Source organism: Monomorium pharaonis, chromosome 5 (genome assembly GCF_013373865.1).
Source record: "Monomorium pharaonis isolate MP-MQ-018 chromosome 5, ASM1337386v2, whole genome shotgun sequence".
NCBI classification, from domain to species: domain Eukaryota; kingdom Metazoa; phylum Arthropoda; class Insecta; order Hymenoptera; family Formicidae; genus Monomorium; species Monomorium pharaonis.
Genome location: NC_050471.1, coordinates 2,143,863 through 2,288,041, shown reverse-complemented (window position 1 = coordinate 2,288,041; position 144,179 = coordinate 2,143,863). Strand labels below are relative to the sequence as shown.

Sequence of the window (144,179 nt, the reverse complement as noted above, 5' to 3'; positions counted from 1 at the left end):
CAGTAGGCCGGCGACGTCACAGTGGGCCGGTTCGAGCCTTCCTTCGTTCGATTCAGGCAGGCTCCTCTATTCGTTTTACATGTAGCAAGGTAAATATTTAACCGCGGTGTTTCACCACTTCACCAGGGAATTCACGTGGCCCAGTGCGCGAATAATTATTTCCGTCACGTCGTTAACGTCGTCGTCGTCGTTGTCGTCGTTGTCATCGCCGTCGTCATCGTCATCGTTCTCGTCCTTGTCTCCTCGTCGTCGCCGACGTCGTCGTCGCGACGGCGGACAACAAACGTTTTATACCGTCTTTTTTTTTTTTTTTGAACGAGTTTTTTTGTGACGCGTGCGACTTCGTCGTGACGGACGCCAGAATGGACCAAGAGGACCGAGCGAGAAAATGGAGAAAAAATTTTACGAGTTGCTATTCACTCCGAAGAGGGTGGAAAACAATAGTTTATATACTCGCTGTGCTCGTGCTTGACCACCGTTGGCCACTGAACGCTCCGTCGACGCTACGCTGTCAGTGCGAGCCTGACGTGCTCGTGACGAGACAGAACGGACAGAGAACAGAGGATAGAGAGATAAAGAAAATGGAAAGGTCGAATCGCGAGAGGAAGAGAGCAATCGATACCGAGCGAAGGAATCGCAGAGAAAGAGAGAAAGAAAAATCGCGTCACGCGCGAAAAAGGAACCACGCGCCAATTTACTTTTGGGTTTTCCGATCGTACATGGTTTTGATCCGTGACTCGTGCTCGATGCTGTCCCGTAGTTCCGTCCGATCGGTTCGTGGTCGTCGGCGCGGATCTTCGCTGTCACGATGCGCGAAGCAACGAAAGACAGTGTGTTTCTATCACTCTCTCTCTCTCTCTCTCTCTCTCTTTGTCTCTTTCTACCTCGTGTCTCTCTGCGAAGCGCGCGTCGACGCGCGTCGCCGAACGACAGCGACAGCGACAGGAAGAGAGAAAGAGAGCGAGAGAGAGACACGTGAAAACACGCGCTCTGACAGCTCGCGCTCGGATGCCGCGCGGCGCGTGCACGTCACGTTTCCGCGCGACAGCCGCCGATTGCGAATCGGCGCGGCGACCTTGCGCGGGGTCCCGAAAACTGCTCTTGGCAGCCGCTTTCGAATCTCGCGGCCGGACCCGTGCACTCTCCTCCCGTTAGGCCGTGACGTGCACGCGCGTTCGAAATAGTTTGGCTTCCTCTTCACGGTAGCGGGAAAGTCTGGCCAGAAATCGTGAAAAAGAGAGAGAGAGAGAGAGAGAAGGGCGATCTCGGGACGTACGCTTTTGGCACGGTGAGTCTCGCGCGTGCCGACGCGTCGCGCCGCGACGTGCCGCGACACACGTGACAGTGAATAGTGCCGCGGCGCGTGAACGAGCGAGCGAGCGAGCGAGCGACTCGCGTCGCGACACACCTCTCGAGTCGTCGACATTCTCGTCTCTCTCTCAAAACTCGCATCTCGCGGAAGAGGGAGCGAGGAAGGCCGAGAGGAAGAGCAGGAGGAGAAGAAAGAGGAGGAGGAGGAGGAGAGGATCAGCTGCGTTTATTAGCACTCAGCTGTGTACTACGATAGCTCTCGAGCGCGCGAGTAGCGACGATGCGAAAAGGGATAAAAAGAAAGAAGGTGACGAATGAAGAGTTTAAGGGGAACGTCACGAGGAAGGTGCAACGGAACGCGAGCGTGTTGTCAGGAAGGAGGTAGATAGAGACGAGAGAGTTGCGAGAGAAGAGAGTGCGTGTCCCGCGCGCGGGCCGCAAATACAGGCGGACGAAAATACCTCACGTGCGTCGTGAAATTGACGATGAGAAAGAGAGGAGGGCGTGGGAGGGAAACGCACGTAGGGGGAGATAAGAGAGACGGCGGCGGGTCGTTTTTGGAGCACGATGATGAGGGAGAGATCTGACGAGAGAGGTCGACGGAAGAGGAGCGTCGCCGAGCAGTGAGCGAGTAAAAGTAAAATGCGTGACGATCCTGAGGAAATCTAGAGCGATCGAACGGGCCCGCTCCGACGAGAGTGGCGCCGAGAGGAGGCCTTTAACTATTCGCCGACTATTCTCGCGCGGATTTCACCTCACCGCCAGCGGCAGAAACGGCAGTTATAGTGACGTAGTTTTCCGAGGTGGGCTCATTCTGACGAAATTCGTGTTAAACCGATCATGGAAATGGAGACCGTTTAGGTGACATATTATGCAAAAATGAGCTAATCCGTGGTATCGAGAGGATTTTTCTCTTCTTCCTTCCTCTTTGCCTTGCTAATTGAGTGTTCTTATTGAAACATTTAATCTCGAGATGTCTCTTATTAGCATCATGAAAGAAAAGATAATATCATTGTCATGAACGTTAATCCACAAAATTTGAAGGGAAAGAAAAAATTATTTACAACAGCTTGGCAATATAAAATTTTTAATTAAATTTATTAAAGAGTGTTTTACTCTTTTACTTGATACAGAAAAAGACTCATTTTTGCATGGTACAATTAAAGGTAAAGAGAAGTAAGAGCTCTGTATGAACATTAGTACAGAATTCTTTTGCAAGAAACACTTTTTTTCTATATGCTTTTTATAGATCCGTCTTACTCGGCGTGTGTCGTATGTGTATAGACTCTCCGTTTGTTATTTGAGTTTCTTGACTGACAATGATCCAATAATAGATTCTAAGCACAGCGCGCACTTCGGCGTGAAATTTTCTTCCATACCAGTATCCGCCTGCCCTTGACTGGCTCTCTCTTACTTTACCTTCGCTTTAATTAGTCGAATTTGCGGGAAAAGGGTGCTCGAAGCACAACCATTGTCCTATCGTACATTGACATGTGTGGTGCAAGTGGTAACGGTGGCACGCGCTCCGTGATCCAATCCGGACAGGCTTCAATGCACCTCACCGTTCGAAACTTTGATTAGAATCAGTTTCCGTTCCAAACTAATTCGATTAGCCCTGACATTTCGGACGGATTCGTTAGAATGATTCTCTACGGATCTATTATACTCCTAGAATTGTGAATTGTAATATGTAAAGCGCGCGGTTATAATAAATCAAGTGTAAATTGTACTTCGAAAAATTATTCGCCGGAAGTCAATGTTCGATGATCGCGTCAACACTCGTAGCTGATCCGTTATAACCAGTGTAGTCACATGAAAGGAATTTAAAAAATTCCAAGTTATCAAAATTATCGACGTTTATTCGATACAGAGAAACTTTATCTGCTGCGTTTCTTCGCGCACATCTCTAGAGGATATGATTAAATATATATAATCAAAAGGTTTGTTTAAAATTCCTCCGACATGCACTTTACCTGAAAACTTTCGTTTCGTCTCTCACCAAATAGTTTGTTTTTTTTTTTCTCAACATTTTCTCGCGTATCAAATGTACCATGTTTTCGGTGCAACGCGTCCTGGATTATTTCCTCACTTTTCTCATTCTTACATGTTTCATTATACCTCGATTGTAACGCGTGTACGGCAACAATAATAGCGTACCGCGTGACGTATCGTTCGCTGCTCGAGGACGAGAATACCGAAGATGACACAAGGCCTTCGTTTTCACTTCTCGGTTTGGCCCTCGCGCCGCGCAGTCTGATGTCTTCATCTCGGGGAATTGCATTTAATGCTCGATGCGTCCGCGTGTTGTCGCGTTGCACGAAGACGTCGAATTTTTAGGAGGAGAATCTCGCTCGCGATTGTCGTTTACCTCGAATACGGTAAAACTCTAGAGCCTCACTTTTATACAGCGGTATACCGCGTGAATTATTACGATAATTTTCATCTTGCGTTATCGTTCACTTCTGTTTGTGAAATTTGACACGACTCTGGCGCTTGCATCATCTGAAACGTGCTAGTAAATCACATAATAAAGAGGAATAGTTGTCCCGCGATAATTTGTTACAAAAATTTAATCGAAAAGGGAAGAAATACAGACAAGTGCAATCTATTAATTTTAACGCAGTTCAAATGAATAAACTTTGCAAAAACGATAAATGTACTCGTCGCATATCGTGGGAGCGGTTCTTTTGGCAGTACGGCCCTGCGCTCTAAGCAGCATAGACATTTGACGTTTCACGAAGGTCGCGTGCTCCAGCTCTCTCTCTCTCTTTCTCTCTTATTTTGTCTCAATACACACGTTCTCTTCCTCTCTTTGTCTCGCCCCCATCTTTTTCTATTTCGTTCTCCGTCTGCCTCCCGCGCGGCGTATACGCACACGTACGTATGCACGTTGATACGTACGTACGTACGTACGTACGTACCTTCCGACATTTAACGATCGTTACGCGTTCAATTGTTCACCGCCGCCGTCACCGCGACGAGAGGCCACGCGCGACTTTCCGACGAGCCGAGCCACTCGTTCCGCGACGATATTTTCCGCGGCGCGTTATCGGCGTACGTGACATTGAGAATCGCCGAGAGTGAGTGAGCGAGAGAGCGGGAGAGAAAGAGAAAGAGAGATAGATAGAATTGCAACGTAACGCAACGCGGCGTTAGCTACCACCGCCACTGCCGCCGCCGCTGCCGCTATCGTAGATACAGCGACGTCGCGATGCGCCGCGCCGCGGCGTCGATCAGCTGGCGTCGGTCCGTCTCTCTCCCTCCGTATGACGCCGGCAGCGTGCACCGCTCTTCCCCCGTCCTCGATCGTACGCGTACATACAGCCGAATGCTAATGGGGCATGCAGACGCGCGTTAGACATTTGTTTGACACGTGGATTGTGTGTAGGATGTCTCGGAAACCCGTCGAAAGATTCGTACCTGAGAAGCAGACGAGTGTAAGTTTGAAGGATTCATGTTCCCGGGAAAAAAAATCTACGGATAACCGTAACGTCACGGGTGCGTATTTGAATGAGTTAAATAAGATGAGTTAAACTTGTACGAATTGGATAAATTCAGTCGCGTTAAAGTTCGCACGCGAAATAATATAAACACGTTTATCTGCGATGTGTACCTTTAAGCAAGCAGTATTTATCTTACGAAATACAAATTGTATACCTAAGATTTTTATTAAAGTTATCTTATGATCATCATTGTCGGATAATCGTATTCAGGTGCTGTGAATTTACTCTTGTTGTTCTCTTGATTGTATAACACATAAGTATATTTATGTCAATACCAACAGAATTGAATTTAGTTTATTCTGCTTCTCAGGTACCGAAATACTTTACCGACAGATTTTTTGTATTTTTTCGTATATATTTTTTCCTCTTATAATAAGCTGTTAAAGACTCTTAGTACACGTTATTCTTTTTATTTTTTATTCCTTTTGCGCTCGAACATAAAACGCCCATTTAGGAGGCAAGTGATGATAAATGATTAAAAACGTTAACAAAATAGCCAAAAAGATTATTTGTTTATTCGATTTATCGATTGGAAATAATTGCAAAGATTATTTCAAGTCTAATTATACTCGTTTTCAGTTAATTACTTTCGCTTCTATTATTTTCCTCTTTTCAAATATATATACGTATGTAATTTAATTAATGTATAACTTATCTTGTTTTAATTTTTACACTTGTTTTCATAATGTAATATCATTTTTTATCGTTGCATACATTTACATCGTTTATGTGTTTCTTGCGAGTTATAATGATTATTACGCGACTAAAAATTTATTTTAATTTAAATAATAGATATCACTCTCTTCTCTCCTGTTTTCTTTCTCTTTCTGATCCCATCACAAAGTTTAAAAAATTGTCCAATTCACGCATCATAGCAATGCAAAAACAGCTGGATGCTGGGAAAGAGAAAGAGAGGGGGGGGGGCGCGGTATTTTGTACATTTTCTGCACTGATTAACTCATCCTCGCGCCGCGGGGTCGTTAACACTGATAAATCAAAAGAAAGCGACGCGTCCAAGACCCCTGCTCCATCGAAGCATCGATCGAATCATTCTTACAAAGTCACGCAGGATATACAGATCGTAGAATACGACCTGAGAGACAGTTTAGCGAGCGTTTAGTAATTAACTCGATCATTACTTTGCGATAGAAGAAAAATAAAATACCTCAATAATTATTTAATAACATATCGCATAACCATAACAGGTATTTATTCAATTATAAACTTTATCTTTCAGTTCGCAAAGTTTGGTTTCTTGATTTATTTTAAAATATTTAAAATCTGTGATTTCTAAAAAATATATTGTCATAATATTTAAAATAAATCTTAATTAATTTAATCTATATCGTTTGTTTGGATCGCGAGCAGTATAATGCATATCGTTACGTCATGACGTAGCTTTTGAGGGAAGAAGATTAGCATCGATACCGGATGGATAACAGTATTGATATCCCGTTAAATTTAAGTTAAGCACCGGTAGTCCAGCGTTCGTCTAATTTTTACACACTCGAGGGGAAAACTACCGCGAGAAAATATGTACGTATATCTTTACGCACTGACGCATGTCGACACGGGTTATCGATTCATAATCATAATCACGACAGATAAGAGCTACCGTGAAAGAATTTTCGAGGTGTTACGTTGTCGAGCGATAGATATTTGTTTGCGGATGTCTTCGCGAGAAGAAAAGTAAACGTTTCTATGATCAATTTCTTTCGCTTGAAAGATTCGGAGCAAGGACGAACTATAATCATAGCTCATAATGAATTAATCCTTTAATTTTTGTTGCGTTCAAGTATATGTAATTTTTATTATCAATACTTATAATTTTTGAGAGTTAAGAGATTTGAAAACTGAATTTTTCATGAAATGGATATAATTCTCAAAACGTGATACGCATGAAAGAAGAGATGCCCATTTTAAAGATTAAAAAAAAACACACAACCATCGTTACTAAGCAAAGAATTAAAGTGGAATTTGCAGATATTAAAAATCGCTCTTGCTTTGAATTGTTTATTTATTTATATGCAAGCAACAAAGAGTAAACGGTTACGGATAATATTCTCGTGCTACCCCGTATGCCAGGACAAAGCTCCGCACTATTCTATACGTATCACGAAAAAATAAAAATAAAAATAAAAATAAAAATTGCGTAACAGCTATCTATCCCGTTGTCATCGGGCCGGACGACTTAAATCGGTTTCCACTGGTTCACGATCTTTTGATTGGCGGCATTCTACAGAGTGATTTTCGATGGGCACCGCCGATAGGCGGTTTTGCCTACAATCCCGACGTATATACCCGACACACGACGTATACATATACATCATATCGTGATCATTTTTAAAACGTGACGGAGACAGACGGGCGAGGCTCTCTCGGGCGACGAGATAGAGACGTAATGATTGCAATATTCCGCCAGTAATTGCTCCAGTCGGCCGCACCGTTGAAACATCATTCGCGCCCGCGAGTCGTAGATTTGTTTTTCCCACCCCCTTCTCTCCCTTCGTCCCTTCCTCCCCCGTTTCTATCTATCCGCGCGCGTGTCGCATCGTTCGCCGCCATGCCGTGCGCCGCGTCGCATCGGCCGAAATGTCATTCTCGCAGGGGATTCGTTTTCTCTCTTTCCCCGGCTCCCCCCCTCCCCCCAATCTCTATCCAGTGACGATCGTCCCTCCTCCCTTTTCCTCATCCCCGTCCCTTCACCGCCCGCACCATTACCAACCCGGATCGCGAACCGCGTGCCCGCTGCTCCCGATGCCATTCATCGCGGTTCGAAATCGATACGTGCCATTAAATGCTGGCAATGCATTTAAAACGAACGATCGAGTCGCGAGCGCAAGGGCAGGAGGGGGGGGAGGGAGGGGGATGTGATACGCACGCGATTAGATTCGCGAAACTGAACCTCGTTAATGCCACGTTATAATGCTGCGAATCAACTTCCGGCACGCTATAAATGCGGAGATCGAAAATGGCATAAGTCAAGTTATACTGACATCTGAGATTTATTTATGGCTCTCTGGTCTTCCTAGCGCCGACGTCACTCAACTTTATTCGTAACTTTAAGTAAATTCTCTCTACCCCGCGGCGGTGCTACGCCGGCGAAGTATCGACACTTACGTGTCTGGCCTCGATATCGCGAGTATCTAACGACGGGCGCTTCGTAACTTTTACGGAAAGTGTACGGATGATTATTTAAATATCCGCGCGTTTGTACACTTCTTCTACGCGATGTACTCTGAGTTCAGGTATAAATATCCTCGCATCGTCCACCGATATTCCCTCGAGACTTTAACGATCGTTAAGGGGACGCTGGAGTGACGGCCAAACTTGCGAATCGGATTTTATATATCGATAATGAAAAACATTTTTTTCACGTTGCTCGACTTATCAACTTTTCACGCGCATGTCTAAATTTTCGTAAAACGATTTCGTCTCAATCAGGCATCAAAGTCTAACTTCAAGAACTCGGCATTGTTTGTTTCTATCATATCTACGTGTCGGAAATGTCGAATTTTGTGAGTACAAATTGCAGTTCTTCTATATCAAGCAAATATTATTACGACGTCCACACGCCATATTTTACTAAGAAATGATAAAAATATCGTAAATTATAAAATTTTTTCCATTTTCGACGGAATGAATTCCACACTCCAGACTGACGATAATGCATATAGTTTTATTTCGAGGAAGAATTTTCTAATCTATAAGAACAATAAGACGAATTTTTTTGACAAAAATTATCGCGTTTAATCGTTAAAACGGACCCGTCTCCAACATCCCCTTAAAATACTTTTGCGTCTCGTCGTAACGCTATCGTTATTCTTTTTACTTGTCAAGCGACCGATAAGAGCGGACGAGCGAGCACCGTCGCGCGCGTGAAAGGAAGTCCTCGGCAAAAAGCTCCGCTGCGCGCGCGGAGTATTACTCATTGGTATTATAACCGGCCGAAGCTTTTTCCGTGTCGTGCCGCGCGATTCTCGCAGTCGTGACCGTCGCCTCGGCTGATTTATGGAGAACCATCGTTATTTTCGCCTAGGCTCTCTAGCCTCAGCTGGGACCAACCCGGCCTCGCGCTTCTTCCGAAGGTCCCTTTCCGCCGTCGGCGCTCTTTCTTTCAGCCTTCCAGGCTCTTTCTCCCGCGATCTTTCGCACTGTCGCTCCTTTTCTCCTTTCATCACCTTCGGTTCTCTCTTTCTCCCTACATAATCCACCTTTCTCTCTCTCTCTCTCTTTCTCTTTCCGTGTTCGTTTTTCTTCCTTTCTCTCTCTCTCTCTCCGCGGTTGGACTTCCTACCTGTTCAGCTCGCGTTTAAACATGGATGGGAGAGAGGCCGGTCGTTACCACCGGTTAACGACGACTAGGTGCTACTACCAGACATCTCTTATCCCCCGTCGGAACCTCGTAACCGAGTGAAGTTGCGCGAAAAAATGCCCGACCGAACCGGAATGCCTCCGCGTCGCCGGAAGTCCGGCCGTTACGCGTCAATTTCGCCGAGTAATTGACTCGAACATCGAGATAATATTATTATCCTTGACCGATCGTACAGCTGCCGATCACTCGTTGCAGCCTTTTAAATTTATTTACTCTTCGGCAGATCGGCGAATAGACCTACAAATCTCTTTGTGCACAAGAGCATTTATTAAGATCACTGATTCTTAAAAAAAAAAACGGATCTTTGCGTCGTAGTTTTTCGCGAATCTGTCAATCTTCAAAATTCACGGATTCATGTTCATCTGAACATTTGCAACTACATGAGCTTCAAATCTACGTACTTACATAGATAGATTCTGAGATCTCTAAGATCTCTATAAATCTAGAATCTATTAGAATATACAAGTAGTATTCGAGACAGACATTTGAAGCCATGAATTAGATTACGAGAGACATTTAAATTTTCAAATTTGCCTCTGAAATCGATCGCGTGCATTTCTCGCGCGTTATAAAAATTCCGTTATAAAAATATAAACAAAACTCTCAACTCGCGCTCGTCAACCATGCAGGTCGACCGCGGCATATAATAGCAATATAATTCTCTCTTCATTATATATTATATTGCCTATGTTGAGCGATTCGATTATTCCTCGCCATTAATTTAACAAAATTTGCGTTACACCGCGGAGAAACAAAGCGTAAATTATTACCGCGATCAAAATTACCGCGCCGTCATTGCGGTCTGGTTCGTTACGAGCGAGCGATTTGCTCATTCTAAAATTCATCATTTAATTATAATGCGTTACAACCGCTGTCACTCCAACGATAATCCCGGCTCGCCGCATCGACTCCTGGATTTCGCGTCGATTGCGCCGATTCGTATCGATCCGTGTCAACCGACTCATGAATTTCGAGACACGACGGTATACGGGGTGTCCCCGACAATTATTGAATGTCTTTTCAGTCGCAAATTCTACAGAAAACTCGAGTTGCTTTTTCTACAACGGAAAGATTGCTCAAAAAAATTTGTCTCGGACTTTTAACTTTAACAAAGAGATATCTTGGCAATTCTAAAAAATTAAACTTCCACGAAATATATTCTACTAAATTCATTTAAAATTAATAAAAGAAGAGTATTTATTCATGATGCTCTTTCCAGCGCGGTTTATGAAAAACGTTTAACTTTCAATTTTGAATAATTTGCGCGGACTATATCAACGTTTCTTTATGGAAAAGAAACCGATATTTCTCTTAGTACACTATCGTGTATCTCTGATTGAAGATCCGGTTACGAGGCACCCCGTACATCTCGCTATTATTCCCTCACATCTCTTCGTCTCGTTTTCCCTCTCAAATGGATACATCGATGTTCTTTTTCTCAGACGGCAGTCGATAAACTGTTTGGAATGTCGTCGAAGTTGTAACGAAGCGCCATAAAGTTACGACACTTACGACTACGTCTCCGGCGCGAAACTCCTACGAACTTTCAAATACCTCTGTCCAGGTAAAAGTTTAAGGAGCTTTCGCAGTGTGTGCGCTCGCTCGCAAGCGTTTCTTGCGACGACAAAAACGCGAATAACCCGTTGCATATTCTCTCTTTAACGAATTGCGATTCGATGTTTTCTCAAAGAGGATATTCCAAGAAAGGCCAGTTTACATAGATATTTTGTACAATTTTTTTGCATTAATTGCTCAAAACCAATGTAAATGGATGATCAGTGTAAACTTGTATTAATACTCTCGGAACTTTATTTTTAAATTTGTTAAATTTTGTTGATATTTACTTTTTTTATTCCGGGATAAGACTATTCTCTTTTCTCTATGATTACTTATTTGCCTGTATTATAAATTCCATGATTTAATAGGTAAAACAGATGAAAAATAATAAATTGGATACATTATTATTTGAGAATAAATTTTCTTTATAATAATCTTATATCAATACAAACAATATAATTAATTATTTCATCGAAAAATGTTTTGATAAAGAAAATGAAAAAATAATTTTATAATCATCCGAGGATTATTTATATTATATATTTATTTGTTATGTACATTTCTATATTATTACATTTACATATTTATTTTTTATTGTAAGAAGTAAAAATTATTATGATAACGCCACATTCAAGGAAAAATTGCTATATTGAAATATAATTCATAGAATTTTTATTTACATTGTTATTAAATTATTGTGTAGTTATACATATATGTGCTTCAATAATTTAAAATTGGACTAAATATCAAATCTCGTTACAATATGCGTGCATGCGTACATATAAATATGCAAATATGTGTGTACACATTGCGTCACGCAATTTTAGTATTTGTTCTGTTAAAGAAAGAAAGAAATAGTACTGACAAAAGTTAAATATAATAATGCCTATTTTTCTATTGACTCATTTTTGTCGCAACGATGCACCGGAAAAATGCAATTGTACTATTTTTCTTAATGGAATCATATATTTTATATAAATAAATTTTTCTATGTTTAAAAGTATTGACATAACGTACTCGAAGAAGAAAAATTTTTTTTACCACAAGATATATTATTTGTGCAAAAATAATATACATATGTTTCTTTTAAAGAAGAAAAAATACAATTACTCTTTTTGATTACATTGTTGTTTGATTATATTATATTATACTAAAAAAATTGCACTAAAAAACTGATAAGAAAGTAGATATTCAGACAACTTTTAATAAAATATTATTTTATTTTACATATTTTCAATGGAATGAATGCTTTAGAACTTTAGAATCTATTCTAATTACATGACACACCCTGTATACATATTTGCATATTTATACTCAATGCATAGCATGCATGCATATTGTAAATGGTATTTGATATTTGGTTCAGTTCTAAATTAAAAATTAAATTATTGAAGCATAACTAACGGTAATTATATAATGATATAAATAAGAATTCTGTGAACTGTATTTGGAGACAACTATTTTTTCTTAAGTGTAGTGTCATATTATGGTAATAACTTTTATACGAAGAATACTTTTTTCTACGAAGGAATAAAATGTAAAAAATAACTATCCTTTAAAAATCTGAAAATCTTTTTTAAACATTATTATTTCGAGGAAAAAGGCTATTTTTAAGTAATTTTTTCAGAAATTATGCGGATAATTTATTTTAAACTTTGTAAATGTATAATATATTTTATCTATAATTAGATTATTTTTGTAAGTAAAAATAATAAAAATTATGATATAAAAAATAGTAATTATAGTATAAAAAAATTAATTATAAAAATTCTAAATGCGCGATTATAAGTCTTACGGTTTCTATAAAATCTAGATAGGTAGTCAGTGATCTAAAACAAAAAGTGTGAGTTTGATTGCATATTGTACAGCTTTTATAAAATGTAGGCACTTAGTAATCATTGTTAAAAAAAAGTGAAGATTATTAATGTATAGATATTCGGTTATTGCGTTATTGGAATTAGCGGAATTTAAATATATTACTTTTTTTATTTTATTTGTAAGAAACTGTTTGATATTTACATATAACTGTAAGTGCAATTGTTAACATTTTAAAAATATTTAAAAAATTTTTTTTAATAAATCTAATTTTAACGATAATTGATTATCTGTAGGTTAATTAATTTTATTCACTTTTTCTTTCTGATCACTAAGTGACTATAAGAGCCATAAAACAAAGTGCTCTCAAACACGTATTTTTATAACTATAACTATTATTATTTTTACTCGCAAAAAGTTTCTAATTATAGATAAAATGTGTATAATTATACGTACAAAGTTTAAAATAAATCGTTCAGATAGTCGAAAAAAATTTACACAAGAATAGCCTTTTTCCTAGCTCTCGATACGATAATATCTTAAAAATTGTACCTTCCCTTGATACACCGTGTAGTTGCGTTTTTGTTTTACATATCTTTTGTCAACGTGTAAAATGTCCACATAATTTTTCGAATTAGCAAGACATTTTCCGAATGCTTGTATTCTATTTCTAGCAGAGAACGAATGTGGCCTTAATTACATGCCATTTCGTAATTTAACGATTAGCAATTACTTCAGTCGCGATTACTGCCACCCGCACGATGGTATGTTCTCCTATTTAGCAGCCCCGTGCCTTCGTTATCTCCCTGGCTTCGACCACGATATATCGTCATTAGCCGTCACGCACCGTCTCGCGATACGCACACGCCCGCTAATTAACGCAGGCCTTACATTTCTTCCAAATAAATTTGCCCACAGCTTCTAATTAACATGAACGTTCGGCCGAAACGAATATCCCCCTTGGAAGCGAACTACCCCATCCCGAAATTTACTATCCCCCTCGGAGGCTCTAAATTATTCTGGAATGTGACAATTCTTGCGGAACAGTTCCCGTTGTTCCACGGTCGTTCGATATAAGTACACTTAAGTGCGCGTAAAAGCCGACCCGAGGAAACAGGATGTCGGGAAATACGGTATTGGATCCGGTATAATGATCGCGCGATACCTTCTACGTAGTCGCTTTATTTTATAATAATCGATTATAAATAACAAGGTGTCATTTCCGTAATGTCAACATTTCTTCAATATCGCTCAAAATGCCAGAGATATATTATAAATACGCGCCGGTGCGTTACCTCGCGAAAAAAAAGGTTGCTATTCAAGTATGACTTTGTAAAACCTTTCTCAAGTTTTCCCACAAGCACGTCGAGTTTTGTTTGAACAAAGGATATCGCCGCGTTTGTTAAATGCGCCAATCCATTTTGTGCGTGTGTGTGTGTGTGTGTACAGAAGATTTTTCACAAAGCACGTTTTATTGCGTATCGACGACTGACAGCGGATTGCGCTTCGAATGACATTGCTATAGATAGAAAATTGTCTTATCAAGCTATTTAATATGGCGTATATAATATATAATCGTAACTGTTTTTCCTTTGGCATAAATTCGCGAAAAGATTGTATCGGTATTTTCCAAGACTACGAGAGTAGCAGTTAATCGCGATAACCCCTATTTACTTCCTAATAATCGAATTGCACGAGTTAATTACTTTTACTCTGAAAAATCGATATCCGTACACGAGTACGAAGAGCGGGAAATTATTGTATTAAAGCAAGTTATTTTCACTTTATTTCTGCAAACGTAGAACTATTATTTATATGACAATGACAATATTTAAAGGAAAAACGTGAGAGAGAGAGAGAGAGAGAGAGAGAGAAATGTACTGGAGTAAAAAATATATACGCTAAATATAGATTAAATTAATTAACGAAAAGAAACGGATAATGCACGAGGTTTCAAGCATTTCTTCATTTATATATTTCTCGGAAGAAACTTCCGACAGATTTTACGTTACATATAAACAGGAGTTTAAGTCGCTTCCTGGTTATATACGTATACATATATAGGTGCCACCGATACTAAAATACGCACAACGTATAAATGTGCAACCTGCAAAAACGCACGCGTCGTTGCATATCGCACCGAAAGAAGCACCGTCGGTATTGTACAACCCGTAATGACTTCGCAGAATAAAGAAAAAGAAAATAAGAAGAAGAAAAAAAAGGAAAGAAAAATAATTCTCTCACGCTTCCCGGCGCGGCGCGCGCGTGTTGCACTCGTCGTCCGTGCATTCGTGCTGTTTGCGGAAAATCTGCGCGTGTCGATCGTGACGCGCATCTGCGAGTCGCGCGTGCGTGCGGCCGCAGCGATACGGAACGCGTGATTTCGTAAGACGCACTTGACGCAAACCAGGGACGGACCTAAAGTATTTTTAACTTTGCGCCCAACCAAGATTACATTTCCGACATGTGATACAATTTGATCGCAATCTCTTCCCGTCTCACGAAACGCAACGTCTATTCTCTCGGAGAAATGGATGCAGTGCTTTGCGCTTAGCGTTTCGCAATTAACTGAATTGTCAAAGAGATACGATCGTATGGTATATGTTTTTTTAGATTTTTCTTTGGATCTATCGATGAATAAATATATTAAACGAAATTTACATATTTTTCCAGTATTCCACAAGTCATTAAATATTAATTTTTAATTAATGAAAACAGAAGTTTAATTATCTCAAAATTAAAGATATGATGTACATGACTTTTTCACAATTACGAATATATGTAAGTAAATATGAAAGACAATATTCTTTTTTGTTGAAAATTAAAATAATCTTTCCTATCGAACTTAATTTGACGTTTTATGTTCCACAATTTGCAAATATTGGATGTTTTGCGAATTATATGTATTTCAAAAATACAAGATTTTATAGAAGCAGAAAGAATCCAATTGATTGCAGGATTGCGTGCAAATCAAAAGTTTTTTTTTTTTTTTTTAATAAATGCTCATTATCATAAAGTATATCTCTAAAGCCTCACAATCAAATCACGAAAAGTATCTGATATCTAGATGATCTCTCGTGTGTCAGGGAACATTCTTTTATCTCGTATTGTTGGACGCATCGAATGCGTGTATATTATCGAACACATACAATCGTAACGGGATGGAACTTTGCGAAGCATATAAGACAGTGGAAGAAAATTTGTAAAGCGTGCTGCATTCGTTCCTCCCACTCGACAGAGGGTTAAGCCGACCGATATCTCGACGTTCGCCAGCGTTATCCGTCCCACGCTCTCGCACACGCACGCACACACACATACACACGTACGCACACACGTACTCGCGAACGCGTATCAATTAACACGCGCCACGACGAATGTCGTGCGTATAACGTGCGCAATCACGGACAGCGCTCGGCTATGTATACGCACGTATGAACACGCGCGCGCGTCACCCACGCGCTTGCACACGCGCGACCGCCGTTAACGCATGGCCGCGAATTTTTGCCGCACCGTCGCCGGTAGAATCGACGGCTAATTTTACCACGCGGATCGCGCATGCAAGAGGAACGCTGTAATCACGCGATTTATGCAGCGAAAATGGACCTCCTGTCGAACCCCGATCGATTTTGCTCTCCTGTCGCGGTCTTACGATCACTTTCGGAACTCTTGTGCGAAGATCGCGTGTAAAAATTAGAAATACCGGTTACTCCGATTTTTAAAAAGTTTGATTGAAGTCAAGGTTACTACCTGACACTTATGAGAGAGTAATTGAGAATGTACGGTAAAGGAAATTATAGAAAGTATTCAATTTTCGTTTTTTTAAATGCAATTTTGAAATGCTTTTTTTAAAATAAAGGATAGTAATAATTACAGATAGTAATCAGATGAATTAACACATTGAGTTTTGCATAGGAGAATTTAATGATATTTTAAAACGGCATTTTGATTGTAAACAAGAAATTGTGAAACGAGGCAGCCAACAAACTGATATATCTTATTCGATATCTTGCCAAGTTCAAGATTGAGAAAAATGATTTATGTCATAGTGTGACAATCGCATATAAATTGCTATTTCTATTATTAATTTTATACTCTATGATTTCTTTTTAATTATAAGTCCGATTACGGATTTAATTAAATTTGAGTCGAGATGTAAAAATCATCGATGTCACCCGACAGATTACTTTAGTAATTAAAAGTAAAATTATTTTTAATATAAATATTATTTTCTAATTTGCAAAATATATTAGGTATGTTTGCATATTCTATTTTTATTTACGTAAAAAAAAGAAACTATTAGACTGTCTTATCTTTTCGTTGGATCAGAGTGCAAAATTTAATTTCATGCCAAGACAACGCGATAAGACCCGTATTATTCTACTGTCATTTCAAAGACAAATTTACATCGGACATAAAGAAAAACGCGTACGATCATTCGCGATGCTCTCGCGTCGTGAACTGCGCGTGCATATTGTTCGTAAACGGATTGACCCAAAGAAAACCTCTGAAATGACATAAATAACGGCGGCGTGTGGGCCGTATCGACTTACGTAACAATACGCGCCGCCGTCGCTGTCGCGGCCACCGTGAACGTCCGCAGAAAAATCACGCAGGGAAATTAAGTACACGCAGCAATAGAAAGGAAACAATCACGCCTGTAGCGCGATCGTTAAAAATCTGGAAATCGCCTGGGAACCGGAGAAAGTCGGGAAAGTTTTAAGTCTGTATAATAATTTCATAGGATGTCGGTCGTATGGTTATCAGTTAAATTTTTTTATTGTCAAGGAATTTACAGATAGAAAAATATCATATACGAATGACTTGTGACATTTTATGCATCTCTGTACGGCTTATCTAAAACTCTCCTTCTGAAACTGAAAACAATCTTTAATAACTTTATTATAAATAATCTACAATATATATATGAATACAATTCTTTTTTATAATTGTTAAAACGCGCACATTTATTTACTGGTTTTTAACGAAATATCAATTTAGAACAAGTAGTGAAATATTGAGATTCTTTTAACAATAGGAGGAAATTTCAGTGGCCGTTTGATATAAACGTCGACATCGGCGACGAAACGGTTGCCGCTGGCAGGGCGCCGAACGAGATAAAACATCAAATATCTTCATATCGATATTGATTTTGTATTGCTGATATACAATTAAAAATATAGGTTATCAGGCGAGAAAGATTCTTTTACTATAAGACATTAGGTTACTTTGTGCAAAAATTATGTCTTACGATCTGTATCTGTCAATTACTTCTGATCAGAATAATTCTCACCTACATATTCGAAGTGGGGAAGAAATGTTAGAAGTTTTTTTTCTATTTATATGGATTGAAATATTTTATTTATATCGAGAATGTCTGAATAGCAAAATTTTTCCGGTATCCGTAAACGGTTAAAACAGTATCAAACATTAATATCAAATTAATATACTCTGTTTAATAGTTGTTGTTGAAATTTAAGATTGTCAAAAATTCTTTAAACAAGATTGAATTATGTATAATGCATATATAAGTAAAAAATTATATTTTTGTTTGTACATAATTTAACCTTCTTTAAACAATTTGATGATTTTCAAATTTCAATAAAATATTCTATCTTTATGTCAATATTGCAAGGAACACAATATATGATTGTTTTAATAATTATAAGTATTAATGATAAGTAAAAAAAATCTTTGATTTTTTGTTTGAAGATGTTATTATTTTTTATTCTATCTAATATCTTTCTTCTCTCAATTCGTAAAAATTACTGTTTTGTAATGAGAATTTTTTAAAATAAAATTATACAAAATTTTTTCATAAGCGAATTATGTGTCTGTTTAACGTTACGTTATCTACAATAAACGCTACCTCAATATAATATTTAATATTTTAGAAATAATATTTTTAAAACATTAAATCTTTTTCTGTCTGAGTGATTACAAATATCATTCTTCGAGAAATGGTTATGTTTTAAAATTTAATGAATATCAAGTAATAAAACTAATAAAATGAACTGGAATAATAATTAATAGAAATTGTAATGACAATGAATAGGGATGTCGATAAACAGCGGCGAAGTATGCGTAACAATTTAAATGAGAATAAACACCTGACGCGCGCGACGTACGTTAGGATTGTGCACGCCACTATACAGCTACACTCCGCGAGCGTCCATAGATATGTACATCCACTTTGGGTTCTTAACTTTCGCTATTAAGCGATTTCGCTGAAACCGGTACTTGTGAGTAAAGTTTGTAAAGCGCGGCGAGGGAGAACCCGCCAGACTGCGGTGTTTATTGCGCGGAAAAAGAGTGGGAAGCCGCAACGTGGCGTTTCGTGGCGTTTCGCGCGTTCACATCTTCACTGGATTAAATCAGCCGATTTCCGTATTTACGAACCGTTTGCGCGTGCGAATGACGCAAGATTTGTTTTTTTTCTCTCTCCCCCTTTTTTTAAAATATATATATTTAATACGTCAATATGTTCTGCGATCGATGCATAACAAGTTTTATGCTTGGCGTTTACATGCTCGAGAACAGGCATGGATCAGATGTAACCGCATGTGACGCGTGATTATTACAGGAAAAACTGTAACTGTGTTAACTGCAGCGGCTTAAGTTCGACAAAAAATTATTTAACATTCCTCCTTGGTTTTTTTTTTTGTACTGTGGTTACTCTTTTTTCCACAGTGTACACTCATTCTTGATAATAATATTCTATTGCAAACGCGGTAATTGCGAATAATAATAATAATATTTCGATACGTTTAACGTTATTATTATTTGTATAACTATAAATTATATAAATTGTTATTACATGTGTGCATTCTATATTTCTGTATATTTACATTAAATTATTATTACAGATTTGTATTATAAATAGTAATTATGGATTTTGCAATTTATAAACATCGGAGGATGTTATTTCAAACTCATCGTAAATAAATTCATCTCACGGGAACGATATGAAATATGAATAGAAAAGCATTAAGCTCGTAAACATATCAATCGATACTTCATGACAAGACTTGTCGTTACATCTTTAATGAAAGTGACCCGATGCAAGTTGGCAAATACAGTTTGCCGCTTAACGGATCTCTAGCGCTTCCGGCGAAAAAAAAAGTTTCGAAGGTTCCGGTAACAACCGACGTTATAGCCGTAAAACGATGAAATCAATGCGTAACGACCGTGCTGACGCTATATTTAGCCGGCGAGAGTACAGGTAATTCCTATAACCGTCCCGGCGCATTGACAGGTGCAATTTATCTGAAGCCTGAATGCGCGCTGTGCGCGCGAGTCTCTGTTTTAAAACGCTCGAAAACTGATTATTCGCGCTTCGACATCGCTTCCCTCCAATTCGCGATACAGTAACCTCGCGCAGACTACAGCGTAATTGGCCAAACGATATAAAGCGGCGTCAAAGTATAAAGGAGAGATATCCGCTTGATCTCCCACAGTTGTCAATTTTCCACCGTCCAGGGTATTTTTCCCGCTCTTATGTAACAAAAGGATCAATATATAATTTTCCCTTTAATTAAATCTCAAATAAAAACTTTAAGTAAAGGAAAAAGTAATTTTTGGAATTTTAACTGTTGTGGAAAATTTTATTATTTGAAATTTTGACAAACAAGTAAGAGGATGCTGGAGTGATGGTCAAATTTAGAGTCGATAATGTAGAATCATTAGTTTACATTATTAACAAGATTTCATATGTATTTTTTTATAGATTTAAAAATTATTTTCCAGAATTAAAGTATATTAATATCAGGCTGTGAATTATACTTTATACCGAGAACGAAATAAATTTTTCTCACTTTGCTCGACTTATCGATTTTTTACGTGTATTATGCCTAAATTGTTGTAAACCGTTTTCGTCTTAATTAAGCATCAAAGTCCAACTTTAAGAACTCAACATTGTTTCTGTCATCTACGTGTCTGAAATCTCAAATTTCGTGAGTACAAATTGCAGATTTTTTTATATCAAGCAAATATTATTACGACGTGATCTTTACCATATTTGACTGAAAGACAGTAAAAATACCGTTAACTATAAATTTTTTTTTTCCCCAGACAGGAATCGACTCTATAACCAAGACTGACAGTAATACATATTAATATACATTCTGGAAAAGAATTTTTAAATCTATAAAAGCGAATTCTTGTGACAAAAATTATTGCGTTTAATCGGTGAAACAGACCCGTTTCCGGCATCCCCTTAATTCGTATAAAGCCTTTTTTATTCTCAATTGTTTATAACGCACAAATTAGACTTACCTCGACGGAACAATGAACAAGTTGGGGAGGCTTAAAAATTTTCTCGAAATAATCGGACGGAGCATCGTGTACATGACGGAGGTTCTATCATGCACCACCGCCGTAATATCGGCACGGTAGCCAAACGAATCACGCGAATATCGTGCGGTAGCAGCCATCGCGCATATATCCGCGGATATATCACGCGAATGCATGTTTACGCGAATAACGCTTCGGCATAATTATGTGTGTGCGTGTCGCTCGCGTCGGGCACATGTTCGCGACACGTGCGTGCGCACCGTTTCACGCATTAGGCAGCGGCAATAAATAAAGTCGAACGTGGGAGAAGGAATAATAAAAGATAAGCCCGTATCGAGCAGCTGATATCGGCCGTGCATCTCCGGATGTGTTTGGATGCACCGACGATGACGTGTGTGTGCGTGCGTGCGTGCGTTCGTGCGCGTGTGCTTATGCATTCGCAAAGGTGTGTTGGTGCGACGCACGTGCGTCAGTGTGCTGCACAGCTGAAACCTTTCGTTGAATTATACGCCGCGATTACACGACAAAAGAACGAGTCACATTATTCACGTCGCTCACACGCACCTTTCATCGAGTCGTCAAATGTAAAATGTTTCGCGTGACGATTATTCCTTGCGGAAAATCAAAACGATCTTTCTTTTCCCCGGCAAAAAGTGTCGGAGACATGACTATGTACTCTTCGTCATGAGCTTGTAAATGAGACGTGTAAATTGAGAGTTTTAGAGAATCGCATTCTAAATGACGTAACGAAATCTAATTTTTATACAGTCTTTTCAAATGGAGAGAGAAAAAGCTGAAATTCTTGTAATTATACAGTAATAAACAGTTTTGGCAGAGGAGAAATCATTTCGTTTCTCTATGCGGTATACTCTATGCTCGTTTTATTACATAGACCAATCGGAGAAGTCGCGATACCTGGGCCACGTGACGCGATACATCGTTACGATAGAACGCAACCGGTCACGAGAATACCGAAAGAGTTTTTCTTCTACAGCAGGGTTGCGGGGTGCAGTTCAGACATGGGAAGTGAGCATTACTGCCTGAGGTGGAACAATCATCAGAGCAACTTGCTGGGTGTGTTCAGTCAACTGCTGGAGTCGGAGTCGCTGGTGGACGTGACACTGGCGTGCACGGAGGGACCGTCGATACGCGCACACAAAGTAGTCCTCTCCGCGTGCTCCAGCTACTTCCAGGCCCTGTTCCTCGACCACCCGAACCGTCACCCCATAGTTATCCTAAAGGACGTACGTTTCGCCGAGCTACGTACCCTCGTCGACTTCATGTACAAGGGCGAGGTAAACGTCGAGTACTGCCAGCTATCGGCCCTCCTCAAGACAGCGGAGAGCCTCAAGGTTAAGGGTCTAGCGGACATGACGAACATCAACGCGGCGGTAGCATCTAGGGAAGAACAGCAGCAACAGCAACAACAACAGCAACAACAACAACAGCAACAGCACACAAGCACCTCTGACACATCGCGGGAGCATCATCGAGAGCGATCATCGAGAGAGGAGCATCAACGAGAAAGAGAGCGAGAGCGAGAGCGAGAACGAGAACGAGATCGAGAACGAGATCGAGATCGGGAGAGCATAAAGGAAACAAGCGGCAAGGAAAGGGAACGAGAGTCGAACGTCACCAGTGGAGTGTCGACCGGTGCCAAGGAATGCGAGCAGCAGCAACAGCAGCAGCAGCAGCAATCCAGCAGCATCGTTGCGAGCACCCCGAGCGAAACCGCGGAGGCGGTGGACATGACGGATTGTCCGCCGTCACCGGCGGGGCCCGGTAGTCCTTGTCCGGGACCGTTAGCCCTCGATCGACCCAGGAGGGACTCCGAGGATGCGGCCAGCCTCGAAGAGACGAGGGCCGGCTCTCTCAGCCCGATCTCGGTGCACAGCGGACCATCCGACATGAGCCTCAGCAACAATACAGGCGGCGGCGCGCCCAGCGGTGTGCTGCCGTTAAACCTGCCGCAGAGCCGACTTCCGTCCCCGCACAGTACCGAGCCTCTCGCCGGCCCGTCGGGCTTACCCCCGGTCCAGCAAGTTCCGCTAGTAAGTACCAACGAGATTAATTTTTCAGGAGAAATTCCATCCTAATCTCCGGCAAGTAGAAACAGAAACTTTGAATTCAAAAACAGTCTTAACCGAACGTAACGGTTTATCCTTGACTATCCTCTAGCAGGAAAAGGAAGTCAAACTTGAAAAATTTAAGATACTTTTAAACAAATTTTTTGTATGCATTGAATGATTATATATTTATTTATTTCATATACATTTACGTAAAAGAACTTTAATATATTTGCATATTTGTGTTGAATTCTGCTTGCCCAAATGTACTAGGAGAACTGGGAAATAATCTTTTTTATAAATAGTATGTAATTACATATTTATAACAGCGACATTACCGTTTGTAAAGAATACATACCGTCGTTAATATAATTTATTATTTATTCACTAATATAATTATTATTTTTACTGGCATTTTCTTAATTTTTTCTTCAAAAAATTCATCAGCTTTGATATTGTTACATGATAATTTCGATTACATATAGCGATTACATATACATAACAGATCTAACAGAAAATTACAGAATTAGGATGGGAAATATTTTGCTACTATTCTGCCCATATGATTTGCCCCATCAGACTACCATCTTTTCTGAACATTTTTTTACAAGGAAAAAACTTCGTAATATGATGTTCAAGTAGTCTTAATTATATGTTTCAAATTAAAGCCAGTTAGCTTCTTCCAAAAAAAGAATCAAAAATAAATAAATGGATAACCATCATAGAAAATAATAGTTATATTGAATAAATAATAAATTATATTAAGAAATCTACAAACTATTTATAAAAACGATATAACTTTCTCCTCCTAATATTAGAAAATAGGTTTAGTTTGAAACGTTGATAAAATCGCGATTAGTAGAGAATTACATCAATACTCGGATTATTTCGAATTAAACTTAAAATTTGTATTGATACAAAAATTCGTTAAACTTATCTATTAAAATTTACACGTTACGGGAAGTATGAAACACGTTTTAAAAAACATTGATATATCGATGCAGACCTGAATTCGATAAAGCTTTATTATTATGAGGATTTTCTTTTATGTATTCACGAAGATTAAATTTTTCTACATACAAATAAAGTTATTATGAATGCTTTGTACTCGAATCAACTCGTTCAGTCACCAATTTTATCCTGTGTTACCGAAACATCTCTGTGCTCGTTCAAATGTTCTTGAAACATTGATGACCGACGTCATAATTATTATGCAGAAAGAAAATTGACGATAATTTCGATACTCTCTGTTGATAGACGCGCCGCGTGACATGTGATCTCGATATCACTTGTTCATTGTATATTTATTACTTGGATGTAAACCGGATGCACTTTTCCGTTGCAGTCGCTGAAAAAAGAAATGGACTGGGAAAGGTCGACCGAGGAGCGCAGCGCGAGTAGCGAGATATCCGCCGACTACAGACTCCCGCCAGATCCGGTAAGTCTTCCTCTCTCCAGCGAGCCCCATATATCTATATATATATTAGGATATATATATTTTATATATATATATATCTAATTTATTATTGACTACTTTTTATTCTCATATCCTCTCTTTGCTCTGCATTTCTATATACATATATATACATATACTATATGATAAACCGTCTCGCTCATTCGCAATCGTCGGCAGGAGCTACGCGTTGCGGATGAGACGACGATCCAATGCGCCAAAAGTCCCTTCAAATTGCAACTTGCAATGCATTATGTTGCGTCATTATTATGACCGAATTACGGCGGATCATTCGTGACGTGCTACCCGGTATGACGGCAGACGCGACTTTGAAGTATATCGTCGGTGCATATAAAAGTACTTTGCTTCACCTGAAGTCCGACGGTGATCGCATACGCACGTACACGCGCGCGCGCGCGCGTGCGCACGCACGCACGCGTGTATGTGTGTGTGCGTCGAATTCACTTTGCATGTGGGTCTCTTGCATGTGCCCAAGTGCTTTGCTGTTTGCTGCTCTCCCTGCTAATTTGATAGAATTGTCGCGTTATCAACGAAATTGCCGCAATCCAATTGCGGCGTTCCGAGGATCATGATCGATGATCTTACAGAAAGCAGGATTCTCGTTCGTTCTTGCGCTTTACTTGTAACTTTTTACCTACTGACAATAACCTACTCCTTACGATCTTCAAAAGTTTCGAGACACTTTATAAAATTCTTCATCGACGCTCTTGTCGATTGTTCTGTACAGTGACGTAAAAAAAGGAACGATATTTTTAATGTATCCTTCATGTAACTTTTCCGAAAAAATACGTAATTTTTAGTCGCAGTTAGATCTGTGCGACATAATGTAAATATTGTTTCTAATGATGAACGAAGAAAAGAGAGAAGGATAGTAAGAGAGAAGATAATGAAAAGAAATCACACAAAACTCGTGGCAAAAATTTTGACAGAATAAGATTTGAAGATTTCACAAAAGAAAGTGTAAATATTAAATTTGCAACAAATAATGTGCTGAATAGTTTTTTTTTTTTTTTTTTTTTTTTTTTTTTTTTTTTTTTTTAAATAAAAAAGTTAATATGCTAGATTGCCGGAATATCTATACATACAACGCATAAATAATGTATATATAAAGAACAATTTCTTTACACATTTCTTAATTACCGATCTCGCTTAAGGATTTTCTTTTCTGAGACTCTCATTTGTGATACTTACAGCCAGAGATGTCAATTTTAAGATCCTAGTCAGACGAAAGCCGAGGATGACGCACACATTGACAACGCACGTGAGTGTGTTGAACTTGCGAAAGCACACGTGCGTTGTCGATGTGTGCGTCATCTTCTTTACTCGGCTCTCATCTGACTCTGATCTTAAAATTATCACTGCGTATAGTCTTCTTTGCCTGTATCGAGTTTTTATTCGCGTGTATCATATTCATTTATAAAAGTCTTATTGATAATAAATAATGATACGAGGATACAAATATAAATGCATATTAAATATGATGAAACGTGCATGCCAATTTATTGTGGCGAATATATATATATATATATATATATATATATATATATATTCTTTTTTTCCGAATCTAATCGACTAATTCACTATTCATCACACTCCTCGTCTTCTCTCTGCTTTCCGGTACACGGATGTGCATACACGCATTCTCTGTCTTTCTCTCTGTCTCTCGTTTCTGCTCGGAAGTCCAGTTTCTCTTTATCTACTTTATTCATTGTCTCAGTTTCTAAATGTGACTACAGAGACGTGAACTTTAATAGACTACAGTAAATTATATCCGATTTATATCTCTTTAAATAGGACAATTTTCCAAAGTGATGTACGAAATAAGCTTAAACCATATTGAAACAAGAAAGGGCTAAGTTATATGAAGAATTTCTATTTTAATTAAAGAATACGAAACTCATCTTCAGTTTCACGACTTTGTATCTTCCACTACCTCACAACCCTTTTCTACCCCTTCAGCATTCTTCTGCTTGCTACGCGTGCAGCTCGCGCATCAAGAGTATACCACTTGATCGTAAAAGCTCGGCCCCTTCCGTCTGTGAAATCCATCCCCACGTGCTTTGAAGGGACCAAAAAAGTGCGCTCAAAGTCTGTCATGAATGAGAGCGAGAGCGAGAGAAAGAGAAAGAGAGAGAGAGAAAGAGAGAAAGACGAAGAAATTGTCAAGCGAGAAAGAGACTACAAAAAGCCAAATGAATCCTCTCCCGTCCTGCCAGCCTGTCTTGCTAGCTCACTGTCAAGAAGTTGACCTTCGTTTTTGGCCATGATTGTTTTTTTACTACATTTATATATATATATACATAAATATATATACATATATATACACATACGTTATGTATACATCGCATATCGTTCGTACACTGTGGTATAAATATCTATATATATTTACATATATATTTTTTTGCACAATATATACATATATATATATTTATATATATTTATTCGTATATCTATATATATTTATATATATATATACATATATTGGCAGATTGTTGACATATTCATTATACCATTTGTTACTTTGTAATATCTGTATTTCAATTTGTCGTTTTGGTTGAGTGCAATGCCTTTTGCTACGGCGAATAAATTTTGCGGCGCGGCACATACGCTGCGATTACAATAAAAGGGAGGAGGGACGAGAGGGGCGGGTTGAGAACGAGGCTGTGGGGGTTGTCATGGGCCCGTATACATATATATTTGTTGCTATATTATATCTACGTATATATATTTATCTATTTATTTATATATATGCAAGATGTCTCCCTCGAAATTATCGCCGTCTTGTTTATAGATTTCTTGACCAGTTTGGAGTCAAACATTTTTTAAATTGATAAATTTCTCTATTTCATGAATTTCTTAATTTTATAACCACGTCAGTATAATTAAACAGTAAGCCTCACAGTAAGATTTTAGCAAAGTTTATTTAAAATTAACTAGTTATGAATCATCTTTCGCTATTTATTTTTTAAGACTTTCTTTATCATCAACTTTCCTTTTTTATTTCTAGAACATTTACATGAATAATTAAAATGACTTATCTACTTATGATTAATATTTCTATCAATATTTTCAAGTTGGTCAAAAAATTCATACGTAAAAAGAATGGCGATAGCTCGAGGACACTCTGTATACATATATATATATTTATACATCGTAAAACACACTCGAATAGTTTGTCATACATGTGCCTGGGGTGCGCGGCGCGCCAAACAAAAATGAGCGTCAACTTCTTGTGAATACCGTCTTGTGTGCTACCGAGAAGCGTGAGCTTCTCGCCACGCCGGAGACACTTTCTCCTCCGAATGAATGGAATTTATGAATTAGACACTGAAAGAAAGAAAGAGAGAGAGAGAGAGAAGAGACAGAGAGAAAGAGAGAGAGAGAGAGGACCTCTTTTAGTCGCAACACGTGCTTATAGTAGTGTCAAGAGAACGAGCTTGCCTGTACTTTCTTTATTTCTTTTTTTTTTTTTTTTTAATCGAAAACTTAGATGCATTAGAAAGAATTAGTCGTCGAAGGGAGAGAGAAAGCGAATGAAGGGAGCACGATACGAAGGATACCTAATTTTTTTTTCTTGTTCAAGATAGCCGTGGCGCTCGTTCGTTTCTAAAACGATGCGCTGCGGTGTATATATATGTATATATACGTATATATACACAACATATATCCATATAATAGATATATACATATATGTAACACATATGTGTATCCTGCAGATCAAGTAGTATCGGGACGTTTTATCGCGCGTTATTGCGGTATATATAGTAGTATAGTTAGTACAATTAATATTAACGTGCCATCAGGATATTTACGAGACTAGGTCAAAAAATTCAAAAAGAAGAAAATAGAGCGGTAGATTAGAGTAAAGAGAGAAAGAGAAAGAGAGAGAGAGAGAGATTGAGAGAGAGATTGAGAGAGAAATTAAAAAAGAGAGAGAGAGAGAGAGAGAAAGAAAAAAAGAAAGAGAGAGAGAGAGAGAGAGTCGGAGAGACGAGTCTTTTCCGTGGGGGTACACAGCGCCGGAGGGAAGACAAGAAGTTGATGTTCTTGTTTGTTTGGTTGCAGGAGTTGATGGGTGTGGATGAGCGGGTGTTTGCGTGCATGTACTGCGGTGCCTCGTTCCTCCACCAGAGCAAGCTGACGCGGCACATCCTCTCGCACAGCCTCGAGTCGCTCAAGTACCGCGAGCAGGCGGCCCACCTGCAGCTGCAGGCTCAGCTGGGCCTCGAGCCCGGCATGCACCTGCCGCCGGAGGCCCACTACCCTGCCGCGGGTACGATTGAGCCGATGGACTTCGAGCTCGCGGCCCACTCGGACCCGACCTCCGGCGTCGTCCTCTGCAAGTTCTGCGGCAAGTCTTTCCCGGACGTCGGTTCGCTGATCGCCCATCTACCGGCGCACACCGGCGACCGGCCGTTCAAGTGCGAGTTCTGCGGTAAGGCGTTCAAGCTGCGCCACCATATGAAGGACCACTGTCGCGTGCACACCGGTGAACGGCCGTTCCGGTGTACGCTGTGCGGCAAGACCTTCTCGAGGTCGACGATACTCAAGGCCCACGAAAAGACACATTACCCGAAGTATGTGCGCAAGTTCCTGTCCCCGAGTCCCGTGGACCCCTCCGAGGAAGAGGCCCCGCCGCCGCCACCGCCGCATCATTGAGTTCGCCTTAGCCTCAGCAGCAAAGACCGCCGCCGCCGCCGCCGCCGCCATGCCACCGCCGCCGCTGCCACCGCCACCACCGCCGCCACCCCCGTTGTCGCCGCCGTTGTCGATGACGGCGACGACGATGTTGACGACGATCACCACCGTACGGGACGCTCTGCTGATCCACGACGCATCCACGTTGTCGTCGTCGCCGATCGCGACACGTCGAGCAAACGACGACTGGCGACGACAACGATGGTACCGTCCCCGCTTCCGGTGCCGCCGCCGCCGTCGCCGCTGCCGTTGCCGCGACACGTCCTCTCGCATCCCTTCCCGCACTCCTCCGTTCCCCAATTCACCTCCGCCAGTATCATCCAGCTCCTTTCATTCACCTGCTGATCGCGCGCGTCGCGACGCGCGACTGCGCTCCCCGCGCCAACGGTCCCAATGAACGAGCGACGGGGCAAGAAGCCGGCGGTGTGTTTCTAGTTAGTCCTGTGATTTTGGTTAGGATGGTTGGTAAACGCGTGTTCAGGGGGAGGGACACGTTAATAACGAGCTCCCTCGTTTAATCAGTGCTTTAAGACGAAACGTTTAGCTTATTATATACATATATAAATATATATATATAGATATATATATATATTATAAATTATACGTATATATATATCGATAAATTATTAAAGGTATATATATACATATATACACCTACACACACTACAAACACATACATACACACACACACACACACATATTCGAGCGACATGGGGGTTAGTTAAAGAAAAGTTAAGGGAGGGTTGGGACACGGGCAAAGCGACACGGAACGAGAAGGGTAAACGGGGAAGGGACGAGAGGAGAAAATTTGAGCCGCCACGGTTGGTGCTTTTAAGAGATTTTGATAAAATGCTGTGAATATTATATTGATTACAATTAACTATAAACTATTGTAATAATTGTACTGACGTTGTACGATGTACGATGCGACTGTTGTTGATATGATTGAGAATATTTTATACAGTTGACACAGGGGGTAGGGAATAACGCGCGCCGACGATAAAGACACGACCGAAAGTCTGGGGAGGGGGGGGGGGGGATGGATGGATAGGTTAGACAGGAAACGTCCACTTAGTAAAATTCTACGCGGTGCAATTCGACTCGGTGGACACGCGGTTATTATAAATTCTCAATAGGAAAAGTGAGAGTGAGAGGAAGAGAGTGAACGAAAGAGAGAGAAAGAGCGAGCGAGAGAGAAAGAATTTATCACGAGTGCGCTGGCATTAGCGGCCTCTTCGATTAACGTTTGTTCCTCATTTTTTCTCCAAGACGACATCACCTTTCTTCGCAAGTCGACGGTCAATCATATACAGACACGTCCGACACGCGAACGCGACGCAAACGGTATTGCGCACCGCAACGAGAGAACGCCGATCGAATTCTCTCTCGTCTCACGTGTATGTGTGCATGTGCGCGCACGCGCGCGCGTGTGTATGTGTGTGTGTGTGTATGCATGCGTGCGTGCATCGAAAAGTCTCGCATTCCACCATGGCTCGCGAAACGTACCTACCCTCCGTCTTGCCGCAAGACGAGAGATTCGGGACGAAATCGCACGCGCGAGACTTCTCGAGGACACCACGTTTCCGCCACGTTCAGTTGTTTTTCCGTCTGCAGAAAATCGCGACAAGTGACCATCGAGACAGTGCAATACTACCTGACACACTACGCGACACTACTACTGCGCTATTTTACTTCTTTTTTTTTTTTAATTCGTAGTTTAATTCTTATTTAACATTTACTTACGTCCCTAGATAAGATAGTTAGATAATCCAATCGCGCGTTGAGATTCGATCTCCGGGCGACGGCCACCCTTCGTTCCACTCGCGAGCTCCTTTTTATTTATTTATAGCACCCCCCTCGGTCGGGGAGACATCCGGACGGGCGTGGAAAGAAAAAAAAAGGTACGAGGATCTCATCTTCGCGACGCGATTCATTGAATATCAAGATTAAACGCGAGCGAATCGAACGCATATATACGCGCAAATCTTCGTAACGAAGAGAGATCGATATAAAACAGGATATCCGGTAATAAGCGTGATGCTCCCTAAACATTTCTGCTTCGGAGTATCGAACCCGAGCGTGGCAATTTGTCAGCTTTTAATGAGAAATATTTCGATAATCAAGGCAGGAATGTTTTAAAATTCGTCAAAATTCCTTACATTCTTTTAAATTGCGTATAATTAAAGAATAATATAACAATAATAAAATATCGTGATAATAATTCAAAAAAACTTTTCAAAGGAGGGGAGGAAATAATTTCTGATCGTTGCTCGCGGTTATTGCCCCTCACGCCTGTTACCCCATATCTCGCGCGGTGATCCCCAATGTGTCCGAGTGATACGAGAACCAGTATTCGAGGTACACACTTTTGTTTTCCTACTAGGTAAGGTAAGATAATTAGCGCGCACGCAAGTGGCCTGTGTGAGCGGACCGCTCTTCTTTTTCTTCTTTTTTTTTCGGAAAACGAACGCGGAGCGACCATTGCCGACCACGGCAGCCGGCGGGTTAGGTTCGATTCCTCGAAGGCGAAGGTACAAACGTAATTTCCATTGATTTCTCGCCCGCCTCCCCCGCGTCCGCCTCGCGCGCGGGGCAATTTAATTCGGCGCGACACGCGAGTGTATAACGCGGACGGAAAATAACCGCGTCTCCTCCTCCGCGGATCCTCGAAAACGGTAAACACGCCGGGCAATGGCGATAGCATGCGAATGCCAGGCGAGCGCGAAACGAGGCTCTTTTTCCTCCTCCCCGGTCCCCTCTTCCTTTTAAGCGATTCGATGAGCGCATTGTATATTTAGCAGCCACTTACTTTCCGTCATCCTCCTTGCAGCAAGGGCCATTTCCTGTCCCCCTTCGCCGAGCGAGCGGAGTCGCTTGAAATCGATCGATCTCTGAAATATTCATTCGCATTCCGTGCGCGGAGGCACCGGAGGAATCGCCTCGCGGGGAATACGGGGGAGGGGGGAGGGGCACATCGACGACCGATATCGCGGTCTCCTTCGAATCGAAGCCGCGAGCAGATAATCTCGTAACAGTTGAAACACCTTAGAATGCGAATCATCGTCAATGCCGATTTCAAGATCAGACAAGATGCGCGCTCGCGAGTGACGTTCACGTGTGTTGTCAATGTGTGCGTCATCTACTCAATCTTGAAATCGGCCGATCATCATCCTGACCCGCCCTGCGCCGCGTGCGGGAAGGGTCGTTGCGTTTTCGAAGGGTTAGTGGGCTAGCTTCTTACGGCGATTTAACTTTAACGGCTTTAAGTTTCAGCCGAAACTATCTTTTTTTTTTAGTTGTTGGATTATTTTTAATTATTGGAGGACACACGAGAATCTAAAATTACTCTAACACACGTTCCTAATTTAACGTCGCGCGCATATTTTTATTTCGTTTTCAGTGTGCGCTGTAGGTTCGGCGGAGTGCGACGCGCAATCGGTGAGCAAATCGGCGGCGAAATGATTTTATTTAAAGCTGTGATGACCGTGCGAATTATTTTTGTTCGGACGCGCGATTTTTATCACGTCGCGCGAATATCAATCGTTTTTCTCTTCATTTTATATAAAATGGATGCGTCCACGTTTCCAAGCGGCGGTATCATCACGATCTCTGCGATTTCTCTGTGATACTTGGCGGCTACTGCATCAGCTGCTCTACTAGCAATGCTTTTGTCACTTGTCGTCTTTACATTCCATCCTAGTTTTTAATCTCGGAGACGTAGGACGCTCTCGTCTTTCGGCTCTCGGACACGAGAGCGCGAGTTTTTCACGCGATTCAATTGTGATTTAATTGTGATCTCTCGAGCGGCGTTAAACTTAAACGTATATGTTAACACTCGTCTGATTTCGAGTTATTAAAAGTTGTTTGTCTTAACGAAAAGAAAAAACGCGCGTCATTTTTAGATCTGCGCTTGCTTTACTTAAATTCTCTTCGATCGCGCAGCACCGATACGCCCTTGAGAGACGTGGACGCGAACGGAAATGTATATTTGAGGTAAAGACACTTCCGTATTTTAAGTAGAAATTTGACTTGTTGTACAAAATACAAATCTCTGATTATTTATTCGAAATCGAACACAGACGTGATTTATTTTGCACCCGTGCGAACGGAAGGACAGCATTTAAAGTATTGCGCGCGTCTATCGCGCGAATTAATTCGTTGCCATGGACAGAAAGGACGAGGGTTTCATTCTACCAGCGATGCGCTACGTGTCTCATCGGTCTCGGGAGCGCGTAACTTTAATTAGAATATTCGTCCGGCAAATCGGCATTCCTCTGAAAACGGGATTTTAATTAATATTTACGAGTGACGGTGCCGTTAATGACTGGCAACCGAGAGGGTACATTGAAATGAAAGTCCTGCCGCGATTCTGAACGAGCCTGATTAGAGTCGGGCGTTTGGCAAATGGATCATAAAGTTTCCAAATACCGTATCAAAAATGCTGTCAGCGGGTTGTAAATTCCGGAATACGATTAATTAAATCCTCGCGCAACACACAGGGCGTTGCACAACGGACGGCGTCGCGTCGCATCGCGTCGCGTCCGTCCGTCCGTCCGCGGTATTAAAATAATGATATCGCGAATTAAACATACACCGCGCTTTCTCTCTCTTTCCATAAGCTCGTAACTCCGTACTCGAGACTCGCGAATATACCTGCCATCTCTGTCGCGGCGATTCGTGAGTGTTCCTCGTGTCTCGACATCATTCCGCATATTCGTTCATTAACTTATTCGTATTTCTCGCAAATGAATAAATTGAATTTGGCCAAAAGAACGGGAATCCCTCGCTCATTTTTCTCTTTCGCAACCGCTGACCGAAGAAAACAACGAAGATCAGAGTTATTTCAATCATTGCATAAAACGTCAAGATTTTATTCGGCAAGAAAGATCGTGCAGTAAAAATAAAGGAAAAATGACGTATACTCTCTTCGTAGGTTTAAAAGTACATGTCATTCAACTGCATGTTGTTGCTCTCAAAAGATTGTTTTTACATCCGGACTTATTCACGTTCCTTTTTTTTTTTTTAAATCTATTTCGATAGTCTTAGTTAATATCGTTGAAAGTATTAGTTCGTCGCTGATAAATGAAGAGAACAACTAAGGAAACAAGTAAGATTTGACAAGAAACATTGTACGGCAGAAATGAGAGAAAGCCGCATTTCGTAACGTAATAAAAAATCAATCTGGTCAAACAGAATGGGAACTTGGGCGGAAATTAAAATTACTTATTCTAATCAGCGTGCGCGAAATAAGTACGTCGAGATTTAGAAAGGTTGCGCGATATAAATGGAAAAAAAGTCGATACTCTGGGTTTAAAAAAAGTCTACTCAACTCTCGTCGTCCCCGAAAGGGATCGTTTTTACACTCTCGCGTTTCTTTCTCGTCTTTTACTTTGACAGTCGCGGGCAACGATGTTGAAACCATTAGAGTTCATCGCCGATTTCCATGCGATCTCGACCGGGAGCACAATTATCGCGAGAGGGAGAGATGAGTAAAGATAGTATATGAATCATATGAGCCGTTTGACATTTATATCGCAATCTTCGCGTTCGAGCGCGCTCACTCCGCGTTAATTTTCCGCGTAATCGCGCGGAGCTACGCACTTTTTTATCGCCTCGATCGTGTGGTAAACAGCCACGAGGAGGTTTTCCCGCAAAACACGGTCGTTATCGTCGCGCGATTCTTTTCGCGCGTTTGTTATCCTCTCTTTCTCTCTCCTCCTCCTCCTCCTCCTCCTCCTCCTCTCTGTCTCTTTTCCTTTTCTCTCTTTCTCACGCGGAGAGTCCGGTCGAATCGACCGATCAGCCGGGAAAAGCGCTAAAATGCTAATCGGAGGATTCCGCGAGCGTAACCTTGCAATCGTAAAAATACTGCGGACGCGTCGTGCGTTATCGCATCGTTTACGAATACGTAGACGCGTGCGCTTTGCGCGGCAGATAAATTGGGGCAGTGACTCTCAAACGTTTTTGAATTCTTATTCTCGCGCTCTCGTTTTCCGACTGTCGATCGGGCGAAACAAAAATCAACATAAAAGATAAAAATTTAGTCGAAGCAACAAAGAACAGTGTAGCTTGTACACAATTGAAATTTAGTTACTGCATACAAATTCTTTTTTTTTTTTTTCTTTCGTGATGTTTTTCAATCTGCGATTTAGGAAACATTGCTTGCCATAGTTACACTGTAAAAAAATTATATAAAATTATATAAATAATATTTGTAAAGTTACACAATTTGTAGTGGAAATATATAACATTTTTTAGTATTTTTATTTCTAATTGTGTAAATATAATTTTTTGTTTAATATAAAGATACATTTGTACAATTAAAGATAAAAGTGTTTAAACATTTTATATATTTTGCTATTAATTGTGCAAGTTTTGCGCATATTATTTATGTAATTTTACATATTTTTTTTACAGTGTATGTACCACGTTCTTCTCGTCCCTCGCGCGCGTGCCACAGGCGAAATTGTAGTTCGAATTCGATGGAGACGGTCAGCCGGAAATTCGGTCGCGGCCTACTTTCAAATATACTGGAGCAGCGCTCGGCGTTCCGTTTACGTCAAAACTCCGAGCGAGCGGGACTCTTTCGAGAAACGACGAATTCCCGATAAGGCGGGGAGGGGGTTCCGCGTTTTTACGCAACGATACGCGTCGCGGAAGCGCGGAGTCACAATTATTCGCGCCGCGAACGCAGAACGCAGGACACAGACGGGCGATCTCGCCCGTTAAAGTGCAATCGAGAGGGGAATTAATGAGCGGTACGACGTGCACCGCTGGCGTAGGGTACAATCAGTTAGCAGAGCTCCAATTAACCTAGGTTTTAAGTCATTCAAGTGTATGTACGCGAGAGAAAGAGAGAAAGAAAGAGAGGGATGGAGGAGAGAGAGAAGAAAGGAGAGCAAATACGAGTCGACGTTTAGTTTCCTAACGGCTATGTCTAGCTCGAAGGCTCTCCCATGTCAAAGGAATCCTCTTTCCACTTCGCGAGATTCGCTCTGAGGCACTTCGTGCCTCACGATCGTAGACACTTTATACGCCATAGACGCGGATGCGCCGATGTATGACCGTTGCATCTACCCTCGTCTCCGTGGTCATGTAGAATAATTCAGATTTACTCTCGAAAAGGAAAGAAACCGACGCGACAACTGTGGATGATGACGCGATTGTACAACAACGTTCCTATTTAGGAATTAAATTATGTAACGATATCTCCGTGACGGGTCAGCCGCTGACGCATCTGTTTCATATCGATCACAATTAATTATTTGCGGCGACGAAAGGTTCTTTAACGTAGCAAAGAAAATCGTTCAGTTATATATCGAGCGTTTCATACATTTTTCGTCATCGTCGTCCCTCTCACCCCTCCTCCCCCGTCTGTTGCCTCCCCTCCCGATTTGCGATTTTCTTTTCGATCTCATCTCTTCGCCGTGAATTGATCCTCGCGAGAAAAATGCACGTGCCTCGGATATTATTGTACGTCGGACTGTGTGTTGTATATAGGGAGAATTCGTATGTATAAGTATACACACACATACACATACACACGTACACACTTAGGCTTTTGTTCCGTTTAAGAGCGACTTTGGCCAAAAATACTGAATAATCGTTTAAGACCGCAGATTAGAAGCTCCCGTCACATGTTATCTTACGTAGGGTAGCTTCTAATTTAATTTTTTAATTTATTACCATCGGGAACATGGTGAACCGCAAATTTAGAGGACATTGGCAGCTCCGACTTCGGCTTTTGGAGATCCTGAAAGAAGAAAAAGAAAGAAAAATATCGCATCCTCGCTGGTCTCTCACCGAAAGTCCTACCTTAGTTTCGTAGTAACTTTTGAGTTTCTGTTCTGAAGTTCCTAAAAACCCGTTCTAATTCAATTGTACATAGTCTAGATTTAGCTTCGTACCTATACTAGAACGTGTAATATCGTAATGACCGTTGTAACGCGTCATGTAGAGCGTGAACTCGTATGACGAAGGCTTCAAGATACCCAAAACTCGATGCCAGGCCAGTCTTGTGCGTAATATCTCTCGGACCGTAATCCGTGGAATCCTGAACGATTGCGTTTTCACCGTATACCCACTTCCGTCCGCATGCGTTGTGAGATTTTTCGTTCATACATATACATATAGAGCGTATAACACTTAAGTTTCTCGCGCTAATCCCGCGCGTCAGTATGTTTGGCGAAAAGTCTGCTGATAGAGTCACAGACGTAGGAACGTAACAAGACGAGCGTGTTCCTGGAATGACCGTGCCTAATGCTTACGTGTTTAGCGTGTCACATGCCCGGTTTCTCGTGTTCGTGCCGCTCAAATTCGAAATCTTTCATTACACAGATAAAATTTGTCTCAAATCTACAATTATTCTCGCATACATAGGCAAGACTATAAAATCTCCTTTAAAGAATTTGATAATCTTAAAGAGACACAACTTGTTCACATAAAGAAATTTTATATAGTTTTATCGAGAGAAATATACTCATTTTTATTAAAAAATATTTTATAAAAGTGGTGGAGAAAGAGTGAAATATTAAACAGAGAATAACGATATCTTCAAACCAAAAATTTGTTAGTTATTATCAAAATCATACATTGTGCTTTAGCTATTATTATAACATTGAAAATAAAAATGTATTTTGCTGAAATTTAAGACTGTCAAACTCTTTGAAGATTTTATATTTTTGCTCATAAATGAGACAATAATTGTTGAAATAATACTTATATTTTTCTCTGCGTACAAAAAATTCGAGATAGTTTAAAAGAAAATAGTAAATGTTACTTGAAACTCGTACGGTAGTTATAAATATTTTTATTTATTGAAAAGAGAGCTGTTGAATTAATGAAAGTATTGCATAAAAGAGATGGCACGGATAGATGCGAGAAATGTAAGCGGATATCTAGGATCACATCTTTCCTACTTCGAACTGCTCGTCTACTAATTATAATATCTCGGATTCCACGTAGTTACGTTCTTGCGTTTCACGTGTCTCGAATAGAGCGGCGCGACGCGGTCTAGAGACGCGCCTGTAAATACGAAGCGCGATTTATCCTCTTGCCAGATGGTGTCATGATGCAATACACACATATCGAGTAATAGATTAATTCCTAGCTAGAGTTCCTGTGCAAGGAAGGCAGCTTGCCGACAAGCGGACTTTCCCGCCCTCTCTCTTTTGGCGCCGGACCTAAACGGCGTTAGGCGCGACGCGACGGATGCGGCGAATCACAGAAATAGGCGTGCGGATCGATGCCGCGAACCCCGCGATTTCATTTCCACGTCGGATCATCCTTTTTTTAGTTCGTCCTTCGCGTCCCTCGCATTTTCGCGTTTTCGGTTCTCTTCTTTTTTGCTACTCGTATCTGGAGCGCGAACAGTCTGGCCGTGGGAACAAGAGAGCGAGATGCGCTTGGAAAAAAGAATCGACGAAGGTCGAGAGAGAGAGATGCACTGTCGTTCGAAAATCTCACAGTAAAGTGTAAAATTGCATAGTTACGCAATTAAAGACTCATCGTGTAATTTAACTTATTAGCGTAGCAGGGAATGTTAGATTATCCATTTTATTGCACTACCGGGGATACGTCTCGTGTAACAGAGAATGTAATCAAGTGTGGTAGTATTCTTTGGTTTAGGATTCATGAACGATGGTGCATAATAATCCTACTCACTGTTGCATTAATGAATCTCAAAATTATTTTTGGAATTTAGAAATGTGCTTATATTTATTTTTAAATTCATTTGGAATCTCATTAGAGGCATACACATATGTAAGAATATATTGATATATCGTACAAATAGACGTTAATAAAAGATTTAAATGAGCAAATTGACGAAATTCTTTAGAGAAGAGCCAAAGCACTGCGATAATAATCATATCGACATGTACGCGCATTTTGACATTTTGCATAATATCATTTACGCATAATAATTTATTTGCATTTGATAACACGTATAAAAAGTCACGGAATTGTTTTCCGATTGCATGACGATGGACGAAATGATAGCGATCCAAATACGATTAGCAGTAAAAGATAGCGGACGTACGAGCAATAATCGAGTGTGAAGACCTATAACCGCTATAAGCAGACGGTAACGCACGAATGTAGACGTAATAAAATGCTCGTTTCTATTTTAGAAGCTGTCGATAGTTTCAATCGATTTCCCGCGAGGTGTCCGGGATTACTTTATCTTCTCATTTAGTAGAAAACATTGACAGTATTAAAAGAGTTACAAAGAGTTAAGTAATCCTGTCGAGGTTGTTCCGAGCGTATGCGTGTATACAATAATATCGGTCGTTAATTTTATATAATATATACATAAATATATATAGATATATATATACATATACACATACATCTATATATATACATATATAAATACATTTTACGGATACACAACGTGTAATTGGCAAGCACTTTAACAAAGTACAAGATATTAGGGTTACTATCATTCTGATTGGAAGGAGCGTGCATGAGTGGGTGCGTGCGTGCGTGCGTGCGTGCGAGCGTGGATTTTTGTGAGACTTTCAGGAGTAATGCGTGTGAGCGCTTCGCGTGGACACGTACGAGTGGCGTCGAGGCGTGCGCGTGTAAAGAAAATAATAGGGAGCAAAAAGGAACGTCGGATGTACAATAATTATTTAGGTACTTATACACGTACGGATCCACGTGTCGCTATATTGTTTCCGGACTAAAGTTCCTTAGGGGTACGCGAATTTGCTCCGAATTCGAACGCCGCCCCGATGTGATGACGGTGCTTTGTTTCTCTTTTAATTGTACCATTAATTTTTATCACCATCCTTACGCAGTATACTTAAGTTACGTAAGATTTATTTTGTTATTCTAACATATACACATTATTAATTATTATTATTATTATTATTATTATTATTATTATTATTATTAATAATAATTATTAATATTATTGATTATTCGACATATACTATTACGTTTACTCTCTCTCATAAGTATATATTAATTAAAATATATGGATACCTATTTTCTCAAATACAAACTTCCGTTCGCAGTATTTTTTATTTTCTTTTCCTTATGCACATGTACTGAAATAGTTTAGCCATTGATATGCACCCCCTCCCTTCTACATACGCACATATTATTGATGAGTATCCGACTCTACTTTCACTCTCGATCACATTACCGCTAATCATATTACAATGTGTGACCGTTTTACTCGAGTTCCTTTACGTACATGTTATTTTTTAATGCTTCCGAAAAAGTGTCTCGCTTGAGCATCTTTGCTACGCATTTTTTTGTGATCATCAATTCCAGCTCGAGCACGAGTCATATATATGGAAATTCGCGAATACCGCAGACACAAGGCGGGTAATATCTGCTGTTGAATTATAAACTTTTTTTTCTCATAGATTGCAAAGTGTTACGCAATTTCGAAACGTTGTGCGAGGAATATCCGAAAACTGACGTCGCGTACTTATTCGCCATCGGCGTGCAAGTCTCTCGACGCGCGTTATCGAGTTCCTATTATGGAAATATGTGTAATGTATACGTTACATGAATTATTTTCCATAGTGTCCATATGATTGCACCGACGAACGGGTTTTCGCACAGGTAACGACCGGTCGAGTCGTCGGGCTCGCGAACGCGACGGACGAAAAGAAAGAAGGGGAGAAAAAGTAAGAAAGGGGAAAAAAGGAAAGAGGTCACGCAATTGACGAGGATTCGATCGCACTCGGGCAACTCTGTCGTGAGAGAAAAAAAGGGGGAGACTTAAATCGACATCTCCGTCGGTGAGGCCGCCAGCGCACTCGATCGATTGTAACATAAGTAGGCATTAACGATTAACGAGTGAAAATGGGAGGAAGCACACACAATAAAGCGACATAAGCATACCTACGTATAGTATTTTATCGCAAGGCATAGGCGAGCAGCAGCATGTAGATTTACGATTACACGTAGGCGAAATAGCCTTACCACACATAAATACAAACACACACACACATACACATACACACATGCGGATATTATTGGCAGGTATGTACGTCAGCGCAACGTATGTGCGTGCGCGCGTACGTGTATCTGCCCTGTAGGACAATGCATAAGCCGGTGGGTTTCCAATGCGCATTACCCGCTACAATTACGTTCGACCATTCGACCATTCGACTACTCGAAATCAAAGATGCATCACGTCAAAATCGAGTAGCATTTTCTGCCGCGCGCGTTCAGCAAATTACGATTACCCGTTTTCTTTTCGTTGCTAATCGTTTCTCTGGTTTTTTCGCGATTGGTCTCGAGATCTTGGGTTAAAAAGCGCATTGGAGGTGATCCGGCCGGCCCATCAAGCGAGTCGCGACCTATGTGCAGAAGGTTCGTGCTGTCCCTTCGCGACAGCTATGTGCACGTGCTCGTGCGTTTAACGGTACGATTTATGGACTTACCCGCGGTGCGCGCGAAAGGAAAATAACATTCGCATATCAGTTTCTACTTCATATCAAGGTGCATCAACGACGGTGAACCATCCACCGGCTAACTCGATCACGTAGGCTATCGTGTGATCCGCGGCGCGCGCGGGCCGCTAATTAACCACCCGTGCTCTCTCGCGCAATTAATCCCAAATGCGCCTCGGAAATCATGAGAGAGGGGCGCAGTACAGGGGACATGCATTCTCGATGCGATACGCACGGTGGCCTCGCGCGACCGGCGCTCCTTATTCGTTGAATCTCAGGAATAGACGTTAACGCATTCGCCGATTCGCGGACTCGCGATTTTGAACCGATATTTTTTATTCGATACACCCTTCCCGGGCCCTCCCCTTGCCAGGGTCCCGGCAAAAGTTTTGACAGATGACGAGAGATCCCCCCCCCCTCCCCTATCACCGCGCGTTTTTAGGCAGACACGTATACCCGTAGAGAGATAGAGAGAAAGAAAGAGAGACGTTAATCGCTTTTGTACATATAGAAGCAGTCGCTCATACTCGTTGATGCCTTCCTTTATATGTTTCGAACGACTGTATTGTTACGCGAATGCACTCACACGGCGACAACAAGCGGGCAGTCTGCACGAACCTGAAACCAGGTCAGGGGATGAGAGCTTATGCTTAACGCGTAAAATTGAAATTATCGATTAATCTCGCCGGCCGGATGTTCGAGTATCCGATGCGAAAGGCAAACGCTCGGCGCGCGGAGCTCTTTATCGGTTATATCGACGAAACGTTGTAATAAATTTGTACGTATAAGTGCAAATTTATTAACTATTTCTGCCGTAGGCTGCCGCTCGAATTTCACTTGGATGTTTACTTGTCTAATTATACCGAACAACTCGACGGAAACTTTTGCTGAAACGCGATCAATTTTAGTGAAAATCTAAAAATTCGGTAAATATAATTTAATAATAATTAGGATATCAATTGGCAAGAAGCGAACAGAGAGATAGAAGCAAATAATGTATAAGACTAAAAAAGACGCTTCGTCCTCAACCCTTGACCCGGGCCGATAGTTATTGCTGTTAAAATGGGGAGAGAAGTGCGCGAGACAGAACAATAGTAATAAATATTAAGGTTAACGTAACTGATATCCGATCGATAAATGACGGCGAGCGGCAAACAGCTCGTCGCAGTAGACGCTCATGGAAGAGAAGATTGAGTGATCGAACGATAAAAAAGAGAGTAGTCAACAAGAAAAATTGGTACAACATTTTAATCCCACATTTAACACGTAGACTGTAATCGTTATATTTTTAGGTATTAGTTAGACTGTAACTAAGAGACTGACTGAACTGGAAAGAGAGAAAAAAAAATGCAAATATCTATATCATCGGTATATATAAAACAAAAGCTGATTTATCTGCGCGATTCGCTCTATTGGCATTTCGGTCGCAAATTTGAATAAAATTTTACTAGATGAAAAACACTCGTTGTTAATTACTGGGAGAGAACTTGTTACATATAAAATTTTTTTACAAAATTTGCCGCGCTGACCCGCTCAGCGGGCATTTGTAAGTGATAATATTTGCGATAATATTTGACCATGCGGTGTCCCTTGCATTTATATAGAGGGGAAATGTTACATTACACGATTTTGCGAATTTGGAAAATCGAAAATTGGCATTCCAACGGCGACGGCGCGCCGTAGAGAAGTGGAGCGCGCGGGGAGAAGTACCGTTAATATTTCGAACTGATATAATTTAAGCCTCACAAATTTTCCAAGGTACACGCTGATCGCACAAAAGGCATATACCGCGGATCGTCCGGTGCTTTGCACGCGTTTCCTCGCTTTCATAGGGTGGCCCTTACCTCTATCCTAATTAATACCGCGATTAATTACCTAAGCAAACTTAAAACTGCTGCGCACTTTGTCCACGGCCGGAGAAGCGTGAAACGGCGGCGATCACGTTGCGCGCGAGCGGTTAATTTCGACGATTCGCTTCGCTCAACATCTTCTCTTCTATAATCCGCCGCGCCGCTCTGAACAAGTAAGAAGGAGACGAAAGAAAAAAAAGAAAGAAAAACGTAGGCGAGTATAATGAAATCGAATATATCAGTTCACACATACACGCAGACGCACACACACGCACACACATACACACGTGAGAACCCATTACGCAATGAATCCAATAGCAATAAATGTAAAAAGGAGTGAAGGGAAGTGAGGAGAGGGAGGCAACTTTGCGGAGACGTCGAAACGCATGCAGACGACACTATGTATATCGTTTTCAAATGTAACATCCATCCGTTTCCGCGTCTCCGCCGCGGTCACTCTACACTATATATATATATAAATAAATAAATAAATAAACAAATGCATATATATATATATATGAAAAAATATATGTCAAGAGATATTTATACTAGTATTTTAATAGTTTAGTACATAATATAATATATATATATATATATATATATTGTAAAAGAAAAAGGGGGCGAATGTAATATACAAAGGTCGGATAGAGTGCGAGAGAGAGAGAGAGAGAGAAAGAAACGCGCAAGAGTGAGTGAGAAAATGTGAGAAAATAACTGAACACTGTAAATAATATAAACACGCGAATAGAAATATTATATATTCTACGATATATTATATACATATATTGAATATGATTAGTGATACAGATATATACATAGAGTTATTGTATACACCAGCATATAGAGATAAATATGTGAATAGGAATTAATTTAAACTGAAATTAACTATAGGCAATGAGTATTTAGAGATTAAGACAAAGTTTATTATGTAAAGATGCATAGGCATTATTACTACGGGGACACCTAATCATAATTATTGACATTATGATAAAAAAATAGGCAGAGGAAAGAAAAAAACTTAGCGCGACAAGACATGTTGATAAAGTTCTTATATATTATAGGTAGGATTTTATATATATATATATATATATATATATATATATATATATATATATGTATATATATATATACTTTATTGTTTGTACATTGGGCACGAGTGCTCTCTTATTTTACTGTGATCCATGTTTTGTACGATTTTCAAAGATCGCATCGCATACCCATAGGCCGGGGCATTAGGCAACGTTGCTTTTTCGCCGTTTTTCTCCTCCCCCCCTCCGACTCGTCGTTTTGGATAGAAACAATCGCATTTTCGACGAAAATTTGCTACGTATAGAATTCTCGCGAATATCATTCACGCTGGAATAACGCCGGGGTGCGTAACGTAAAAATTATATCCAAGCAGCGAAACAACAGGCATTCGATATGACGGTTCATCGAAAAAATCCTCTAGGTATTATTTTTTAGAATAATATTTCGCTAAGTCACATTGATTTTGTATAACAATCGAATCGGCAAAATCAACGTTATTTTCGTCGGACCGAAAATTGGACAAATTTTGAGAGACCCTTTCTGAAATATTTGCCTCTGAAATATTTTTCAACGGTTTCGAAATAGCCTGTTACGTACGAGACACCCCGTGTTCTTCCAGCCGTAATGAGCAACACAAAATCATTTTGCAAATGTAACGACGAGAGACGATGTTCGGACAATTTTTATTTTCTTCAATTTATATATACGCCGCTATAACTTCCTCACCAGAATAGAGAACTGCGATTATATTTCGGTGACATTACAGTTTCACGTTCTTTCATCACACCCAATCTTAGCGACCGTACTCTTTTTTTCTTTTTTTACTCTACAGACGCGAAATCAATAAGAGAAATGTAATCGACCCTCGCGGACTGACCTGAGCTGGATAAGCTCAATGTGATATTCGTAAAAGAACGCGCGGCAACCAAAACGTTGAATTGATATAAAAGGATTATTGGGTTTGGGAAACAAAAAAATTGAACCCCCTCTCGCGCGTTTACAAAAAAGGAATTTTTACTATCGGCTTTAATACGCAAAAAAGTTTATATAAAAAAATTTTCACCCTTTTTAAAAGACGTTCGAATTCGTAATTTTATCTAAAATACTGATGCAGGGGGAAAACGAAACCCCCTTCGCGCCAACCACAATAATATCTTGACGTGTAACTCCTCGTGTAATTCTTTCGTATTGAAATAAAAACGCGAAAGTACTTGAAAAAGCATTCGTGGATCGGCAAGGCTTGTGAAACGTCGCGGCACAAAATCGCACGATAGCTAGGAAGATTCCGTCGAACAGATTCCGTGAGTCTCGCAAAATTACGTTAGCGAAAACTTCGCGGGATGCACGCGCGTGTCGAAGTGCGTCTCTCAGTCACGTTGGGGGGGGACGCGGGGTGGCGAGGAGAGCCGGGCGATAGGAAAGGAGGGTGGGTTGTGGGAGATATCAGGTGGAGGCTCTTCGCTCTTGCCTGAGGTACACGCACGTGCGCGCACACACTCTTGAAAACGCTGGAATACGAGGAAAGAGAGAAACGGAGGAGGAAACGGGGGATGGAAGGGAGGTAGAGCGAGGGGGAGGAAAGGAAGAAATGTCTCTCCGGAGTTACCAACGGTTACAACGATCGACCCTTCGCGAGTCGGTCGAATGGCACGCCGGTAGCCGGTGGACAAAGAAATCGGTAGCCGATATAAATTCGGAGACACGTGTAGCCGAGCGAGAGAGAGAGAGAGAGAGAGAGGGGGAATCACAAGGAAAGAGGGTGAGAGCGAAGGGAACGAGAGGGAAGAAAGCATAGGTCAGGGGTGTATTCACCTGGCGCCGCCCCAAGTCACGCCTACCTGCGCGATTCCGAGCGTAGGTAGGCACGCCTACGCGTGCGGCACCAACACGCGACGCATGTACGGGACACGCACACACGTACACGTCCCTGCATCTACGCCGTCGAGCATCTCCTACGTATATACGCGCGCGTACGCGTAGGTGTGCGCGCGCGCGGGTCGCGCAGGCAGGTGTGTGCGAGCACCCCGATCCGAACGCGCTAAGCCTACGCCTACCCACTGCCTCCGCGTAGTCGTACACACGCACCCACACAACACACACACGCACACACACACACACACATATAGAGACACATCGACGCGATCGACTACTCTACTGCCGCCGCCACGGCGCGCCGAGTCGCGTCTGACTCCTACCGCGAAGCATCGTCTGTTATACTACTAGCCCAGTTAAAGGCATCGCACGGGGCGCGCATTTCGCGCGAGTTTACGGATCGCGTCACCCCGGTGACGCATTTCCGTAGGGCACGATTTTCCGTACGTTGCTCGATTTTCCGAAGCCCTCACAGCGATGGACCCGTCGTGTCTGCCCTAAAAAAGTTCATACCACTAGATAGCAATCGAGGACTTTCGTATAAGATGATAGGAGCAACGTTTCTTTTTAATGAGCGAAAAAAACTTGAGAAATTTCGATTTCTCAAGTGGACGACATCTTGAAAATTAATAATAATTTGATTATGAGAAACTAAAAAAAGAAATTGAATCGAATTGTGTTTTAGGATATTGCACACGTGAATAAGTAACAAAATTTAATTTTTGTAAGGGCGGTTTGATTCTCTCTTTCTCTCTCTCTCTCTTTCTTTGTGCATAGAAATTGTTCAATTAGATGGATAATTTTATATATTTCTTGCATGACAATTGAGCGAAAAGATCGGTTTATCGCTCTTTAAAAAAAAAAAATTATCGTGCGATTAATGTTACTATCGATGTCACGAATATTGATAGTACTGATTACGTAACGTTCACAATTGAATTTTTTAAATAACTTGAGTGTCGCCTGCCGATAAAACGAGACGAGCAAGAATTAGTTTATCGCTTTTTCAAGAGATTGCTACGGTTAACACCATTATTACCATTATTACTACGATTGTTAGCAGTATTTTAAACATCGGCGATACTGCTGATTGTACGATAATTTAAGCTGACGAACGAGGAAACGATTAAATGAGCATTACCAGATGATTACCGGTTTATCCCGTAAAAAAGATAGAGAGAGAGAGAGAGAGAGAGGTACGACGGGTTTAACGCGTTAACGCGTTTTAACGCTTTACGTAACCGTCGATGCTTTGGGCGTTGCGCAGCACGTTCGTCGATAGCACGAATCAAATCGGTTTATATCGCGATTGTATTTTTTGCGAAACTTGCAATTTTTCTTTCGTAACGTGAAAGGACAGGCAGCCTCGCTCGCTTCGTCGTCGTCGTCGTCGTCGTCGTCGTTGCCGCCGTCGGGTTCACATTCGCGCGCACGTGTATTCCACATCTACGGGAAAGAGAAAGAGAGAGAGAGAGAGAGAGAGAGACGTGTGTGTATGCAACGCGCGTCAGCGAGATGCAGCAGTGTATACTCGTGAAGCACGTGCATCCCACCCCGCGTTTCTCCCCGCGACGGGCCGCGGGTACGTGCCTGCTTGTCGCTCCGTTATTAATGGGATCTCTTCCGCGGGAATTCCGCCAATAAGGTCGACGCGGCAGGATCACGGCCTCTCTCTTTCTCTCTTGCTCTCCGGTCTCGCTCCGTCGCCACCCCCCCCCGCGTTTTTCCCTCCCGCTCGCCTCGACCCCCTACCTCCCCGATCTCTCGACGCTCAGCCTTGTCAAGCCGCTCTTTCTCCCTCTGGTCGAGCTTTTCAAAGTACACCGCGTACATGTAAAAAAAAAGTGTAGAAAAAAGTTGTACGCCCGACACGTCATATCTTACGGGGCGTGCAGCTCCCGCCGTCGTTCTCGCCGACGCTCGATAACCGCGTTTGATGAATACCGATTTACCCGCGCGCATCGTGTATACGTGCGTACTTGCGCGTGGATGCAAAGGGATGACGAAGGGGGGAGGGGGGGAGGTGGGTAGGGTATCTCACCTGCACGCGTGGTATCTTTCCATAAGCGTTTTCGCGCGAAACAATTTGCTGTCTCGAGACGAAGGCCTCGATCGTGTGTATCGGAAAGGCGAGCAAGATGTCGCAATGCGAAACGCTAAATGTGACGCTATACATTTTTCGAAGACTAAATTTAGCGTCGTGCAAACCCGTGGGAAATACGTATGTTTATAAATGTAAATGAAAATATCTCTCCGAGATGCCTTTTTGCTTTTCGAGATATTCGGAGGCGAGCGACATTTTCGTGCAGAAAGAGAGAGACAGAGAGAGAGAGAACTTCGGAACGACATACCGTCGTCTCTCAACTACATACCAGAAAGCACTGAAAGATGTAACGAAGGCTAAGAGTACCGGGAATTATCAGCATGTCGGACGTCGGTCGCATTGTGCACCGCGCTGCATATTTCGCCTCGCTCACAGGACACATCCGCTTCCGTCGTTGTTTCCAGCGACGCGACGGCGCGATAACTTAGTAAGCACATAGCCCGGGATCCACGAATGCATTTCCACGTCACTTTCTTTCGCGCGCGTTGACAGTTTGCGAAAGAAAGCGCGAACGAAGGTTAATAACGAAGGGGACCGCGTGAAAAAAAAAATGTCCGCAGGTTTGTACGTCCTTTTTTTTCCCCCCGCACGCGTATCACTCGATGAACGAGGCGAACGCTATTTTTTTTCTCTCCTTCTCCAGTACTACAATTAATTAATCGTAACCCGAAGTGCCGACGAAAGTAACGCTCCCCCTCTCCCCCTTTCTTCCCCCTCGTCTGCCGAGGCTCGGTTACAACGGGATTGAATTTCATGCGATTTCTCGGATTTTGATTCCCCGTAATTACAACGGTTACGATGGATAGATCGGAAAAGAGAGAAAGAGAGATCGCATATAAATACACACACACACACACACACACACAGAAAGAAAGACGCGCGCGCGCAGAGACAACGCAGTGTTCAATATTTTCGGAGTCACCCTGTAGATCGAAAATCTCGCATATAGTACTAACAGATCGTATAACACTTAAGCTTTCCGTAACGATACGAAAAGACATACGAAACCTACGAATTGTTATGTTTTCTACAGTAACGTTTGTACTACCGACTTACAACAATATTTGTACAATATACGATAAAAGAGAAACGTGTACCTATACAACATAGGTTACCCAGATGCAATAACTTTTTTAAACGGTGTTAATGGTTACCGGAATATTTTTCATACTTGTAACGACTCTCTCGTCGCGGTGTCCACCGTTCGGCGTACGTCCGTCGCGACGCGGCCGCCCGGTGCGCCGCCGCGGCACTACCACTACTCGTTTCGTTTTGTGCCAACCAGAGTCTTAGATTTTGCTTTTCCAGGATTTAATAACGTGCTGTTAAAGCGTAACAACACATGTAACCGGACCTTTAAGGAATCGAATGCCCATGCCATTCCACTTTAGCACATCTCGACACCAAGCACCCACGCCCATTCGCTTGATTATCGAATATTAGAGAGAAAGAGAGCGACACAAAAGAAAGAAAATGGAAAGAAAGAAGGGAAGAGAGAGAGAGAGTGTGTGTGTGTGTGTGTGTATGCGTGTGTGCATGTGTGAAAGAGACAGAGAGAAAGAGTGAGGAAGAGTCAAAAGACAGAGGGAAATGTGTAGTGTGTACACATAGTTTGTCAGCGAAAATAAATTAAAAAAAAAATCGAAGCGAAAACGTTGTTCTTCTCTGTGCGAGCGAGAGACGGAATTTTGTGCGCCCCGACGACGAAAATGTTTGTTTGCGACGAGACCCTCGAAACTATCTCGCGGCGTTAGTAATTCGATTATCGGACTTTGCGAGAACGGATACGGGAGAGCTGTAAACGGAACGCAAACGCCAATGGTGCCGTTACGATCTCTCCGCGATGCATTCGACAATGTGCACTCGATATTCCGATGCACCCGAGTTGTCGCGGAAAATTAAGAGCAATATAACTCGCGCTTGTCATAGCTCGAAGTAAAATAAAGTTTTTAGAAACCCGTAAAAGCTCTCGGACACGCTTATGCGCGACAGTATCCTTGGTATTTTTTCTTTTTTTTTTCTTTTTTTTTTAATTGCAGTCAAGAGAGATGTACTTTGAATTGAGAAATCCGAAAAAAAGTATTTCTTCAATTTTCTGTCACAAAGGCGACGCAATCAAATTTAATACCTCAATCAATTGTTTCGAGATTTTCCTGAGAGGAGATTTTATCGATCGCACTCTAGAGATCTTGAGTCCTTACACGAATACAAAATGAACTGAGATTTATGAAATTATCAACTTGAAGCTCAAAATGGAAGAAAAGGGAGGAAACAGTGCATCGAAGTAAAACACTTGCATATCAATAAAATGTATGTATAACGCATTGTCCGCTGCAGCAAAATCATGCGATTTATTACTGCAACTTTATTCCGAACTAATTAAATTAATCATTCTTATCGTTTACGCGATAAAATCGTGTCTTCTGAAATTTTTTTAAGTCAAACATGAAGAAATTATTTGAGGCAAATAATACTTTAGAGTTGCGAGCTAAATAATTTTTGTGCTCCATCATCATTAATAAAAATGTTAAATTAGTTTTGTTACGCACGGTTTAACGATACATTTCATTTCTCACCGACAAGATACTCTCGCCGAAGGCGCTCGCACGTCGTTTCACGACTGTCGAGTGCGTCGATATATTTTTAATCCGCTTGTACTGTTTGCTCTTCCCTGCTTTTCGAACACCTTGTACGTGTACGATATCGCGTGATACTCGGAACTCCCGAGTGCGACCTTGCTGATCTTAGATATTATGGGCGGCGATAGGACACGTATGTGAGTTATCGAAGCGCGATCTTCGCTCTGCGATGGAATAAAAAAAACTACCGACCAACCGACCAATGCGTCTCATTTTTTTTTTTTTTTTTTTTTACATCCTTTATTTCTATACGAGCCGATTCGGCGATGGTAGAGCGACGTGACGTCAATTTCGTACGTGATTAAGTAACGAACAAGCGACGATCGAGTCTACATCTCATGATTTTTTTAATAGTATACTCTTGGCTCTCGTCGTCGTGTCGTTCGCTAAATTATTAAGCATAAACACAACATAGGTTTCAGGGCAAAATTGAAGTAAATTGCGCTAAATGCATTATTTGTAGATTTACTTTAAATTATTGAATTCTTTTCGTATACACATTTTTAGCAACAGATAGAATTATCTCCTCACTAGTTGTGAGAATGGAAAGTTAATTGTCATGGAAAACTTCTTTTTCTCTCGCATAGTGGAAAATTAATTTTGCAAAACCATTTATTTCGAGTCAGGAGGATTATGCATTCGTGGGTTAAAAATTGTACGGTATAAACTCGTCTCTCTCCATCGCGAACGACTCGTAAGGGGAAAAGAGGACACGGAAATGTACTGTCAAAAATCGCACTGTGCCCCCGAGCTCATCGTAATCGAGTGTTTATTAGAGACGTGTAAGATGGACACGGCCGAGGAGGCGACTGAGCGAATAATGCGAGAGAGCATTTCCGTCCATCCGATACGTTTCGTTCTATGCCGCAAGTCTCGGCAGATGGGTCGTTGAGAGGTCTGGTTGCAATCGAGTCCTACGAAATTATTAATCAAAGCCGCGAAATCGTAGCAGCCACGATGTTGCGAGGGCGTCTCCCTGAGATTGGTTTGTGAGAACTTGAGCAGAGTTTCGTTTTAGCGGCGTTTAAATGTAAATTACATGGGCGAACGCTTGTGTACACGTATGCATTTCAGCTGTATGTAATGGCAGGACATGTTGGAAAAAAAATCGGCAAAATTCGACACCCCGGTACATTTATAGAAATCCGCGAAGGAAAACCTACACACGGAAAAAAAAGAGCCCACTCTCGTCCGTAAAGCTCCACCGAAGCATTGACAACGCGTTCTGAAAAACGTTCCGATCACAGCGGATAGCCACAACCGATTTGGCTTGGCGTAAAAGAGAAAAAAGTAAATTGAATAAAAAAAAAAACTGGTTTGTTTTCGGTTCTTAGACGAACGAATGCATATCATAGTTGTAAATTAACAATTTGTGAAATAAAAGCTGCAAACTGTTTGTGTTAACAATACGTCACGTGCGTACGATGTGTGTGTTCCTTGCCTGTTCTCTCTGCAGTTGCGTACCGCAATCCCTGCCGTGTATCCAATCTCGCGTGAAACCCAGAGCGATATTATGCCGTAGGGATTGTTTATCGCTATCATAAGCCGCGTCCGCGCGATACAAAGGGTAAGTGCATAGTTCATAATCTTCTATTCGAGCGTGAAACAATTCCCGCGCCGAGACATCCGCCGCGGCGTGTCATTCGAGTTCACGTTCGTGCGAGACAAATATAAAAGAAAAAGCTCGAATCGAGCTGAAGGATTTTTTTCAGTAAATTTATTCAAATTTCGTACGAATCGTCAGTATCTTCCGAGGCGTCCGAAATACTCGAAACTTTTGTTTGGATTATTCAGAATTAATCGTGGATGATATCGAGAACTTGCGCGAATTATTCGGATTATGCATAATTGCAATTGCAATTAAAGATGTACATGTCACATTTCAAAGTATATATTGTCAACAATTTTAATTAAAAAATTTTACAGATCTTTTTATTGAAAATATCTCTCTGCGTAAAATTTGAACATAATTCTCTTGTTAGTTTAAGTTATTTAATTTTCTCTTTACTCTTGATTCTTAAATGAAAACACATAATTTTTTTTGTATTTGCGAATTTAATTATAAAAAATCATTACAAATTAAATCATATTTTTTACATATAGTAATAAAACTTTAATAATAACTTTTAATAGTAACTAATGAATAATCGCACAACCATCCACTTACTTGTTCCAAATTTACATTAATCTATTGTTAATTGTTTATTTATTTGTAAGTTTATTTATTATTGTGACAAAAAATATTGAATATCAATTTAACACAAAATATTTAAATGACACGATCCCATTAGATTAAATTAACATTTGGATACGTTGAAATTTTGAACAAGGACCGTTTATAACATAAATTATACAAAATGTTTTCTACTGTGTGGTTTCAGAGCCAAAATTCGAATATCTATGATGCAAATTTTCTGTCGTCGATTCGAACAGTTGGAAAGGATAAACCCAAGAAGCCCGCAGCTGATAATTTTTAGCTGATATCGCAGAGTCAAGAGGGATCCTTAATCGAGGTGATCCTTCCTGTTGCAGGTCTCGCTTGCCCTTGGACTGGACGCGGGCGGATGGGGTGCGCTGGTAGAGCGGACGAGCGGAGGCGCCGGCGGCGGCGGCATCCTCGGCCACGGCGGCTTCACCGGGCTGGCCGGGTTGGCGCGTCGCTGCGGCGTCTGCCTGGCGACGTTCCCGTCGCCGTGGCTGCTGGAGCGGCACGCGTTGCTGCAGCACGCCGGGCAGACCAGCGACGATAAGCCGTTCACCTGCGAGCAGTGCGGGCAGCGCTATCGTTACCGGTCCGCCTACGTGAAGCACCGCGAGCAGAATCATCGCGCGCGGCTACCGGCGGACAAGCTCTTCACCTGCGACGTGTGCGGCATGCAGTTCAGGTATCTAAAGTCCTTTAAGAAGCATCGGCTGAACCACGCGCTCGAGCGGCTGCAGCGGGCGCCCGAGCCGCAGAGCAGCGTCGTCGTCGTCTCGGCGCCGGCCGAGCGCAGCGACCAGGTCTCGAGTACCGGCGAGCCGTCCCAGGTAGAGACCGGCAGCGACACCACCACGAATCCGGGCGACGCCGAGGAGATGCGCGGGGTCTTCTCCGAGGGCGCGCGCGGCGACGAGAGCGTCTCGGAGACCGCGAGCGTCCAGGAGAACCCGGGCGACTCGGTGGAGGTGCAGATGACGGAGGCCACCGTCGCCGGGACCATCGCCGGCGGCGGCGGCGGCGGAGGTGGTGGCAGCGGTGGCGGCGGCACCAGCAGCGAAGCCGGCGACGTGGACGACAATGTCGTCGATGACGACCGGCACGAGCCGAGCGAGGCGTCGATACTCAGCCTCGCGCGAACCGTCACTCGCGAGGCCGATCGCCGCGAGCGGCGCTTCGCCTGCCCGTTCTGCGGCAAGTGCGTCAGGTCCAAGGAGAACCTCAAGCTTCACGTGCGCAAGCACACCGGCGAGCGGCCGTTCGTCTGTTTGTTCTGCGGTCGCGCCTTCGGCGGCAAGAGCGACCTGACCAGGCACCTGCGCATCCACACCGGCGAGCGGCCGTATCACTGCGAGATGTGCGGCAAGTGCTTCGCCCGGGCTGACTATCTTTCCAAGCACCTCACCACGCACATCCACCAGCGCTAACGCGACCGTGACTCGGCTCACCCGCCTGCTCTTTCTCTTCCTCCTCCTTCGCGGAGGGGACGAGGAGCAGCGACGCGACGACGACGCGCCTCCTCTCCGGCGCGTCCTTCCGCGGCCGTTGCGGGGAGACTCGAGGACTGATCTCACCGACTATAACGTCTAACGTTATACGTACACGTCAATAAGGAGAATGGGCGAAATTAATACGGACGTTAATTCCCTCCCAAACGCACCCAGCTATATTCAGCCAACATACAAGCCAGCTGTCGCACGTGGGAGCAATAGCCGCGAAGAACGAGTATCTGGCAGTTACGAATTATTTTCTCCCTCTTCTTCCCACGACGAAAGACAAAAATTCGCTCTCGGAAGTGGAAGAGTGCCGCGAGGCGGTAACGGCAATAATCCTTGGCGCTGTTCAACTGACTTCGTTAAAGTCCGAATCTCTTGGTACACTCGATCAGAGACCTCGAGCCTCGCGCAACGGCGCACCGCCGCCACCCTTTGGAAGGCCCGTTCGTCTTCTCGCGAAGAGTGCGAGCCGCAGATGAAACCGCTCCTACGACTCTTACCTAAGAAAAGGGAAGAAGGAGTCGCAAAAAGAGAGAAGGGAAGAGAAACGACGGACCGCCGAATCTATTCATCGTCGCCGGCCCAACAAGACGCGTCAATTACGAAGATACTAGGGAGAAACGTAGTAAATCGCGACCGCGCGCGATCCCCATTACTACTACCAGTACGTCTCTGACGATGGTTTCTGCGCTACGATAGTGAGACTAACTTGTGATAAAGGATATGAAACCAAAAGGGGGAGAAAGAACGACAAAAAAAAAAGAGAAAAACCAAAGAACGCAACGACGCGGCGGGCGAAAGCTGACGGTCAAAGGTTTCCTTTTGTTGTCTTCTTCGTCTTCGTGCTCCATCGACACAAAGTGATATATTTGTAATGTAATAACTAACCTCGATATGTACTCGGTGTGTACTCGACGTGTAATATAATTCGCGATAACGCGATGCCGCGTGCGATTACGGATAATTTTCCTCTACGCGAGCTCCGTGCAGACGCGAACACGTCGGCAAAGATATTCTTTTCTCTCTTTTTTTTTTTTTTTTACGCGGATAGAAATCGGTTCGTGATTTCCGCGAAATCGAGAGGTTCAATTCACAAGGCTGGGTTCACTTTTTTAAGGACGCTCAGGCAAGTAAATCTTAAACTTCAGAAAATTAAGTTTTAAATTGAATGAGAAATTACGTAAATTCCTCAAATTAAATGCTTTCCCGACGCTTTAAAATTAATCTTTCCAAGTTCTTCGAAAAGTGAATTGATACCCTCGGAATTTTTCTCAACTGAAAGGAACCCTTTCGCCACGAAAAACGTCTCTTCCACAATTGGCACGTTCGCATTTATATAGAAACCGTAAGTTATCGGAAGCTCGCAACACCGGATATCTTTAATTACGCTGCCAAAGAGAGATGAGCACGCCAACTTTTCGTGATAAACTTTTTAAAAGCCAGAGATTCACTCCATTAATCTACTTTTGCTCGCGAATTAACATAAAGAAATGAAACGTAGACAAACTTATCGTGGCGAAAGGGATCGAAAGTATCGACGTGCAATACAAAATAAAAAATTCGCGTAGCATATGCAGCATGCCTTTTGATATTTATTAATTCTCTATGGACGAAAGTATACGGAGAGAATTTTTTCTTAAAAATTACTCTGAAAATTGTGGTAATTGTGAGACAACGTAAAGCTAAAAAAATTTTACTATATTTTTAACAAAATTTACTAAAATTTTAATAAAATTTGACTAAATTTTAATAAAATTTATTACACTTCTAACAAAATTTACTAAAACTTTGCCAGATTTTATTAAAATTTTAGAAAATTTTATTAAAAGTATAGTAAAATTCTTCAAAGTTTATGTTGTCTCACAATTACCTCGATTTTCAGGGTGATATTTTTAAGAGAAAATTCTCTCCGTGTATATGTTACTTCCTCGAGAAACCGCGTCATTCCTACATGTCAGCGAAGCTTCGGTTAGAAATAAATATATTTCTGCATGCCACATTTTATTCTTCTTCTTAGTAGAGGATTTTAAGGCTAAGATTCGCTTGATGTTACAAACGCTTCGAAACATTTTTTGATTGATCAATTCGTAAAATTCTTAGTTCCAATTGATCAACAAAATGCTTCGGAACGTTTGTAGCGTTAAGTGGATCGTAATCTTTAAATAAAGGTTTTGAATAGAAGAATCTTTAAGACAAACTTAAATAAAAATTTGCTACGGCGCATCTTGCTTTGAGAATCTTAGTTTTTGAGAGTCAAGTCCATAGAGAATTCTCGCCTGCTTATGCGATTATTGTCCGCGTAAAAACGACGTGTTCGACGTTGGCACCGATCGGGAGGGCGAACCTCCCGGAAAGCGTTGCCGGTGCCTTTGAATTCCCGAATGAACGAACGAATAATCCTTTCCTTGATGATGCGGATAGCAATAATATATAATCTTTTATTTCTCCCGTCTACGTCAGAGACACCAGGTTCGCGATTTAGGTTCGTCGTCGGGAGCCGCGAAGTAGCGTCTTGTTGCACGGTCTATATTCGGTCCTTCCAAAAGTCCTCTCCATTTAGTCGCTCTCTTAGGTATTTATATACGTGTGTACGTGCGCGATATATATATATATATATATATATATATATATATATATATATATATGTATATATGTATACATATATATATACACACACATGCATATACAACGAGATGCTGTCCAGCTATGCAATGGACCGCAAAACGAGAGTGGCCGGCTCATTCTCCTGGGATCGGTCTCGTAAGTAGCTTTAACTTCCGACCACTTCACAAACCAAGTCCGATCGTGCGTTCTCGTCGCGAGAGAAGTAGAGGGAGAGGACGTTTCTTAGAGGGAAGGCGTATTCTTAGGACAGAGCTCGTGCGAGCCCGAAGGATCATTTACGAGACCGGATCCCTCCACTTGGTCAGAAACACTTACCTAGCCCTTAAGTGATGTATAGTGTACTTGCTGCTCCTGTGTACTTTCGCGCGCTCTCGAAAGTACGCGAAACGAAGTTGAATAACGAAGGTGCTATCTAACGAATATAGGGTTGATCGTCAGATGCCGGCCGGCCGGTACCTCTACCCAAGAAACGTAAAACGAAAACACAAGAAGAAGACAGAAAGAGAGAGAGAGTAAAGAGATTGCCAGCTAATACCGTGCCAAAAAGGAAAGTGTTTAGAAACGAGGGAGGAGAGAAAAAGAAAGAAAGAAGAAAGCCAGAGAAAGTGAGCAAGAGAGTGAGAGAAAGAGAGAGAAAGAGAGGAGAATCTATTCCGTCGGGCGAAAATTCAATTTCCCTCCAAGACCGGCCCGGTGCTGCGATAGGCCAATTTAGTCCATAATATTATTAATATTACCATATTATTATACCGTCTCGATAAGAATGTAACTTAACAATTAGACGATACGCGTCGATATTGTGTCGTCCGTGGTTGGGTGGTGCGGCCATCGTGTCGAGATTTTATTAAGAGGAACGTGTCCAACGAATGTCAACGAGAAAATTCGCGGCGAGACGCGGGAAGCGTTTCGCTCGCGTTTGCACCCTTTTAATTTCCCACTTCTCGCCGTTTCGCCATATATATATATATATTATACATATATACATATACTCGTCCGCCCCAATAAGCTGGACGTATATACGTGATCCTCGCGCGTTCGAGCTCGAGGAGCGCGGACTAGAAGATTAAAGAAAACAGTTCCATGACGCCTGACGCCCCGATCGTTAGTCTAACTGCCCAACGTCCACCCACTGCCGTTCCATTTCCACTTCCAGCGTCGCCGTGATAACCGAGGGGGAAACCAATTGCAAATTGCTTCGCCGTACATCAGAGACGAGATTTTTGAACTTGGAAAACATCGGGAGCTCTTTTTCTTTTTTATTATCGAAACAACGAAGTATTGCATTAAATGTAATATTAATTCAATTAAATTAAGAATACTGAGATCATAATTATGATCAGACGTTGATGGGAATTACTTTAATAGCTTTAATAGATAATAACATTATCTTCATAGTCATTTTGTGTAATTTTTGATAATATCAGAATTTTTCCTACGAAAATTGATGAAAGTATCGTTGAGAATTGTTGGCAATATTTCTTAATTTTTACTCATTTCTAATAAGTTTTTGGAATCAAGTTTAATGTTTGGTCAATAACTCAAATCTCCGAGTTCTCCGACTTTTCCAGTCACAGATTTCGCAATCTTTCAGCAACCTTCGATTTATAGCTAACGCGATCTCGGGAATTTTCGATTCCGCCCTCGCGACTTCAGAGCACGCGGAGTTTGTGTGATCTCGTCGCAAAGGTTCGCACGATCTCTCGCCGCGTTGTGTCGCCTGCTTATAGTCGTGACTTGAATCGCGATTCAATAGGACACAGTGCCAAACGATTATTCTATACCAAGGTAGTACGACAAGTAAGTGGCGAGGAAAACGCGACGCCGCAACAGTAGCAGCAGCGCGAGCGCACATAGCGGCAAAAGTAATTTCGAGGGCCGTTTGGCGCTTTCCCCCGAATTCGGTTGTCCCCTTCGCGCTCTGGAAGCTGGGAACGAATGAAAGTATGCCCCGAATTAAACCACCGGAAAAGCACCGCCGCGAACATAGTGTTTGCTTTCGAGCGTAATAACGCTAAATAGTGACTACGCGGACAATCTAATCTCGTTTACAGCGGGACGTTACTGCGGAATGCGCTGTTACTCTTAGTTACCGTATTAATTGTATTTTGTAGACAGTAGTACGACTTCGAGTCGGCCACCGCCGCCGCGCGCTTTGTTGAATTAAACTGGCAAAGAGGTCCCCACCATCTCGAATAGTCGATACAAAACTGTCGCGATTCTTTCCCCGTCGTTCTCGATGAACGTCGGGGAAACTCGCGGAACGCGCACACTCTTTTAAGGACGTGATCGCCAAGAATACGAGAGTACCTTAAAGTAACAATTAAATCATGTGATATTTTAGTAATGTGTGCACCAGACGTTTAGTACGTGTAACAGAACTACCACTAGTCATATTTTCCCGCGATTAGTTGGAGCTGGAGATTTAGCCATAAAATAACGTGTGATAAAATCTTTCAAGTCTACTGTGTGTATATGATACACGAGCGATACGAACGCGAATAATATTATACTTCCTACAATATCTGACTAATATTAACTCCGTCACGAAATCGAAACTTTTAACGTTTTATCTTCGCCGTTAAAAATTCTTTATTTCATGCAGCGGTTTATTTTCAGCTACGAATCGCTTCAAAACGACTTGACGTGCCGTATCTCGTACTCCAATAATGTCAAAGCAATAGTATTAAATTGATCGTTTCTACTACCTCTGTATGATGACGCGTTACACTGTTAATAATGCAAAAGAAATTAATGAGCGTTGACAAAAATCTGAGTTTCTTCAAATAAAATGTACGTAACAATTTATTATTTTAATCACAAATTTAAATAATATCAAGAACAAACTCTGATTAACACAATATTAACAGCTTTCGATTAGAAATTACCTTGCTCTGCTCCGCTATCTTTATTAGTTACAACCGTTGGTAAACGTCATTCCCATGTAACAGAGCGTCGTAGCTGGTTTTGAACTATCGGAGTTGGAATCGATAGAGAACACGCCGGAAATCGGACAAATCGACATAGTCGGATACACGTACAATACAAGTGTATGTGCGCGCGCGAATATGAAATCTCGCGAGCTCGTTTATAGGCTCTCGCAAGCTCTGGAACTTACATCGAATCCCGGGAATCAATTAATCGCACGGCGTGTGTGCGACTCTCCGCGTCGCACGTTAGCTCGCGTGATAGCCAGTCGTCTTTCAATCGAACTCCGGTAAAATGTAGCAGCTACCTACCGAATGCGGCGGGATAATATATTTATCGCCGCGCCGCGCCGCGCCCCGTGCACGTACGAGACGATCGCGGATAGTTTTTGACTCGCATCTACGGCTCGTATTTTCAGACTGGCGGTATTAGAAAGACAGCACCGTGATATCAGGGCGTACAACTACCTACGGGGTGCATGCTTCAAGTTCCGGAATGATCCTAGGAACGCCAATCCAATTTCTCAGACTATATCTATTACCGGCAAAAAAAGAGAGCATTATACATTTAGAAATATTCTATAAAACAATTAAATTTTTTAATGATAGACTTTCTTATTTTAATTAGAACTCGATTTATCTTTAATGAAAATTTCCAGATTCTATACACTTGTTTTCCTTCAAATATGTTTGTATAAAAATATTATATGATTTACAAACATAAATTAAAATATATATATTTGTATCATATATTTTTGTAGCGATAATGATTTCCAATTTTTAATAAAAAATTTGTAAATATAAGATTTGTAGTAGTTACGGTTGGTATTTCTAGGATTACATCTCGTATTATATATATTTTGCACATTTGCAAGATAATGATAGAATAAGGTGCATTACTTTTATTATGACATAAGAAAGTTTAAAATCTCAACTCGACTCGAATTCGTATTGCTTCTGCAATTTGTTTAATTTTATAGGTTTAATGTATTTTTTTCAAGAAATATGTATATGTAAAATGATATAAATTCTTGTGGTTTTGTCACAACATTATTATTCGATTAATACTATTATTCGAGGACTATATTCTGCAGCTATAACTTGTCGATATGATTCCGTTCCTTACAAAGGCAAAAAGATTTAATGCAAGGATTAAGTCTCAGAGATAAATTTAATTTTTGATGTTCAATATGGCAAATTGCATCTCGAACACTAATAATCATAAACACAGAAATCGCTCTTAGCTCTACAACATCGTCACTTGAACATATTGAAATTATATTTATAATTATCTATTTTTGTTCGCGGCATGATTTTCAGAAGAAAATCCATTAGAAAATTTATCTCGAGAATAATGAAATTTTCGGAGATTTATTACAAACTCGAGAGAAAGAAAACGGGCTCTGGACCATCGGATTCTTCGATCGTCGCGGGGTCGGACGATCGGGCGCCCAATATATCGAACGATATTTTGTATAATTTAACTAACGAATAACATTATATTTACAAATATATATATATATATATATTTACACGCAGGCACCGCGATCCGTTATAATCCGTCTCTCTTATGGCCTATATACATGTCGAGAAAGTGCGCGCTGAGCGTCGCGACGTTCGACCCGACGCGACGCTACGTGTCCTTATAAAAAAAATGGGGCCTGTATCCTCGGAAAATCCCTCGAAGAGGGATCAATATCTGTTGATCCGTGTGTTTTCCTCAGTTCGCGTACCGAGATAGGTTTGGCTTTAATCGTCGAACATCCTCAGAAATGGTAGACTAACTACGGTTCAGGCGTTATGGAGTATATTGGGCATTTTAAATCACGTTTAAAGTTTATAGCTACAACACCAAGTAATATATATACAAATATATACAAATATGTATATACGCACATATGTATTTGTATATATACACAGATTCTAAGATATATATATTATATATATATAAAAATATAAATATTATAAATATATATATATGACGATAATATTATATATATATGAAAATATATTTAATGAATGTTCCTATATTTATATTGTAAGTACATAATAAGTGTATTATATTGATATTTGATGGCGATTTCAGGTTTTTACCAAAACTTAAATGTCTGTTTAGATAGTAGCTACTACGGACACTAGTTTAAAATGTTGGAAGAGCGAGAAAAAGAGGTAGATGAAGCATGAGGGGGAGAGAAAGGAAAAAATAGTAAAGGGATTGTGTAGTGAGGCGACAAATTTCAGAATCCTCAGAGAGACGGGAGAGATGATGCGAAAAGAGACACATTAGGGAACGTATGTTAAACGGGTTTGTATGTGTCGACGGTTAGGCGAGGGTCTTCCTATACTGACTGAACGATCAGATGTGATATACGCATAAGGATTTAATTATTTACTCTAATCGTATATATATATATATATATGTGTAATTAATATTATATTAATATGGTTACGATATACAAACATTATATCTATATATATTGTGTATAGGTAGATAGGAACATATACAATGTTTTTAATGGTTTATCTATGTTCCGAGGATATATGCTAAGTGTATTTAGATAGGAAGCTGTAAGAAGGTCTCTCGCCGTTAATGTTTGATCGATAGAGACCTCCGGCTAGCGAGTGATTCAATTCACGTCAGAAAATCCTCCATTGCGTACTTTCGCGCGTGTCCGTTGGCAGGGAGCATCCCGGCTGGATCGGAAGGTGTCGATATTCCGACCCGATCTTAACGATACGAATAATTTATGTGTTTTTACAGCGAGAGAACGTCCTCTCTCGCGCTACCCGTCTATTTAGGTACGCGTTCGTCTGAAGACTAAAGAGACGTCAATATGCGGAGGAATTATTCGATATTTTAATTTAAGGGCGAAATGCCTCTGCCGGTCGTCACATTTGCCGTGCTATTTTCGACGATTTCCAGACTCACTGCGTTTTCCGTTGGGCTCCTTATTAATTCTACCTTATTAACAAAATCTAACTTTTTTTCTTAAAAGTCACCTCTGAAGCTCTTCCTCGGGGAAAAAACGGACTACATTGCGTGATCGAACGTTTTAACAAATTAAATTTTACAGATATACAAATAAGTAACAGGGCTTCTCGTTTCCCGGACAGTTCTAAGTGCACTTTGCTCAAAAAAGGAAAAGTATATATGTATATTAAGATTTCTCTAAGGGTCCCTTAAAGTTCCATCGAGGTATTGCGGGAGATTCGGTCTCTCTGAGAGACATTCGGAAAACCTATTATCTTTGCAAGTGAAGAAAAATTCCTGATGTTCTTTCGGAAGGCGCGAAATTAGGCAATGCGAGCTCTTCTCTCGCGAATCCACGGCTGGCTGGCAGTATGCGGTAGGAAGGGGAGGAGAAATTTTCGGGAGTGTTTCAATTTTCACGCGTTCCGTGCAATAACAGTTTGCTCAATCCTCGGTGTCCGTCGGTCCGTCCGTACGGAACGACTACTCGTAGGTTATAAAAAGACAAGAAAAAACAAGAAGAAAAAAAAAGAAGAAGAAAACACAAAGAAGAAGACGCGGCAGCGTTTACATTAATTAACACACGCGTGTGTAGAGCGCAATGCGACAAGTAGAAAGTAGTAGCTCGACTCGTTATAGTAGCCAGACATTTTCGAATCTAATTAACCGAAACGGACTTTATCTCCTTTTTCGAAACTTCCTTCGAGTCTCTCTCTCGGTGTCTTCGGTGTCTATTCTAAAGAGATTTAAAACAAGTAAAAAAAATACATAAAAAAATGAAAGCGCGAACGAGTTAAGCGTTTTAGAGCATCGGTCTGTGTAATAGCGAACCTAAGAAAACTCGGAGCCTTTTTTTTATCGGCGTGACTGCAAAAAAAAGAATGAAAAGGTCGAGATCGGGAAGATGAGAGGTATATTCCGATTTAATCTGATGTACTTAACGCTTTGCGATTTTCAGCAAAATTAGTCGTCGCTAATCCTGTCCGCCGTATCGGCGCATCGTTGCATCAGCAATAATAGGCGATAATGTGATTGTTACTTCCTCTTTAAACATATACCGGTCGATTTAACGTCAGTCAGCTGATAAAACGTAGGAGACCTACTTATTACAAAAAAAATATAGATTTTCTTATATGTATATATATGTATACATATATACATATTAATTTTTTCACATAGATGTATTTTTTTGTTCTTATTTCTTTATAAAATATTACTCAGGATATTCAATCCTGAAATGCTATTGTGAATAAGGAAATTTTCAATCAGGTGCTAATTCAAGTTTAGTACAGTTTTTTGTTATTAACCCGACTCCGACTGTATTGTTATTTTTATCATTTTTGAACTGCAATTATGGATCTCTCGTGCCGGACGCCATTTTCTTTATTTTAAAGTAAAGACAAAGAAAAAATTTACAAAATATCTATTAGTATTATAGTTGACAATATCATAGATATTTTGTACAAAATTTATTTAAAATTTGATGTTTTAATAAATTCTGAATATGAATAAAAAAAGATGGTTTTTAATGTATAACTTCTTTTTCATAAACAGAGAAAAAATGTTTTAAGGTTTTAAGATTTTATTTCAAGGTTTAATGTTTAAAGAAAAAGATAGTATTAATTTTAAATTTGTAAAAAAGTTGAATTATTCCGAAGGCTCAAAGTGTACAATTTTTAAGTAAGAAAAAGTTAATAAATCCGAATTAAAATATAAAATAATATTTGTTAGTATATTTAATATTTAACAAAATTTTAATACAGATATATGAAGTACATAAAAAAAGTTTATTTATATTTTAACTCTCTTCGCCGTACCGTAAAATTCCATTTTTTACAATAATTAAAGAAAGAAACGATAATCCATCAAAATTTTTTAAGGGAACATTGTTGATCACAAATAATGTTTTTTGTAAATAATTAACAACATTGTTACCTACAGAAAAAATTGATATCTTCTGCAAGTATGGGTTTCATGCATCGGTATATGTTTTTACTTACTCGGCAGTAGTTTGACAACGAGTTTGCGACGACAAATCTTTTCTATTACCTTTTTTTAAAGATAGGAAATAAACATGCAGGCTTGCTGGTTTTAAAGTTACAAACAAATATTATTGGCAGTATAGTTACAGTCGGAGAGTTAAATTGTTGATAGCTTAAAATATTTAATAAGGTTTTTGTCACATTAAATAAATGTAACAATGTAGTGTTAGTTTAGTTATTCGAATGCAACTTATATTTACAAAAAAGATAGAAAAAGAATGCAAAAGAAATCTTTATTGTGTGGATTAACTTTTACCTAGAGCAATGTTAATGTAAGAAAGATATGAGTAGCGTTCTACGGTTAACTTATTTACGTTTTTCTTTACGAATTACGATTTTCAAATTAAAATTATGTCACAAAGCTTTGAATAAAATAATACAGAAGTATATGCGCATATTTCTATAAAAATTCTGACACAGAAATACATTGTTTATTTTATGCCTTCATCTTCGGGTGATACGACGATCTCAAAAGTAATCTGAATACCGTCGAATAACTTTGCTGAAATAAACAAATGTGCAATTTTTGCTTGAGAGATAGTCTTTTAAAAATCGGCGATAAAGAAAAGGCTTATAATTAGGCGATATGATGATGGGGGATTCCGCGTTTAACTTTAACGAAAGTCGATTTTGCAATCACTTTGCCGTCGCGAGGAGAACTTATGAAATTGTGGCCGTATTATCATAATTGTTTGTCGTACCTACCGTTAGATTAATTAATTGTAATTTAATAACTAGCATAATTAACGACAACTATTATATATACAATGCGGCGTCGCGGACGCGCGCGACCCGCGAGAGAGCGGGGAGAGGCGAATCCGCGTCGCCGCGCGTGGATGTTAGAGATATTTTTCAACTTGTACTAAATGTGATAAACCGATGAATTGACAATGAGCAATCTAACTGTAATATATGAATATTATATATTACATATATATACATACACAAATATTCTATATATATAATATTACGCGCGCGCAACACACACAAATATTATATATATATTATATACATAAATGTCTGTCGTACAAGCCGTAATTAGGATTTACTGTAGCTAGTACGTGTTAGCTTATTAAACGAATACACTCGTAAATGGCAGATGGCGGAATGAAACGCGTTTATGCGGTCGAGATGAGTGAAGGAGGGATGATAGAGCGGGGTAGGGAGGGAGGAAGGGAAGGCGCAGGTACTATAGAGGAAGTCAAGAATAATATCGTATGCCGTCTCGAAATCTGTCCACGAATTTTCCATTGACGCTGGGCGCTGTCGTGCAAATGCGAAGAACTCGTCCGCGACCCTCCGACGTTCTTCGGCTACTAACTAACTAATTAATTAAGAGAACTTGGAGCAACGTGTGAAAACAATGTCTCGCGAACGCTCTTTGGTGCGCGCGCTCTGCCGCATGTACAACGGGGATTTGTGCAATCAAGTCGCGACTTTAAACGCAAGAAGTCCGCATAACGACGACGAAATAAGAAGCGAGAAGAAAAAGAAGTAGCGCGAATACGTTTTAGGAAGACCTCGCGTCGCTAGATCCTACACACGCAGAGAGAACGATTTCTTTGAATAATTTTTTCTCTATTTGTTTGGACTTATTTTACTTATTCTATTAAAACAACCTAATACAAAACATTACTTTTATTGACTGAAGAAAGTATTGTTTTGTTGAATCAAACAGTATTATTAATAAATAATCAAATAAAAATATTTTTTTTTCGAATAAACAGTTTTGTCCGACTATTCCACAAAAATGTATTTCTTTGCTTTTAATACATTTTATTAAATCTAAAGAAATCTCTCTCTGTGTACAGAAATTAATTTTATTATTACCGTTAGTATGTTTTGAAAAGAAAAAGAAAAGAATTACGAAGAAATTGTAATGCAGCGTTTGATTGTCATTTTAAATAGTCAACAATTCGCGGAACGATCTACGCGGCCAGAGGGGTAGCTGGTTTCGCAAGATCTGTACGCAGATCGGTTTTATATCTACTTACATTATAATAATTAGAATAAATCACGAAGAAGATTCTCTCTTGTGAATCTCCCTTCGACAGTTTTTCGCGGCAGTCGTCGATGCATTCGGTACCGTCTTGTGCATCCGTTCCCATCAAAAAAAAATCGACATCGTGATATCGCGACGCGCGTAGATCGCGCAGCCACGTTCTCGAGAGTAGTGTGCGTTCGATATATAATTATGATATATAATATAAACGGCCGTTGTGGTACAAAAGTGCGAAGTCTCCCACACACCTGAATCCGATCCCCATCGCGAGCGCCGATCTGTGATCGGCGATCGATCGACCAAGCTAAACGAACGAACGATTTACGAGACGACGAATTAATTGTAGTGTTTTACGAGCCATATATACAACGCGGCGCCCCACGTCATTGGTACGCTTTAAATAACGGGGGAATTATAAAAGTATTGTGTGAAACAAGCACACCACTCTATTACCGGTATATATTATATACATTGTAATCAATTGTTGTCTACGATATAATGTTATTTTTCTAATTCATATTCAATTGTTATTGTTGAGTGAGAGAAAGAGAGAAAGAGCGCAAGGATAAATGGGGATGAATGGCAGGGAGAAAGATGGAAGGGGGTGGAACGAAAGGCGAGATAACGACGAGAGAAAAACCGGGGCATAAAAGAGAAGGGGAGAATGCGATATTGAAAGATTGTGGGAGGGGATGAGAGCGAAAAATGCAACGAATGTACGAATGGAAGATGAAAAAAAAAGCGAACATCGAATACTTAAGCGCGAATAATGTATTCGACCAGGATCGAATCTCCTGTACTTTCCATTTCCATTTGCTTCCCTTTCGAACACATTTACATACATCGTCACGTACAACGAGTTTCTATGTCTTTCCCAAGTGTTTTGGCAGCTCGATTCTTATATACGGATATAAAGTCGTATATATCGCGGGAGACGCAGTCGTGTAAATTAATATTCATTACGATCGATTGAAGCCGAAGAGTCTCAATGTGCCAAAAAAAAATATATATATATAATTTTTTTTTTTGCTAAATTATAGGAGTTGTACGATTTTACATTTTGATTCAATACTCGTTCATCCTTTACACGCAAGGCGCACGCCTATAGAGTCGCGCTAAGCTCACGATTTGTCGAAAGTATCGCAACTTATATTTCGCTTCCCGTCAGCACGTCTTTATTTCTCCAAGGGAGAGACTCGCTCCCTTCCGCCTATCTCGGTTGTTACAGCTGTACCAACGGAATCGACTAATATCCCTCAAACTTGGCACTTTGGAACTTTGCGACTTGAATTCTAGCGATAATACATAGCGGAGTGTGTTTTCGTGCGAGACGTACACACCGCCGAATCGGACTTCCGCCGTCCCAGTTCCACGCTCGCTCCCACGCGACGGAGGGTGGAGAAATCTGCCTCGGTTGCAACGAAACAGGGAAGGAGGGCGCGAGTAGTGACGGTGCGCGATTAGCGCGACGAAGCTCGCGCCGCAACGGTGCGCCGGTCGCCTGTGATATACATACAAAGTCGCGAGCGCACACAAGTATTGTATTTTTTGTAAGGCTCATGTACGCCACGCAGATTGTGATAACTGAGTTCGCGGCGTCGTCGTCGCCGTCTTGGAGGACGGACGACGGACCGGCGTGCCCGACACCATCTCGCGCGAGAGACAGATTGCACATTTCTCGAGGACGATTCGGCGGATTCCTACCCTTTATTTCCCTTCCGAAGCGAGATAAGTGCGAATGAGGCTTGTTAAGGTTTTAACTTGTGCGAGGAAAGGTGCGTCCTTTAGCTTTCGTAAAACCCCGACAGGGTAAATGGCCCAGTTACTGACAGTGTCTCAAGCGCATAGGAAAATATTTATTCTACTGCCGAGAAAGGCGATTATTCGATTTATTCTTTTCCTTGTGATAAGTAACGGTATTCAATAAGGAATATTTATTGATAATAGTCTTAAAATATACTTATCACAAATTTTAGAAAAACTCATCATTATACTTAAAGGAAGAATTCATACTTTCTTGAAGAGTATTATAAAATTGAATTGAAGAAAAGTAATAAGTAAATCGAATTTTTATTTTAACTTAATATTCTTAATTGGAGTATTAGAATTTAAAATTTTTGTATTTTGTATTTTGAATAAATTTGTTACTTATGACAAACTTATATATTTGAGGATGTGTATATATACTTATAAATTTAAATTATATTTAAATTAAGTGATATTTATTTAATTCAAATACGCAGTTTTTTGTGTGTACATAAAAATTTATTTTAAGTAAATCTTACTTGTTTCAAGTAAATGATAAGTATATTTTTAGACTATTTCTCAAAAAGATATTCTTTGCAAAAATAACCTTTACCAAGAAGAAAACTAAAGAATGAGAAATTGCTTTTCTTACCATAAGACAAAATTTCTCTGTATGGATTGGAAATTCGATCTTAAATACCGCTTTTTATTGGAAGATTGAAGTTTTACTTTTGATGAAATGTTGTAATAAGTAGACTTCTTATATATATATAAATTCAAAATTAAATGCACAATTAATTTTATATATATTCAAGAAAGAGCATTTAAAATTGAATTTGTAATATTTGTCAGTGATTGTCACTGTTAGTAATTGAGCGATTTATTCTGCGCTGTCCGAAAGGACTTTCCGACCAGCGCTTCTTGTCCCATACTAAAACGATACAATAAGAATTCGACAAAGTACTTTAGGTCGCTTACGGGAATGTGCGTTGTTGATTTTTTTCTCTTTTTAACAAATATCGGAGATTTGTAATGTGCTAAAATTTAGATTGATATAGACTTGCACGAAGTGATACATTTTATATGTGGGGAAGCATAGAGTTATGAGATGATTTTGTTTCGTATTGTGGAAAAGGCAACGATCGTACCATGTTAGGATAGTATAAAAGGGACGAACGCTGCCTTCTCATTTGTTTGTTAAAGCTGTCGAGAATCTTGTCAGCAGAATATTGCTCGCACGTTGTCTCGATTAATTATTGTTAGCTAATCGATGCGAGTCTTCGCCGAGTCTCGACAAAATTAATTCAAACTAGAGATTAATTCAAACGAACAAAACTAAGGAATTTTTTAGTGGCTTGATAAACTGTCGAATTATGAAGTTTAGAAATTGTTGCGAAAAATCGATAAATAAATATATCAAATATAAGGGCAAGTCAACTCCCTTTTCGAAATTTACAATAAAACATAAACGTGAGTAACGAAAAAGAAATTTTAATTCTGTATTCATATTATGAAAGTTTGTCTTTTAAAAATTCAAAATTTGCCGGTTCGATGATTCTCGAAAAAGAATCACTGTAAAAAAAAAGAAGATGTATAATCACATTAGATTACATAAAGTCATTTGCAAAGGCCCTAAAAAAATCGTTAGTCGCCACACGAGATTTCGTGTTGGCCGATCGTTAATCGTGCGCGATCTAACTATCGCGACCTGCATAGTATAAACTGCAAGTTTTATTTCGGCTATAAATGAGAATTCTCTACGATATCGAGTGCGCTATCACACCGGATATTCCTAAAGAGGATGTTTAATAAATAATGCGCTCGAAACAGAATTCGCGTCAAATTGACACGCTCTCTCTCGCGTAGACGTTTTGAGCTTCGTAAAAATTTTACAAGTTCGGAAAAAAAAAAACTGAAACGTTCGTGTGGAAGCCGGACGATCGCAATAGCTGTACCATTGTCGGACGAGCGATCGTTACAAATTTGTAACTTCCGGCGGATGCGTATATAAAAGCTCGAATTTACACCCAATATTCAATAAAAATAGAATAAAAAAAAAATGCCGGCGGATCTTGACTCGGCGGGCGATTCGATCGCGAATCAATTAATTCTACAAATCTCACACAACGGGGCTACGTTAGTTATTACGTAATTACGCGTCGCGTTTTTTGTGATATTTTTAATCTGCGGGTGCGAGCGTCTGCGCGTGTATGTAGTACGTTGTTGTTGAATCCGGTGTCCACCGCGAGATGCCAAAGAATTGTAAGTCGTGTAATAAAGCTCTGTGGCTGTAAGGTAACTATGATAACGTCAATGATAATGAAATGATGATGACAACGACGATGATGATGGTGATAATGATGATGATGATAATGCTGATATGATGATGGAATGTCTGGCGCGGTGATAATCGTTATTGCTATCTTGTAACGTTTAATGTATATCAGTGTCGTGCAAACAAAAAATAAGAAAAAAAAAAGAGCGGCTGAAGCTCCTCGGTGTTGTGGGTATGCATACTCGTTCCTAGCAACTCGTATGACAATTACTATTCGATACTACTCATAACGATTGCATTGATCTACTTTACTCTACGTACACTTTAAAGATAAATAAATACATTCTGTCCAATCTCACTTAAGCCTATATCGATGTTCTTCCCTTTGATGTATTCCCCGCTATTCTTAAGGAAAGATTCATTTCAAGAACGTAATGGGTAATTCTAAATGGGAATTACTCATGGACATGGACTCGTGGATTATTAATCGTACATATACTTTAATCCTTAAGTAAATTAGACATTTTTTTATTAGAAGATATCTTTAAACTGGTTTTATAGAGTATTCAAAATTCTTTTACTTAATATAAAAATATGTACAAAAAACGAAAAGATTAAATAGCAATTTTATGCTAACAAAAAATTTTATTATTATAAAATTGACTTTGCTCTCTCTTCATTTTTTGTACGTACTTTTATTGTATAAAAAAATTTAAATCTCTCTGCTCTTGTGAAGTCAATTCAAAGATATTTTTTAATTAAAAACTTGGTAATTTACTTTATTTTCACAAATCCAAGAAATGAAACAAAGATATGTACGTATAAAAGAAGCAACCATATTACTTTATTATTCTGTCAACGGTATTACACATCAATCCAGTTAAATTTTTTTTTACAATATTTCATGCTCAGACATTTACTTTCAATTTCATACTTTATTCCTTTTCAGCGCAAAACACACTCAACATGTCATGGTTATTTTGGAGTATTTTGCTAATCGGGGGGCATATAGAAGAAATATATACATCCATGTATATATTTGTCCAGCAGTAGAAAACGATTGATTTGGGTCGAATTGACGAACTTATTCTAATGTCACAATAATCTGTTTTGTTAATCGTTATATGATTACATTTCTTTACTGCTAGTAAAAGCCGCCTATGTTCTAGGAGGTTATTATAATCCTTTAATACAATTTTCTGCAAATATACTAAATTTTATATATATATATATATATATATATATATATATATATATCTTTATTACGCGTGGAGTACTCATTATAATAATTATTCTAAACTGGCAGATCGAGAGCATATACAACGTATTTTGTAATGTACGTAAACGTGGCTCAGTATACAATATGCCGCTTTTGGCCTCTAGGTGAAAATGGGATGGATGCAATCGATATCAGTGACTAAGCGTGAAACATGACTAGCTTGAAACGGCGATTCCATAGATTCGCGGCGCGTTACAATATTCTGACGATTAATTGCTGCGTGCGGCATTTTGTTTTGCGCCCTGCAATTTGTTTCGCATAACAATAGTCCCGGATTACAATATCAGAATATCTGACAGCAATTGTGTACGGCTCTGAATACATAATGTGTATATCCATTTATACCTGAACTTATACCTGAACCACGTTGACATGCAAAGGATAGAAGACTTTAAATTCTTAACAGTTATTATCGACATCTATTAGATAAAAATGACTTCTCGTTCGCATTAAACAGATCTCCTTTAAAAACCGATATAAAAATACGTTTTCATTACTTTTTATCACTGCATCGAGATGTCGGAATGCTGGAAAAATTACGATAAAACACAATGTTTTATCCATTGTGACAGTAGAATTTTATGTGTGATTATAAATAACATTCATGCAGAGAAACATCGAATGTAGCTCTTCTCGAATCTTCATTCATTTTTAATTAATTTTATAAGTAATTATTATTAATTGCTTATAAAATTTATTAAACATTAACTATTACAGTAATGACAATTTATACATTAATGTTCAAATTCCTAATCGCCTTGCTTACAATACAAAATAAATTGAAAATTCCTGCATTTTTCGTTAATTACTCAGAAATTATTTGTATAACAAGATATAAGAATAACATATATACTTCGCATATATTACGTCTATCACATATTGTCATCTCCGATAAACGTGAAAATTTAATATAAAATCACTAGAGATTCGATTTCCTTTTGTCCATATTAAAGCATCCTAATTAATAGCATTTATATATATAACGATTATAGAATAAATGCAACAGAAATTTAAAACAAAAGTAAACGTAATAACAAAATGTTAAGTTACAAATAAAAATAAAATGCAGGGATGTTATACAATACTTAAAAAAATGCTTTATGTAGTTTATGTCATAGACTGTGTCATGTTACTGCAGTGCATACCTATCTGGTATGAATTATAGATTACTGCTATGAATATCTTTTTACGAAGAAATTTTTAAGCTTATAAAAATAATTGCGTGGCTATCCATATGTGTACGCACATTTATTCGTCAATCTACCTATAATCGAACTTTTAGCTCCTCCATTCTTTGCTTTATTCTTTTTCGCATCTCTTTGTATCTGAAATATTTGAATTTACATAATATAATATTCAAATTATTATACATAAGATACTGATTGACATAAATTGCTGTCCATGTACTCACTTCTCTTTCAACATGAGAATCTGACGTTCTTCTTCGTAGTGATAACGTTGTAATATACCATGGCATTCTGCTAAAGATAGATTGAGAAACTGAGCGACATCGGAGCTGATCTCAGGTGTGGACAGCTTATCGACCAGGAACAATCGTGCAACGTTTTCATGTGGACCCAGAACTACTCTAACTTCCAAAGGATACTCGTCGTCCTTAAGTCTTCTTTGCTCTGAAGACAATACAAATTGCACATAGTGAAGGAAAATATAATCGCGTATAAGTAAACTTCAATTTCTCAAAAAATAACCGTTTTCTTACCACCATTGTCGCGAACTACAAATAATGCAAAGTTATCGGACTTTGCATCGACTTTGTATTTGTCCAACATAAGATTAATAACTTCCTGGGTATTAACTAGACTCGTTACCCAAACGGACATTTGTGAACCGTGAGGCGGCGTGAAGAAACTGGTCTCTCGATTGTAAAAGTGACCATTGATCGAGCAACGACGTCGTAATCGGCTTCGTGATTGGCGTCTGCCACCTGGACGTCGTCTGATCGCTGTGGAGCCTTGTTTGCGACGCAAAACAACGCCATCTAGCTGCAATCAAAATAGATTAATCGACATGCACTTAAAAATGCTGAATCAATGTAATAAATTCGCGATGTAACACCTCTAGCCCGCTGTCTGTAGACATAGTCATGTTGTCGTCCTCTCTGAATTGCAGAGAATTCACCGAATCCGTGTCACTGTCAGTTCTGTGTCTTTGAAGACAATCAGGACCGGATAACGATCGATTTAGACCTTTTTCGATCCAGCTGTCGTCCGTGCTAATCGATTTATTGCTCGTGTTCTTCTCCAAATTGTCAAAGTACTCTGCTCTTCGAAGTGTACCATTTCGATTGGAAGCTCCTAAATTACAAACAGGAGTGTCTGTACTGGAAGAACTGTCTATGCTGTGCGTTGGCGTACTATTCAAGCTGCTGTCATTATCTCGGTTAGTAGTCTGATGATTGGGACTGCTCGTTTCTGAATTGTCGCGGGAATCTGATCGATCGAGACTTGATTGAGATGAGAGTGGTGGTGTATCCACACTGGATTGTGAGCTTATTGATGGAAGATTTTCAGGCATCGTCTGATATAATTTGTTACCATCCTCAACCTTCCGTTCAACCTACAATCATATTTTCAAGTTTATCTATTCGTAATATTAAAGAATGTTAAAAGTGTTAAAAATAATACCTGTAGGAGTTCGTCCAGCTCATCCCATTCCATGTTCTTGACATCTAATTTCATGGGTAGAGTGAGGCTCTTTAAATGATCGGGCGATGTTGGAGCAGATTTTGCATTATTTTCCACACTACTGTCTGACGTGCTCTTAGATAGTTCATCTATTTTATCTTCGTCTTCAATATCCTACAATTAAATCCAATAAATAAATACACCATTATTATGTGTGTTAAAGTCTAAGGCATTAATGTAACTTAACTTTAATCTCAGTTTAACTTACTTTTTATCTTTTTCTAGTTCTAAGCATTAGATTTGAATTGGTGCAAATGGATCTAAAGTAAATAATGACAAACCTCAGAAACACTATGCCTGCATGAATTTCTATTTCGTGCAGTAACCACTGTGCGTTGATCATCATCTTCCTTCAGGTGAATTACGCCACGGACTCCCCAATAAATTCTCAATGCACCTTCTAATATCAATCTTCCATTGACCTATTTCAAATCATTACTTGTTTGTAACATTCTTTATAATAAAATCTTAATACAAATGTTTCAAAAAGTCTTTACCTCGCGACTTCGAATTCCTCCACTTTTACCTTCATAATACTGATTAAAAACTTTCAGCTTGGATTCCAAATGTGATCTAATAAAAATATTTACTTTTAGAAAAAGATTTAAATCAGTGCTCAAAATTAAATGTCCATCAGTTTCAAGTATTGATTACTAATGTAATGTCTACCATCTCTTCATTGCCACTCGATAATTAAGCTACCTGTCGCACATGTGACGCTTTAGAAATATCGCTCCGTTGATAGAAAAATGACATAAGTAAAACATTAGCATTTTTAAGACGGTAAAAGGAAATTAACTAATGTATTTCTGTGGAAAAAATTGTAGTTTTTCAAACAAATTTGTTTATATAAAAATGTTACAATTTTGTGATAATGGATGAAATTTATATTATACTAGGATTATAGCGCAAATTTTGAAAACTTATGACATATTAATTTTAATAAAAATTATATAAATGCTGATAAGCAAAGAGACACAATGGAGTCAGTCTGAGTGCCAGAGATTAGGTCTCGTTTAAGGCCCACTCTCTGTTCTATTATTACTATTATTTTACATTATATTTAATTGTTAATGTTAAATTTATTTTTTTCAGAGAAACATTTTTTTTCTATGTGATTATACTATTTTATTTTAAACAAAGATTTTTTTATTTTCTACTTAATTGTGAATTTAATTGAACTGCACTAACGCATATTGGTGCACATTAAAGTCACTGTAGAGCAATCTAAGTGCATAAATGCACATTAGTACGTTCATTCAAATTCACTATAAAAATTTTTAGTAATAAACATTAAATTATAAAGAAAAATAAAGTTGTTTCGTTGTTAAATTATAAAATTTAAACACTATTTTAATACTGCTTAATACACTATCTTAAATACACTACTAAATATCTAAAATGAGAAATAATTGTCTTAATGAAAAATTTATATTTGCCATTGTAAATTATATCAGATTTGAATTTACCTTGGTAAAGATGGTCGACTCTCCTTTTTTCCAAAACTCGTATGTGATTCCACTCTTGTGCCGTGGCCAAATAGTTGAGGTCCAAATAGAGCTCCATAGCAAGGAACATGGCAGTAAGGTACGCCTTTGTGCTGATTTTAATATAGTAGCAGAACATATATTACAATCACACACATTGATTTATATTGTTCTATAATTTATAAAAGAATATAATAACAGTTTTACTTGCGTTACCTCAGCATGTTGCCCAGGATTCAATCGCTTTCCACATTCTTCACATCGTAAACATTCTGGATGCCAGTCATATCCAAGAGACTGTTTACGTTCAGCTGAAAATACATTGATCCATTTATTCAAATCACTCGTTCTAAATTTAAATTCCCTTCATACGAGTTATAAAATTATCAATAGGCTCAGGTGTTATTTTGTAATGTAAAATATACAGAGTTCAAATATTATAAACAATCAAATAGACAATAGAATTCTGCTCCAAATGTAATTTTTACTTTATTCAATGCAAAGCGTTCAACGTACGACAACCACGATGTTACTCCCGTAATGAGGTAAATCGATTGCTCCGCTCCGAAACGCGATTAGGGTGATACTTATCAGAGCGAGAACACGCCGCCGCCTCGACAAGTTGTGAATAGCGAAAACTCACCGAAGTAAACGGGCTTCCCGCATTTGTGGCACTTCCACATGGTGACGAGTGCACAGGGTATCCCGGAAAGACGGCAACGGGCGTGTTTTTGTCGGAACTTCAAGCAATTTTAAACCATTTTGTTTACATTAGCAAAACATTCCGCTCATTGGAAGTGACATGCGGGTTAATTACACAGATGTTACTAGCATAGTGACCCTCTCGTTCGTTATGAGGAAGGTATCACGACGCCGCTGCTTACTTCGTTTCGTGAGGATTAAACGCCACCTAGACTTACTGATACTCCTAAACGTCGTAAAATTTATTTGTTGGTAGTAAACTATATTTATTATAAGATATATATTCATAAATAATTATATATAATTATTTTCTCAAAAACATAGAAAAAAAAACAATTTTGATGTAATATATTCTATTATATATATTTATTCTTTATAATAAAACAATTTTTTACATAACATAAGAAATAAATATAATTGTATAATTAAATGAATTTCTAATAAGCACATCATAATACTTTACAAAAAATAACAAATGCCGAGAATTAAGAGATATTTAAAAAATAGAAACAAGCTTGAAAATTAATTTTCCTATAAATTAAATATTTAAGAATTTTTTTTAATATAGGAAGATGTTAGAATTAAAAGCCATCATCAATATTTTTATTTCTATTAATTACTAACTAAATTAAAGATATGTTCGATATCTTCATCTTTACAAAAAAATAATAAATTTCACTACTGATATATTACAGATCACTCTCTTAGAAATATTACAGTATATTTTCTTCACTTTCTGGTTTTACTCTCCATTTCATCCAAACGTTTCTTTTCCATGGTAGAATTAAAATCACGAATAAAATTTTCCACCTCCTCATATGCCTGTTTACTCTCAGGTGGATAGTATTCCTGTTTTGCTTTTATTACATACTCCTCAAAATAAGCTGGCTGATTGACATAGTGAAATATTCCAACAGGAAACGATATATAGAGAAACATCTTCGCTACCTCTAACATCCAGCCCATCTTTTCAGGTATCTATGGAAATACAAAATATTATAACCATTTAATTCTTTGTTGCTTATTCTTAATTATCAAGTAAGTATAACTGCTATTTTCTGTTATAATTTTATTCTATATTCTGTTTGTATATATATATATATATAATTTTTGATACCTAATTCAATTGTTACTATTATAATTCTGTTACTATTTTATTTTATTTAAATTTATATATAATTCCTCTATATTCCTTTACATTTATATATAATATTCAACTTAGTTACAATACTCTTCATACAAATTTTTCTTGATGGAAAGCACAAATAATATCAAAATACATATACATTAAAGTTAAAAGTTCTGCTGACACATGCATTAGTTAATAATTTTTTCTCCTTTACCATCAATTTTATAATTATAGAAAATCGTACCGTATTCCGAATGCTGTAGAGGCAAAAATCCTTTATTTACATTTAACAAGCACAGGTGTGACAATCAAATATTCCAATAACAGATATCGAAGATATGATAACACAACTCAGAAGTGCAGTTGCAATCTGTACAGAAAAAAATTACATGAATTATGATAATATACTTAAGTAAAATTGAAAAAGAGAATTCCATGTCAAAAAAATTCAATCCTTTTTTTTTGTTATACAAGTCTCACCAGTTGGTAGGTTATATATGCCTCGGTCTCTCCTCGAGGTTATATGAAGCCTGAGTTATCAGAAACACTCAACAGAAATATTAAAATTAGTCTACTCTCTGATAACACACTCTGGTCTGTATAGAGATTTGGGAGTTGTCACAAATGTACGAATGTACTAAGCAAATCTGTTGATCCAATTTCTTCATCTACATGTATAGGTTTCTGCTGCATTATAGATTAAAAATTTAACAATTAGACAAAAAGCAGAAAGAGAAAAATAAAAATTTTGCCCATAAAGAATAAGAGAATCAAGTAAAAAAAAATATATATATATATATCCCTAGTAGAAAAATACATTGGCAGTATATTAGCTAATATTGGCTAATCATTGGTTATGTTGGGAGTATACTGGCCAATCTTTTTCCAATGTAACGTCAATATTGATAATAAAATATTGCAATTAATGTCCAATATGAAAAATTGAATAATCTAGCATTGGCCCAATGTTGAACCAATATTGTTACTGCTTACACAAATATGCTAAATAAGAATAAAGCATCTACTGTACAATATTAGATGGATGTTGGAAATATTATCTTTATATTATTTCTCAATATTACATCAATATATTATATGTTACTAGGGATATATAATGTATAAGAATATGTATACATTATTAAGAATATAAACAAATATTTTAAAAAATATCAAACTATAAGAATATTATAGTGTTATTATTACATAAGAATAACAATAATAGACTTTTTTTCTAAGGTTAAAATCGATAAATACAAACCTAAACCTATAAATGACACAAATGTTCGAATCTCCTTTCGTCGACCGCGACATTTTCCAAGAGGGCGCAAAACGCATGACGAATTTCTTTTCCCTTCTCTCTTCGAGAGAGAGCTGCGGATTTCGGCCTGCAGCTGTCGCTCTCTTACGGCGTCCTATCGATGCGCCAATTGTAAAAATGGCGACGTTGTGCGTGGAAGATTTGAACGTAGTCCCGCGAAATATAAGTTTAAAAAAACGGAGAGACGTTCCGAGCTGCAACGTCGTCGTCATTCTCCTTTGCATTTCCGTTTAATTTCGTGCACGACGGCGTAGAATGGATCTCACAAGTGCGGCGAGCAACGAGAGACGGCAAGTTCAACGAAATTTTGTGGACAAGTGCGTGTAATTAGATGCAACTCCGAACGCGTATAATCGGGATAATCCCCGTTGCGGGCCCAATAGGCCTCGGTTTTTGCTTTGGAAGAGAAACTGCGGAGACTGATTGTTGCATCTCGAACTCGACGCTGTCGAAACTCGGGAGAGAATGCACGAGGCTGCACGTTGGTAGCAATGCAGTACAAATGTTTGCTCTTTGTTGCCATTGTTGAGACGCAATAGTGCACCCAAAGGAGGATAGCCTTGCTCATCTCGCTCTTTTTCTTGGAGCTGCGATGCCGCTGATGCCTCGACGAGAGGATCACCTGGTTATCGTGAAGTATATTCGGCGCAATCATGGAAGCTATGCTACCGTCCGAGATCGCCCGACTGGTGCTCGGTAAGATTGTGCGGGAATAGAAGCCAAGACGCTCGCGCGTAACCTTTCCCGCGGGAACGCTACGTCCCTCGAAAGGTTTCGCAGCTGAGTTTCTTGTATAAATGTCAGTCCGCTGCATTTGCTGAAAGAATATATTTCCTTTATGTTATCGAATTCTTTCACGCATTTGCGTTGTCTCTTGTCTCTTGTATCTCACATGCGAATAAACTTATGCCAGTGTTTTTTGGCATTTGAGAGTAACATTGCTATGTTAAATTATGTAATTGTGTGAATAAAGTTTTCTTATTGGAGAGAGAGAGAGAGAGAGAGAGAGAGAGAGAGAGAGAGAGAGAGAGAGAGAGAAAGAGAAACTTTGAAAAATGTATTTCTGTGAGTTTACTTGCATTTTTGACATGTCTGAATTTTAGAGAAAGAGAAAGAAGCAAAGAAATACAGAGAACATAACAAAAGAGTAATTGTGTCATCTAGTGTTTAGCAATGTTTTTGTACTTTTCATTTTTGTACTGTACCTTGTTTCATAGCATTAAATAAGTTGTATGATTGATATACGTTGTAGTCCTGTTACAGTATCTCTACTTGTAGGTTATCTCGAGGATCAGAAGTGTGTTGAGGCAGCTAAACTGTTTTTAGAGACGTCTCCGCACTTGCAAGAATGCCGTGCAGTACTCTCTTGTGGAAGGAGATTCAGCACTAGAGTCAATGGTTTAACGTTGATGGACATAGTTGAAAAGTTTTCAGCTATCAGTTCTATAAGTAACTAATATATTGCCACTAGTAGTATCTAATTTAAATTTGTTTAAGTGATAATAATTTAGATTTAGACTGCATATAAATTCTATTAATGTCAAGCTCATGTCTAAACATATTTTTCTTGCAGTTCAAGAACGATTAAACAAAGCCAGTGACTGCGAACAAGTGAAGCATTGTGGAGATTTGATAGAGCAGCTCAAGTTTCTTATAGAAGAGCCACGTGGTCAGCGATTTGTTGTAAACATAAATGTACCTTCTCAGGTAACTTATTTGTTATTTTGATCAATTGTTCTTCATGTTCTTCTAAATATAGCAGAAAACTTTCACATTTAGTATAATTGAGATTCAATCCTCAGATAGGGAGAAACTTTCTAAAAATAGAAGAATTGAATTTAAAACACAAGCCCATGCATAATTAAACATAGATTAACATTAAATTATATAACATCTTTCCACATGTTACAGAGTAACGCACAAACATCAAATGGCTCACCCATTGCTGCAAGTAACATGCGTAAACGGCATTATAGTAACAGTGAACGGATTAAACGCAGCATTAGATCCCAGTTGAATCCAGTGCAACAATCTGTTGTCATGAGTCCACGTATGTTTATTTTTATTTATTTGCAATTTTATAACATCTTACATAATGTAAAACTTTGATGAAATTAATATTTTGATATTTTTATGCCAAGAAATTTTTATTTTGGTATTTTTAATGTAGCAGCAAGTTGTCATAATGTTGACACAACTCCATTAGAAAGTCTGCCTGGAAATGTAGATTTGTTGAACCAGATGGAATGCACCATTCATACAGTCGAGAAGAGAGATGACAGTTCCATGCAGGAACCTCACAAGCAATGTGATTTTGAGAAAATTAGTACCAATAGTATTAGTACACATAATAAAAATAGCAGCACTCGGATAAGTTCAGGTAATTATGAAACAGCAAATTAATGACATAAATTCATAGACAAATTTAACAATTTTTTTTGTACAGACGATGTCTCGAGCGTACGAAGTTGTGAAATGGACATTGATGATAAAAGAAAGGAAGAAAATGCAACTAATACAACACCCAAACGATATACTGCAGCCACAAGTACAGAAGAGTTATTAAGTTTCTCTAGTAGAGAAGTTCAAACTATTCCTTATGAGATACCTGAGTCAGAGTCTGAATCTAATGATGAGCCTATTGAAAATCTCAGTGTAAGCACCAAAGTGATATTAATTTTCTGCTATTTATATGTTTGCATTGTTTATTTATACAAGAATATCATTGTTAAAAAATTTACTTTCCAAACTTTATGAATATATCTTGAAAGTTTATTATTAAATATCTACTTGTATATACATTTTCAGATATTAATGAAAGAAATGTTGAATCGTACAGAATTACAGGAATGTATTGCAGAGAATATCAACAAAGCAATCATTCCTACAGACTTATCCTTGAAGGAGAACGAGAATTTAAACGAATCGCTTGGCAAAGGAAACACTTCGATTATGGCTGAGATAAATGATATTAAATCAATTGTTGAAGCAACAGAGGCCGATCCTATATTTGAAAAGCTTCTAATTGATATTATTGGACCAAACGCAGAAACGGATACAAGTCCAGAAGATGATGGTGAAGGAAAGCTAAGCCCAAAATCTGTTAATGAGTATGTATATATATTTTTTGTTCTTTGGATATTTTATTATAAATTTAACATTATATATATATATATATTTTCTTTATTAATATAATATTTTTTTTATTAATATAATATATTTTCATTGTAATATTTTTAGAGTACAAAAGAAACACGTGGAAACAGGTATGGACAATATTAGTTCACCAGAGCCAGTGGTAATAGATAATAAAGTATCGGCAGAAAACGATACAGCGGATGTGCCTTTAAAACACAGACTTCGCAGTTCTTCGAGACAACAATATAACAGAATTGAAGATGAAGTTGACAAAGTGAGAGATCAAGAGAAAGATCAGAACTCTTTAGAAGATCAAAATGCAGCAGCGATATTGAGTATTATAAATGCCAATATTACAAATGCATCTGACAGTAATAAAAAGACTCTTGATGTAAAAGAAATAATAACTATAAATGATGATGAACAAAAAATGCAAACAATGACATCTACAGTAAATGAGGATAATATTATAAAGCCCTTAACAGCGATAGATATACAGAAAACTGTAAACAATAATGTTGTGCCACCTGTAAGTAATAATTTACAGGCAAAAGTTAAAAAGTCGACGGTAAAACGACCGAAACCTACGAAATCTAAACGCGATCAACAGGCCAGTAATAACCAATCCAGTTCTCTTCAGTCCGTAACGGAACACGAACTGATGACTATGCCAACGTTGATAGTATGTTCGAAAGACGAGATGAATAATTTTTTGATAAATCGCTCATCAACTATAACATCAACTTCCACTTCGCGTTTTATTCCAATCGCTCCAAAAGATCCAAACGGAATCACAGAAACTGTGGAGACTTTGTATCTAAGGACAGTAAATGTAGCACAACCTGCGAATCAAGTGGAATTATTACAATCAGCAAGGGAAAATGGTAATGTAACAAAACGATTAAAAACCATTCACAAAACGGATGCGACAGTACCCATTATCACTATTGATCAACAGGTATTAAATTTACACCCGGTAAAACCGTTGCAAACTAATAATGTCGTCGGAAGTGAATCAATAACGCTTTACAGCAACGAGACCAGCGCTAAAACCTCATTAAATGACACTCACATGCCTACGATCAATCTAGAGGAGAATATCAGCCTGTCGGACAGTGGATTTTCTCCATATTTAAAGTTCAACTGTAACAAGACCAATCAGAGTCACAGTCTCTCAGACATTGATTTGGCACCCGTGATCGAGAATGTAGGGAACAACGCTATGGCAAATAACATGAAAAACGAGCCGTCGCCAAAAAACGTCGATATTATTACTAAACGTACGCCGAAATCTCTATTAAAAAGTAGATCCAAGAATCATAGATTAAGCTTGTCCACGCCGCGCAAGCGAAGCAGTCACATAAGGGCGCTCGACTTTAGCACCCCTACGAGAACGAGTTCTACCAGGAAAACAAGTGGGGATGGAAACGCCAAGTTCTCATCTAACAGTTCGTCGGCGAAACGTTTAAAATCTGTTTGTAGGACTTCATTATTTAGATCACCGTCACTTTCCAATACTTCTTCTCAAAAGCAAAAGAGTCCGATGAAACTTAGTCAATCTTATAGAATCCCAATAGCTACTAGAAGCCCCGCGCCAAAACTCATGGGTGGTTGGGACAAGTTTAATGGTGTCGGTGTTATTATAGGTGAGGTATCTCCACATGGGAGTACCAGTGCATCTTGTTCCTCCTCTGAGGATAAGATTGTTCAACACAAACCTTTAGTTAAACCTAAACTCTTAGCGGGAAATTGGGACGCTGATTTACGCAAAAGTATAGAATCGAACACGAAACACGAGGCAGACGAGCCAGAGACTAAGAAATCTGTAAAGAGAAAAAGAAATATCATCAAGGATAAGGACAACGTGACATGTAAGAAAGCTAAGTACAATTCACGATCAGCTAATTACGACAAAAAAAAGAGTTGTGATAAATCGAAAGTGAAGTTTAAGAAAGATATCGACAAACCCGAAGAAGATTGTCAAGAAAACACAAAACTAACAGAGCCGCAAAATAAGGAGAAGGAAAATACAATGAAAATCATTGTTAATACTGTAGATTCTATTACAAGTAAGCCTGACAAAATTTTGACCAGTATTTGTGAGACACCGGCAGTAATAAACGCGCCCAACGGCGACGCGGCGGCAACGGTTGAGAAGAAACCTGTAAAAAAGTATGCACAATTAAAGACAATATCAACAAATTTACGAAAATCCGATAATGAGAAAGAGAAGAACATGGAAGTAGCGCAAGTCAATTCGCAAGTGTCTGAAATCTCGAGAATCTTAGACAATACGCAGCATATCTTGCGATTGCCCGATATGATAAATTTGGAGACACCCAGAAAGTTCGACAACATATCTGGTCCACCACCGACGCCGAGAGTGCTAAGTCCCAATAGCAATTTAATTACGCCGTTTATCAAAACCAGCGAGGATTCCTCGAAAATGCGTAGTTTTATCGCCACCCCGGAATTCCCGATAACTCCAGGTGTAGCTTTAACCCCGAAGGAAGAGACAACCAGAGATATTATAAAAAGGGGCGAGTACAATTCCCCGTACTACAAACCTACCTCCGAGCAGGCCGAGAATTCCGATTTGAAGATATCTAAGTCTAAAGACAACAGCATAAAAGAATCACCCATTCTATCTTCATCACACATTAAATTACATTCGACGCACAACAGTGTTTCTTCAGATAATGCTTACCAGATGTGTACCTCTTCCAAACTAGAGATAACAGAATTCGAGGTGATTAAGGAGAATTTACCGAGGGATGAGGCTATTAAAGAGTTCAAAATTGCATCTACTTCTAAAGATTCGGGAAGCGCAACTGAACTCAACACTTCCATTGTAATAGATCACGTGGACTTGATACAGATAAATGAATTTAAAAGCGAGCAGAGAGAAACAGTAATTGATATCAATAAAAACGATTCTCATAATGACTCTATAGAAAGTAGCTCCTCATCCTCCGATACGTCATCGTCATCGTCATCGTCGTCATCATCGTCGTCTTCATCATCTACATCTAGCAGTTCGAATACATCAAATACATGTTCACCAAACGAGAAATGTGACAAAGCTTCAAGTAAAACAAGTACAGACATCAGTAGTGATATTGTAGAAAAAAATGCCAACATACCGAAAAATACAAACGCTGTATTAACAAATATATCAAGTGATGTATGTAAAAAATCAGATAATGCGATTAAAGCGGAGTCTTCGCCAAAGAAAGTATTTGCAATCGCAAAAACGGATGAACAGCTGAAGAATACATTGAAAGAAACTCCGGCAAAAGATGAGACTCTATTAAATGAAGCCGATATTTCGGAAACACCTAGCAGCTCAAAAACCGGAGTAGAAATGATTAACTTGACTACAAAAATATCGGCGATTATGACGGAAGACGAAAAATTATCGAAATCAAATAATTCGTCAAAGGGCAGTAATAAAGTACAAACTAACGTACCGAAAGCATTGCCAAAGATAATAGATATACAATATATTCCTCCAGGATCATCAACATTTATCGAGTCTCTGAACAAAAGTAAAAATAAATGTCAATCTGAGTGTGAGGAAAACGCGCCTGTGCATAACAAATTCATGCATAGGCAGCTATTAGAGGAAAAACGACAACGCATTATAGCTAAAATCAAAGATAATTCAAAACTGAATAGTGGGACAAAGCGTAAGTGTATTTTAACGAACAAAACTGTCGACGTTTTAAAAAAGTTTGGCAGAGGAAAACGAATTATACGACCACCAGCAAAGTATTCCAGAGATGTTTATAAGAATAATACAGAGCCACAAGATAATCGACGGAAAACCACAAGAAAAAGTTCGCGAAGAAAATGTGAAACGGAAAATCACGATCTCGCGAACCAATATGATAACGAGGAAAAACCGACGGACCAAATTATCGAATCGAAAAGTACTGACTTAATGAATTACGGAAATAATGGTAATAAACCGCCCGATGATCACAAGACAGAACAATTACACAAAAACGTTTGTGACATGGAAAATAATACAGTTCAAAATGATAAGAAAATCGAGTCCGCGCAATTGCATAATTTCATTTCGGAAGATCAAGATTGTTTAAAAAAGATATCAGATGATCAGAAGATTACGGAGAAAAATGGCAGTATTAAAAATAATGTAATCAGTAAAGAAGAAACAGTGGAAACACTTAAAAATGCGCAAGAAAAAATTTTGAAAGAAACGAATTCAGAGAAATGTATCGTTGCGCAAGAAACATTAGCTCTGGATAAATTGAAGCACGATCAAATGGAGGATAAAACAAGCAAATTGAGACAATTTTCAAATCATGTTGATAAATCTGATTACAAAATATTAAGATACAAGGTAGATCAAGTGAAACGCGACTTATTTAGTGACGAGGAGAATGATTGCAAAACATCTTCCACCGTGAGTGCAACAGATAATAAAGTTAAGAAAATTACCGAAGTTCAAAATTCTAATGAAGTTCCAGACAAGGAGAATGCTAATGTTGAAAATCCCAAGCAAGAATTGTCGAACGTTCTCCAGTGTTTACAATTAGTACCCGCGTCTAAGAAGGAGCACTTGGATAATGGTAAAAGTCAAATCGAACAGCAACACAAAGAACAAAGTGAACTTGAAAATGAAGGCGATAACGAATCGCATCCGACAGCCGATATTCATAATAATAAAACCGAGTATCACTTTATATATGACGACAGTGTACCGATGAGAAAGAGAAGGAGGAGATATAGTGGGCATGAATTACAGATTGAAATAAATTATGCCGATCTTTCGGATCCAAACCCCGTTGAATGTATCAAGATAATGAAGGCTACCGAGTTCGAGGAAATATTTAATCTCCCGCCTAAGAAAGGAGGCAAAAAATCACGCACGAAAATTAAAAAAGTTTGCGAAAGGCCCAACTTCCAGATGGACAAGGACGCTCCTAATTTAAAAGACGATATCGCGAAACCCCTAGCTACGTCATCTCCTGTAGATGAACCATCAAGAGCTAAAACGAAGAAAATGATTATTAAAACTACTACAAACAAAACTAATAACAATGCGCAAGCTGAGACGAAAAAGAAGCAGAAGTCAGATAAACATCAAGAAAAAGGTAGGATAACAATATCTTATTTTTAATCAAATAAATTAAATTGCTTTTTACTGGAGAAATTATATAATATTTAATGAATGAGAAATTATTTTAATATTTTAATTGTAGATGTTACTACCAAAAATCGAAAGAAAAAACTGTTAGAAGCAAAAGAAACAAAACAGGTAATTAAATAATTTACAAATTAAATACAATTCATATAAATGCTTGTTTTTTTTTTCTAATAATTCTACAACGTAATTGTTTTTCTTTCTTTAGATTGAGAAGAAATGCCCCACAGATCCACAAATGTTACTCAGTACCTTAAATGAAATAGACCTAAATAAATTCTTGACTACAGTTCATGGACCTGAATAAATGCTCTCTTTAGTGTACATATGTATAAAAAATGTAAATAATAATTTTTTCTATTTTTCTATACTATATACAGTGTTAGAAAAAGTGAGAGTGAGAGAGAGAGAGAGAGATTGAGAGTGAAAATGTTAAAAATATTAAGAATATTTTGTTATGTTGATAATCTAAAGTTTTACATTTATATGCTTAACTCTTTATGCCTTTAAAGTCATTTTTCCAAATGATTTGCGTTTCTGTCATTAATTATTTTTCAAAATATTTTGTATTATATTTATTTTTTTTAATTTAAAGACAAATATTTTAATAATTTTCAAATTTCTGAAGTGTGAATGTGCAATTCACAATATAAAGTGCACGATATATGCGTAGGGAATAGTAATAGTACTAGCGGTTACAACAAAATTACATAAATTGCATTTTTTATTGACAACTGAATTTTATTTGTTACAATAACAGGAATTTAACAAGAAATTTTGATAAACTGAGTCATTAAATTTCTATGGTACAATACATGCGATATTCTTTGTACTGCAAAAAAAATTGAAAATGTATTGCAATATACAACGGGAGATAAACTATAATTTATATTATGTTATAAATTCACAAAATTTGGTAATATAAACCAACTACAATATTATTAGATTTCAAGATCATTTCCTTCATTAGAAAATGCTAAGTAAAATCTTTTTTCATTACAAATCAGTGACAAATGCAATTTTCTTAAATACGCAAATAACACTTTTATATTTTATGTACTAGTTTCTTTTAATTTTACAAAATTGCTTGTAATACTTAAAAAAATGTACGATGGTTTACACATTTTTTAGATCCTATTGGAAAAAAACATGAACATAAAACACATTTTTTAAATTCAAATTAGAATTTAAATTCTAACCCTTTAATTTTGCCACCTTATCCACTTCTTCCACAACCTCCATGAACTTTCGCCATTGTTGCATAGTTAAGCATATGCCTAAAAAAAAGCCAATTAAAATATTACATCAATATTATTAACATTACATTAATATCGTTAAAAATTGAAATATTACATCAATAAATCTCTTTATAGTTTTCTGATTATAAAATTATCAACAGTTATAAAGTTCATTAGCTTTGTGAAAATAATGTTACCCTTTTTGCCAGGTTTTAAATCGCCATCTTTATCATAATACATCTCTCGGATATCAACATAATATTTTCCTTTGAAATTCCTCACATTCACTTGACGATTATTACCCAAATCCCAAATAGTTTCTTCGTCTTCTGTTTTCGCTTTTTTTGCTGGTTTCTTCTCATCTTTTGCTTTATCTTCTACATCCCTATCCCTCTTTTGTTTCTTTTTACTTGACTTTACTTCCTGCAAATAGTAAATATGAATATAACATAATTATAAAATTAATATAAAGATATTTGAAAATAATATAATACCTCTTCACTGCTGCTGTCATCACTGTCAGAGACATATTCTTTTGACTTCGGCATTATTGACTTCAACAATGATACACGTTCTTAAAATAAAAATCAATATTACTACTGAAAGAAGTTTTAATATAACAAAACATGTTCTTTATAAAGTTTTCAATATTGCTGCTGAGATTCTTAACTCTCTGTACATATAATTGAGAGATATGTATTCTATACTTTTTTTTTATTAAAATTATTGAAATTGATTGATATTTATGTACAATTTTAAAAAATAAACAGCCATATAGATAAATATGCTAAAATACATGAATAATTGAAAAATTTTTTATACTTAAAAGTGATGAAATTTGATTTAAAAAAGTTGTGATCTTGTACAGAAAAAAATGTTTGTACAAAGTTATCAACGTTGAGAGTAATACACAATAAGAGTGCATTCCACTTAATGCTTGCAAGCATCATTTATCCTTGTTTAATATTCGATAAACAAGGATGAAATGATTCCAACAGTGTTGCGTTAAGTAGAACACACTCTAAGCCTTGTGTCTCAAGTCTTAAGTTACAAAAGTGGAAATGTCTTTGCAGCTCTTTAGTTTAAAAGACCTAAAACATAACATAGTTATCGTGTGTTATTGAAAAAGAAGACCTAAGTTATAAAACAATTTTAAAAATTCATGTCGATTCTGCTAAAAAGGTTTAACATACTTGGCTAGTAATTTTCATTTGCGATTTGTCCTATACCGCAATATTTTGCATAAATAAATAAATATAACTTCTTCGTTAAAAATACTTATATACTATACGCTTGAAATGTACTCCCATTGGCTACGTTTAGAAAACACAACCGTTGCACAACAGTTGAATAATTCGCTAATCTAATTGATCTAAATTTAGAGATCTAACAATAAGGATCAATAATCACTGACCGCTCACTGATCACTTGTTTTCTGAACGTAACCATATTTCACAGCCGTTATGTGCACATGCAGAAATATAACCTATAATTTCTAGTTGCATTACATCACATTTTTACATGAATTTATTTTTTTTTGCAGACATTTATCGACTGTAAATGAAAATCGCGTCTAAGTACACTTTATTGTCGCGTTTGTCAAATTATAGTACAGTCAGAAAATGATTATTTTGAAAAATAATACATACCAACTTGTCTCTCGGGCGAATGAATACTAAATGAATAGCGACTCCAAACTCCAATCACTTTCAACGATCTTTTCGCGAAACGAGTGGACAAATCCTGCATATGCGCAGTACTGTAAACGTTAACAGATATTTAAAAGTTTATGGGTGGGTTGTTCCAACTTTTTGGTAAATTTATCTATCAGGTAAATATACGTTTGTCTTTATTTATTTAAGAAAAGAAATGAAGATAGACACATGCTTATCTGGTAGATAAGTTTATCAAGAAGTTGGAACAATTGACCCTATATATACATACTTACGCATAGAAGCAGTTGTGCCTGTGTGAAGTTATAAATACTTATAATAAATATAATAAAAACTTCATGTATTATAATAAATCAATACTTTCCATAAACTACTATAAATTTATATATTTCTCGCCCTTAAAAATTTCCTTTATTTTTTAAAAGTTTCGTAACAATGATTAAATTCAAATTTTGAGGAAAATCTTGTAACATTTAGCAACTTTGCATTGGAGAATGAAGAATGCGATTTAGAAAAATTGAATTTGACCAATCGTACAATTTTGTTATTCTCTAGTCGTTTAATTCTAATCTCCATATAAGCGCGATATTCGAATAAACTATTTCATTTATACCTCAATTGATTTTAATCTCTTAATTAAATTTCAATTAAAATGGGACTTATTCGTCGTTTTGCCAATTGTAGTTTTTGTAGCATTAACAAAACGTATAAATTTTGTGCACAAATATAACTTTTTATCTCAATTGTATTTTCTTCTTCAATTTGCATACAAAAACTAATGTGCAAACATACAATAAAAAAATAAAAAATATTCTACGAGATAGGTCTTAAATATAATACAATGTAAAACATCTTCACCCTCTTTATCCGCAATCTTTAATCAAACGGTAAATCCAACTTTAATTTGCATCAATAATTTACGTTTGTCAAAAATTATATCATTTGTAACTTCCACAAGAACCATTGTACATTTCCTTTCTTACATCTGATATTTAATATAATTGTATATTTTACAATTAGCATTATGAATAATTTTACCGATGTGTATATTTCGAAATATTATATTATGTAAAATGTTTGCTTAAATTCTATGATACATCCTGTGACGCTGTATATTAATATAGGTTTTACGTGTACACATATTTATTCACTTTCTTCCTTGGAACGCTCTCTATCCGAACGTCGAGATTTCTTCTTACGTCGACTCGGACTTCGCGATCTCGACTTGTGTCTACGAGATCGAGATCTTGATCGATGCCGATGTCTTAAAAAAAAGGGGGGAATTAATATTGGTGTGTTATAGAAATAATATCATATGTAGCATCATGTGAATGCAATACAGAATTCTGAGAAAAAGAATAGCATTTTATTACCGATCTTTATGTCGATATTGAGATCTGGATCTATCACGCTCTCGGTCCTCATCTCGCGTCATAGAATCCCTATCTCTATCGCGATCTCTCATCATGGAATCCTTCTCTCTATCACGATCTCTATCCTTGTCCCTATCTCTGCTCATAGAATCCAATTCTCGGTCTCGATCTCTATCCCTGTCTCGATCTCGGTCCCTGCCGTCTCTCTGATCGCGCGCCTGCATCAGAGGAGGAATGGATGTCGGTGGAACCATTGTGGGTATTGTTTTAGGTCCCATGTCTTTGTCATCTTCACCTTCGGTCATTGGAATTGCTAGATTTGTCGGCTGCCATGTCTTCGATAAAAAAAGAAAAAAAGAAAAATAAGATCTATTTTTTCAAATTATTTCCTAACATTAAAATTAGCTAATGTTATATAGCAATCTTTATAAAAATCACGAATAACAAAATTGTAATTGCAATTGCAAAGCTTTGCTTCTTAATTACCCACACAGCAAAATATATCACAGAGATATCTTAAAAATATCTGTCTGTTGCATAACATTGTCAACATATATCTTAAGAATGTTTCTGAGATATCTCTAAGATATCTTTGAGATATCTCTAAAAAGTTATGATAATTTTCTTTCAGATGTGATATCTAATTTTATATTTAATCTTATTTTTATTTTTTATATTTAAGATAGTCTAAAGTTTATTTTAAGATATATTGTATAAATTAGCTTACTAATTACAAAATATCTCAAAATAAACATACAGCAAACTTAAATAAAATAAAAAGTTTAACTCTTAATACTAACCATATTATATGCATATAATATGGTTGGTATTAATAGTTAAACTTTTTATTTTATTATTATTTGTATGCAAATGCAGACATCTTTCTACAGATAATATGTGATATCACATAATGTCATGCAGAATTCTATGAATCTGACAATAAGATATCTTCAATTTATTTAAATTGTAAGCACAAAGATATCTCGAATCTATTTTGCTGTATGGATATAAATATTTAAATATTCACGTGCTGTAAACACTTTTTACATGAATATTTAAATATTAAAAATTACAAATTCAAGAATAACAAAATTTCAGTGAAAGCTTCATTTTTTTAATTATAATGCCTAAATATTCACGTGTTTTAGTCTTATTTTATCATTTAGAATCACTCCTTTATTTTTTCCGCCTGTTATCAAACATTTTGCATAATGCTGCTCTCAAACAATTCATGCTGCATAATGCCATGTTTCTTACCGGATCATTACCCCACTGGTTGTCCTGCGTTGGTTCATAACTCTGGTAATACGGATCGGTTTCCGGCATGTAGAATGGCGTCGGTTCGCCAGCGTATCCCGGCGGAGGCATATCAAACGGTGGCGGCGGCATTCCCGCGCCAGGTGGTGGTATGCTCATATCGGGAAAACCTGGCTTTCTAGAGTACTCTCTTCTGTCAGCAGTCATAACTTGTATAACGTTTCCTTTCGGTGGGGATTTATCCAAATTTCTTCTGGAAGCTAAACCGGAGCTTCCTATAACATCTATAGTTCCTGCCATTTTTCTGCCAGGTGGTGGGCCCGCCCTCTTGGGGCCCATAATGCCGGAGTATTTGCTGTTGTCATTGGTGATCGCCACCTGAGGCATTCTCATACTGCTCGGATTGCCACCACCGCCACCTGCATTCAAGATTAATCCCACCCCAGATTCGCTTCGCATTCGCTTCTGACGTTCGCAGTATGCCCTCCAGGTATCTTCATTGAAGCCATAGTTAAAGTAATCTGTGATGTCTGCACCAGGCTGCCTCCATGGTTTATCTTCTAATTGATCTAAATTGAATTCATGGGCTGGTATCCCATTGATGACACCAATAGTCTCGAATTCATCTATACTGAACTTTCCTGGCTGTTTACTTAGTTTGTCCGATACACCGGACGTGTTGGTCAGCAGTCCTCCTCTCTTGATATTTAAACTGCCATACGCCGGCGTCGATTTAATATCACCAATAACAACATGCACATCGTCATCAGAATCAGATTCGCTGGCTGCTTCACCATCCTCCTGACTAGAAGCTTCCCTCGTTCCGTTTTTATTCGCATCTGTGTTCTCTTCTTGCACATTATTCATGGAGGATTCTTCGTCGCCACCACCAAGGGAATCGACGGCCTCTTGCATCTATAAAGCATCACATGCTCTATATGACGTCAAAATGTATAAAAAAAAGAACATTTAAATTAAAAAAATATATAGTTTATATAAATTACAGTTCATCTATGATGAGCCTGTTTATCTTTCTCTTCTATCTACAATTTATCGTTTGGTGCATAATTATGTACAGGTTATGTTAAAACAAAGTGTGCACATATATAATTAGAAAGAATCGTACAAAATGTAAAACATCAGGCAAATATGCTAAATCTCTGAAATCGAAATAATTGTGAGATGCCTTTTTCCCTAATGCTGTTTGGTAAATACATTAATTGTAAAGTATTGATTGAGGTTAGGTAACGCACCTCGGACGGAGTTTGACCTGCACCTTCCATCTTCTGATCCTCTTGAGTGTTCGAGTTTTCCTGACCGTCGGCGAGCGTCGAGTCATCGTTCTGCTGAACCTCCGATTGAACATTTGTCGGTGTATACTCCTTGCTGTCGGTCGAATCCCCGTACAACCACTGATCCTCGCTTTCGTCCGCCATTTTTCTTGTGTCTTCCTACAGTTTCCGCCAGTTTCCAGGTTTCCACCGTGTTCCAAGTTCCGAGTTCCGAGCTGCTCTGGCTCCAGCCTCTGGCGTTTGATAAACATACAAAAAAGGAGACCGAACTCGCGGAGTCGCGCAGATGGGATTAAATATTTAAAATACAATGCCATTCTGTGGCGTTGTAAACAACAAGAGTTAGAGATTCTCGACTAATATTAATATTATTTATCTATAACTATCCATATTAATATTATAATTGTTAATATATTACAACTATCTGTAATTATATTTATAATATTATATATTTATTATTAGACTAGTGTCTCTCTACAAGAATTAATGCAAGAAGCTAGCATTCGAACATCATACTCCTGAATGGTTCTTTAATTTAGATGGCGCACATGTAGTAAAGTCCGATATCGGAATTCGGATTCGGAATATTTCGGAATGCTTGTTTATATTTTGAGAAACACGAGGCACGACCCACACGACTGACACGACTGCACGAGGTAAATCGTGGTACTTTGTCCCTGGAGGGACGGAAATCCATTGGGCCCGAAAGAAGACTGCACGAGGTGCACGAGAGAGCCACGTTGAACGGTTGAACTCGATTCGATTTTGCTGGATTTTGCAATGAGTGAAATCAGAACGATAATGATATTATGTAGAACGTATAGCAGAAAAGTGCCTCTGCGGAAAGATCCACTCGCTGGTATTCGTAAAAGAATACAATTGATGGATCACGATGAATCGGTTGACAGTTTTGATGCCGAAGACGTAAGCGAGTTCGAAGCGGACTTTATGAACGTCGGTATAAGCCATAAGATGCACGAAAGGTATTTTTATGTCTGTCCTCACAAAAATTCTATACGTTGCATTTACTATGCTGGAAATATAATTGTATATATATAAATATGTGTAATATTTTACGTTTATATTTAATTTTGCTTTACTTAACATAACTTTTATAATATTTATAAAGATTAATATTTATTCGATATTGAATCAGTGTTATTTTCTATTTGTTGAAAATTGTAAAGATATTGTATTATATATTTATTAATTCATTAATTATTTATTTAAATATTTTAAATTATTGATTTAATTTATTATAAGGTCAATTTTTACAGAGAGATGCGGATCAGGAAAGAGCGTCTTAAGCAACAAATAGTCACTCAAAAGTATTTTAAAGAGAAAGAACCACGTTTTCTTACATTTATGGAAAGAGAGTTGATTCACAAGTTACACAAACACAATCCCGAGGAGTGGACAGTGGAAAAACTCAGTGAGAGTTTTCCCGCTTTACCAGAGACAATACAAAGAATTTTGCACGCCAAGTGGTCGCCAAAATCAGTGGAGAGGGTTGTGGAATACGACAATGTGGCAGTTCAAAATTGGGAGAAATTTCGAATGGGTAAACTTTCGTTAAGTCCTGCGCTCAGCAAGCATTTAAAGAAATTTAAGGACAGGAAAATTATTTTGGCGAACAGAGACTTGTTAGCGAAACAGTTTGTCCCTGAGGTGGAGTTCAAGAAGCCGAAGAGTCAATTGTTCTCCAGCATTATAAAAACTTACCTCAATGAGAAACAAAGTGACGTGAAGTTGCTGCACCAGGAGGACAATTCAAGCGGTATGGTAGATAAATCTGATCATTCTGAAAGTCAGAATTTACTGATCGCGACTAATAGCTCTGCTGCTGTAACAAATACAGAGAGATTTGTTTTGGATAAACAAAATGAGTCTCTTACGTTACAATTACATGCAGATTTACAACAGTCTGATGAGTCATTTGACAAGAGAAAAGAAAAGCTACTTACATTTGATGAATTTGTAAAAACAAAGATAGAAGATATAAACAAGGAGTCTCCAGAAGAGGGTATCACTTTACTGAATGTATATAAAAGTCAGATGGATGCCAAGCAAGAGATACAAACTGTGGAAGTTGCCATGGCATCTGACTATGCGACGACTTACGCGAAGGAGGATACTTCATCAGAAATGGTACAAAAATCTAATAAAGATGTTACTATAGTTCGCAAGGATCAGGATAAAAATTTCAATATTATTGGAGCGGATGACAATTTGTTAGACACGAGTATCAAAGTGTGGAATAAGAAGGTGGACACAGAACTAAATTATGCGAAGCCGATAAAGATTGCGAAGCATCTCTACAAGCCTGGCATGACATATCGGATCAGCGATTGTTATTACGATGACGATGGGGAGTTTTTATATAGAGTTCCAGGTGTACATAGCTGAAGTCTCCTTATGGTTATTAATGTGTACATAACAAATTTCTATGTAGTATGCATATATTAATTTGTATAGAAATGAAATAAAAAAAGATTGTGACTTTAATATTTATTTATTATTAATTTTATTTATTATATTAATATATAATTATATTTTTTACATTTATTTTTCATAGACGTATGTTATTACATTTGTGACATTTATCTACATTGAAATAAAATATTTAAAAAATAAATGTATCGTAGAAAAAAAATGCACGAACGTGGAAGTTTTGCTAAAAAGAAGTGCTTTAAGGCCATTCTACAATTGCGTAGTTGTAAACGTAAGGTCGTAAGAAATCAACTAATCACAATCGATCATTTTTCGATCACAAAAGAAATAATTATTTGTGATTGGTCAGTTTTTTACAACTTTACGTTTACAACTACGTTTAAGGCCGGATCTACAATAGGTATAGTAAGCCTTATGCCATAAGAAATTGGCCAATTATAATCGAATATAAGAAGAATAATCGAATATAATTGGTTAATTTCTTATGGCATAAGGCTTACTACACTATTGTAGATCCGGGCTAAGCAATTGTAGAATGGCCTTTATGCTTATGTTGGCATTACTGCAACGAACAGTGCCGACAAGATCTGCATAATATAACCTAAAGTATATGGAATTAAACCATTGAAGTAAGGAGAAATTGATTGTTATTATTGAATTGACATACAATGTTGTCGTTAAATATGATGTCGACTTCTAGAGCTGCACTTCGTGTCAAACAACACATAAGTTAGTATTAAAAAAGAAATATATATTGTTATAACGTTATATTTGTTCTTTACTAAATATACGATATATTGAACACATTTCTCAAGATATAATTGTTTATTGTTTGCAATTAACAATTATATATTATTGGCATAACTTTTATATTGCTATTATTACAGATTACAATATTGTGATTAATGGATTTCATCAGTCTTGCATACAACATTTGGACCAGAGATGGAGACAAAAGTATGACTTTTAAATTATTTATGTTTAAGGGAGTTTTCTAGTAAATTACACAAATTAACATAGTAGTATTTCTGTCTTTCTTTAATATTCAGTGAGACACAATTACTGCTGTGTGGATTTGTGTCTCTTTCTGGAAAGTTTCCTAAGTATACAAAATGAACTTTTTTTTCATATATTTGAAACAAAATAATTATTCCTAAGTTTATATATCTATTGTTGGGTATCTAATGTAAAAAGTATGAAATTAGAAGAATTTGTTCTGTTTGAACTAAATCTACAGACAGGATATGAAAATTAATATACATTTTAAAAATGCAATACTAATTGATATTAATATATATAATTTATAGGTATGATAGCATAATAGTGTAATATATTTTCAGACGTGGATTAACGATTAATCCAACTACTTTTGGTCCTTTGACAAATTTGCCGGATTATACATTTAAAGATGGAAGACCAACGCCTCTTGGAATAAGACAGAAAGCACGCTTAGATAAACAACGTAATTATGCAGTATGTAACACAAATGATTATTACTTATTATGAAATTATCTACTATTATATATGTATATATATATGTATATATATATATATTTTTTTTTTTACTCTATTAATTACCAGGCAAGAATTATCAAATTAGTAGGAGAGATAGATTTTGCTGTTGAAAGGCATGCTAGATTGCAAGAAGAGAAGAAACAAGAGAGGCAAAAAATCCTAGATAATAAATTGAAACCCAAAGGAGACTTACTGGTTCAAAAACAAACAGATACGATAGAAAAGTAATTTGTATAATAAGAAAATAATATACTTGTGTAAGTATTAAATAATTATTTTGCTTCTATTATTATTTTTTTATCTATGATAATTGATACAAGCTGCGATATACTTGGTTTATAACATAATCAAAATACAACATTAGAGAAACAAAATATATATGAAAAAAAAAATTATTTTTAATAGTTTACATAATTTTTCATTGTATGTAGCACGTAAAGTTCAAAGTTGTGTAGCATATTTATATAAAGAAATTATTTTTAATTTTACATATAATACTAAAAAAGTGACTACGTACTATTTTACCTTTTTATTATATTATCGTTAATCTCGATTGGCAAGCAACACAGATACATAACCCGCAGATGTTTTTAGTAACTAAAACATTTGTTCCTTTGAAAATCAAATATCAAAGTCTTGCAAAGTATGTATTGTTAAGAAATTATAATACATACAATAATCTCAAACAATACCATTATTTTATGATTTTGTAGTAAAACAAGAAAAGAGGATCTTTTTTATAAAATAATTTTTACAAAATAAGAATTTTTTCATATTTTATATATTTCACATAACTCACATTGCAAAACGTGGACATTGTCATTGGGAATATTCGTCCCGCTGTGATATTGAATGGTTTTTTGGCACGAAGCATAATTAATGTCAAGTTTTTTGCTGCCTTTGGTTCCAGAGTATACCAAACGTACTCATAGGTGGCACGATGTAGTTTTTCAGACTGCAAAAATATGTTTTATATATTTCGATTATATTGAAAAATCAATTTAATTAAATGGATGAGAAATGGAAATCTTATTATTTAAATTATGTTATTCAATTATACAAGGAAAAAACGATTTTGTTAAAGTATCTAAAAATTTAGCTAGTGTTAGATATAGATCTGAAAATTATTTTGTTAGATTTGTGACAATCGTCACGACTCGAGTCTCAGGGCGATTATCAGTCCTACCAAACGGGACCTGACATCTTCAGATTTGGACGCCCTCCTCTGCCCTTTTCAATCTTCTCAAGAGTCTACACGAGAGTCATCCTCATTATGCCACCGAGGATGGCCCGTGGGAAGCGTCGGCGAGTATATAAGCTAGGTGCAAGGGAGACTCGAGACCAGTCCATCAATCCCATCCCATCCCGAAGTCTTCCTATGAGTGACCAAATTGGTTACTTAAATTTGCATTGTTCATATTATGCTTAAGCGTTCTACACAATTATTTTGTTCAATAAAATTATTTTCAGATCTGTAATTATATACATATATACATATATGTATATACAGTTAAATTTTTAGATACTTTAGTAAACTGTGTAGAAAAATTTGACTTATTAAGAATTCATTCTGTTGATTAATTCTCATTACACACAAATTTAAAAACAAGGTTTGACAAGAAAATATTTTTATAATTCTTATTGCAAACTAAAACTTTAATTAAATTAGCAATGATTTATCATATAGCTTTTATTTTAATAGCCAAAAAATAATATTAAAAAAATGTATACATATACCATAATGATTAAAATTTATATCGAAATTTCGTGATTCTTAAATAACTATTATTTGCAAGTAAAATTATAAAAAATTTAAATTGTGGAACTAGATAATTTACAATTTATTCTTATTATTTAAAACAATCATAAATTATTATACTTACTTGAGTTACGAGAAGTTCTCCAACAGCACAATAAAGACACATATGCATTAAAACACATACACTCGCAGACAAATATAAAATAAATTGCATAAACGACAATTTACCACCTCGATTAACAACCTGAATTATAAAAAAATATATTATGTTTTTAAAAGAATTATCCATTATGTATTAAAACATTTTGTTTTTATATTGTTTGAAGAGTCGCATGAAAAGTGGTAGTAAGTAGCGAAACACGTAAAGATCAACGATGTGTTTTGTAAATTTATCTTTCAATATCGATCTTGGTTATTTCATTATTTGGTGATTAGTGATATTTCGCGATAATTATCTTAGTAAAATGACTCTATAATTATTATTATACTTACATTAATTATTAGAAATCCATGAAGACAAAATAGTATACTGAATAAAAGTAACAACCCGAGCAGCATTAAATTGAATGTATTATCAATGACTTTTATAGATCTGCAAATTAAAATATAATGTAAAAAATAAAGCATATAATAACATATGAAAAACATTTATCTAATTTATATCAGATTATATATGAAATTTTTAATTCTACACTTTTATATTCCAAATTATACAACATGTATAACTTGTTCTTAAGAGCTATTGCACATTTCTGTTACCGTTACCGCAAGATATTGAGCAATGCAATTGATCGAAATCTTACGGTTACACACTTATAAAAATGTATGTTAAACTACAATGTAAAATAAAATTGTAGATCGTATTTTATTTTTATTAAATTAAACTTTAATAACGATGGAGTGAAATTCTCTATAATAAATTTTCTTTTAGCATATCTGTTTAAATATGATTTATTTTTAATTCAGAACCTGATCAAGCGAACGTGGTCTTTCACGTTGTATTTTAAAACTGCTTGGAAATTCGGATCCTTTCCTAGATTCAGTAATCGCAGATACAAATTTTCCATCTGACCACATATATGTAAGATAAGAAGTCCAAGGAAATTGTCGACTGCAGTGTAAGAAACGCCGGATAACGTCAGCGAGATAATTTGTATCAGATATGTTATTTCATATTTCGGGCTGGTAGATACATCATGCAAGTAATATGTTTGGATTGGCAAAGGCTTTCCATCTGGATCAGTAAGATTTGTTACGAGTCTAAGTGTTCGGCCAAGAAGAAAGGAGCAAACGGTCACCAGCAATGTACAAAGTATCATAAGTCCGCCGCACATGGCGAGCAAGCGGATGATCTTAGCTTGCCTTAGCATGACATTTCGTTCTTCTTCCATTTTCACTTTCATCCAATCTTTTACAATCATATTAACCAATGGCGATAAAGCTGGGAAAATAACATATCTTCAAATATAATAATAATAAATATGAAATTATTATTTCCTTGCAACATTATCATTATATTGTGTCCTCAGTATAATTGTGTGAGAGTGGATTTCCATGATATATTTCTTAAAATCTTTGTAGTTTCGAAAAATATGGAACAAGTTTGTAGATATATAAGTTTAATAATAAAGTAAGAAGAAATCTAAAAAACTAAACCAAGTAAATTGTTAAAATACCTCCTTTTTTGTACCACATGATGAAGACTTTCAGTGTCGTTATCAAAAGAGGCAGGGTGTATTGTAAATTATCTATCATCAGTATCATATCGCCCCATACTCTTATCAGTGACACTAAAGCCGGTATAGTCAATACGAAAATCAGCGTAAAAATGTTGAACAGCAATCGAATTTTCGATAAGAATTCTTTACGCTGTTCTTTGTTTTTTTCCGGCCACAAACCGACAATTTTCAACAAGCAGCGATTCAGACCGATTGCCCACTCTAAATCTACGCAATTAATTAATCAAATACATTAGAGAATCCTGTACGTGGATATTATTTTACACTGTTAATTATTCATTTTTTCATAACATTACATATTAACCCTTAAATGCATCATGTTGCCATTTGGCAACATGCCATATCTAGGTGGGTAGCGTTGAGCGTATGTACGAAAACGACTAAGCACACATTGTAGTCGATTGCCTACATACCGCTCGAGTGTTTTCCGTCACGCTGTGCGAAAAAAATAAAAAAAAAAAAAAAACAAAAAAAAACAAAAAAACAATAACAAAAAAAACAATAACATGGAATTTTTTTCTTATTTTTCCCTTATTGTGCTCCTTTTATTGTATCATATTGAGCTGAAAATTCATTAAAAAAAAAAATCATGCATTTAAGGGTTAAAATTATAACGATACTTTATTCACAAACATCACTTTATATTATCAAATTTAATACACTTTTCATAACTGTGTATATTGTAAAAATCCTGAAAATTAGAGGTAATAAGTACATATATACAATTATAGTATTTCTTAAAATTTTTTTTCATTTTTTAAAATTAAAATATTAACATTGATATAAGTATATACATTTACATCACAATTGAAAGAATACACACGAGAAAAAAAATTAAAATATACATATAGAGACATTGGAATATATAGAGAATTGATGTTTATAACATTTTGTAAATTTCGATACTTGAAAAACGTATTTATTTTTTATTTATCATGCAACTAATTTAATAATAAAATACGTGAAATCTTTTATCTCTGACATAATTATTTTTTAAAATGTTTGTTTGTAATACAATTATTTATTATAGAAAAACAACACTACAGTATTGTTGCAGAATAGAAATTTACAATGTTTTATTGTCTCACTTTTCAATATATTCTTTTTTTCCCGTACGTGTAAACATTTATTACAGTAAAATTTATTACAATGTTAAATTACGGTACAAAAAGCTATTATTTTATATAATATTAAATTTATATTACGTTAAAGTTATTATATAACTGATAATAAAAAAGAACACCATTATATGCGCTTGAACGATCCATTGGAGGGTTACTGATCTTTCTGCGTCTGCGATACCATCCCTATTTTCTAAACCTTGTCACTACGCATGCTTCAAACGAAATTCTTAAATTACGGCGGTACATTGCATTGTCGTAAATATTACAACAACGAAAGAGAACACGTGTTTTTGTCGTCTCGTCAAAGTGTTCATTTGGTGAAAGGGTATAATGCATTAATTATAACGGCGAGCACGCGAAAACGAGTGTTCAAAGTCCGCTAACTGGTGAGACAGTACTTTTTACCTCACTTTTTGTATTTTTTCCTTTTCCAAAGACTTTATGAAGAGTCGCAACCGCATATATGGAACAGAAAATTTGCTTACGATCGTAATAAGGAGATAAAATGAGCTAAATCGTTAAAAATTTCAGGAGATCCGTGGAAAGCGCACAGCTTGCAGATACTCTTTACTAAAAAAAATGTGTCGCAGAAAAAGAGAATCACCATTTGCCAGACATTTGGATGATGCATTATTAATGACTTTGTAGTTACAGTAGTTGTTGTAAAATAGTCGAGAAGTAGCCACATAACGAGAATGATAGGAAGAAATAAATGAAGGTAATAATTTGTCAGTGCTTGTCGAGTTATTATTCTAAAAGAAACGCGCGCGAGTTTATAATAAATAAAATAATTCTAAAATCAAGATACTCTCACTTAAAATAGAAAATTAGAAGTTCTTCGAACTATTACATATTAAAAATTTTAAAAATATTATTAGTATCATACATTAATAAATAGAAAATATAATAAAAAATAATTTAAATAATATGCACTTGACAATTTTTTCTATGTAATAATTAATAGTGATCTACTAATTATATAATTATTTAACTCTAGGTAGACATTTATATTTTTATTGTGAGATATCAATATTAGGTTTACAAATACAATGTAATTTTTAAAGACGCACATATATGTATATATAAAGTGTAAATTTAACTCATGATTTTGAAGAATATTGAAGAGTATGTGCAGTATGAACAAAAAAAATTTCTAATATTCTAAATAATTTTTAATACATATAAAATTAATGCATGTTGTATTTATATAAATCATTTATTTTTAATTTTACATTATTATGCACTAAAAAAATAATCTTGCTACTTCAACAAAAATTATATGTGTGTAAAAATTAGCTGAAACAGATAAATAATTAGCAAATACTGTGATATGTATTGCACCTAATCAAGCTAATAAAAGCAGAATTTTCAAATTCTATGCGTGACATTCAAAATTCTAGCAGCTTAGCAAAAATTAGCAACATTTATTATTTAATTAATCACATTATTATTTAATTATTATTTAATTACATTTTGGTTGTGATATTAAAAAACCTGTCTATATCAGTAAAAAAATTTTTTGAGTGTGCCATATATTAAACGCAAGTTACATTTTCCTTTATCGTTTAATTGTCCGTTATTCATTTCGACTGGCAAGTAACACAGATAAGTAACTCCCTGCCGTTTTTAATAACTGAAATGTTTTATATTTTAATAATAAAATATTTATATTAAAAGATGCGTATAATAATCTCATAGAACAATACATTTTGTATGATAATTTAAATAAAAAAAGTAAAAAAATAATTTTATATTTTGTATTTATCACATAACTCACGTTGCAAAATGTAGACATTGTCATTGGGACTATTTTTCCCGCTGTAATATTTGCTGGTTTTTTTGCACACAGCATAATTAGTATCAAACTTCTTACTGTTTTTGGTTCTAGAGTATACCATAAACATTCATATGTAGCACTATGTATTTTTTCAGACTAAAAATTATATTTATGTTTATTAAATAAATTATTTAAAAAATACTAAGTTAGTTTAATAAAGGAGCAATAAGATTAATTATTTAAATTATGTATTTTTATTTTACGGAACTTAAATGAATTGAGAATTGATTGTACACTGAGAAAAAAAATTGCTAGATACAAATAAATATTTCTTTGAATAGTGCTAATAACATATTTTATAGAAAATCAATAATATTTATTTCAAACAAGTAATATTTTCTAAATTATAGAAAACTAGTACTTGTTTTAAATAAATATTATTGATTTTCTATAAAATAATGTTATTAGCACTATTCCAAGAAATATTTATTTGAATCTAGTTTTTTTTTCCAGTGTATAGACTCACACATACGTTACATCACACAAAATTATTTTTTTTTACAATTTCTACTTCACAATTTTAAGAATAAAATTATTAAGTTCAAAATAATTAATTATATAATTTCATAAAACATGTGCTCGCGCATACATACATATACACATACAAAAGCATAAATATTAAAATTTATTAAGTAAAAAAAAGTTACTAAATGTGCACTTAAATTATTTTTAGTTATTTTCGTATTTAGTATTATTGATTGTAAGATGCATATAAATAACTTGAATAAAAAATTGTAGCTTGATATTTAAGACACCTATTATTATATGTTAAACTTTTTACTAACGACAAATTAATGTGCTATAAGCTTCTCTGTAACATGATGCAAAAGGTACGATTTAAAAAATTGGTTGTATAAATTGTTCTTTTTTTGAAAGTATTAAATTTATAAATAAAAATAAGTATTAAAATAAAATTAAAAACAAAAAGTCATTAATTAAGTCATTAACTTTTTTATTTATAATTTATCAAACAGAAGGTTTAAATATTTAAAAATTTAATGCAAATTGACGACCATTTTCTTGCTGAGAGGTTTGAGCTTTGATCATGTAAAATTTTTATTATAAAATAAAGAATAATATAATATTGATTATGTCACGTAGCCCAAAGAAAGTGTATGGATATATGCAACACACACACACACATACACACACACACACACACATCCTGTCTTTTTACCATGGAAAATAGATTACCAACTGCAACCTTAATTCATGCATGTATGATATATGTATGTGCATTAGTGTATTAAGGTTGCAGTTGCAGGTAACTTATTTCCCATGGATTACGACATCCATTACAATTCACCTTGTATAATAATTATGTGAGCTTTATACTGTTGTAAACCATGACAAAATCGATTAATGCTTCAAAATATATAAAAATTATGTAAAATTGTTTTTTTTAATTATTTTTATCCATAAAACGTGTAACAAATGTACTTTATGCTACAAACATTAAGTGTATAGTATATTTTTCTACTTCTTCTCCATTGTATTTATCTTCAATAAAATGTCTAAACTGTAATACATTGCTATTATTTATCATAATACAAAAATCTAATAAGAATAAAATTAATATTATTCAAAATTTTTAACTAACATGTTATTTTTTCCACGTTGATAGTACTCTGAGTATTATTATGACTTAGAGTACTTATACTTAGAAGTACTATTGAGTATTATTTTTTTCAGTAATGTCAATACTGGTAGGCATAATACTGATCATTCCGCAATGAATATTAACATACTATTACGCCCACTAGTATTGATCATTTCAGACTGAATACTAATTCCCAGTACTGTTTTCATAAAAAAAGTTATTATAAATGTATATATTTAGTTAAAATAAACAAATAACTATTTTATACATTAAAAAATTTTTTAATTAATTTTATTAAAAACAGATGACAATTTTTTTAACTTTAATACTTATTTAAAATTATAAAGATGTTTTAAGTCCTAAAATTAAACAATACGCGTTTTATCGATATTTGTTATACTTACTTGAATAACGAGAAGTTCGCCTACTGCACAATAAAGACAAGTGTGCATTGAAATAGTTATACTCGTGAAAAAATAAAAAATCATTTGCATGATCGACAACTGAGTGTCTTGATTTACAGCCTAAATCAATGTAGCGGAAGAAAACAATATAATATTAACTTTTTAGTTTAATAAAATAAGTTATATAATTATTTTTAGATATTTACATTAATTATTAAAAATCCATGAAGACTAAATAATATGCTGAAAATGAGTAACATGCTGAGCAGCAATAAATAAAATACATCATCAATGATTTCTACAGATCTGTAAATTAAATACAATATAAAAGAGAACACTAATACAGATAAAACGTTTATGTTTCTTTAAAATTATGGAAAATTCTAAAAACTCTTAATTCTATATTAGGGGAATATTCTGAAGAAAATCGGAAGATAAAATATGAAATAAAGTTACATATTATATTTCGTTTTTAGCGATTTAAATTATAATAACAGATTTATTATTGAATTTTTTTATTAAATATTATAGTAAATGCTTTCGTGAAAACCTGATCAAGCGGATATGGTCCGTTACATTGTATTTTAAAACCGCTCTGAAATCTGAAATCTTTCCCATATTCGATAATCGTAAATGTAGATTCTCCATTTGACCACATACATGAAAGATCAGTAGTCCAAGGAAATTGTCTACTCCGACGTAAGTGATGCCGCATGTAAATAGCGCGATTATTTGTAATCAGGGACCCGGACCGCACCGAAACCGAAACCGATAACCGGTTCATAACCGGTTTTTTAGCCGGACCGAAACCGTAAACCAGAACCAAATTCTGCTAAATTTACAGCACCGGAACCATAACTGGAACCGATTAAATATTTTTAGGTTTACGGTTTTTTCGGTATATTTTTCTGGTTTTTTAAATTTACTTTTACATAATATTTTTATATTTTTAATTTAAATTTTTTGTCGTTTCTATTATTTTTACTTAATACTACTTCGAGTCTAATTGAATATTACTGCTTCCTATATCTAATTGGTTCTTAATGTGACATCTTTGAACTGAGATTGCAATTATGAAATTGCAACAATCGTATGTGACATGAACATAATGTTTTTTTAAAACTTTTTTTAGTTTAAGATGTACATACTTTTTAAGATGTACATAGTTTTATTACCACTGCATTTAGTCTTATTACTACATATTTGTATTTTTTATATATAGGGTATCCCGCATCAGATATGCAATATCTCATGGAAAGATAGACGGGATCAAAGTGAACATAAAAGTCCACTATAGTTTTTGGATATCTCCAATGATAGCCGAGATATAAATTTTTCAAATTGTACAAATGAGAACACGCCAAGGAAAGCGCTGAGCCGCTCGAACTGCCGCCGGCAGCTACTGATTGACACAGTAGTGCTATAGTTCGAGCGGCTCAGCACGCTCTCATTCGTACAATTTGAAAAATTAATATCTCGGCTATCATTGGAGATATCCAAAAACTATAGTGGACTTTTTATGTTCACCTTGATCTCGTCTATCTTTCCATAAAGTATTGCATACCTGATGTGGGACACCCTGTATATATTCTGAATTAAAAAAATTATTGTACACATTTTGCTTATTACTTTTTATTTGCAACTTTGCGGATTCTTGTCTATCTACTTATACTTTTTTTGCTTTTTCCTCTTATTTCTCTTATTTAATCTTTTTTTGAAGCAATAAATTTATTGGTAGCACAATTCAAATTGATTCCTTTTTTCATACGTAAATATTTTTTATAAATTATTATTAAACATTATTAAATGTTATTAAATATTATAATACTTAATAATATGTTAAATATTATATATTATTAAATATAAATAGGAATTATGTAATAATTACTATTACATAATAATTACTTCTTAAATAATAATATTAGAAGAACCGGAACCGTAACCGGAAAAAACCGTAATTAAACGGTTTTGGGTTTTTGTATTTGCCAAGAAACCGAAACTGAAACCGTAACCGGTTTTCAAATCTTTTTATTAAACCGTAACCGTAACCGAACCTTAATTTCATTCGGTCCGGGTCCCTGTTTGTAATAAATATATTAGTTCGTATTTTGGGCTATTGGATACATCATATAAATAGTATGTAGGAACTGGAAAAGATCTTTCAAAATTAGTAAGATTGCTCATAGTACTATGGTACTTATATTCTTGAAAAAATACAGCCAAGATTCTGCTGCAGGCTGCCATAGATGTAATAAATACTCCACTTGTGGCGAATAAGCGAGCGATCCTGGCTTTCTTTAGCATGACACTTCGCTCTTCTTCCATTTTCACTCGCATCCAGTCTTTCACAATCATGTTTATCAACATTGATAAAGCTGGAAAATTAATATATTTGTAATTATTTATACATTATATTTTTTGTCTATCCTGGTATTTCATAATTCTTAATAATTGATTTTAATTATATATTTATTGCACACACATACATACATACATATATATATATATATATAGCGCATTTTATGCGTCAGAGATCCACTTAAAAAACAACTAATTAATATTATAAAAATAATGTTTTTTAATTGAAATGTTATTTGAAATTTGTTTGTTATTTGAAATTATGTTGGTACACTTATTGTATAAAGTCAAAGATTTAAAAAATAATATATTATTTGCATGTATCCGAATGTATCCGATGTATCCTATGTATCCGAAATATTGAAGATAAATTGTTTCTAAAAATTTTTTTTCACAGTCACAAGAGCCAAAGATTTTTTCACATATATTTTTTATACCTTTTTGTTATTAAGTACAAGATAGTGATACTTTTTGTAATGTGCAAAATCCGCCAAAAAGCGATAAAAAAATATAATTTTTGGGATATTTATTGATAGTGTTCTATATTCTATATTCTATACAGGTGGCCATAGGTACATAATTGCAATTTTTTTCCTCTTCATAAATTGTTAAGAATATAAAAAGTACTTAGAACAATCTCCAATATTTTGAATACAAAGCATGTAATTCTTACGTTTTAATCTTTAACCTTGTACAACAAGTGTACTAAATTGTTTCTATAATTATATAAAAATTAAAAAAAATATTAAACAGTTGATTTTTAAGTGAACCCTTGATACATAGATTGACCCATATACACACATAAACACACTTGCATGCGCATGTGTATGTGTGTAATAATATAACATTTAGTAAATATGAGCATTAATTTTGTTTAGTAAAACAATAAGGAATAGACAAATCTATATATAAAATATAAACTAAGAACTTTGTTAAATAATAAAATACCTTCTTTTTTGTACCACATGATGAAGATTTTTAGTACAATTACAAAAAGGGGCAAAGTGAATGGTAAATTATCTACTACTTGCATCAAATCGCCCCATATTCTTATCAATTCTATTAAAGCTGGTATAGTCAATACAAAAACCGTTATGATAATATTAAATAAAAACTGAACTTTCGACAAAAATTCTTTACGCTGATCTTTGCTCTGCTGTGGCTACAAACCAACAATTTTCAACACACTGCGATGCAGACCAATCGCCCATTCTAAATCTACGTAATTAATCAAGTTTGTTAGAATTCTGTATTTGAATACAATTTTTAAAATAAAAAAAAAGTAATTTTATACATCTTTTATATAACTTTACGCATGAAAGTATTATAAAAATTTTTAAGTTGAAAAGAAATAATAAATAGTTACAGAAGAGAATTACCAAATACGCACATGCCTACTTAATTTTATTTATATTTTTTATTTTTTATGCTCTATTTATTACTCTCTCTCTCTTTCTCTCTCTCTCTCTCTCTCTCTCTCTCTCTCTCTCTCTCCCTCTCTCTCTCTCTCTCTCTCATTTGATTTTGATTTTTTTGCAAATAAACAGAAATGTTTAACCAGCCAGTAACTAATATTCTTATAATATTTCATTCATAATTTCGTGTGAATTGACAAATTATGACTAACATACTTATAATACTTCATTAATAATTTATCATAAAGGTATAACACTTAATATATTTAATAATAAATATTAATTTAAAAAATAATGATATTAAATAGATAAGGTAACAAAATATAACGGGGTTAAATTTATCTTTGCAATTAACATATTATAATTATATCAAATATTGATTTTATTATTATCACTTATTTTTTATTTATCGTAATACCATTTATCGTAATCAAATTTGTTGTGGTATGATTAAAATGTGACAGATTTTATAAAAATATAAATTTAATTCTTATAATAATTGTAATTATATATGTGCAATGTAATTTGCAAAATATTCTGAAATAAACATTTTTTTTATAAAAATACACAAATTTAATATAAACCCGGGAAAAAATGTTTTATATAAAAACATGTATAAATGTATATAAAATATGTCCATATACTATATATGTTTATACTAGGTTCCTTTTTTTGGAAAATTTCTGTTTAATATAAAAAAAATAAAAGTCATACTGAAAAGACAGAACTAATTAAAAAAATAATTTTCGCATTTCTTCTTTTGAAAAAACTAAGTATGGAGAATTGTCCATATATAATCATATATATTCCGGAATATATTTTATAAAAAAAGGAAATTTACAAAAAAAGGGAAAGTAATATAAACATGTGTGAACATATTTTATATATAATATATATATATGTTTTTATGTAAAACATTTTTTCCTGACAACACTATGATTACAGTACATTATTAGCTACATCAGTTGATTAAAACATTTATAAGATTATAATCATTAAAAAATGTAACCTGTTAATTTTTTGTTACTTATTTTTTTATTTATTTTACTTTTGACATTAAATGTCGCTCATAATTAAGAAAAAGCTTAAAATATTGATAAGGCATAGTTTGGACCATTTACACACTCAGTAATTCTCCCTTGTATCTAAATAAAAATAGAATTCTTATTTTAAATATTAAATTTATTAATATATTCTTATTTTAAATATTATATTTCTTATTTTAAATATTAAATGTATTTATAAAATTGACATAATTTATGGATTATATTACTTTCAGTAAGATCTCATGGCTGTAAAAGGAAGAAGGTCTATAAGGCCGTTTTTTACCCCTCACGGAATTGGCTAAAATTTTTTAGAAACAATCTCCACAAAAATCCTTATAATTTTCTTAAACTATTAATTAAAATAGCGTTTTATTCGGAGAATAAGGCATTCCAAAGTTTTAATTTTTATAGAAGATTTCGTGTATTTGTAAAAAAACGGCCTTATTGGTATTGGCGACCTTCATATAATGTATTTATTTTTTATTTATTGCTACTGTGAAATCTGTAGTTTGATATAAAGTAAAGCCTATGGCACACGATGCGTTTCTTTCTGCTGGATTGCTAATTAGATTGCGTTCTTACTACTATATATTGCTGCCTCGGCTTCAAACGATATAGGCTTTAATATTAGCTCGTACTGATTTTTTGAAAAAATACTTTCTAGTCAAAATAATGATCGGAAAGACATAGAATTGAGGACGTCGAATTAATTTTGATACAAAAGACATTAATTCGATATCGATTTGACCTTGTCTCAATAAGTCATTTTTATTAGGTGATTATATTTCTTTTAGTTTAGAAAAATAGCACATGTTCTATTACGGAAGCCCAGTAAAAAACAGCCAATCGGCAGTGTGACAGGCAAACAGATAAATTCCAGTACAATTGCCCACGATAGCAAGCATGCAAACCGAAGAAGCTAACAGAAGAAAAAGGAGCAGCGTGTTCCGCAGGTTTAAGAAATGTTGTAATCCGATCGTTAAAAATAAAATATATTGTTTCCAACATTAATATTCAAAATTCATTCTCATTGCGTCTTGTTCAATGTATCCGTTTCTCTCTTATGAGTAAACATTCAATGCAATAATCTTTTGTTATGACGCAGAAAGGTATTGCTATTTTATGTCAATTCTATTTTCTGTTAAAATTATTAACTGATAATGAAAAAGTACACCATAATATTCGCTTGAACGATTCATTGGTCAAAGCGTTACTAGTCTTGCATTGTCAACGATATCATCTCCACTTTTTAAACGTTGTTAACACATATTTTCGAAGAAATTCTTGAAATGCTGCATACTATGCTATTGTAAATATTGCAACAATCAGAAAAACCACGTGGCATTATTCTTCTCAAAGTTTTTATTGAGCAGAAGAGAATGATGTATAAATTATAAGAGGAGATGTGCGAAACGAGTATACAAAGTTTACCGGCTAGTTTTTATATCGTATTATATTCTTTTCTTACACCAAAGACCTCACAAATGAATAGTCGTAACTACGTATAGTAGTACAAAAAATTTTTTTAACTCGTAACAAGGGGATAAAACGAGTTTCGAAAATTTTGCGCGAAAAATGTACAATGAATAGATACTTTTTGTGTTGGTAAAAAATTTTATTGCAGAGAGAAAAGAGTTATCTTCTGTACTGGTCTTTTTTGGCGGTGCATTATTAATGAATCTATAGCTGCAAGCTATTATTTCTGTCAGTCAGTCGAACCGTAGCCATGTAACGGACAGAATAAGGAGAAATAAGTGAAAGTGACAATTTGATGATATTAGTCCGAATTATTGCTAAAGAACATATTTGTATGTGTATTTATAAGTTAAATAAAAAGACTAAAAATGTATTCTATTTTATGCATGATTCGTATGATACTTATCTTTATTCGATATTTGTCAGACAAAAAGACGAGATAAATTATGCATTATGCTCATACGTGCTCGTACGTAAAAATGAGTGTACTCTAAGATTAAAACGCTTAAAATAAGAAACCTATTGTCTAAATAGCAGCGTGTATTGTTTAATTTTGCTATTTAAAAATGTGCAGATATTAATATAAATTTTTATGTTGTTAAAATAATATAAAATCTGGTACGACAATGCTGTCGTTGATTTATCATATATCTTTTATTTCTGTATACAAATTAAAATAAGAGTTGTACATAAGTTTTTTGTTTCAATTAATAAGCTGCTGCAAAAAGTAAAATAATTTTTCTTTACTTTTTGTCATAGATGTACGAGCTGTGAAACAACGATTTATTTGGATACGACTATTTAGTGCATTCCTGCGACTTGATATAAGATTTGGCAGTGGTACGAAATTAATATTGCTTCTGATCATTGTTCTTAGAACAATTTTAGTTTGCACCATCGTATATTTGTATAGTTGCACGTTATTATATGGTATTTATGAAATAATACTGTTTCATAAAAAAAATTGACTAGCACTTTACTATCTGTGATAAATAATGCTTTTTAATTATAAACTTGATATCGAATTTATATGCAATATATTAATAAAAAACTATAAAATGCTGATAACTTTTTGTATACAAGTAATGTAGATTAAATTGGATAGAGAGAAAAGTTTTTTACTGTTTTCTTTTGATCTTATAGGCGCAATGACATGAACAACATTCTCCCTTATTTTTAGATAATTTGACTAAAACCCATTTTTCATAAGAAGTGTAAAGGATCCTTTATGAAATTATATTATATAAAATTATATATTTATAATTTTTAAGGAATATATATAATTACACATGGGCAATTTTCTCATTTTTTATACTTAACATTTTGTAAGAAATACAATAAAAAATTATCTTTTGATTAATTTTTGTATTTTTATTATGACTAGTTTTTATATTAAACAACATTTTTTACAAACAAAAAACTATAGTATAAACATATATAAACATCTTTGTATATAATTATATATATTTATATAGTTTCTATGTGTTTTTATATATAAAAAAATATTACTTTGTTTTAAAATAAAACAAACAGTAATATTAAATAAACAACAATGCAATTATACAGTGTAAAGAACTAATGGAGATTTTTGTTTAGTACAAAATTATTTATGTTATTACACTGATTTCCAGGTAAAGGATCAAATTAGAAAAGATAAATTGATGTGCTATTGAAAAACGTGTTGGATTGAAAAAAAAGAAAAAAAAGATGACAAATTTTGGATAATAAATTTAAACATAAATTTATTGTTTTAAAATAAAGGCGAATAAAATAACAGTGTATTCATGAAAAAGAAATAATAAATTTGCTTAAATATTACGTTACATAATTACTTTTTTATTTTAATATTTGTGTTTATTCATGTAATCAATAGTGAGTTAAAATAGAATAATTATAATTTTGCTAAGAAACGTAAATCCATTGATTTTACAAATAATAAAATGTAAAAATAACAAAAATATTATTACATTAAGATTATTATCAACTAAGAATGGCAGATTGGGCAGCTGTCTTTTACAAACACACTGTATGGAATCATGACATACATTCAATTGGAACGTGTTAAATTTTTATTTGGCAGAAAACCATAACAATTAAAATTGTGACTGGCCGTATAAAATGCATTTTTTGTTGACAAAATTTACATATCAAAATTGTAAAACACATCTAAAGAATTTAATCTGAAATTTCTGACATCAACTCATAAATAAACTATATGCTTTATTATGTAAATAAAATACGATTATTTCAGCATTATATTATTAAAGTTCCGTATAAATCTAATAATTTTTTTTAATGTTAAAGAATTCTTATTCTAGAAAAGATTCTATTTCGATCATTTTGTACATATCTTTAGTAATAGGTTTCAAATTATGCTTGTATAAACAGAGAAATTTTTTCTAATCTTTAAAATAATTTTTAATATGTATAAAATAAATACATAGCACATTTGTATAAATCATTTATTTCTAATTTTACATTATTATAGTAAATGCTAAATACAAACAACATTCTCATTTATCGTTTAATTGTCCATTATTCATTTCGACTGGCAAGCAACACAGATAAATAACTTGCTGCTGTTTTTAATAACTGAAATGTTTTATATTTTAATAATAAAATACTGGAGAAACTTGAAAGAAATATATTAATAAATGCGTATAATAATTTCATATAACAATACATTTTGTATAATAATTTAAATAAAAGAGTAAAAAAATAATTTTATATTTTGTACGTTTTACATAACTCACATTGCAAAATGTAGACATTGTCATTGGAACTATTTTTCCTGCTGTAATATTTAGTGGTTTCTTTGCACAAAGCATTATAAATATCAAACATTTTATTGTTTTTGGCTCTAGAGTATACCATAAACATTTATATGTGGCACTATGTATTTTTTCAGACTAAAAGAAAATATGTTTATACTTATTATAAATAAATTATTTAAAAATTAATAAGTCAATCTAATAAGGGAAAAATAGAATTAATTATTCCAATTATGTCTTTTTATTTTACAGGAGTTAGAAGTTAAATTCTGTAACTTTTCTTTATACGTATAAATTAAAAAGGTCAAGTAGAGATGTCAATCCTCATGGAAAAATAATACTGATTAAAGTATTGATAGAAGAACAAAATTTATAAGTTCTTGGAGCAATTCTAATTTCGACCACATTGATCTGTAAAGCCAGTACTCTTCTGTACTCTTTTCAGTACGCATCCAGTACTCTTTATGGAACTGATTGAGTATTCGAGGAATATCAGGATAGTACACTCAGTTTCAAATACACCATTGGCTATGTTTTAAGTTATATTTAAAAAAATTTTAAGATTGTTTTGAAACCCAATATACAGGCACAATAAGCACATAAAAATATATTGATGCAGTGTATGTACGTGCTTTATCAATATATTTTAAAACAAGAGATTTACATAGATATCGTTTTTTAATATAATTTAAAACACAGCCACTGGTCCATTATTTTAAAATTTAGTTTATTATGTTAATACATGTTCTTGGCAAACAGAATTTGTAAACAACGTTTAAGACAGAAATGTTATATTTAATTTTAGACTATATAAAAAAAACATATTTTATGTAATTGTCAATAATATTAATAAAAATATTTTTGTACGCAACTTAAAAATAATACAAATAATAAAGTAAATTTGTACGTAAAATCATATTAAAATAGAGTATTTGCATGTAATTAAAAAAATTGTATTCGTTTTTATTTAACAAAAATAAAATTATCCTATTTTATAATATCAATGGATCACAGTCTGTGATAAACAATAAAAAGTTATTTTTAATATACTAGTATTCTACTAGTATTTGTAAATTATTAAGTTGGTAAGAAAGTCATTGCTTTTTTCATTTTATTTCATATTAGATTTTGTAAAATAAAATAAAAATAAATTTAAAATTAAATGTAAATTATAAATTTAGTATACAATAACTTTCTTATCAATCTATACCTAATAATACTCGACTGGAAATTAAAGTAAGGTCTCAATTAGGGCCACACAATGTTTGCCTGACTTCATTGTAGGGGTCTGATATTTTTGCCTTAAAAAGTAATGTCCTGATCGGAGCCCGCTTATGTATCCTTTTATAAAATTTGCGTTTGAATTGCGTTTTTTATATTTTCCGACGAGACATATATACATTATCCTTATCAGGACCTGCCATAGCCTGATTAAATAATTGTACTAATTTTCGAATAGAAAAGACAACATGTCTTGATCGGAGTCCGCTTACGTAACTTTATAAAATTTGTTATATTTTCTGTAGAAACATATATACAGAGTCCTCATTATGACCTGATTAGATTACATGATTAAACTTTGCTTTCAGCTTTGCTATGATTACTCAATTGGGTAATAATAAGAACCTAATCAGTATTACAGTATTTATACTTTGAAAAACTATTGAGTATTATTTCTTCCAGTTTTATATGCAGTGTGTATGTATTAGTACGCACAGTACTGACAATTTTTTCAATACAAGTATTAACATACTATTACTACCAATACTACGAATACTGATTAGTTTCGGATTGAGTATTAACTCCCAGTGTTATTTTTCCATAAGAGAATGTTATTATAAATGTAAACGATAGAAAGGCGTTATAAACCATCATTTTATTTTATTTAAATAACTTGAATATAATATTTATGTGACATAATTTTTGTTGGTATAAATTTGTTACCCATAGAGTTCTACCAATTATGTTATAAATAGAAGTTCTTCAGATATTATACAAAACAAACATAAATTAACAATTTACTAAAGAAAGGAAAAAGATTGCGATTATGGAACCTGTACTATAATTATACTTACTTGAATGACGAGAAGTTCGCCTACTGCACAATAAAGACAAGTGTGCATTGAAATACTTATACTCGTAAAAATATAAGAAGTCATTTGCATGATTGACAACTGATGAGTATCTTGATTAACAACCTAAACTAATGCAAATTAGATACACTGTGTTTCAAAATGTAGTGTTTTATTATTTTTAAAGTATTACAATTTACATAAAAATTATTATATTTATGATAAATAGCAAAAAGAAAACAAAAAATATTAGCTTTTTAGTTTAGTAAAATGAGTTATAATTATTCTTATATACGTACATTAATTATTAGAAATCCATGAAGACTGAATAATATACTAAAAATGAGTAACATGCTGAGCAGCAATAAATAGAATGTATCATCAATGACTTCTACAGATCTGCAAATTAAGTACGATTAAGTTCGATATAAAATAAAACAATAATAATACAAATAAAACCTTCATGTTTCTTCGAAGTTATAGACAATTCTAAAAATTTTAAATTCTGCATTCGGGTAATATTTTGAGGAAATTTAGAAAATAAAATATGAAATTTTATATATTTTTACACATCATTACACATCAAATTTTATTTTTAACGATTTAAATTGGAATGACAGATTTATTATTAAGTTTTTTTATTTAAATATTATAGTAAATGCTTTCGTAAAAACCTGATCAAGCGGATATGGTCCGTCACATTGTATTTTAATACCGCTTTGAAATTCGAATTCTTTCCTAGGTTCAATAATCGTAAATGCAGATTCTCCATCTGACCACATACATGAAAGATCAGTAGCCCAAGGAAATTATCTATTGCGATGTAAGTGAGAGCACATGTAAATAGTGCGATTGTTTGTAATAGATACATTAGTTCGTATGTTGGACTACTGGATACATCATACAAGTAGTATGCAGGGACCGGAAAAGATCTTTCAAAATTAGTGAGATTGCTCGTAGTACTATCGTGTTCAAAGTACTCTTTAAAAAATACAGCGGAGGTTCTGCTGCTTGCTGCAATAAATGTAACAAATGCTCCAATTGTAGCGAATAAGCGAGTGATCCTGGCTTTCTTTAGCATGACACTTCGTTCTTCTTCCATTTTTATTCGCATCCAGTCTTTCATAATCATATTTATCAACAATGATAAAGCTGGGAAATTAATGTGTTCTTAATTATACATATATTATATTTTTTGACCACCCTAATATTTTATAATTTTTAGTAAGTGATTTTTATCTAATTAATAGGTAATTTTAATTGTATATTTGTTGCACACACACACACACACACACACATACAAGTGCACGCGCTTGTGTGTGTATGTGTGTATGTGTGTGTGTGTGTGTGTAGTAATAAAACATTTAATGAATCAAAATATAAGAATAAGTTTTTGTTTAATGAAACAATAAAGAATAGATTTATATATAAATTTCTATATAAGATAAGAGCTAAAGAATCTATTAAATAATAAAATACCTCCTTTTTTGTACCACATGATGAAGATTTTCAGTACCGTCACCAAAAGAGGCAGACTCAATTGTAAATTATCTACCATTTGCATCAAATCACCCCATACTCTTCTTAATGCTGCTAAAGCTGGTATAGTCAATACGAAAATTGTTACGATAGTAGTAAATAAAAATTGAAACTTTGACAAGAATTCTTTACGTTGATTTTTGCTCTGCTGTGGCCACAAACCGACAATTTTCAACATACTGCGTTGGAGACCAATTGCCCATTCTAAATCTACGTAATTAATCAAGTTTGTTAGAATTCTCTCTCTATTGTATTTATTTTTCATTTATTGGTATTGTAAAAACTATAGTTTGATATAATGTAAGACTTGCGGTACACAATGTTTTTTTCATGCTGGATTGTTAATTAAATTACGTCTTCCCTACCGCGTAGGTAGCATTGCTAGCATTGCTGACTGTGTTATTAGTTTGGGTTCAGACGATATGGGTTTTTGTATTAGCTCGTACTAGATTTCTGCGAGAAAATACTTTTCAGTAAAATAATGATCAAAAAAATATAAAGACATTAATTAAATATCAATTTGACGATGAATCATTTCTCATTATTATAATTTCTTTTAATTAAAAAAATAGCAAGAAATATAGCACATATTTTATTACGGAAACCCAGGAGATCAGCAGCGTAACAGGCAAACATATAACACAATTCCAACACAATTGCTCATAATAACAAGCATGTAAGCCATCTAGCAATCCAGTAGGAAAAAAGCAACGTGTTTCACAGGCTTAGGAGATGTCTGTAACTCGATCCTTTTAAAAAACTGTATTATTTCTAACGTCAACATTCAAAATTCATTCTCATTGCGCTTCGTTCTCCAATGTACCCGTTTCTCCATTATGAGTATACATTTGAATGCACTAATTTTAATTATGACACAAAAAGGTTATATTATTTTATATAAATTTTATTTTTTGTTAAAATTATTAATTGACAACGAAAAAGAACATTGTAATATTCGCTTGAACGAGTCATTGATTAAAGGGTTACTAATCTTGCATTGTCAACGACCCTACTATTTAAATGTTGTTATAACACATGTTTCCAGGAAGAGGGAAGAAATTCTTGAAACGCCACACATCACGCTATCGTAAATATTGCAATAACCAGAAAAAACCTGCTATTATAGTCTTATAGTCTTGTCAAAGTTTTTATTGAGTAAAAGAGGATATAATGTATAAATTATGATAAACAATGTGCGAAACAAGTATTCAAAGTTTGCTGACTGTAATTTTTAAAATATCGTTTTATATTCGTTTTCTTACACCGACGGCCTCGCAAATATCGTAACCGCGTATAACACAAAAAAATTTTTTGTTACCGTAACAAGAAGCACGTAACAAAGAGACAAAACGAGTCAAGCCTTCGAAAATGTACAATGTAGATACTTTTTGTGTTGGTAAAAAATTTCATTGCAGAGAGAAAAGGATTATCCCCTGTACTGGTCTTTTTTGGCGGTGCATTATTAATGAATCTATAGCTGTAGGGCCTGCAGACCTACGTTGATCGTTTCCATCGGTCAGTCGAGCTATAGCCATATGACGGAAAGGTTGAGAAGAAATAGATGAAAGTAATAATTTCGTGATATTAATTTGAATTAATGTTAAAGATTAGTGCTAAAAGACATTCTTGTGTGCGTATTTATAACTGAAATAAAAGTGTTCTAGAAATACATTCTCTTTCACGTATTCACTGATTTAATAATACACTAATTTCCATTTAGATAGTAAACATAATGTAACGTATGATACGATAATGTTGTTATTTATTTAGCAGATATATCATTTTTTGTAAAACAGCAGTACAAAAGAGTACAATTTTTTTATTTTAGTTAACAACTCATGTTCTCTGAACTTAAATTAATAAGATCTTACTGATTTGCAGTGGTGTATGTACTTATAATTGTGATTATTGATAATTCTTTAGTACCTGTCAAAGTGATATCGATTAAAAGGAGGGTTTCTCACTGATTGGAATTAATGTACCATTAAAAAATAGTGCATATATCTGATTGATATAATTATATACAATTATACAATTATTTGTATATAGCACATGAAATCAAACTATTCACTATTCAGTAAATAATACACTGATTCCGATTAAGAGAATAAGAAAAAAACATTATTTTTCTTAATCTTTTGTTACAGATGTACGAGAGTTATAATAAACAACAACTGTTTGCCTTGCATACGCTTGTTCAACACATTATTGCGACGTGAATTAAGATTTAGCATGGAATTGATTATCTCTGGTCATTGTTAAAGTCGTCAACTTGTTGCAGCATTATTACATAGCTACTGTTATGGTTTACAACATTAATGCAATAACGAACTTCTGCTTTAGAAGGAATACTTAAGATCAGTGTTGATTACAAGGTACCGTACAATACTTAATGTAATGTTAATTATATGCTCGATTATAAAGTCTAAGTCTTAATAAAGTACAGATCAATAAGTAATTACAGATTGTCGAATAAATACCAATAATTGTCATTTTTCTTGGACACATGAATAAAAAAAGTCTTTTACTAGACAAATTGTCTAATGTTAAACAGTAAAAATTTACAAAAGGTATTGAATAGACGTGAAGCAACAAAATTGTAAGATATTATTTACTATGAAAATAAGTATGATGACATTAAATAGCAATCAGAGTTTTAATAATAATTCTTCATGTTGATCTTTGTTCATTTCTGTCTACAAATCAACAATTTTCAACATGTAACGATTTAATCTGATTGCTCATTCCTCAATGAAAACAGGTTACATAGAATCGATGTGTTTGTCATGGTCTATGTCCATGGAATTCACTGAATCCACATTATCAGTCGACAGTCTTTTCCATAACGGTACTTGAGAATCCACATAGAATCTAATCGATATTTTAATTCTATTTTCCTTATATCAATTTTATTTCTTTAAATCTATAAATTTATCACGAATAAAATTTACGTAAAATTTAATTTTTATGTGTTTTATCTTATCTAGTATTAAACATTTTATACCATTAAAACATAATACATTTATTTAAAATGAAAAAGTACAGTTATTTATTTCCTTATAAAAATTTTATTTTATAAATTAACATATTAAATATATAAAATGGCATAAGTTTACAGATTGATTTTATTTTTATATATAAATTATGATCATAAAATTTGAAATCTATCAATTAATTGATAAAAAAGTTCACTAAAAAATAAATGTAAAAAAAAAGTAAAAATATATGTAGAGTATAACTAAACTATTTTTGAATTTTGATGTTATAGAAGTAATATAATTATTTATATTTTATTTGTAATTATTGTGTTGCAAATGCAGCAAATTAATTTGACAATAAAATGCACGATGCTATCATTTGTATGTATAGTGATCATTATAGAAAAAGATTGTTTTTAGTCGTTAAAATTAAAAATGCATATTTCTCTGTTCAATTTTCTATCTTCTTATCTTCATATATTTTTCCATAAGTAAACATTTTACCATAAATTGTTAAATATAAAAAAATATTTTTTTTGTCTCGCGCGTGCGCGCAAATATTCTTTCTATTAAATAATAACAGAAAATAATACTATTATATTCACTTGAATAATTTATTTTAAAGGGTTTTAAAGAATACTAGAATAGAAGGATCTTTCTTTGTCACGATATCTTCTCCATTTTTTGAACATTTTTCACATATGTTTCCGACAAAATTTTGGAAACACGAAGGTATAATTAAAGGTTGTACCATTATAAATATTGTAATCGGAAAGAACACGTATGCCATTATCGTCTCGTCAAACTGTTTATTCGATGGAAGGGTATGATTATGATGTAAGTATAAAGTAGGGAGGATTATGACGAAAGAGTATAAATTGTAATAGCAAGTAAACGAATTTTCACCGATTCTGTTGTACTTCTTTTACAGCGTGTCGTCTTTTTTTTCGTTCTTATTGTAAAAAATCTTACAAATAAAGAATTGTAATTACATATACAGTTTTAATAAATTCTCATATACGGAATACGAAGACGAAATAAACCGTACTGTCAAATATTTTAGTTGCACAGTTTATAAATCTCTTTGCATTACTAAAAAATTTCGTCATTTAGAAAGGAAAAAGTTGCTGAATATTTTGATAATATATTATTAATCTATAGCTGTAGGTTGTTTTCAGTCAGCACGTAACTGAGAAGAAATAACAGTAACAGTGACAATTAATTTGTCATAAAACGCTTAAAGGAATGCTATTATTTTTGTTAATGCACTATTACTACTAGTGCGTAACAATTTTTTTCTTCTTTGAGCATATACAATGTTGAGAAAAATAGCATTTTTTTCTTCCTTTTTAAAAAAAAAGTTCTATAACAAATTTTTAAATAATTGTAAAATTTAAATAACATTTAAAATAAAACTTATGGCAAAAAATAATAAAAATTTATTTCGCAATAAAATGTCCCTTTTGCATATTGGTATAAGCAAATAAGAAAACGACTCGAGGGGAAAATGTTTGTGACGCATTAAGAGCTGGTTCTACCGGATGTTGGATACAGTTTGGGCATGTTTGTGTTATCTAATCCTTAACTTGCCCGCTTACAAACCTCATCAAAAGGAGCGAGTAAAATTTGACGACGTCGTTCGTTTTCGTTTAGGACAGGAATTTCTGACGTGAAATGTATTCGTAAAATGATATTATAAAGTTTATTTTAAATTCCAAAGGTGCTCATATATTTTAAGTCTTAAATTGGATAAAAAAATTAAATTATCAACAAAAAAGTTATTTTATTTAGAAAAGAAGGGGAAAGAAAGTCAATTGGATTTGTAATATGTCCTCGAAATAAGATATTTGTTTCCTTATGTCACATTTATCTGCTTCTGATATTTTTAAAGTAAGAATTGTTTCGTGAGTTGCTTTCGAATTTACGGAAAAATGTTTTCACGGTGGTGTAACATCATAAAGATGGCGTGTTGCATGAAATTTGCATTTGTTACGTGTGACACGTCGAAGCGCGAATACGTGAGTCTCGTATGAATGATTCTCCAATGACGTACTTGTTATGCGATACTTATTGTACCTCGTTCTTTCACAGACTATTTTTACACGCCTATCTAGGATAATCGAGCCATTACCGATAATAGATTTTTAGCCTTTTATTCTAAGCTCTGATTTGTATCATTAATTCACAGTTTCAATTTTTTATGCTACTTTTTTATAGTTGAAGCCTGAACAGCCCGCTTTAATCTAACGGGTTGAAAAGAGATGTTTTCTTTTTGCATATTTTGCAAGTATTTAAAAAATATGTCTGTAAAAGTATTTAGCCCGATTTGCAAAATTAACAAAGTTATAACACCTGATAGGGCACGATCTCCAGCGCTCGGCGCGCAGCACACAGAATAGAGCATTGTGTTGGCATTTATATTTCGACTAAGATTCGGAAGATCTTTATTTTTGGAAGGTTTTACATTTGTAGTAGAAGCATTCTAAAATATGATTAATTTTAACCTGCCCGTGCTGAAGGATTATTTGCGGCTTAGTATGGATTTGAACAAACGGAGCATTGAAGCAAACGGATGTAAGTTACTTGTTTATTTACACGTTAAAAAATCTTATATACGCGGCTTGTGCCAATTTTGAAAGTTATGAATGATTATTGGTCAGCAAGAAGAGATATACGTGAACTCCCGGGATGAAGTTCACTCGCTTAGAGCGGCATTCAAATAAGCACTTTGCTAGAGACAAGAGAATAAATTGTAAAGAAGAGAGTTTTACACAATCTTTATGAGCAGAAAGAAGGTTTTCTGTATAGACTGGCTGATTAATTGTAAGTAAAATTATCTTTATGTAATAAGTACGAAAAACTTTCAACGCGTGTTTTTCTCGAAATCACGTTTACCAATTGAAATAATATTTCAAAAACCCGTTAACCAATTGAGTCAGAATTTTACACAAATTTTCAGCATATGTAGAATTAAACTAAAAGAATTTTTTTAGAGCGCAAATATAGATGTAAATTTTATTACAATGATATTGTTTTGATTTATCAAGACTCTTTTATTTTCGTGCAGAATACAATGAAAGAAGTACAGAAATGTCTCATCACAGTTAATAAATTTTCGTGGGATATGAGAAAAGACACAACTTTTTAATATATTTTTGTTATAAATGAGTTATAATAAATTCTACTTCCTTTCTCATATACAGTGTATTTAATGCGATGCTGCGACGAGTGAGACGTAGGATTTCGTGTTGGCAGCGGCGCGAACATTGATGCTGCCACTGGATGATCCCAGGGTCGTCGACTCATCGCATATTACAGCGTAGCTGCCGTTCTCGTTCACCGCACTGAGATAATGAAGAATTCCTCCTACACAAAGAAGAATCTTTTTTATAATAATATCTTTCTTAAATTAATACTTTTTAATGATATGCTTGATTAATAAATCAATAATAAACTATATACTTTCATTAAGATATATTGTTTAGCATTTTCTTTCAATTTTCTGATGCAAGCATTTCACGTTCTGTCAATCGCAAGCAAGTTATACAAACTTTTGTTAACGTTTTCTCACCATTAATGGTCAGCGTTAAGGTAGTTGTCTGAATAGTATTTGTTGGATTGTTGAACTCGATAACTCGGCGGAAAACTTTTTCATCAGCATATCTTCTTCCAATTTCGAGGTTTCCGATAAATCCACTGGCAGCATGTGCCTCAGGCACGAGACTTTTCTATACAGATATAGTATAAAATATAAATTTCTCTCAGTGATTGCATCAAGAAATCTTTCTAGCAACACTCTTCTTTAAGCAATAAAATAATAATTTTTGGGGCAGAAAATGTATATATTATGGAATTAGAAATATTGTTGTAATATATACAATAAAATTTAATATAATATATCATATGTAATATAATATAATTTAAATGTATTAATATATATTTTCAAGCGTATATATAATATTCAGAGTGATTACTCTCTTACAAGAAATATTTAATATACACACGCTGATTATGAAGAATCAAAACTATTGAAATTACTAAAAGTACATTATTAAAAGCATTTAGAAAATAATACAGCAATACCTACCCATTTGTCGACAATTATCAATACTAAGTTTAAAAAAAAATTTATTTTTCCAATTTTTTTTGGTCAGGATATTAGAATCTATGTGTTTCCAATCCTCGATATTACTGAATTTAATTTAAATTTTAAAATAAATTCGAACAAATTTTAAAATAAACAATAATATGAACTAAAAATTGACGATTGTAATAATTAAAATAATTCCATGACCATTAAACAACACTTATAAAACAATCAAAAACAGATGACGTTATAAAGTTAAATTAAAAAATTATTTACTTGGTAAGATCATATCAATGTCTTTGCTCAAAACAGAAATTTAATATTTTGAGATATTAAAATGTTTTATTTCTGTCTCCGTTATTCAAATATTATAAAATGTTTTAAGTGGTGTTTAAAATATTTATTTAAGTTATTAAAACATTTAAAAGTTTTAAAGTTTATTTTTTATTATAACATTTTAGTATTTTAAATCTAAACATTGTTTAAAATTAAAATATTTTAAATATTTATAAAGCAAAGACAGTAATAAAATATTTTAACATTGTATCATTAAAAATTGTATCTTTTTTCGAAAATAAGTTAAACCGAGTTTGAAATTAAGATGAAAATAGACCTAAATGTTTTAATTGTGTTATTTATGTACATCCATACTCGCGGGCTTTTACCTTTTCTATAAGAATGAATTAATGTTTACAAAGATAAATTATTATTGACTCACCAGTTGCGTTTTCGGCACAATATCTTTCTCATCGAAGTCGATCTGGACTCTTCTCGATAGCGACAGGTCGATGGCAGTGACCGCCTGTAAAAGGCCTAGAATCGCGAAGACGACAACAATCGGACGCGACATTTCGATACGGTTTGATCGGATCGTGAGGTGCGTCCGTTTCTTTTATAGGGCAACTCAAGTGATGCACCAAGGTGAGCGTGCCTTATCTGCATGGGCACTTTTATGATTTCTCCACCGATGGTGGCCCTACCGAGTTTCTTCCCCGTAGAATACAAATAAGAAAAACGCGACCGCGATGAAGGCACGTATGCCGTCCGTCTGGTTCGCGGAGCCTTGCGTGGCCGACGAATTCTCGCGGATGACCCTCGAAAAGAGTATCGGCCAACGAATTGGTATTCAAGACGAGGGCTTGACGCCCAGGTGCCAGTAATAAAAATACGATCTGCTTTTTTTGCTAAAGTCCTTATCGAAACTATCCGCGTGGTCACGGCGAAAATGACGGAACTTTCAGACACTCGATCGCTTCTCCGAACACGTGAGTTGTGAGCTTATCGAGTCTCGAAGATTTTTTATTTCCAATTTTAAAAACTGAATAAATATTAAAAACTTAAAAAAATCTGCATTTGTATTGTATTTTTTGATAAAAATAAAAATAATGCGCACAATTTAGTATATATAATATTAAGGATATTGCGTAACGCATTATTTTTAATACTACATATATATATAATTGCATATCTAACTGAAGACTGACTACAACATTTATAACTTTATATTTTCTAATTCTATTGAAAAGAAAATATATTTTGAATTTTATCAATGTTGCTTTCTGTGAAAAATAAGAATATCGGTAGTAAACTGTATCATCTTTCCTAGTTGTGTTAAGTGTGTAATAGTATTATAAGAAGAATATCTTTTAAGTTAAATAAATGATAAGAAAATGCTTATCGTCAACACCAAATCTTTATTTTAAAAATGTTGCACAACGTTTTAACCCAGATTTCAGGTTCTTATCAAGTAAGAAAATAATCTATGAGGTTCAAGAAAAATCGATATGGAAACACTAATCCATAAGTCCGTGCCCGCAAAATACAGATTTAAAATTTATAAAGAAATGTAGAATACAAGTTAGTTAAGCTATTGTCACATTCAAGCAAGTATCACAGACTTACCCTGGTGAAAATGTAAAATTGGAGCGTAAGTTGAATGTAAAGAGAGAGTAATAGAAGCGTTAACAAACCTTCTACGAAGCGTAAATTGAAACAATGAGATGTAAAAGAAGTGTTAACGCTTCTTTTACATTTCATTGATTCAATTTACGCTTCGTAGAAGGTTCGTTAACGCTTCTATTACTCTCCCTTTACATTCGACTTACGCTCCAATTTTACATTTTCACCAGAGTATGTGTTTCTAATTGTCTAAAAAATCGAAAAAAATCTTTATAAAAGTAAGAAACAAGAAAATCAAAGTGTGTACAGAATTGATGCAGTTTTTAAGTTGTTACAGAAAGATCGGCGATTACTAAAATATGTGTTGTGTAGAGGGAACAGAGATCAACAATTGTAAATACTATTGAGATTTTATACGTCCTTTTATAAGCTAATAATATTCTTATAGTTCTTAATAAAGAACATTTCTGCGATCTCTTTTTTTCTTCTGTTACTCTCAACATGTAAAATTCGAAGTTTAGACCAATTTAAGCCGATTTTGAAGCAATAGATCCATGAAATAAATATGATATTTAAATATTATTTATTATTGCAGCATTATAGCAAACATTTCAACATTATATTTGAAGTAAAATTATGTCACAGATCTATTACCCCTAATTTAAAAGTAACTGTAATTAGTTACTTTTACAAAGTAACTTTCCCAACCCTGAGTTAAAACGCAATGAACCAATATCAATGTTAAACAATAAAAATATGAAAATTATTTGTAGAAATAAAATAATAAAAAAAAGATAACCCATCAAAAATTTTACAAAAAAAATTTGTCAAGTACATAAACGTATTCAAAAATGGGACAAGATCAATACAATTGGATACAAGTATATTTGAAAAAAAGACTTAGAAAAATCTTATAAAATCTATTAAAAAATTATTTAAATTATTTGTACAAATAAAATAATAAAAATAATAATGCATCAACACATACATAAACACATTTAAAAATAAGACGAGATCAATTAGCCAAATATATTTGATAAAAAAACTAAAAAAAATCTTATAAAATCTATCAAAAAGTTATTTAAAAAATGGAAATGTTATCAATAATAACAGATAATCAAGCAAAAACTGATAGATAGTAAAACAAAACCCAAGCCACATTAATCGCATTCTTGTATATATAACTTATTGATATCAATAACATAGTCTTTTAAATATTGAAAAAATGCGATCCGGGCACGCCCAGTTTTTGCTTCACTATAATCCCGTTAGTTGATTTTAATCATTCAATTATTTGATCATCAAGTCCGTTTATTGGTAAATATTTTAATAAAAAATTATAATAAATAAGTTTTGTATAAATATTCTTATAATTGGCGCATTTACTTTATATTATTATTTGTGTAGAGAAGACAATAAAACAATAGAACAGTAAGACAATTTACTTAATATAATAGTTTTTTTTAGGGGCGCGCACACTTGGCGTTTTCTTTTACCTTTTTTAAAAAAGGTAATTTTGTTCGGATTATTATTACGTTTATATATTGTAATACAAATTTAAAAAATTATACATAAAAAATGTAATTAACTTTATTATTATTAAACTTACGGTATATATTCTGTTTAATAACTTGAACTATCGAATTATGTCTCCTTGTCCCCGCTTAGTTGTACATATTTTTTAACTGTGTATTTGCCTGTCTCTCTCTCTCTTTTTTTTTTTTTTTTTATAGAGGAGGAAATCTTCAAAAGACTCCCCGAAAGACCAGGAGAGTGTGGGATTCAACGGAAGGCACGTCGGACGAAAAGCCTCACCGCCGCCTACCCACTAAAACCTCCTCTTTCCTATAACATGACCTAATGGGAAAAGTCTGAAACAGACGGTAAACAACACATTTGCGAGCCCTACAACCCTAGATTGATTTTCCTGCCTAACCGTATTTCCATTTATTCGTTTACCTATTCACACATTCCTACCTACCCGTATCTCTACCTACCCGTATCCCTACCTACCTACGTTAATTTTTGACACTCTTTTGATAAATGTCTTCATTTTTCCGGCCAGATTGGACTCACCTTTCGTTGATCCTGGCCAAATCCATTCTAGCTGCATAACAGCCAGATAATTTAAGACATTTAAGTAATGGCGAATTAAACAAGTATATACATTTATACTTGTTTTAAATAAAAATGTTTTACCAAAAAAAATTACCGGGTAACACATACATACATTATGATCAAGTATATTATGTTTAAAAAATGCAAATAAAAAACATTTAGAACAACAAATCTATGAAAAGTCGCATTTATCTGTATTATTTATAATACATATCAAATAAAAAGATTTAATATAAATTTCATAAATTTGTTGTTTTATAAAAAAAATCGTCACTCACCGATCCGATGCGCAACGAGCGGAGTTATTCGGCCACGAAGCTGCGATGATACTGTAACACACAAATATAAGATTCAAATTAAAACAGTGCTTAAAATAATAAATATTTTTGAAAATTTTATAATTTATATATTAAATATTATATTATATATTAAAATAAATAAATAATAAAAATCATTTGTGCAAATGAAAAATATTTACCCCAAGGTTGCTCCGCTGAAGCCCGATGCCCTTCCTGGACCTCCTCCTCCTCTCGTTGCACAACTGAACACTTGCTACGGTGATTCTGTAACAAACAAACGCAAAGTCCAATTTAAAGCAGAACAGAAGGAACAATTAATATTGTAAAAAATAATTCAGAGAATGCAGCTCTGTACTTGGGCTCATTAAGTAAATACAATAATTAATTGATAGAATAATTTTGTAAAATACTTTAACATACATATAGATTGAAATTAAAATAGAGCTCACAATTGCTAATATAAAATGAAAAATGATTGTTACATATAAAATTTATTATTCTTTTAATTATTAATATAATCGTCATATAATTAATATTTTTCGAAAGAAAAAAGGCTTCATAAAATTAAATTTGTATAAAATTTTACGTGATTCTCGATAATGCTGTAATTTATCTAGTAAAACCGAATGGAAAAAACTATTGATTTTATACAAATAATAAGTTATACTCACTCCAAGGAATGACACTGCGGAATGACACGATGCCTTGCCCAGGCCTGCGTCTCCTCCTCCTCTTGTTGCACACTCGCGACACTCGCGAATAACATACTTTGTTTTCAAATAAATCGGTCGGCACTCCCGAAGCAAACGCGCGTGAAACTAATTAGACTAATCCATAAAACCCATGATACGACTTCAAATACAAAAAAGAGTTGCGTAAGATTAATTTTATCTTATTGTGGGTTTATTAGTAACGTTTTTTTTTAGGGGTGGAAAAACAGGTCGCGAAAACACGAGACGATGTAAAGCGCACGGCGAGATAAGCTTTAGTTTCTTAAGTTTATTTACTCGCGATTTTCCAAAATACTTTGTTGTGAATTTATTTAAAATGCTTCTATTTCTATATTTCAAGGGGGAAAGAGTAATTGGTTGCGACGAGCACCTTGATGGAGGCCCTCGACGCGGATAGATGTCCTGAGAGAGACATCGAAGAAGGGGAAGGACAAAATGATTGCGACGATCGCTTTGACGCTCTCGACGCGGATAGATACCTTGAGAGAGGCATCGCAGGAACGAGAAGTGTGGAGGCATGGGGAAGCAAGTCGCGAAACACGAGACGACGTAAGACGCGCGGCGAGATAAGCTTTAGTTTCTTAAGTTAATTTACTCGCGATTTTCCAAAATACTTTGTTGTGAAATTATTTAAAATGCTTCTATTTTTTTATTTCAAGGGGGGAAGAGTAATTGGTTGCGACGAGCACCTTGATGGAGGCCCTCGACGCGGATAGATGTCCTGAGAGAGACATCGAAGAAGGGGAAGGACAAAATGATTGCGACGATCGCTTTGACGCTCTCGACGCGGATAGATACCTTGAGAGAGGCATCGCAGGAACGAGAAGTGTGGAGGCATGGGAAAGCAAGTCGCGAAACACGAGACGACGTAAGACGCGCGGCGAGATAAGCTTTAGTTTCTTAAGTTTATTTACTCGCGATTTTCCAAAATACTTTGTTGTGAAATTATTTAAAATGCTTCTATTTTTTTATTTCAAGGGGGGAAGAGTAATTGGTTGCGACGAGCACCTTGATGGAGGCCCTCGACGCGGATAGATGTCCTGAGAGAGACATCGAAGAAGGGGAAGGACAAAATGATTGCGACGATCGCTTTGACGCTCTCGACGCGGATAGATACCTTGAGAGAGGCATCGCAGGAACGAGAAGTGTGGAGGCATGGGAAAGCAAGTCGCGAAACACGAGACGACGTAAGACGCGCGGCGAGATAAGCTTTAGTTTCTTAAGTTTATTTACTCGCGATTTTCCAAAATACTTTGTTGTGAAATTATTTAAAATGCTTCTATTTTTTTATTTCAAGGGGGGAAGAGTAATTGGTTGCGACGAGCACCTTGATGGAGGCCCTCGACGCGGATAGATGTCCTGAGAGAGACATCGAAGAAGGGGAAGGACAAAATGATTGCGACGATCGCTTTGACGCTCTCGACGCGGATAGATACCTTGAGAGAGGCATCGCAGGAACGAGAAGTGTGGAGGCATGGGAAAGCAAGTCGCGAAACACGAGACGACGTAAGACGCGCGGCGAGATAAGCTTTAGTTTCTTAAGTTTATTTACTCGCGATTTTCCAAAATACTTTGTTGTGAAATTATTTAAAATGCTTCTATTTTTTTATTTCAAGGGGGGAAGAGTAATTGGTTGCGACGAGCACCTTGATGAAGGCCCTCGACGCGGATAGATGTCCTGAGAGAGACATCGACGAACGGGAAGGACAAAAGGATTGCGACGATCGCTTTGACGCTCTCGACGCGGACAGATACCTTGAGAGAGGCATCGCAGGAACGAGAAGTGTGGAGGCATGGGAAAGCAAGTCGCGAAACACGAGACGACGTAAGGCGCGCGGCGAAATAAGTTTTAGTCTCTTATATAATAGAGGCAAAGGGACTCGCAACCCCAGTGCCCTTAAGCGCCACCACAGCATTCAGCCGCCCGACGAATCGGAGCGTTACCGGAGTTACCACGAGGAGGTAGCTGGGTGACTTGGTCGTGAGAGGCTTAGTGGACCTTACGAGAGGTCTTTATTGCGCATCACTCCCCGACAATGATACCCCCTCAAGAGTTTACCCAAAGGAACGTCCAGCCTCCGTGACACCCATACGACGTGGTTCTCAGGCCACTAGGATCTGTGGATCCCAACAACGAACACCAGTCCGCCGCACTGGACTTCGTAAAGCCAGGACAGCTGTTAAACCTTCGCTGCAAGGGCACGTTTCCTTAGGAGAGCGAGAGTACATGCTTACTCTCTGACTACATTAGCTCTCCTTCGGGCAACTTGCAGTATAGACGCAATTGCGGCACTCTCCCCGAAGGGACGCCACGTACGCCTAGAATAAGAGCTCAGAGCAGTTCAGCCACAGACTAATGAACTACTCCTGCTCCGACTGGGTCGTTGGTCTAGTGTACTTAGTCCGAGTTAATCTCAGACACAATGTCACATCGAAAGAACGCCGATCAGGTCTACTCAAGAGAAGGACGCGTCCCGACCCCGAGCCCAAAGAATCCGCAGAGCGGGTATCAAGAGCCCGAGAGGAGCGCCTCTGAGTACCATTGTCAACTCCCTTCTTATTAGTAGATGGCGTTATTGATGTGACAAATATATTGAAAATTTATATCAGTGATATGTAGCGTTATATTAATTGTACTACATACAGGTTGTGGCCCCTGTACATACACTAATATAATGCTACATATAATAAGAAGGAACCCTTAAGATATAAATCCATTTTCGGTTGTGGCCTCTGCGCACAGAAAAAATATACTAACGTTGCTGTCAACAACTTGCTGGTTGTGTATTTGACTGCACTCTGCTACATTCGATCGATTCGACGTAGCAACTCGGAACTCACTCGGAAACGGAACTCGGAACTTTCGGAAGTCGGAAGTTCAGAAGTTGAGATTATTCCGTCATCTCAAGTGTTTCCATCTGTTAGCGCCTCAACGTGTATAAAACGTGCACTTTGAACTACATAACCAATGTCTACGAAAACCCGTAGAGATAATACAATTTAATATATGGCTGCGTTCAGCAAAAAAAGCAACTTTATTGCAACTGTTGTAAAATTGATCTTTTATATGATTGATGGGTATGGCACTCCCGCCGACATTTAATCAGCGGTCCTTTTTCCTTTAAATGTGTATTTTTTATTTTTTATTTTTTTGTTCGTCGATAATCGCAAGTAAAAATCAAGCAATGTAAATTTTTTTATAAATAATTGTTTTGTTTTTACCGTATATTATTGTGATTGAATATATTTTGGTTAAATTTGATCTGTTTTTACCAAATGAAATTTTACAGGATAAATGACAACATTTTCTTAACTAAAGATTATGTTTTTAATGTAATTTCTAATTAAAATTTTACTCGGTAAAAACGGATCAACCTGTAGAGGCCCTCCACCACCCCCGTCGATTCTTAGTCGACGGTCCTCTTTCTTTAAATGTGTTTTCTTTATTTTATTGTTATTTTTTGTTACATAATTCAATAATACAACATAGTAAAATAAATTTACAGCAAATGCATAAAGAATACAGTATAATTTTACAATATATTTATTACAATTTATATAAGTTAGAATTTATTTCATATTAAATATTAAAAATAAAATTAATAAATTACAAATTATAAAATATTTTACAATACATTTTACAATATATTTTCACCACATTACATAAAAGCGACGAAATAAATACAACAATATTAAAATTCACCATTTGTATTAAATATTCTGGTATTAAAGAATAAAGATATAAACAAAGAATAAAAGTTTAAAAACAAAATTAGAAGAAAATTAAGAACAAACATTAAAATATTAAGAAAATATAAAGTGAAAAGTATATAAATTTAACACGCTAATTTAATAAATTGTGATGTATTATCGTATATCATGTTCTGATTTCCTGTAATATATCGGGCATTAGTATATAATTTTTAATTACATAACATTATAACAACAACAATCATATAATTTTTAATTACACAGATTGTTTCTATAAAATTAAAAAAAGCATTTACATAATTTTTTCGTATCTATTTACATAGAGTATTCTTATCCGTTTTCTATCTATTTTCTAATACCTATTTATTTTTTACATATTTCTATATATTAATATTTCTACCTATTCGTATGATTAATTATAGCGGCTGTTATTACCCCAGAAAGAAATAAAATTTTAAAAGGGAGTTTAAAACATTTCAAGTTTATAGTTAAATTTAGTTGATCGGCATTTATTTTATTCTATTTTAGTTATTTGACGGAATTTATCAGAGACGAAACGGCGCGCAGTTTCTAATTGTGCGCATACGTGCAAGATACATTATATATTTTTTATTATACTTGTAATTTATATTTGATGATGTTGAACACATACCTAACCCTCGCCGAGACTGCAACGGCGTCGAAAAAAATTATTTAATAAATTAAATATGCATGATAAGTTAATGTATATCATTCATTCAGGATTAAATGTTAAATCCTGATCTGTTTTAGTCAATCCACTTTAAAGCAATAGATCCATGAAATAAATATGATATCTAAATGTTATTTATTATTGCAGCATTATAGCAAACATTTCTACATTATATATGAAGTACAATTTTGTCACAGATCTATTACTCCAATTTTAAAAGTTTATTCATCACTCACCGATCGATGCGCAGCGGCAGAGATATTCAGCAACGTCGCTACGATGATTCTATAACAAACAAATGCAAAGTCTAAATTAAACCACGACAGAAATAAACATTTAATATTGAAAAAAAACGGCTTGCAACTCTGTACTTGTGTTCATTAAGTACAAATTAAATTCAAATTAAAACAGAGCTCGCGACTATTAATATTAGATGAGAGATAATTGTTACGAGTCTAAAATTTTTATTTTTCGATTATTTATATAATCATTGTATAATCAATATTTTTCGAAAGAAAAGAAGAGTTTATAAAATTAAAGTTGTGTAAAACTTTACGTGACGTTATATTCTTTATAATTTATCAAGGAAAAATTGAATAGAAAGAAAACTAATAATTCTATGTAAATAATAATACTCACCTCAAAGTTGCTCTGCCGGGGCCCAATGCCTTTCCCAGGCCTCCTCCTCCTCTCGTTGCACAGGACACTCGCGAATAACCGAATATACTACGATCGCGCGTAGAACTAATTAGACTAGACAGCCCTTTTAGTCCATTTACTTGAACGACACTCCCGAAGCAAACGCGCGACACGACGAGCCGGCTACGGTTCGTTTTCAATTCAATCGGTCGGCACTCCCGAACCGCGTTAACACGGCGCGACGAACCACAATTTTACGATCAACGACGTAATAGGTTTGTTTTTTATTCCTGCACTGCTGCACTGGTGCAATAAGTTAGAATAAGACAAATATATTTTTTCTCATTCTTACTTATTGCACTAGTGTAGCAGTGCAGGAATAAAAAACAAACTTAATAAGTGCAATGGGTACAGTTAGCTTCCCCCACAGGCATTCAAGCCCTTGGGGTACTGAGCCCTCCCACCACGACAAGGTCGTACCCGTGGGAGAGAAGATTTTTTCTGAACCTTTATGCAAACTTTAATTTGCTTAAAAAAGAAAAAAAAACAAATGCTGACCATATATCAGGCTATCACTGTGAAACAAAGGGATATGGATACTTGAGTAAGTTTTTTTACCAAAATATTTGACGTGTAATATGCATAGGTATTATAATCATGGCTACAAATATTGTAGAAATAAGTAAACGTCAAGTAATTCATTTTACATTTTATATATATCATCTGATAAGTGAACTTTATTGATTTCTTTATTTTATAGAGCTTCGTTGCAATCTTATATTTTTGATATCACAAGCGGAATTAGTTTATACCATTAAATATTTGTAACAACGATCATTATATATCGAAGCAGATATTTCGAGATTCTTGAAATAATATTACATGCACAAAATATTATTAATGATTAAAAGATTGACCTGCATGCAAATGAGCTATTAAATTACGAATTATTCAATAATTCGCTAAATTCTCGCCTAAGTATTTTTTTTGTATTTAAGTTATTAATAAATGATATGAATATATATGATATGAATATATACCGTGCGGTTTTTCTGTACAATTATTTGCGTTACCGGCTTTTCGTGCTTTACGGCACGCTCTCAATTCAGCAAATTACATTTAAATTATAAGTGCATGTAATATTTGTAAATAAAAAGAATCATTATTTGCCTATGTGTGCTTTCCAGCTAGACACAGTGTAACACAGTGTGAGAAAGAACATATCAGTGTCTCATTCACACTAGTAGACACTGTGTTACACTGTGTCTTGCTGGAAAGCATACTATATGAATGTTAAAAAGTAATAATTTTATAGCTGTTATCATTTAGCATTTTAATTTGTACTTTGTTCTTTCTTTTCTAATATAATATACTTTATTGAAATAAAACACTGTGATTTATTATACATTCGTTTTTCATATAGGAGTTTCTTAATTTCAAACGGACTTAGTTTTTGCAAAAAATTACTCGTAGTATTTGTTGCGCAAACATGTTTTGAAAAATACTTGAATTCAAATAATGACATGACAAGTTGTCTGTTCAAGACTCGGAGTACAAACGATAACACCGACTAACAATCCATCGCACTTATACATATACATATAAATCAAGGACTGTATACTACAACCGAAATATTTAAACTTATATAATAAAACGGTCTTTAACTTAATGTTACATGTATATACTCTGATGCATAAATTTTTTTATCCTGTTGTAAGTAAATACCAACTTATTCTCGATCAAATTGATTGCTCGAAATATTCTGAATTGTAAGTATAATAATATATAAGTGCTTACAATTAAAGCGTATAAAGTATTTTAAAATTAAATATCAAAAAATCAAATAAAGTATTTTAAAATTAAATATATTTCGTACATTAGACTTCAATATAGGAAAGTTTTATCGATGTAAAAGGCTAAAAATAACGATGCCTAAAAAATCTTGTAAACTTTATTACAACTTAAACGCATTTATGTTGAAAACTGACAAAGTAACATTTCATTGCAATTGTATATTTAACCATATAGTAACGGTTTAACTACAAACAAAAAAGAAAAATAGCGATACCAGTTTAATCGTATTTCTCGCTTGAGAAATTTATATCAACGTCAAAATGAATGCACATACGGGTTTGAAAGATCGGCTGGCGTCGATATTGTTGGTTTAGCGCTCGGAAAAAGCATTGTATCCCATGTGTTGACAGTAAGACACTTACATGTATATGTAATAAAAGTGAAATTTACGATAGATCGGAGAAGTAACGTGAGGTTTATGTTAATTTAGTTGGATCCCTTTAATATGAAAACCGAAAGAAAATATGGCTGTGCTGAAAAATACTGAAGAATACAAAATATAAGCCCAATGCATGCGATACCGACATTAAAATTCAATTTAACATGAAGACCAATAAACGCGACGAAAAAATGTACACGTATGGTAACGTTTGCTTCTTTCTCTCTTACGTTTATTATCGACATTTAATCAGCAATAAAAGAATATATTTTCCTCTAATTATTAATCGTTGCATTTATATGTCTTATATCCTTATATAACTATTTCTAATTACAGGATCAAGTATATAGAAAAAGAATTGTCGAAGCGCAAGAGTAAAAATAATAACGATGCAGCGAATAATACGAATAATGACAAGGGATCATATTGCTTGCCAAACGAAACAGGATTGCGCGCAGTACTGGATGCAAGTTAAGCGAGAAAATTTGAGGAGTGATTTTGAATGTCAGGCAAATTACGTTGTTAACAGTAACTTAGTAAGACATCTTACCTAATATGTATAATATATCCTGCACCTCTCATAAGTTGCACTTTTATTTATTTTTTAACTTTGTTCCATCGATTAATTATTTTGTTTTATTTTTCATCAACTTTTTTTTAGGTAGCTAGGAAGAGAGCTAGTGTAGCCACGATGTCTCATCCAACAGGTAACATACAGGATATGACAAAGGTAAATTATCTTGTTCTTAGCTTTGAATTTTCATTTTTATAGAGCTTGTATTTCTATGGGAATTTTCAATGTGGTTATTCTTTTACATTTCGCACTACTAACACAGTAATATGCATAAAGATTACTTGTTTATTTTTGTTCTCTTTATGTTGTCTACATTTTTTGTCTTGTGCTGTATACAGAACACTGTGAGGCAGCGAAATTGTTTCTGAATATACAACTTGCAGGAAGATATTTTTCAACTCCGAATTGCCGAAATGAGAGATCGAAAACCTAGATACGTACCGAGTTAGTAATATTGTGAACTTTTCTTTTTATAAATACTTTACGCTAGTATTTAAAATATCTATTAATTCTTAAGATATAATCATTATATAATATAAACTTCGATAATTAAATTATTATTATAAATTATTATAAATATAATTATACGTTTTTTTTTAATACATATATTTGTTCTAAAAACTTAAAGTATACGTTTATGAATTTTTACATTTTTTAAATTACTTTAAATAGATGAAACATTGATAGTATAAGAGATACATATTTATGATTATACCATTGAGATATACTTTTTTACATATTAGTACTGTAAGAATCTACTATCAAATGTCTATTAAAAAATTCAAAAGAAATTCTTTATTGAATATTTTAAAAACATTTTTTAATTGAATCTCCAATAGCATTAATGAATTATAGGGTTTTTTCGAACAAACTGAATCTTGTAGCTCGAAGGAAGAAAATAACACGCAACTGAGTTATTCAAACAGCCAAAGTACAGTAAATTATGTAACAAGCGATAACGAGACGGCATCTAGACAGCGTTTGATGGACATAAAGGAAAGGGAGGAAGAAGTGGAGGTAGTTTCTCCCGAAGTTTTTGATAATGAAAATATTTATTCCGAGAGAAGATTAAGGTAATCAATTTTTTAATTTTTTATTATTATTTTATTAAATTACATAAGATTGTTAACGTAATTTTGTTAGAAATATTATCTTTGAATAAATTTAAGAAATGATTTTTTAAATCTAAACTATAAATTACATAATATTTACTTATGCAAAAATATAAGTAGTCCAATATTTAGAGTTTCCAAGCATAATAGATCATATCTGTTGGCAAGTATATTAATCTTGTTGATAATTTCTTCGGACGCATCTGTATCTTGATCAAAACCCTACTCTTTTGCTATCATTTGCTTTTCCATTGTCTATTCATAAAAAAACAAGTAATTATTGTATAGTTTAATGGGAATATAATTATTATTATTAGTTAAAAGTTCAAATACTTACTACTTCATCCAGCTCTAAACCAAACTTGAAACATAATGCTTCAAATTCCTTGTTGGCTAGAATAAAACTTAAATATTAGAAAAAATAAAAGTATAAAAGTACAATCATATATAATACATATATACACATAATTTATATATTCACAATGTATAAATAAACTTTCAACACTTAAGGATTATTATTGAATCAAAGTAACTCAGCAAATATTTCGTACAATGACTTTTTACTCCTATGACAGTAACTTGTCATGCTATGTATGTACTTTCAAACAAACACACTCCTCTATTCGCTTCATTGACACTCGGTCAGAGCATGATGTTTGTCTAATATGTAAAATAAGCATAAATATATTTGTATATATCAAATCCTATCTTAGCAATAACTCAAGTAAATAAATTTTATTCTCTACAAAAATCAATCTTATTGATATTACAATTTAGAACTTAATCAATAAAAAATAGATGTAACTTACATTATGTTTTACCCAATGTTTTGAACAGCAAGTCACATTTTATTGCAATAGTCAGCATCTTTGTATCACGGCAATCTCAGCATAAGTAGATAAACTCTTAATATTTTATCGGTTTTCTTTTAACATGGAAATGTCATGTTTCTCGTTGAATTACCCTAGATATAATTAATAATTGCAATAAATTTTTAGGTTTGGGAATACTGTTAAAACATGGAATACACATGATACATATAGTATTCTTAAGTTATCAAAAATTTATTAACTACATTAATTATATTTACTAACTACGCATTCTTTGTTTTTATACATTTAATTTCTTTATGTTAGGCATTTTTGTATCACGGCAATCTCAGCATAAATAGATAAATTCTCAATATTTTATCAGTTTTCTTTTAACACGGAAATGTCAGGTTTCTCGTTGAATTACCCTAGATATAATTAATAATTGCTATAAATTTTTAGGTTTGGGAATACTGTTAAAACATGGAATACACATGATACATATAGTATTCCTAAGTTATCAAAAATTTATTAACTACATTAATTATATTTACTAACTACGCATTCTTTGTTTTATACATTTAATTTCTTTATGTTAGGCATTTTTGTATCACGGCAATCTCAGCATAAATAGATAAATTCTCAATATTTTATCAGTTTTCTTTTAACACGGAAATGTCAGGTTTCTCGTTGAATTACCCTAGATATAATTAATAATTGCTATAAATTTTTAGGTTTGGGAATACTGTTAAAACATGGAATACACATGATACATATAGTATTCCTAAGTTATCAAAAATTTATTAACTACATTAATTATATTTACTAACTACGCATTCTTTGTTTTTATACATTTAATTTCTTTATGTTAGGCATTTTTGTATCACGGCAATCTCAGCATAAATAGATAAATTCTCAATATTTTATCAGTTTTCTTTTAACACGGAAATGTCAGGTTTCTCGTTGAATTACCCTAGATATAATTAATAATTGCTATAAATTTTTAGGTTTGGGAATACTGTTAAAACATGGAATACACATGATACATATAGTATTCCTAAGTTATCAAAAATTTATTAACTACATTAATTATATTTACTAACTACGCATTCTTTGTTTTATACATTTAATTTCTTTTTGTTAGGTATAAAATTGTGAGTGAAATTTATTATAATTTTAGTCAACATTAGTTAGAAGACTCAAATTTCCAGAAGTTGCAGCAAGAATCCAGCAACAAGAAAAAATGCATTACCAAAGAAGAAAAAATGTACTACATTCGAGGAAAACGAAAAGATAACAGAGAGAAGGCGACGGACAATTATGAGAGATTTAAGAAAGCAATTCAGACAATTTCAAATTAAACTTGTATAATTAATTATTTAGTGTTTTAATTCATATAAGTAAACGTTGATCATTTCTTACATCAGATATTTTTTTAATTGTAATTTAAATTTAAGAATCAAGAAACAATAAAAAAAGAATACAATATTACGATAATTTTATTTTTTATTTGCATATATCATCCATCGAAGGCCATGCATTAAACATGTGGCATACCAGTAAGTTTTGTTCTACACTCTTAACAATTAATGTTTTCTCATTACCTCTTATTTAGTAGTCTTGCTGCTTGCTTATGTTATTTTTGATTGTAAATATTCAAATTTTTTAAAATAAAGTGAATAAATATAAAGAATAAAACAATAACAAATTTGACTTCCAATAGCTTAAACAACAAAAAATTATCCTATTTTACTGTTTTAGATAAATAATTTTTTAATGAATGTGTATGTAAAAAAATTAAACTTTTACACGTATTATTAGTTTTATTAGTGTCGAGCATGTAGAGAGAATAAAAAATTTTATTGAAGGATTCGGTTCATGCTCGACTCTCTAGTACATAGACCACAAATTTTCTAAATTATTATTTTATTCATATACAAGATATATGAATAAATGGATCGCTCACTTTTTTCTGTGTAGAAATCAGAGAGAAACCGAGAGCGATTATCTTTTTGTGATTTACCGTATCGTCAACCGAACTTTCGTTGTAGGTTATTGAGGTTATTTGACACCTCTTTACTCCTTCCTAGAGAGCGGTCATCGCGTCGTTTTAGGTGCTTTTGGTGTGTTTTCATCCATCAGCGCCTCTATG

The 144,179-nt window shown here is 35.4% G+C and overlaps 11 protein-coding genes and 3 long non-coding RNA genes across 19 annotated transcripts in view; 5 read left to right on the top strand and 9 right to left on the bottom strand.

The window, feature by feature from the left end:
* LOC105829103 (longitudinals lacking protein, isoforms H/M/V) overlaps positions 1–55,456 on the top strand; it is a 55,641-nt gene extending 185 nt beyond the window's left edge. Inside the window, exons 1-4 of one of the 2 annotated variants that reach the window (XM_036287805.1) lie at positions 1–89; positions 21,845–22,901; positions 24,262–24,354; positions 53,531–55,456. The exon at positions 1–89 is cut by the window's left edge and continues 185 nt beyond it. In XM_036287805.1, coding sequence (XP_036143698.1) covers positions 21,870–22,901; positions 24,262–24,354; positions 53,531–54,625 — 2,220 coding nt within the window. In that variant the 5' untranslated portion in view covers positions 1–89; positions 21,845–21,869 and the 3' untranslated portion in view covers positions 54,626–55,456. Of the gene's footprint in view, positions 90–21,844; positions 22,902–24,261; positions 24,355–28,455; positions 29,196–53,530 lie in introns of those variants that run through there. The other variant, XM_036287806.1, reaches the window with a different exon arrangement.
* Positions 55,457–72,606: 17,150 nt separating this feature from the next.
* Positions 72,607–77,765, bottom strand: LOC105833070 (ras association domain-containing protein 2). The gene is made up of 10 exons (XM_012674915.3): positions 77,394–77,765; positions 76,967–77,061; positions 76,733–76,863; positions 75,761–75,836; positions 75,545–75,685; positions 75,204–75,377; positions 74,635–75,135; positions 74,279–74,561; positions 73,970–74,189; positions 72,607–73,883 (listed from the first exon to the last, which is right to left on the bottom strand). Exons 1-10 carry the CDS (start codon positions 77,431–77,433, stop codon positions 73,823–73,825), a joined length of 1,722 nt encoding a protein of 573 aa, XP_012530369.1. The 5' UTR covers positions 77,434–77,765; the 3' UTR covers positions 72,607–73,822.
* A 268-nt stretch (positions 77,766–78,033) lies between these two features.
* Positions 78,034–79,968, bottom strand: LOC105840897 (protein PET100 homolog, mitochondrial). The gene is made up of 4 exons (XM_012665830.3): positions 79,840–79,968; positions 79,062–79,268; positions 78,826–78,951; positions 78,034–78,430 (listed from the first exon to the last, which is right to left on the bottom strand). Exon 4 carries the CDS (start codon positions 78,416–78,418, stop codon positions 78,182–78,184), a length of 237 nt encoding a protein of 78 aa, XP_012521284.1. The 5' UTR covers positions 78,419–78,430; positions 78,826–78,951; positions 79,062–79,268; positions 79,840–79,968; the 3' UTR covers positions 78,034–78,181.
* A 58-nt stretch (positions 79,969–80,026) lies between these two features.
* On the top strand, positions 80,027–88,582 carry LOC105828818 (serine-rich adhesin for platelets). 2 transcript variants are annotated; one of them, XM_012669261.3, is made up of 10 exons: positions 80,027–80,595; positions 81,178–81,348; positions 81,473–81,606; positions 81,811–81,949; positions 82,073–82,279; positions 82,346–82,554; positions 82,708–83,009; positions 83,140–88,157; positions 88,266–88,321; positions 88,416–88,582. In XM_012669261.3, the coding sequence occupies exons 1-10, from the start codon at positions 80,553–80,555 to the stop codon at positions 88,512–88,514; spliced, it is 6,378 nt and encodes a 2,125-aa protein (XP_012524715.2). In that variant the 5' UTR covers positions 80,027–80,552; the 3' UTR covers positions 88,515–88,582. The 2 variants fall into 2 exon arrangements, with proteins under 2 accessions (XP_012524715.2, XP_012523182.2); XM_012667728.3 differs by having other exon boundaries at positions 80,028–80,595; positions 82,070–82,279.
* A 345-nt stretch (positions 88,583–88,927) lies between these two features.
* Positions 88,928–91,291, bottom strand: LOC105830593 (activated RNA polymerase II transcriptional coactivator p15). 2 transcript variants are annotated; one of them, XM_012670413.3, is made up of 4 exons: positions 91,095–91,291; positions 89,940–90,019; positions 89,643–89,868; positions 88,928–89,484 (listed from the first exon to the last, which is right to left on the bottom strand). In XM_012670413.3, the coding sequence occupies exons 1-4, from the start codon at positions 91,192–91,194 to the stop codon at positions 89,402–89,404; spliced, it is 489 nt and encodes a 162-aa protein (XP_012525867.1). In that variant the 5' UTR covers positions 91,195–91,291; the 3' UTR covers positions 88,928–89,401. The 2 variants fall into 2 exon arrangements, with proteins under 2 accessions (XP_012525867.1, XP_028048633.1); XM_028192832.2 differs by lacking the exon at positions 91,095–91,291 and adding an exon at positions 90,639–90,928.
* A 680-nt stretch (positions 91,292–91,971) lies between these two features.
* LOC105831251 (pre-mRNA 3'-end-processing factor FIP1) lies at positions 91,972–95,223 on the bottom strand. Its single transcript, XM_012671662.3, has 4 exons — positions 95,002–95,223; positions 93,749–94,663; positions 92,492–92,826; positions 91,972–92,382 (listed from the first exon to the last, which is right to left on the bottom strand). Exons 1-4 carry the CDS (start codon positions 95,182–95,184, stop codon positions 92,262–92,264), a joined length of 1,554 nt encoding a protein of 517 aa, XP_012527116.1. The 5' UTR covers positions 95,185–95,223; the 3' UTR covers positions 91,972–92,261.
* Positions 95,224–95,797: 574 nt separating this feature from the next.
* Positions 95,798–97,545, top strand: LOC105831947. The gene is made up of 2 exons (XM_012672875.3): positions 95,798–96,023; positions 96,318–97,545. Exons 1-2 carry the CDS (start codon positions 95,821–95,823, stop codon positions 97,444–97,446), a joined length of 1,332 nt encoding a protein of 443 aa, XP_012528329.2. The 5' UTR covers positions 95,798–95,820; the 3' UTR covers positions 97,447–97,545.
* Positions 97,546–98,050: 505 nt separating this feature from the next.
* LOC105834446 (39S ribosomal protein L52, mitochondrial) lies at positions 98,051–99,380 on the top strand. The gene is made up of 4 exons (XM_012677337.3): positions 98,051–98,220; positions 98,379–98,448; positions 98,832–98,964; positions 99,073–99,380. The coding sequence occupies exons 1-4, from the start codon at positions 98,160–98,162 to the stop codon at positions 99,232–99,234; spliced, it is 426 nt and encodes a 141-aa protein (XP_012532791.1). The 5' UTR covers positions 98,051–98,159; the 3' UTR covers positions 99,235–99,380.
* On the bottom strand, positions 99,230–102,727 carry LOC105833755 (odorant receptor Or2; the record flags this gene model as incomplete). The annotated part of the gene is made up of 6 exons (XM_028192674.2): positions 99,230–99,603; positions 99,806–99,961; positions 100,890–101,009; positions 101,258–101,357; positions 101,735–102,206; positions 102,442–102,727. Coding segments are annotated over 6 exons (1,188 nt in total), but the record flags the coding sequence as incomplete, so codon positions are not given.
* A 1,829-nt stretch (positions 102,728–104,556) lies between these two features.
* Positions 104,557–120,417, bottom strand: LOC105837898 (odorant receptor 45b). Of its 3 annotated transcripts, none has more exons than XM_028192573.2 (6): positions 120,087–120,417; positions 119,282–119,759; positions 118,907–119,006; positions 118,611–118,733; positions 105,406–105,561; positions 104,557–105,261 (listed from the first exon to the last, which is right to left on the bottom strand). In XM_028192573.2, the coding sequence occupies exons 1-6, from the start codon at positions 120,409–120,411 to the stop codon at positions 105,205–105,207; spliced, it is 1,239 nt and encodes a 412-aa protein (XP_028048374.1). In that variant the 5' UTR covers positions 120,412–120,417; the 3' UTR covers positions 104,557–105,204. The 3 variants fall into 3 exon arrangements, with proteins under 3 accessions (XP_028048374.1, XP_028048372.1, XP_012538565.1); XM_012683111.3 differs by lacking the exons at positions 104,557–105,261; positions 105,406–105,561 and adding exons at positions 115,211–116,356; positions 116,518–116,673; XM_028192571.2 differs by having other exon boundaries at positions 104,557–105,561.
* A 1,210-nt stretch (positions 120,418–121,627) lies between these two features.
* On the top strand, positions 121,628–123,104 carry LOC114254985. The gene is made up of 2 exons (XR_003626309.1): positions 121,628–121,713; positions 122,294–123,104. It is a non-coding gene; the product is annotated as an uncharacterized LOC114254985 (long non-coding RNA).
* Positions 123,105–126,158: 3,054 nt separating this feature from the next.
* Positions 126,159–128,106, bottom strand: LOC105838017. Its single transcript, XM_012683310.3, has 3 exons — positions 127,930–128,106; positions 126,696–126,852; positions 126,159–126,490 (listed from the first exon to the last, which is right to left on the bottom strand). The coding sequence occupies exons 1-3, from the start codon at positions 128,059–128,061 to the stop codon at positions 126,333–126,335; spliced, it is 447 nt and encodes a 148-aa protein (XP_012538764.1). The 5' UTR covers positions 128,062–128,106; the 3' UTR covers positions 126,159–126,332.
* Positions 128,107–135,404: 7,298 nt separating this feature from the next.
* LOC118645716 lies at positions 135,405–137,738 on the bottom strand. Its single transcript, XR_004963400.1, has 2 exons — positions 137,300–137,738; positions 135,405–136,945 (listed from the first exon to the last, which is right to left on the bottom strand). It is a non-coding gene; the product is annotated as an uncharacterized LOC118645716 (long non-coding RNA).
* Positions 137,739–141,235: 3,497 nt separating this feature from the next.
* The window catches only part of LOC118645662, a 5,167-nt gene continuing 2,223 nt past the window's right edge, over positions 141,236–144,179 (bottom strand). The window contains exons 3-5 of the long non-coding RNA XR_004963352.1: positions 142,028–142,182; positions 141,556–141,611; positions 141,236–141,473 (exon numbers count right to left, since the gene is read on the bottom strand). This is a non-coding gene — a long non-coding RNA (uncharacterized LOC118645662). The remainder of the gene's footprint in view (positions 141,474–141,555; positions 141,612–142,027; positions 142,183–144,179) is intronic.

Coding starts and splice junctions, on each gene's coding strand:
- LOC105834446 (XM_012677337.3), top strand. CDS start 98,160: ATGTTGTCGTTAAATATGATGTCGACTTCTAGAGCTGCACTTCGTGTC. Junction 98,221..98,378: donor TCGTGTCAAACAACACATAA/GTTAGTATTAAA, acceptor CTATTATTACAG/ATTACAATATTGTGATTAAT. Junction 98,965..99,072: donor ATAAACAACGTAATTATGCA/GTATGTAACACA, acceptor ATTAATTACCAG/GCAAGAATTATCAAATTAGT.
- LOC105828818 (XM_012667728.3), top strand. CDS start 80,553: ATGGAAGCTATGCTACCGTCCGAGATCGCCCGACTGGTGCTCG. Junction 88,158..88,265: donor AGATAAACATCAAGAAAAAG/GTAGGATAACAA, acceptor TTTTAATTGTAG/ATGTTACTACCAAAAATCGA. Junction 88,322..88,415: donor AAGCAAAAGAAACAAAACAG/GTAATTAAATAA, acceptor TTCTTTCTTTAG/ATTGAGAAGAAATGCCCCAC.
- LOC105831251 (XM_012671662.3), bottom strand. CDS start 95,184: ATGGCGGACGAAAGCGAGGATCAGTGGTTGTACGGGGATTCGACCGAC. Junction 94,664..95,001: donor CAGGTCAAACTCCGTCCGAG/GTGCGTTACCTA, acceptor GATGCTTTATAG/ATGCAAGAGGCCGTCGATTC. Junction 92,827..93,748: donor ACCAGTGGGGTAATGATCCG/GTAAGAAACATG, acceptor TTTTTATCGAAG/ACATGGCAGCCGACAAATCT.
- LOC105837898 (XM_028192571.2), bottom strand. CDS start 120,411: ATGAAAAATAAATACAATAGAGAGAGAATTCTAACAAACTTGATTAAT. Junction 119,007..119,281: donor GACCATATCCGCTTGATCAG/GTTTTTACGAAA, acceptor CTTAATTTGCAG/ATCTGTAGAAGTCATTGATG. Junction 105,562..118,610: donor GCGAACTTCTCGTCATTCAA/GTAAGTATAATT, acceptor TATAATTTTTAG/TCTGAAAAAATACATAGTGC.
- LOC105831947 (XM_012672875.3), top strand. CDS start 95,821: ATGAGTGAAATCAGAACGATAATGATATTATGTAGAACGTATAGCAGA. Junction 96,024..96,317: donor AGCCATAAGATGCACGAAAG/GTATTTTTATGT, acceptor CAATTTTTACAG/AGAGATGCGGATCAGGAAAG.
- LOC105830593 (XM_012670413.3), bottom strand. CDS start 91,194: ATGCAGGATTTGTCCACTCGTTTCGCGAAAAGATCGTTGAAAGTGATT. Junction 90,020..91,094: donor TTCGCCCGAGAGACAAGTTG/GTATGTATTATT, acceptor TTTTATTTTAAG/AACGTGTATCATTGTTGAAG. Junction 89,485..89,642: donor TTTAAAACCTGGCAAAAAGG/GTAACATTATTT, acceptor GCTTTTTTTTAG/GCATATGCTTAACTATGCAA.
- LOC105840897 (XM_012665830.3), bottom strand. CDS start 78,418: ATGGGCTGGATGTTAGAGGTAGCGAAGATGTTTCTCTATATATCGTTT.
- LOC105838017 (XM_012683310.3), bottom strand. CDS start 128,061: ATGTCGCGTCCGATTGTTGTCGTCTTCGCGATTCTAGGCCTTTTACAG. Junction 126,853..127,929: donor TTGTGCCGAAAACGCAACTG/GTGAGTCAATAA, acceptor ATATCTGTATAG/AAAAGTCTCGTGCCTGAGGC. Junction 126,491..126,695: donor CTTAACGCTGACCATTAATG/GTGAGAAAACGT, acceptor TTCTTTGTGTAG/GAGGAATTCTTCATTATCTC.
- LOC105833070 (XM_012674915.3), bottom strand. CDS start 77,433: ATGTGGAAGTGCCACAAATGCGGGAAGCCCGTTTACTTCG. Junction 74,190..74,278: donor TGTAGTTCGCGACAATGGTG/GTAAGAAAACGG, acceptor TATTGTCTTCAG/AGCAAAGAAGACTTAAGGAC. Junction 73,884..73,969: donor ATTCTCATGTTGAAAGAGAA/GTGAGTACATGG, acceptor CAAATATTTCAG/ATACAAAGAGATGCGAAAAA.